The following is a 138,817-nucleotide window of genomic DNA, read 5'->3' on the forward strand; positions in this document are numbered from 1 at the left end:
ATATATATATATATATATATATATATATACACACATAAAAGGAAAGATGCTGTAATGACTGATTTCTTTTAATACATCAATAAAATAGGTACTTTTGATTTTTTTTTTTAAATTATTTTTGTATGACTCTTATGTAGACAGAATAATTATCTAAAATAAAAATTCTTTTAGATATGCACGATTATCTTTTGGTTTTTCAATATCTCAAATTTATTATTTCTTGTTTTGGGTTTATAATTATCTTTAATAAGAACAACGACACGTCATGTGGCTAAACAAATTATTAAAAATATAAAAATAATTTAAAATTTCTATAATCATATAAAATATTCAAAATCATCGTTAATGGTGATGTGCTGTTTTTGTTTCTAAGAATGAGATCTCTCTATTATTATAAGGTGTCGAATAAGTTGACACGCGTCAAGCCATTATTGGAATTGATGTTACAATTTCAACTACGAACAAAATATTGACAAATAGATCAACTTGATACCTGAAAAATTTAATCGAAAATCACATACACCAGTGCGTAGTTTTGTAAAAATTATGCTTGTTTAAAAAACAAAACAAAACAAAACAAAATTCCTCCACATTTTACGGCACATCTGTCGTATAACATCATGTGAATGTGCAAATATACATGTGAATCTGAAAACGTACCACATCTCAACTTAAATCGAGTAATGATACATACATAACACATTTCACAACACATGTTTTAAGAATCCCATCTATTTTACAAACGGCATTTTGGGCTAAAATCAATGTAGAGATAATAGACATCCACAAACATCGAGAATTATAAAAAATATAGGTGAAGTCTACATTTTCATTGCATCTTTATTTATAGGTGTTTGTCTTCAAACGCAAGCTCAGACAATTCACATACAGAATACACTTTACACGGTTCAACATCATATCATATTGATACTATATAGACAGTACAACTCTTTCATGCTAGGGCAGATAGCTCTCAGGCCGCACGACCCATGGTCTGCTCCCCTGGAGGAATCATAACCAAGAATGGCTGAGCATTGAACCCTGGATGAGGCAATCTGCGACGGAGCTCGCGACCTTCCTGACAAAGAGCACACACATGGCAGAAGACATGAGTCGCAAAGTCACAAGCAGATTCACACTGTTCACGCTGCACCTCGTCCTCCAGAAAGCTTCCACAGCACCCACATGACCTGTGAAGTGCCTCACAACTGCCCTGCTTGTCATAAAAAATTATGAACAAATTCAAAAGCTCTTCATCATAATTATTAGCATATTTGGTATGGACAACAAAACATCACTCAAAGACCTCAAGTATGATAAAAAGGAGCAAAATTATAAAAGCCGAAGAAATGAGCTTGGAGAATCATAAGACTATTCTCATGGTAGACACAGAACATTCATCCTATTCAACTGCATGGAAGAGCAAGACTGAAAGGGATCGAATATCAAACTTCTCAACTTATTAATGCTGACTTTTCTATGTTCTTTTTAATCAATTAAACTATGTAGCTTGTGTAATCCTAGAACATTCAAGAATATAAATATCAGCTGTGAGTTCTAAACTTGATCATTGCTATCCAAGATTCTTGTAATGTTCTTTAGAAACAAACAAGTATACATCAGAATTAAGCGTAAGGGAGTTAGGACAGCCTGTGCAAGGTGAAGTAAATCAAATAGAGAAAACAAACGTACGACACAAACATTAGGAACCACAAGGCCATGATCACAGCAACAGATACCAATAAAGTTATCGACACCATAACATCCACAGTTGCATTTGAAAAGAACTGTATTTTTTTCCCTTAGCAACACATTTACATCAACTTCAAAAAAATAGTTGCTATATATCAAAACCTTAAGAAAAAAAAATACGGGTGGGACGAACTCAAACAAGCAATGACGATTGATGTGTAATGACTTAAAAAATGAATCCATATTATTTAAATTAAAGTCAATACAACTTAGCCAGACATCCTACTTCAAAGGCTACTACTCATAAGAAAATGAAAAATGCCAAGAAAATATTCATTACACAGTACTTTTTCAATTAGTAGAATGTCAAAGTGCTTTAATAAGAACAAAAAGCCACTGGATATAAAATCAATATTAGAAGAGTTCTAAACGTTAAAGAGGAACAAAGATATTAATGCATAGCATGAATATATACAACGATGCACTGATAAAAAAAACATATATATACCCTGATGCAAAATTATAATCAATCAAGTAAACCTAAAACACAGTTAATCTCAACGGCAGACCAAAACTTCCATTGCTTATGTCAATTTTTTTTTTTTTCTTTTTGAGAAGGGAAGAGCGTGGGAAAGAGAAAAACTTGCCTCTAAGTTGAACATCCGACGAATGGCAGTACGGCTTGTGTATGAAAACCAAGGTGCGAGGAAGTTTCCACCAAAAATGGAATTTCCAATCAAATATAGGCCAGAGTAACTCAAGCAATGATTTCCAAAAGTCCCAGGACTAGATCCAAGTCTCTCCACATTGCCTCCATACAGCACACAAGGAGCCACACTTCCAAGAAGACCTGGTCAGATGTCGTGACGTTTAGAACAAAAACTGGAAATATGGAGCACAAGTGGTACTTGAAAAACACAATATGCAAAGAAACGTCCTGATCCAGAAGTGTTGCATTCCAAAAGCATCAAAAGATTAATTGAAACCCGGTCCTCTATTCAATTAGTTTAAATGGGTTCAAGATCGTCCTGCAACAATCAAACTCACCTTATGCACGAGTTATATCTCAACCACAAATTCTTAACAACCAGTGTAGCTTCAATTAATGTATAATTAACAAGATTGCAAACTTTTTCATTCATCACCATTTGTGAATTCATGGGCAAATTAATCAGGAAATATTCAACCCTTCACGTAATTCTTTTCAAAATAATAAAAACAAAAAATGCTATTGCACTTATTTGCAGGTGTGGAGTCAAAGATCTCAATGTTTGCTTAGAGAACTTTCGCCATTCTCATCTACTATATCAAATGTTTAAAGGTATCGGTCAAGCACCAAAACGCAACAAAAAAGAAAATCCCAAATCCAATGCAAAATTAAAAACAGAAAAAAAGCCAGCTGATTACACAGAATGACCCAAATCTCGATCGTAAGCTAATAAAAAAATCGACTTTTAAATAACAAATGACTTACAAACTTCAAGATCACTGCTACAGAACTCGTCGTTGCGACCTAGACAAGCAAAGATGCTCGAGTTCCACTGGGTCCGGCCCATGGGCTCGCCCACCACGCTCCCGTGTCCCAACGGCAACCCGTTCGCGGTCCAGCCGTGACCACCGAAATTTCCGGATACCGGAGCCGGAGTTTTTGCCGCGGGCGAGACTGTGACCTTTTCGTCCTCAGCGTCAATTGGCTTGCTGGCTTTCTTTGCATCATCTTCTACTCCTTCGACGACTTGCTTGCTCAAGAGCGGGCTCGATTCCTCGTAATTAACATTATTGTTGATGTTGTCAGCCATTGGATCTGGCACCCGACCGACTCACAGAGAGAAAGAGAGAGAGATCGAAAGAGAAAGAGAAAGATGAAAGAATCGAAAACTGGAAAAGGTAAAAATAGTGAAGAAGTCAGAGGTCGCTCCCTCCCGTGTAGTTGTAGGGTCCGCAGCCAAACCGCGTCCAACGCGCTCTCTGTCTCTCTCTCTCTCGTATTAGATGTTAGAGCATCCTTTTTTATTATACTTTTTTACATCTTCAAAATTTACATGTTGGCCAAATTAATCTTTAAAATTTAGTTAATATCATAATTTTTTATATTTATCTATTCTACTTAAATTTAATCTTCATATTGAATTAATCATTCACTCTCTATATAATAATAAAATATTATTAAATTAATAATTTTTTTATTTAATATATTTGTATCAAATTTGATAATTCTACCAATTTAATATTAATATTAATTATATTCTAATTAAATTAATATTAAAAAAATCATATTTTCAAAAAGTCATTTAATGCTAATAACAAAAAATATTTGATTAAACTCATGTAAAATTCTATCTAAATTTATTAATTACAAACCAAATAGTATTTTTACTTGGAGTGAAAAACTAATATTTTAATATTTGTTTGGAGTGAGAAATTAGTATTTTAATGTTTGGTAAATCAATTGTGGTTTTCTATCTTTGGCCAACCACTGTAATAGAAGTTTATCTTATTTTAGATTTGGTCAATCCAATGTGAAGTGTTTTTTACATCAATTATATAAATTTTAGCTAACTTTCTCATTTGGCCAAGCTAATGTGAATGTTCTTAGGAAAATGTAAAACGAATCCGTGATTTTGTCCCCTCAACTTATGTTTGTATATTTTATTTTATTTTATTTTTAATTTTTTTACTTAAAGTTTAAGAAATGATTGTTAACGACTAGAATGAGGTTTCCTCGCGAGTCTAGAGATTTCTAGCGAGGTCGAAAGTATCCTTCACTGTCGTGGAAGGCTGGTTTGCCAAGGGCAAGAGGTGGATACCAATTCTTAGCAGCTGAGTTAGAACTGAAACAGAAACAAGGTTGGCAAAATTGATAGGAAGATGGCAGATGCATTAGCAGATGTATGGAACAAATTATCATCAATAGAGGAAGAAAAAGATGAAGTTGTAATTACTAGGAAAGACATTGAGCTCACTATGGAAAGATGTAAATTATGTCTGGTGGGTAAACTAATAGCAGATAAAAAGATAAGCTAAGAGGCTTTTAAAAACACCATGTCCAAAGTTTGGGAATTCTATGAAGATATGAAAATTATTGAAGTAGGAGAGAACCTTTATATATTTGAATTCCAATCAGAAGCTAAACTAAGCAGGATATGGGAAGGACAACCTTGGATGTTTGATATGAATTTAATATGCTTAAAGAGGCTTGAGGAACTCACCCCTCCTACTGAACTCCAGTTTACTCACACCAATCTATAGGTCCAATTAATTAATCTACCATTAGGATGCATGAACAAAGAGGTAGGAAATAGAATTGGATCCACTATAGGCACTATTCTTCAGGTAGATGCAGATTACAATGAAGATTGCTAGGAAAAATGGTTAAGGGTTTTAATTGAAATAGACCTGATTAAACCATTAGTAAGAGGGAAAGTAGTGGAATTAATATGTCAAAGAAGGTTTGTACAATTTAAATATGAAATGTTACCAAGGTTCTGTTTTAATTGTGGGGTTATCATGCATGGTTCGAGTGGTTCTGCTGCCAAATGCAACAAGTCTGATTTAACTGGAGATATAGGTGCCACTCAGTTTGGATCATGGCTAAGAGTAGCAATTTCAGGCCCTAGTTCAATTAGTTTAGGAACTAATTCTAGTTATGGAAGCAGTTCTGGAAAACTTATATCAAGTATACCCAGGTATGGGTTAGAAGGGCAACAAAATTTGGGGAAGCTGAAGATGAAAGAAAAAGAAGAGACTGAAAAAGTAGGAGGAAGATGCTACAATCTAAGCAGGATAGTGGCTATGACAGAAAGTTAAACAGCTTAGAAGAAATACCTTTGTTGACACTGGAAACACAACATAACACCCACAAGGAACCTACTTCAGTCATAATAGCAGCTCCACCAAAGATAGAGAATGAAGTCAGGCCAGATTTGGTAGAAGATCAGTTGATCAATAACAAATTACAACAAGCATCTGAGGCAAGTGTCAATAAGTGGAAGAGAAGGGCAAGGGGACAAGTTATTGTAAATATGGTGCCTGCTAATCCTCATGCTACCAGAAAAAGAAAAACTAAGAAAGAAAACATTTTATTTGCCTTAGAGAACAGTCAATATGCAAGAGGCAAAAAACAAGCCATGACACCTGATGTCAATGTATCAGTGGAGGCTGTTAATCAGTCCTGTCGGGAGAAATGAGGCTACTAAGTTGGAACTACCGAGGGCTTGGCAACCCTTGGACAGTTAGAGTTCTTAGCCATTTGGTTAAGATCCATAAGCCTAGTATTTTGTTTCTTATGGAAACTAAGATGCAAAAACATCAAATAGAGAGGATTAGATGCAGTTTGGGTTTTAAAAGTTTATTTACAATGGATTGAGTAGGAAAAAGTGGAGGTTTGGCTGTGTTTTGGAATGAGGATACAAGACTCAAAATTCATACATATTCAAACAGACATGTTAATGCATGGATAGATCAAAAGTGCTTTTCATGGATGTTAACCTACTTCTATGGAGATCTTGAAACAGAAAAAAGAAACAATGGATAGAGTCTATTGATAGAGTCTGTTGAGACATTTTAAAAATGCAAAATCCTAAGAGATGACTTTGTATAGGAGATTTCAATGAAATCTTATATCAAAGTAAGAAGTATGGGAGTGCAAGAAGAGAAGAAAAGCAAATGGAAAGGTTTATGAATGTGCTCACAAATTGCAAGTTTAAGGATGTGGGTTTTAAAAAAGGCAAGTTTACTTGAGCTAATAACAGACTTGATTATTCCTTTACAAAGAAAAAACTTGATAGAGCAATAACAACTTCTGATTGGTGTGAAGAATCTGATTGGTGTGAAGAATTTGGTAATGGAGAGGTTAAAGTATTGGCATTTTCAACATTTGATCAATGTCCCATAGTAATCTCATTACAAATGCAGCAGGACATGAAAATGAAACATAGGTATGTATGCATATATGAGGACAAATGGTCAACATACTCTGATTATGAGGAAATTATTTTGAATGCTTGGCAAAAGGATGGAAATAAGATAGAGGGATTAGGAACAATTCAAAAGAAATTGGCAAGATGCATGAGAGAATTAAAGAAATGGAGTTACAGGAAGGAATATGACTCAAAAGGAAGATTAAAACAGAAAATGGAAACATTGAAGGAATTGCAGCAGTAAAAAACAGTAGAAATTGTGCAACAAGTCAAACAATTGCAAAAGGAATTTGATGATATTTTATAGAGGGAACATTTGAAATGGAAACAAAGAGTAAAAGTTACATGGCTACAACAAGGGGATCGAAATACTAGATACTATCATTCGTGTGCTATTTAGAAAAAAAAGTGAAATACCATCGAGTATATCACATATGAGAATGGGGTAAAACATTCAGATCCTGTCTTAATTGGGAAGGCTTTCACTGATTATTATAGAGGTATATTTACAACATCTCAGCTAAGCAACATAAATCGCTTTCTCAATGCAATTCCTAGAAAAGTCACTCAGATTATGAATGATGAACTACTGTTACCTTTTAGCCAAGAAGAGATCAAGAAGGATGTATTCCAAATAGGATCATATAAAGCACCTGGACCAGATGGGTATGGGGTCTGTTTCTATAAAAAATATTGGTCAGTGGTGGGAGAAGAGGTAAGTCAGACAATCTTAACTTTTTTAAATTCTGACCAAGATATGGTAGCCATTAATTTTACATACCTTGTGATGATACCAAAGAACTCAAACCCACATAATTTGTCAAAGTATCGACCAATAAGTTTGTGTAATGTTTTATACAAGATCATCACCAAAATTTTGGCTAATAGAATAAAGAAGATCCTGCCAACAATGATTTCACAGAATCAATGTGCCTTTGTCTCAGGGAGACTTATTTCTGACAACATTTTAACTGCATATGAAACACTTCACACAATGAGAACAAAAATGCATGGACAAAAAGGATACATGGCATTAAAATTGGATATGCGTAAGGTATATGATAGGATAGAATGGAGCTTTTTGAAGAAAACAATGCTAAAATTGGGTTTTGATGAAAGATGGACAGATTTGATTAAGAGATGTATAAGTTCATCCTCATTCTCAATTTTACTCAATGGAGTTCCTCAAGAAGTGTTTAAACCTTCAAAGGGATTAAGACAAGGATGCCATCTATCCCCCTTTTGTTTATAATATGTGCTGAAGCATTAACTACACAGTTTCAGGAGGTAGAAATGAGAGGTTTTATTTCAGGAGTTCCTTTGGCTACAGGGAGAATAAAGGTGAATCGTGTTCTTTGTATATGATAGTCTGCTATTTTGTCAAGCAAAAATGAAGAGTGGGTGGGATTGAACTAGATTCTAGTTAGATATGAGCAAGCATTTGGACAACAACTCAACAGAGAGAAGACAACTTTGTTTTTCAGTAAAAATACTAAACCACTAGTAAGCAACTTTATAAAACAGGTAGCTGGTTCAAAAGAGTCATCCAACTTGGAGAAATATTTGGGCTTTCCATCCCTTATAGGTAGGTCTAAGATAAGAGAATTCCAATGTATACTCGAAAGGATAAGTAAAAGAATTGGAAATGGGAAAACAAAATTCCTCTCATAAGCTGGAAAAGAGATATTGATCAAGGCTATCATTCAAGCAATTCCTGTATATAGCACGAGTGTCTTTTTATTATCTAAACTTCTTTGCAACAAGCTAAATTCATTGATGTCAAATTTCTGGTGGGGTTCTCAAGACAACACTGCCAAGGCACACTGGAAAAATTGGAAAAGTCTTAGCTCGATCAAAAGGGAATGAGTCCTTGGCTTTTGATAGGGTTGTAAATGAACCAGTCTCTTCGATAGCCCGCTCGGTACTCGCTCGGTTAAATTCGAATCTAATTCGACTCATGGAAAAAAAAAAAAAAAACTCGTTTGTGAAAGTAGATACCCGCTCTATTTGTAAATGACACATACCCGATAAAACTCAACTCGACTCTACTAAAACTCGTTAAGGCCTGCTTGTTTATACTCAAGTCGACTTGTTAGTCAGACTCGATTAAAACTCATTCATATATTGATAAATATATATATATATACCACTTTTATAATTAAATATATAATATGTAATATTATATAGTGAATATACTTCATATGTATATTTTATAATTTGTATAATAATTAGTCGATAAAATTTAATAATTTCATATACTAGTATGTGGAAACCATATATAAAATAGATACATGCTATCAAATTAAGTGTATATGGCAAGTTGGAGATGGAAAGAGCATTAAAGTGTGGAAAGACAAGTGGATCAAAAGAGATGGACCTAGCACAGTTCAATCACCAAGGAGAATTCTACCAGAAGATGCAATGGTCACTGATCTAATTGATAAGCAAGGAGGATGGTCGAACATCCAACTCTTAAAAGATACTTTCATGGAAGTTGAGGTACATAAAATTTTACAAATATCAGTGTCACAAACAGGTTCTCCAAATAAATTAGCTTAGAAAGGCACAACAAATATTTGTTTCTTGGTAAGGAGTGCTTATCATCTGCTAAAACAGAAACAAGCAAATGAGCATAGAGAATCATTAAACATAGGTAATGACAGAGAATTGTGGAAGTGTGAATGGAAAATGCAGACCTCTAATGCTATCAAAGTATTCATATGGCGTGCATGGAAGGATGCTCTACCCACCAAACAAAACTTATGCAAGAAAAAAAAAATAGTTACAAACCCTCTTTGTCCCATTTGTTTTAAGTCACAAGAAAATCCAGGACACATTTTATGGTCATGCCCTTTTGCTCAGGATGTTTGGATGTTGGGAAACAGAAAAATGCAAAAGGCTCCAATTGTAGATGAAGAGTTTGGGAACATATTTATGCAAGTGCTTAACATAATTGGACCTCAAGAGATATGTTTTTTTTTTTTTTTAGAAACAACAAAGTCTATATGGATCAGAAGAAATAAATGGATATTTGAAAGAAACTTTTTACATCCATCAATTTTATCCAACAAAAGTTTACAAGTACATGATGACTTCACTCAAACTCACAACTAGATGATTAGTTTAAGCATAATTCAACATTAGCAAGCAAGTTTGCAGTGGCAACCACCACCAATAGCCTGGTTAAAAATGAACTCGGACATGGCAATAAAGAGGGCAGAACAGAAGATAGGAGTAGGAGTGGTATTAAGGGATCAAGATGGGAAGTCTTGGCAAAGTTAATGCAACATGTAACTTTTTGTGTACAACTTCTTATTGTAGAGGCTCGAGGCTTACATCAATAGGTTGGTGTAAATATATGGGGCTGCAACATGTGGTCTTTGAAGAGGACTTGAGGCAAGTGGTAAATGCAATGATGAATGATAGAGAACAACATGGTATGATATGTTGTTTACCGGGAGATGTAAAAGACATTTTGGTGGATATAGTGTGGGATATGAAGCACATCAAGAGAGAAGGAAATAGGGTGGCTCATGAATTGGCTCAATAGGCAACCTCTTTATGCATTGGAATTATAGACTTAGAAAATGTAATACCATGTATATTGCCTCTTGTAATGGCTGAAAGCCAAATAATTGTCTAATGAATGAAGTTCAATGATTTTCTTCAAAAAAAAAAAAAAAGAAATGATTGTTAATAAAATTATATATAATTTTATTATTTTATCATTAAGAATATTAAAAAATTATTTTAAAAAAATAAAATAAAATAAAAATTTTGTGTTTACAATACACCCAGCGGTAAATCAAGCTAGCAGATCTGAAGACAACTTTGTTTGAGAGTATTGGTATTGGATTTTGCAAATTCAAAAAAAGACAAGGAGTTTGGATAATAGAACCTACAAATATATTGTATTGAATTATATAAATGTAAAAAAAAAATTACTTCTAGCTACAATAAATTAGTATTGTGAGTCATATGAAAAAATCTATTCATAATCTCTTTTTTTAGTATCCTCTCGTCATCCCATAATATGACACTAGATGATAGATTCATAAGTGAAATATAATAAATAATTTCTAATCATCTAATATCAAATCATGAGATGATAAAAAAATAGATAATGAGTAGATCATATTTAGATTTCATTGTAACTAGATCAAATGAAATAAAAAATATTCTCTCTCTTCCGATTCTCACTCTCCCCAAATCGTTCCTCTCCCTCGCAATTTCCCCTCCGTTTCTCCCTCGTTCATTTCTTCCTTTCTGCTAGGTTTCTTTCATTTCTCATGACCATTTAAAATCAGTTTCTTTCATCTTTGAGTGTGTTTGCAGCATAAAGTCCCTCGTTCCTTTCTTCCGTCTCCTAAGAGCATTCTGAATGCATTAATTAAAAGTTAAATTTATTGAAAATTTAAATATTAAACCCTAAAACGTGATCAGATTAGAATAGATAATTTTGAAATTTAGTTACGGTCATTTTTAAAATATTTTCCAAATTTAAAAGGTACTCTTCATTCATCAAATACATCCATCAACGTCTTTCTTCGTCTTTACCCCTTCCCTCTCAAAAACCAGACGCCCTTCCCACCAAAACCCGCGTATTTCGTCTTCGACCAGAGAGACCCAGCACTGCTCCATCACCCCACGTCTCGTCGGCAACAACGGCACCGTACCACCGCGGCACCGCACTCCTACTCTCGTCGGAAACGACCAAAACCCCTCTTTCTCTCGCCGATCTGCTTCTCCGAAGCTCAGGTAATCTCTTTCTTCGTATAGGATTCGATTCTCTTGATGATCCCTAACTTTTGAATGCACCTCGCCGTCCCTCGCATTCCTCTTCTCCAAACCCTAATCTTGATTGTGGATGGGTTTAGCTGTTTGTAGATCTATTTTCTGTCTCTGTTTATGATTGAGGGGTTGCATGTAAGCAAAAGACAAAGCAGATGAGCATTAGTTTGAGGGGTTTCTGTTTCTGTTTATGATTGAGAATGCAGTTGGTCCCAAAGCTCGATTAGAATCTGATGACCTTTTCAACTGAACCAATCGGGGTTGGAAAACACAATATACTCACTGCTCATTTGAATGCCTTGGAAAAAAATTCAGATTTCATTTGTTCAAAACATGATCCATATGTCATTTGAACGCCTTGTATATGTATGTGTGTGTGTATATATATTATGGGAACAAAATGATCACATGAATGGGAGAATTCAAATGCATCAGACAATACAATATGTATATGTATATGTGTGTATATTTATGGAGGTTGATATTGGATCATGTATATTTAAGGTGTTTTATGTTTGGAAGAGTTATGTGCCATATACCTATATTCTTATTCCATTTTCAGCCCATTAAGCTGATGAGACATTGTTTATTGAGTTTTAGCTATTTTTTGTGGAAAAACAGTTGATTCAAGGATTATAGCAATAACAAATCAACACCTTAAACAGACACAGAGCTTTGTTGGATTTTCCCAACTAAAAGTTAACCCATTTCAATATAAAAGAACATGTTTGAATCATTTGATTTAGACCAGCTCATAAACAAACACAGAGCTTTGTTGGTTTGTATTCCATTTAATTACATATATAAGAAGAACCCCATAAATTTCAAGATGATGAAAAATATTGTTCTTTTGAAAATATAAAGTTTACTAATTGATGGGTGGAACTTTTTCTTGTTTAAACGTTACAGTGCTATTGAATATTTTCCTGGTAGTGCAAATCAGTTCACATCTTACACTTTTCTTGTTTGATTGCTATTGCATTGCATAGCATGCTACCTCTGGGTTAGAAAAAAAACAGATTCTTCCAATCACTCATATATGAAAATAAGAACTTTTCAATTCCATCATTGGTGTCACCAAACATTTCTCCAACACCCCATTCTGTCAATGTTATTTAACCTACTAAATAAATGCATTTATTGAGCTGGAACTGAGCATGTCATGAAGATAAGCCACTAGACCATTGACAATTGCATGACTCTTCCTAAATTGACAAGGTGGAACTGAGAATGAGTTCAATGCATTTAATGTATGTTTCTCAAAGTGTTGAGGTGAGCTGGAACTGATTGTTGAATTTTTTCTGCACCAATACATCCTGAATTGTGTTTTCTTTTTTAGGATTGTCCCAAATAGGTTAAATGAAAAATAGACAAGGTGTATGCCTAAAGTTTGAAAAGCTGTATTTGCTCTGTTTTCCTTTTGTGAATCTGCAATTGTAAGTTACACATGCAGCTACTAGTTTGGTCTATTTATAGGATTACCCCAAGTCTATTAGTTACAACAAAATTTTCATGCAAAAGAATATAGTTGTATATTTTAATTGATGATACTATTGTTGAATGGAGAAAAGTTTGGCAAGGGAAGATGGTTGGATGGAAAATGAAGTACATATAGTTGTTGGATAGAAGAAAGTTTGGCAAAAAAAGATCGTTGAATGGAAAATAGAGTAGATATGTTGTTTGATAGAAGAAAGTTTGGTAAAAGAAGATGGTTGGATGAAAAATTTAGTAGATATGATTGTTAGATAGAAGAAAGTTTGGCAAAAAAACTATATGGTAGAATAAAATTTGGTAAAAAAAAATATAGTTGGATGGGAAATATTGGATTGATTTGTAAATTAAGACATTTATATAGAATTTTAGATAAGTGTAATTAGACGTTTGTGGTAATAGCATTAAATGACAATTGAAAAAATATAATTTTTTTAATCCATAATTTAATTAGAATATGATTACTAATTAATATATAATATTATGAATAGTAAAATATGATAAAATAAAATAAAATAAATTCATAATTAAAAAAATTAAAATATTTTTGAAATTATTAATTACTCATTACTATATAATGAATAAATGGATAATCCAATGTGAAGATTTGATGTAAATAGCCAAAGCCAAATTCATTTTATATTATTTTATTGTCATATAATGAAAAAATGGCTATTCCAATATGGAGACTTATGTGAATGAAATAGCTAAAAGCTAAATTCATCTTACATTTATAAAAAATGTATTTTAGATTTAGCTAATCCATTGAGAGTGTTTTAAGGCTTCTGCAGCTTAAAATCTGTCCATTCTTGCCGCGGTTTCAGGTACTATCAATCTCGACTATGTTGTCAGAGCTTTCTACGTTTTATTTCAGATCGAATTCCTTGGTTTTGTGATTGATTTCTTTTTCTTTTGGTTTCTTGAGAAAAAGAAACCCTGGAATTTTGATTCTTCTTGCATACATCGGAACCTTCCCTTCACCAAAATAGTCGGAAACTTCAACTTCCTTGACTACCTCCGCTTCACAACCATCACTGGCGTCTCCGTCACCGTCGGCTACCTCTCCAGTCTCTCTATCTCTTGCTCTATCTATCGATTCAAATTGATAGCTTGTGCACAAAATGGAATTAATTTTGTTAATTTTTTGCTAACTAGGGATTAAGCCGGGGATTAGGGGACCGTTGATGGTGACCGGAGGTCTGATTGGGCTGATGGGAGGGTTCATGTACGCGTACCAGAATTTGGCGGGTCAAATCATGGGATTCTTCCCCAAAGACGACGAGGTAGCTCGTTACAAGAAATGATGATGATTTCTTGAGAATATTTTTTACCTTTTTCCTCCGTGCTTTGGAAGAATCTAAGAAAAAATCCCCCTTTTTACAGACAGTATTTCCCCTAACGTTTCTCCCAAAATCATACATTTTGATGTGTTAGTAATCAGAATGTTGAACATGTTGTTTTCATATCTATTTGTGCTCTAGTCGCGGTGTTGTTATGGAGTTTCTTCTTTGGGTGATGAATCTGATATTGCTTGGATTTGATGATCTTTGCTGATCCATTTGCTCTGTGTTTTCTGGATTCTCTTGGTTTCTAGGAAGCTGCACAGTATAGTTCTAAAAGTCCCATAATTTACCACCCCTGGATGACCTTTATTTTATCGTAGCTTCCTAAATTGTTAAGAAGCCCAACCTGTAGTTACCCTAGAATTTTGGAGATCTAGATTCCCGATGTGTGTTTATTCCGTGCAATTAGAAGAGTGCTATGAGGCTGTAGTTTTTTTCCCCCTTTCCATTCTTTCTTCTTTTCTCACTGCAGAGAGGTCTAATGCGAGGGTAGTAAGAAATTGTTATATTTTTATAGTAGATTTTTTGTTTCATGGATTTTGAATTGGATAAAAGATTTACAGCAGATATTGCTTAACTTGATGGAATACAAACATTGCATGATAACATATTGCTCAACAGTGTTTATGGAGTTATTCTTGGGACGAATGGTTCTAAACTGGTAATGCACCCAATGCATATACCTGGGGACATTAGGAACAAATATTGTATTTACTTATAATGTGTTATTGTTGAAATGATAAGCAAGAACCCATGTAATTATCAAGTGTTCTTGTAGCTTCGAGTGTATTTGATGATTCTGTTGGTTCAATGATCAGTAGACCCTTTTAGCAATATCGTCTGTTTTGTACAAGCATGTTATAAATTTTGTGAATATTTAGGCATTCCAATTTACATATTTTTGGTTAATTATCGTGGGTTGTGCTTGATTTGGATTTCTGCTTTGAGAGATTTATAATACTGTGTTTCTTTTGTCTTGGTTGCGATGGAAATTTTGGGTTTTTGTTATGGTGGGCATATGAGTTTGTTTATGGGCAGATCTGTTCCTATTTGTCATGTTTTTGGTGTGAATCTGATATTTGAACTTCCTTTATGTCATCTTTGAGCTGTGTTAGATGAGACAACCGCTTGCAATTCATTTACATATTACCTATTCATGTGCTTCTACTTGAAAACTCTGGATCTGTAACTTTTATGGTGATCTCCACATTGGGATCAGAAAAATTGCTATCTCTCTCTCAGTATTACTCAATTTCACTTTCAATTATATCATATATTTCTAATTTAAACTAAAATCTACTGAAGCAGTGCAGATGAAAGAACCTCATCTTCTCTACTGATGTGGAGAAACATGTTGCAGAGGCTGATATGGTCTTTGTTTCAGTTAACGCCCCTACCAAAACCCAGGGCCTCGGACTTAGATTCTGAAGGTTGTATGTTTTGCTCGAATTGGTGCAATTAGATGAAATAATTTGATTATTAATTAAGATATGAACTGTAGAATTGTAAAATATGATAAAAATAAATTAGGTAAAAAAATAATAAAAATATTAATTAATAATATTTTATTATTATTTTGGCTAATAGATGGATAATCCAATGTGGGAATTAGTTTTGAGTGGAATAGTCAAATGCAAACTCATGTCATATTATGCAAATTTCACATTTGTATTTGCATAATCCAATGCTAATGCTCAGAACCCTAGATCCTCTTTCAAGCTCCAAGCTTTGCCAAAAATCAAAGTTCATCAAACAGAAAAAAGAAAGAGCATGACGATCGATTACAAAACTCCCCATTTCTAACTCTTCTCCTCGGCAGTAACATTCAGCAAAAAAGGACACTCCAAATCCAGCCGCACTCACCCAGCTGGCAACAGCTCCTCCGCAGCTCGCCACTCACCCAACAGTCCAGCCACCGTCCACCACCACCGCTCCACTGTAAGCACAGTCTCTCTCTCTCTCTCTCTCTCTCTCTCTCTCTCTCTCTCTCTGTTTACAGTACAGCCACATCTTCCCATCTGCCGCCCTCCATCTACAAGGTGAAATTCATCTGGTCCACTGAAATTATTTGGATTTTTTTTATGAATAATGAACACTGTTGTTTCATTTTGAGAGTGATCTTTGATTTTAATTGTGATGGGATTTAGAATTTGGGATGAATTTCGATTTTGTGATTAATTTTGGCTTTGATGCGTTCGTTTGTGCAAATGCAACCCATGTAGATGAATTTTTCTTAGATAAAATATGTTTCAATGAGAATCAAAATGGGGCGTACTAATCTGGTTGTGGCAGCAGAGATGGGCATGTGCTCATGCTCGTTATAAAGGATTTCATTCTTGCGATTATGGTTTCACTGGTTCCAACCATGTCATTCTGAATCTTTTCTTTCACAAAAATGTCTTTATGTACTCTTATTTTACAAGCAATGCTTATTGGAAGAATTGAAATACAAGAGGGAAGAATTGAAATACAAGAAGCCAAGCTGCTGATTTAAGTGAAGTGTCTCTTTTATTTTTCAGTTATGCATTGAATTCATTTATTAAGTATGACCTTTACACACACAAATTTAGATGATTTGTATCCCAAAAGGGTACACCTTCTGTGAGAACAGCAACATATATAATTGTGTACTTCTTCTGTAGGTCTGCTGCATATTGCAAGATCACAGTCTATGAGAACAGGATTTATGTAACCTAGGATGTATTATTCTTGCTGACAAAATTGAGCTCAAGGAGTTAGGTTTGCAATTGAACGAGTAGATAGAAATGGATGACGGCATTGCTGAAAACTCATCTCCAACTCGACCTAAATGGAGAAAAGTGGCATATGGAGGGATGCAGCCTGGTTTTGATGACAATCACACTGATGAATCATTCCTTGAAGATATAGTCATGAATGCCAATGTTGTGAAACGGGAAATGCTAAAAGTGATGCAAGACTCGGTTTCCATCTCTGAATATCTATGCATTGTTGCCCTTGTGGGCTTGGTTTGGACCTACACTCTAAGATCAACTCTTGATGAAACTTCCCTTTTGTATCTTGATGTCAGTCTTCTTGGATCAGGTTTTCTACTTCTCCTTTTAACCGAAGAAATGCTTTCACTCAATCTTCTCTTGCATTATTTACTTAACGTTTTCTTTTTCACAACTGGATTATACGTTTTGGCTCCCATCTACCAAACTCTAACAAGATCCATTAGCTCAGATTCCATCTGGGCAGTAACTGTTCCACTCCTCATACTTCATCTATTCCTTCACGACTACTCAGGATCAACTGTTAGGGCTCCTGGGGCTCTGAATAATCCAACATTGACCAGTTGCATTTCTTTAAATGCCTCGATAGTGGCCTCGGTTTTCATTGCTTCTCGCCTTCCGTCAAGTATACATGTTTTTGCAATCATGCTATTCTCCTTACAAGTATTCCTTTTTGCTCCCCTGATCACTTACTGTATCAAAAAGTACTCCTTCCGCTTGCATCTTTGCTTTGCTTTCAGTTTGATGGTCGTGACCTTGGCTTTTGTTTATACACTCCACCGGCTACTTTTTGTGCTACTGTTGGGTTTATTGGTTTTTGTGACTGTGGTATGTCCTTATTGGCTTATACGACTTCAAGAATACAAGTTTGAGATCAATGGCCCTTGGGATGAGGCTAAGCTTTGTTTTGCCGTGACAGATTAAGATCACCAGTGTCAACCTTTGTATGTCTGATGGGACTTTTTGGAGGTTGGTTAATTCGAAATTGGATTGTTTGTATAATTTCTCTTGTTTCTTCTCTCCAGTTAAAGATCTTATTCCACCTATTACACTATATTGATGTGGCGCCAGACATCTATTATTGAATCGGCTGTTGTTTCTTAAAATAATAAATTTAAGGGTTGATGAATAATATGGCATTAGCACAATCAATAGAAAATTCATATATTAGTTTTCTATTGAAGGATCAGTTTTATACAAGGATGAAATAAGCCCACTCAAAGTGGATTAAAAATCCTGAAATTTTAAACATAAATCTAAAATTAAAAAAGGGGATGGGTGGGCAGAATAGATCAAATGCATATCTGCTTCTCTTCCATAAATCTTAAAGATTACTCTGATAATAATGGTCATCCAAAGCAGAAGACACTTATTACATGTACTTATCATGCAAAAGAAGTCTAACCTAGTAAAACTTGTCAATAACTAGAAGCAGGGGTGTTCGCTTGATAGAGGATTACCGTGTATCGAGTGACATCTCAAGCAAACTTTTTGTACTAGTCATGCTTGTCCAAATTTCAAGCGGTGTGTCGAGCGAAGATTTGGCTAAATCCATAGTGGAAGTATTGTATTGGTGTTCACTCAACTAAAACTCATGTGAAAATCAAGCGAACTCTTGGTCAGTGAGATTTCTCTTTGTGCGATTTTCTTCGACATTGGACCCTTCCTGAATCCTACCAACGTTTTGGGTAAATTATCTTTGCATTGTTTTCATGTTTGTCTAGGCGTTAAAGGGTGATCACTAGCTAGAAGAGTCATTTTTAGGCTAGCCTTTGTTTTAAATTCTTTGAGAATTTGACTTCAAATTCAGACTTTTGTTTTGTTGGCATGACCCTATACCAGTAATTTCTGAATTGACTTGAGATAGTTATAATAATTTCTGAACTATTTTCTAGATTTTTTATTTATGACTTTTAATTGAATATAAAAATAAGTCCGAGTCAGAGTTCAAGATGTTGGATTCGGACTCCAATTATTTGCTCGATCCATTTTTCTGCACCACCACCACCACTAATCTACACTAACAACTACACAGTATGCCTCTCAGGCAGGCTCCATTTTTCATATCACCTTGAGTGGTTTGCTTGCAAGTTTTGACAGATCAAAGATAGATCTAGTAGCTAAGTGCATCAGCCGGCCGCTAGGCCTGGGCAAAAAACCCGTGGATCCGTCCCGTCCAAATAATCCGACCCGACCCGACCGATAAAATGCGGGCCAAATGTATTTGCGGGTCGAACCCGTCAAATGTCGGTTTTAACCCGTCTAAAGTGCATACTTCGGATGCTCCCTAGCTATTTGATTCAACGGTCACAAAAAAACCCTTTCTTTCTAACATAAGCCGAATGCCATCTGTACTTCCAGACTTCCAGTTCCTTCTTTGCAAGACACAACTCGAAACAACCATCTCTCAACACGAACAACCATATTCTCCGCATATCTTCATCTTCTTCAGCGATCTGTGATAGGGAGTCTTGCCCGAGAACCAGCCCGTCGTTGTCAAGGCCAAACTCGTCTCCAAGATCACTGAGAAGAAGATCAAAGAGGCTGGTGGGGCCGTGGTTCTCACTGCTTAGGAGGTTTTGCGATTTGTGGGTTCAGATGCTTTGGGATTTTGTGTTTGATGGTTTGATTGGTTTGAACTTGTTTTGTTTGTTCTTTTCTTTGGGTTTGTTCTTTGTCGTAGTTTTCAATTTTGAGGTTGCAGAAAATGATTTTGTGGTCAATAACAATGGAAGATCATCAGAAATAATGATCAATCAAAGAAATTACAGGTGTGTAAATTCCAAACTCTCGTTGAAAAGAAGAAATCTAGAGCCTGCAAATTTTCTGTCTGATGATACGCTGCCATCTTTGAAAAATAAGAACATTGAAAAAAAAAAAAAAAGGGAAGAAGATGGAGAAGAGAGGTGCTTATCGGATCCGACTTTCAGCTGATCAGGTCGGACCAAACCGACATGTGCTGCGGATTGGGTCGGGTCGGTGCCAGATACTATGCGGTTTGGTCGGGTTGCAGCCCTACCGGCCGCCCTATCCATCATTCCAAAATTGGGATTGGTCACATTATAGTTGTTAGCATATAAGATGCATGTGTTTTATATTATGAATTGATCAGCTTGTGGGACCTCTTTCTTGTATATGTGGAATACATTTGAGGTACTTGGATAAATGTATTGCAGGATCTACTGATGACACAGTGCGGTACATGTAACAACTAGATATACATATACATAGTGATATGATAAGGGGAAAAAATGATAAATTTCAATTAAAACAATGTAGTCGTCAATTAACTTCTCTACATGCAAGTCACTTAGATATATAAATGAACACAAGATCAATTCAAGATGGTCAGTACGTTAAAAGCTCGCGACCCTTAAGCTTACACACACGAACGAACGATATATATGCATGATCCAATATCTCCATTCATATAAGGTAAATTACCTTTTAAACGGGGCCCTCCACCTATACATGCATCTTCAGCAAGATTATGACGCTTTGTTTGTAATTTGGTTTTTCATTTGTCATGTTTTCATTCATTTAATTTCATTCTATTAGAGGGAATGAAATTGTGGGTATGTTCTGGGAACGGGCAAAAACTGTGAATGGGCAGAAATTCTGGGAATGAAACATGTTCATGTGAATGGGTAGTTTCTCGGAAAATTGAGGAATTTGAGGGAATGGATTAATTTCATAGAAAATGGAAAGAGTGACTTAATTAACTATTTACTTCAAATTAATTACTCTTGGGAAAAACGTTAACTATTCACGTATTTGAATTGAAAATCGTTGGAGAAACACATGCATAGAGCTGTTGACACCATTTGGGGTGATTTATCCGATAGCCGCATAATTTGAGACTAAGGCTCGGTTTGAATACACAAAATCTCTCATATCATCTCATTATTACAACTTTTTCAAACTCTCACACAAAATATAATAAACAATTCAATTTTTTTAAATTTTAATCTAAAAATATTATTAAAAAATTATATTCTAATAATGTTTTATTTAACTTTTAATAAAATATCTCATTTGATCTTGGACTGTGTAACCAAACGTAACCTAAAGTATGTGGGAAAATATAGTATTCCCGGCGTTTTTGTCGCTGCCGCTATTGTCAGAGACAAAATTTTGGTCATGGATGTTAAAATCTTATTTGCGGCAGAAGAAATTATTCGTTCAGAAAAGAATTGCAACGGTACACATACATATTGCGACGACATTAATTCGTCGACGAAAAAATGTCGATTATATACACCGTCGGCAAAAGAGGCAGACTTTTGCGGCGTTCACTATGATATTTGCGGCGAATAAATTTTGCCGTAATAGGTTTTGCCCAACTCAATGCTTGATCAGCTTTGTTGCTTTTTCCTGGCACTTAAATCGTATATTTGCGCCAATTCACGAGTATTTGTAAAGCAACTATGGCGTCGAACATGCGTCAAAGTAGAAACCGACTGGAAAATATAATTCCAGCAATTTTAAACACTTTTTGCGACTAAATCTACCATTGGAAAAAGGGTCTTTTTCTTGTAATGAGAATTTTTTATATGACATGATTATTTGTTTGGAAATCTAAACAGCCCCATGCATATGCATGAACCACACACTTGGCTCAATGTTTGGCCATATATGATCCAATATCCACTTGTGCTAACATTAATAATGGTGCACTTTCCAAATCACAAAAATATTATGAATGGTAAGACGTTCCAAGCTAGGTGAAAAATATTTCCATTTATATCATTATTAAATGAAAGAGAGATGGAATCTGAATCTTTGATTGAACTCTGATGATCATGATCTCACTCAAAACCTTAGGAGCAATGCGATGAAAATGAGGAAGTGTAATTCTATTCAAAGGCAGTGAGCACGTACGTACACTTAAATTCCTATGATCTTTGGCCTCACAAAAAGTGATACCTTTTTTTTTATTTGAAAATGATAACTTTTATATCATAACTCAACTGATACAAGACTTATCAAAAGCAATACTAGGAAGGACCACATCCGGTCCCTCCTCCATCCAAACTGACTCATTAACTAGAGACAAAGCATATTTTGCAACAATATGAGCAACTTTGTTTCCTTCCCTTCGAATGAAAGAAAGTTTTCAAGTTGGATGCCAAGCCATAAAATGCCTTATGTCTTCAATAATCTGTCCTGACCATGAGAAATCTGAGTTATCTGCATTGACTGCTTCTACAATAATCTTTGCATCACTTTCATATTCAACATATTCGAATCCTAGTTCATGACACAAAGTTACAGCCCTTAATAATGCATAGCACTCATCAAGGTGTGCAGAGGGAACACAGGATCTAGGAGCAGCAAGCACCACTTGTACATCACCTAGGAAATCTCTAATGACAATACCAATGCCCATAATCTGCTGTAACTTGTCAAAACCAGCATCTATATTAACTTTCATCCACCCTGGGGCAGGAGCTTTCCGTACTCTTCCAGCGCCACTTGTATAGCTTGCAGTAGAAGTAGAAACATAATCACCAATCTCTTCCCTTCCACCTACATTAGTACTTACAGCGTTCAACAACTCTATATCAGAAGTAGCTAACTTGAGTACCAATGATGGGCTAATGAACTGCTTCTCAAAATAAAATGATTCCTTCTAGTCCAAAGTCTATAACAAATTTCAGAAATCAAATCCAATCTGTCACCATCTAATCTTTCAAGAAAATCAAACCACAAGCTTTCAAAATCAGCATACCTCTCGCTCCATTTCTTGATAGGACTATCACCCTCCCCCCACACATCTCATGCAGCTGGGCATTCCCATAAAACATGTAAAACAATCTCTTCCTCAAGGTTACAAATAGGACAAAGAGAATATTTTAAAATTTGTTTCTTGGCAAGATTTACTCTAGTAGGTAACAGATCATTCATAACTCTCCACATAAACTGTTTTACCTTCCCAGTAACTCCAAGTTTCCAGATTCTATGCCATTGAAACTGGTCCTGATGTGCACCTGAGGAGTCACCATAATTCTGTCTTTTTGTACCTAAATCAGAGAAATAGGCACTCTTTACAGAAAAGACCCCTTATTTGAAAAGCCCCAAATAATTTTGTCATCTGCATTTCTTGAACTGATAGGAATACTACAAATAATCCTTGCTTCATCTCGATTAAACACCTCCTCAATCAACTCCTTCTTCCATCCATGTCTCTCTTCATCTATGAGAATAGAAACTGTGGCTTCAGTACCAATTTTATTAGGCACGATCTGGACTTGAAAAGTAGAAGGACAATGTAGCCATTTATCTTTCCAAACCTTAATACTTTTCCCATTTCCCACTCTCCAAACCATACCTCTCTTTACTAGATCCAAAACTGACCATAAACCTCTCCAAATTTAGGAAGGACACCCTCCTAATTTAGCATTAACCAGCTGACCATCCACAAAGTATTTAGCTTTAAAAATAAGAGCCACTAAAGAAGAGGGGTCATTGATGATCCTCCAAATATGTTTTGCAAGCATAGCTCTATTAAAGCAATGGAGGTCCCGAAACCCTAACCCACCATTTGTTTTTGAATCACCAAGTCTGGTCCAACTTCTCCAGTGAATTCCTTTTCCCTCCCTTTTGTGGCTCCACCAGAATTTAGCAAACATAGACTCAATCTCCTTTAACAAGGTCCCCAGAAGTCTAAACACACTCATTGTGTAGGCAGGAATTGCTTGCAAAACACTTTTAATTAAAATCTCCTTACCCGCTGTGGATAGAAAGGAAGTCTTCCAACTGTTTATCCGCCTCCATATTTTCTCCTTTAGGCTCCTAAAGGTCTTATATTTTGACCTCCCCACCACTGTGGGAAGACCCAAATATTGGTTATAGTTCTCACAAGAAACACCATGAGCATGTTGAATAATGAAAGCTTTTGCTGCAGTACTAGCGTTTGAACTGAAAAAGACAGAAGTCTCCTGTTTATTATGGTTTGACCAGATGCCATCTCATAAAGATGTAAGATACGCATAAGATTAAACCATTCCTCAATTCTTGCTCTGCAAAATACCACACAGTCGTCAGCAAATAAAAGGTGATTTATCCTTATGCCTCCCCTAGTTACTGCTACAACTTTAATAACCCCATTCAATTCAGCTTGTTGCAGCAAAGAAGAAAGCCCCTCAGCACATAACAAAAATAAATAAGGGGATAGAGGGTCCCCTTGTCTCAATCCTCTAGATGGTAATATGCTATCCCCCGGAGTCCCATTAACCAAGAATGAATAGCTGACAAAATTTACGCAAGCCATTGCTAATCTGATCCACCTCTCACTGAACCCCAATTTCGATAGCACAACCTCTAAGAAACCCCATTCGACCCTATCATATGCTTTCGACATATTAAGTTTTATGGCCATACTGCCTAATTTTCCTTTCTGTCTAGATTTCATAGAGTGAAGCATTTCATAAGCGACCATGATATTATCAGAAATCAATCTATCTGGGATAAATGCACTTTGATTCCAAGAAATTATTTTTGTTAACACCACCTTTAACCTATTAGCAAGAACTTTTGAGATCAACTTATACAGGACATTACATAAGCTGATTGGTCTAAATTGATGTATATAGACGGGAGAATTAACCTTAGGCACAAGAACAATGAAAGTATGATTTAAATCTTGAGGTAAAATACCAGTTCTGAAAAACTCCAAAGCTGCTTCACTTACCTCAGCTCCCACTTTATCCCAATGATCTTTAAAGAAACTTGCACTAAATCCATCAGGCCCAGGACATTTAACCGGGGACATATGACTAATAGCCTCTTCAACTTCAGCTCGAGTAAATGCCTTATCAAGTTGCTGCTGCATATCACTTGTGATTATGTAATCTACACTTTGTAAACACTGAGAAATAGAGCTTTGAGAGGGGTTAGAGGTTGTAAAAACTTTTGAGAAGTGATACCAAAACCCTGCTGAAATTTCCTCCTGACCAACCAACTCCCTCTCTTCATCAGTTATCACCTTTTTTATGAAATTCTTTTTTCTTCTTTGGTTAACACAAGCATGATAGAATTTGTATTTCTATCTCCTTTTGCTAACCAATGTCTTTTCGCCCTTTGCTTCCACCTTATGTCCTCTTGATCTAATAAAAATCCCAAATCAAATTGTACCCTTTTTAAGCAGCACATATTAACAGCACACTCATCTTTTTGCAACAAACTAAGCTCCTTAGTCTTTTCTTTAATGGCTCTATTTCTGTCCCTCAACAAATTTTTACTCCACTGCTTCAATCCTTTGCTGCAGGCCACTAACTTCCATTGTACTGACTTCAAACAACTCCCACAATCAACCCTTTTCTGCCATTCGTTTGCAATTAGCTCAGTACACCCTTCTTCTTTACTCCAGCTAGCATCATATTTGAACTGATTATACATCCTTTTGTTTTCAAATCCTTTCCAGCTATTACATTCAAGAAGAATAGGACTATGATCTGAGCACAAAGCTGTCAAAGTTTCCACACTAGCAACTGTGAAAACTTCCTTCCATTCTTTGTTTGCTAGAGCCCTATCCAACCTTTCCTTAGTGAAAGTTAAATCCTTATGCCGAATACTCCAAGTAAATTTCACCCCCTTCCAACCAAGATCAAAAAGCTGACCATCCTCAACAACCCTTATAAACAGCCCCATTTGGTTCTCTCCCCTCAACCTTCCACCCACCTTCTCATCATTTGATAATACTTCATTAAAATCACCAATAATACACCACCCCATATTCACAGGCTTGAAAGAACTTAACAGCTGCCAAGACTCTCTTCGTTGGCTAACAACAGGATCACCATAAAAACATGAGAGCATCCACTTTGGACCATTCTTCTCATTATAAATAAATCTATTAATATGGTGCTTAGAGTAATTAAACAACTCAAAATGCATTTCCTACTTCCAAAGGAGTAATAATCCTCCACTTCTTCCTACTGCATCAACAACTATGCATCCCTCATATTTAAATCTTCTAACAATATTTCTAGCACGATCACCAAACAACTTCGTTTCCATTAAGAACACCACATCAAGATCTTTTTCCTTGATCTGTAGACCAAGACTTTGAACTGTGCGAGGGCTCCCAAGCCCCCGACAGTTCCAACTTAAGAGTTTCATAATATTCGGTGGGGCTGACTACCAGCCACCACCGATCCATTGGTAGTACCCTCTGTATTGTCCACCACTCTTTTACTCTTCTTTATATCCTTCATTGGCTTAGACAAAACATCCGGATTATCTAAAGGGCGTTTATTACCAAGATTTAAAACAGTTTGAGTTAAACATACCTTGGCCTCGAGCTAAGCGTTTCCATCTTCCTCCTGCTTTCGAAAGTTTACACTCTTGAATTGAAATGTTGTTTGCCTTCAACAGATTAAATCTCTCTTTGTCTGCATGACACCCCAATCCAGTCTCAACTACAACACTGTCCATTATAGGAAGCCCCAAGTTAGACCCCTCATACACATTTTCACTTGGCCCCTCAGAAACCCTCGAGTGATGTTCACAAATTCCCATTTTCTCGCTTCTAACCAAGCTGTCAGCAGTTATATCTTCCACATCCTCTTTTGAGTTGAACCCATCAACACATTGGGTGCCTGAATTTTCACTGTTATCATAACTACCCCTTTCGTCCCAACTCTTCCTTTGTTCCTGGCCTGAATTCTGCCATGTCCTGCCCTTTTTAGAGTTTCCACCCATAGATTGAAACCAAGATCTCCTCCGTAAACAATCATCAGCCCTCAACCACGAACCAAACTGAGCCACATCAGTAGCACCCTTCGAACAACCTTTAGGCCCATGCACTAACCAACCACACGAAAAGCAAAATCTGGGAAGCTTCTCATATTTAAAACAAATCCAAATCTTCTTTCATAGAGCACTTATAAATCTTCCCCTAGCAATAGTCTTTTGTATTTGTACCTCCACTCTAACCCTCAAAAACTTACCCCACCCTATTCCATCTTCGGCAACATCAACCTCCAATACTTGCCCCACCGAAGACCCAATCTGGATGCCCCAATCTCTAGTCATCATACCCAGTGGCAAGTTGTGCAACTGCAACAAAAAATATTCAGAGACAAAATTGATACGCCCAGGCTGCATAACTCCATTGAAAGGTATTAGAACAAATAACACGTTATCAAATAACCATGACTTCCCCTCCAAAATTCTAAATTTATCAGCATGAGTAGCAAAAGTGATTACAAAAACATTCCTTTCCACCTCCTGGAAAATGGCTCGTTTGCTTATCCTCCAAATTTTATCCATGGTTTTGGAGATGACATCTTTCCCAACCGTACGCTTAGAGCAGAGCTTACCCACAAGACTTAATCCCCCTTTTTTTTTTTGAATTTCTTCATCACTGCCCTCTGGAATAGCTACCACCTCTTCCTCCTCTTCCGTTAACTTAAGATGGCTCCACATACTTTCAAGATTTTCCATGCTGAAAACCTAGGCTTTGTTGAGACGGAGACTCTCTAAGAAACCTGGGACCACCGCCTCTGAAAATCGCCAGAGAGGAGACTACCTAATCTCAAAAATCTAGATCAATCCCTAAGCTTCGATGAGACGAAGAATTTCTAGAAACCTAGAAAAAAACACCGCCTCTAGAAATTGCTAGAGAGGAGACTTATCAGCCCTTACTAGACCACTAGTTACAAAAAGTGATACCTTAAGTACATGCCTCACATGATCAGAAGGATATGATGGGGACATCATCTATCCCTTTAATGGTAAATTAATGCACTCGATGACATGGTCCCAAGAATAGAAGTCGATCGGCAACCGCCCATCCACTAATGAGACTTGTTTTTCTTGTTCTCGCTAATAATGTACGTGTTTCACAGTGTCACGCATACGATCACCTGTAACTAAAGAGTTGTGTAGTTTGAGGGTTTTGGAGAATGCCTCTGATGTCTAAGTCATTGATCACAATAAAAATCTCATTTTCTAGACAAATGAATCAGACCAATCTTCACATACCTGGGGATATGTATATATAGAACTCATGAATTTTCTATTACTATGCGATAACGAACTTATATGTTATTCGAAATTCATGTCTCGGGATGGAGAGTATAATCAAATCCAACTGATCGGATCGGTCTTCTTGTCCAGGATACTATCAATCGGTTATTCCTTCAATAGTTGGGATGTATTTGGCTCTCATGGGAGTGGTTACAGGGCCGGCTCTTCCATTAGGCAAGTTAGGCAATTGCCTAAGGCCCCTAATGGAAGAAGGCCTCCAAAAAAAAAAATATATATATATATATATATATATATAAAGTAGAATTTAAAATATATATCCAATAAAAAACTTTAATAAACTCAATAAGAATGATAATATAAATAAGATCAAATAGATATTATATCATTATTAGTTTTTAAAAGTATCACATATAATAATTATTTTACATGTTCTCCTTCTAAGAATACACTTCTCTTTTGCTATTATTAGTTTAACAAATAATTAATGTGAAAATTATAAATAGCAAAATTTAATTTTCCATGTTCATAAAAGGTTTTTGTATAATCCTTTGAAGATGCAAGGGCCCATTTTTTTTCAAATCTGTAAGTTGCTTATAGAACTTTATTGATAATAATGATTATAATTGTGTTTAAGAGTCTAAAGTACTTGTAAAACTAGATTAGATAAAATTCTCTTTAAATAAAAAAATTCCTAATAAAGATTAAAGTCAGTTATTTATTGAAAATGTGGTATTTTAATCAATAATTTTACTTTACAAAATGATAGGAGTTATTTTTAAATAAAAATATAATATAAAAATAAAAAAAATTATTTAATTTTACTTTTAAAAAAAAAAAGACCTTACTCAGAAATTTAGCCTTGGGTCCCGGAACTTATTGAGCCGGCCCTGCTGGGTTAATATTGGCTTGAGTTGTACTAGCTCAGGCCTGTGGAGCGGCCTAATAGGCCTCGGAGGGGTATTAAGCCCCTTCCAATCTCTTTGGGTGTAATTAATAGAAATATTTTTTTTTTTTTAATTTTCTTTTGTTTTTTCGATCATAAACTGCACATGATACTAATGGAGTGAGTTCATTATATGTAGGGACTTAATTTGGGGAGCATATATAGGAACGCTTTTCTGACATAATTGTCTAAATTAAGTACGTATTATATAGACTACTGTTTTTAATTTCGTACCGTACTAACCGGTACAATTGATATTTTTCGTACCAGCCCAATGGTCGATACAAGTATTATATATATTTCGTATCGGCTTAAATACCAGTCGTACCGGTCTATATTTCAGCTTGTACTGGTCTATATTTCGGCCTGTACCGGCCAATATTTTGGTCTTTAATTTTTTTTTCATTTTTCAAACTATAAACTTAATTTTTGACTCCCAATTCAGATTAAGCTATTTATAATTTATATATATATGTATTTATATATAATTTATTCATATATAGATAATTGTTTTGGAATATAATTTTTATATATAATTTATTTATATATCGAATATTTCAAAACGGTACACGAAATGGTATCGATTTCATTTCAGTATCTTAACCAGTACACCATCCGATACGGTATTTAAAACATTGATATAGACGCATGCACTTGAATTACTTTGCAAATTATGGTGGTGTGGTCACCATATATGGACCATATATATTGTTTTTGTAGAATGATGATGGTAGTTGGTTGTTCGTGAATTGGCTTATTCAATATCTATATGCATCATGTTGAGAGAATTTATTTATATTCTAAAAATTTAATTGGTTGTTTTTTCCTTCTCTTCATGTTAATTAATCTACATATATATATATATATATTAGCTAGAAGCCGAAGGCAAACCGTAGAAGGAGGACCTCGATCCGATCGGATGTTTAGGCCTCTTTCTTTCCAACTGTTCCAAGAAACCACTGGCCTTAATACGAAATCTGTGGTAATACATATATTTACTCCCTAACCATTATAATTTTTTTAAACTTTTGAACAAAAAATAATTCAACTTTTTTAAATTTAAAAGTAAAAGTTATATTCTAATAATATTTTAACTTTATAATTTTTTTTATTCAACTTTTTCTCTCTCATTTTTTAAAATCTAATAAATACTTAGATCAAATTTTTTTATTACTATTCACAAATTATTTTATTACTATTTACAAAATTCTCATTGTAAATTAATGCATATCTAAAATTTGGCTAAATATCAATAAAATGGTCTGTATTGAAGTAGTCAAAATGAAGAAATTTTATATATGAACTAAAGTACTACCAAGATTTTCTTCAAATTTAAAGATGTACTGTCCTTCTTTAAAAAAAAATTATTTTATTTTAAAAATATACACCAATTACACTGACAAAATTATTTCTTTTTGTACATGAAAAACTAATATATTGCACAAGCAGGAAGCTATTAAAATTAATATACAGGCAGGAGGTAAGGTTCCTGTACATGTGCAGGAGGAACATGTACATCTTTGTGCAATATACAAGCAGAAACCTAACCTCCTGCACATTTTTCATGTACATATACAGTTTTTTTATACTAGTTTTGTGCAACCTAATATAAAAGCAAGAGGTAAGGCTCTGCACATTTTTTGTAGACAACAATAATGGGTTGAGGAAAAATAATAGTTGGAAAATAAATAATTTTAAGTAAAAATTAAATTATTATTTATTAGTGTAGTTGCAAAATATGAAAATAAAATATTATTATTAAAAAAATAATATTATATTTTTATTTTGACTAATCTAATGTGGGGTTATATCTTGAATGGTTTATATATATATATATATATATATATATATATATATATATCAAAACACCTTCATTCATAAGCAAAGAGATTACATATGTTTGTCAGTCCAAATAACTGGCAATATGAAATCTAGAATAGAATTAGAATATTTGGATTCCTTTAAGACTTCTTGCTTCTTCTGAATGATGCAACAGGGAAATCAAGCCATTCAAGTGCACAACAAAAAAAGATAGGGTGACAAAGGATCGTCCTGCCTCAATCCTCTTGAAGGTGTAATCAGACCTTATGGCTCTCCATTGATTAATACAGAAAATGAAACAGACTTTACACACATCATAATCAAATCCACCCACTTGGCGTGAAACCCTAACTTTAACATGATATTCTCTAGAAAACTTCATTCAACTCTATCATACGCTTTACTCATATCTAGTTTAAGGGATATGTACCCCACTTTCCCTTTTCCTTTTCTAACTCAAAAAATGATCAAGTTCATTAGTACTCAGGATATTGTTAGTAATGAGGCGGCGAGGCACAAAAGCACTTTGTGAACTAGAAATCACATGAGGAAGAACAACCTTTAGCCTATTTGCTAGAATTGTTTAGACCAATTTATAACTCATATTATAGAGGATGATAGATCTATAATCAGCAACTACCTCAGGCGTTTTCTTCTTAGGAATGAGAGTGATAAAAGTATGATCAAAAGTAGCCTATATGCACACACTCATCAGAATGAGAACTATTAAATTAAAATAAAGCTACCTAGCTAGCTTTTATTTATCGACAATGGAAGGCCATAGAATTTATTTCCTTATAGAATTTATATTGGCTTAAATCCCTATATAAAAATCAAATATTAGAAATTTAGAATTAGAATATACTACAAATATTATGTTAAACTTGTAAATAAATAAATTAATATATATAAATATATATTGATTCAAAAATTTAATTCAATTGTACAGTATGTACATTAACATGATATATAAAGAACAAGAAGACAAGGCAATAGAGACAAGCATTGGTTTCCATTGCTTTTTGACTTAAAAACATTTTATTGGAACATAGGACTATAAATCATTGCCGACATGCATTTTATTCACTTGGCTTTTAAACCATTCCCCTTCATTCATTGGAAAAAGTACTTAATTCACATTTTCAACAACACTTGATTCATATTATTCTTACCTTTGAATAATTTAAAAACAAAACCCTATTCAGTTCTTCTATGCAATATGGTTTCATAAAGTTGGGTCGGCATTTATTCAAAAATATATATAAAAAAAGAGAAATGATATATACAATCATAGCATGCACAAGCATCACAATCTCTTTGAAAAAATAAGTAAATATGAGATCCACATGACCAAAAAAAAAATTTAATTTTTTAATAGTAGACTTCACTCTTTTTCAAACGATTGTGCGGCGTTACGTATTCGACGACTGTATGTAGCATTACTCATAAAAAAATTATTTTACTCTACTAAAAAATAATGGACGAGATTAACTTTTTTATTAATGCATCCGGTAATTTTTTTTTACTGAATATATATATATATATATAATGTCAATTTATATACATCTGTCTTTTCATGTATAACCCGTGACTCATGACAAATGCATATATACGAATGAATTAATGATGTACCATTAGAATTAACAGAAGAACAGCATGAGTGTAGAACAAGATATCATCCATGATTTACTGCAGTACTGAGCTCAAAGTTTGGGGAAACACTCTTCTTATAATTCTAACAAAAATCCGAGATCTAGATTTCAGAAAAAGAGAAATATTGCGAGATCTACAATATTTAACGAGTACTTTATAGGATTGACTTGAATCCCTGGAAGAAAAAAAAAATGGATTTTTGCAATGTGGTTTGTCAAAACAAAGCTAAGCGAATGCTCACAATATTTCTTGCAAAATTTACACAGTCATGCTAACAACTATATATATATATATATATATATATGTGTGTGTGTGTGTGTGGCTATTAGGCTAATTCTTCTTAAAGCCATATGTACTATTTAACAATAGTTTCAATATTAATTCACTCTCTAAACAAAGATCAATCACACAACCCTCATGATTTGAACAAATTGCTAGATAAACAAAACATAACACCAGATTAATGTCATATATTACATCCTCATGATTCTCTATGTATTCCTAATATCTATAAGAGATCAACTCAACTGTTTCCAATTTGATAAAAAAAAAAAACTACAACCACCACTTCCAAAACTTCTTATCCTTGTATTTTCTTGCCCTGCAACACAAACAACAGCACAATAAATGGTGAATGAACTTAAAAAAAAACAAAACAAAACAAAACTACTAATTTCCATATGCATCCAGTACCTCATGATGAACCAAATAACAAGTGAATTTGTGTGAATCAGTGAAATTAATTGCTGTTGAGCTCCTGTAGAAACCCCTTTTTTGGATTGTGAATCAATCAAACCCCATTTTCTATTTCATATAGTTTTGGCTACCAAACATATATATTGTAGCATAAATGTTTATTCATAAGGGACCCCAAATTGCAATTCCATCATATATAGTACATTTCAATACCACCAATTTGAGCTAACTCCTTCTAAAATATGAAGAAACCCAAAATAAGAAATAAATCACTTAATGCATGATCATGAGACTTACTTTTAGTACTTTTCCTCCTATATTATCATGACCCCTTATGCCCTTGGATTTGGTAGGTTCCAGAGCAGTTTTTCGATGGATCAAAGGTGGTTTTCCACGAGAGCGATCAGGCGGAGGAATTGAGGAGTGGGTCTCTGGACCTCTATAATCAATTTCATACACTTCAGTATCCAACTCTCTGCAACTCCCTAATCATAAAACAACTTTAAATCAGTGTCTGACAATAATCTTACACAAACTCTTTTTCAACTTCTGCGCTTACCCTAAAACCATACATCCATGAAACATGCTGAGGGAGAAAGACAGAATAAATTTATAGGAGCAAACCTCTTGAGAAGTAAGGCACTGTGATGAGAAGGAAGAGAAGGAGGAAAGTGGTGATGCTAGGCTTGAGCTCCATGGCATTCCTGCAGAACTGATATCAGTTTGTCTGAGGTTGTAAAATCATAGTCATATATTATGTGTATATATATACAGGGAAGAAGGGGATACCTTTATGTCAAGAGGTGTGTGTTCACGGAATAAGCATTGAAAAAAAAGAGGGAGTTGAGGTATTTTTCTCAGCTTTTGGCAAAGTGAAACCGTCTCAATTGACAGCAATAAGTTTGCAAGGTACAGATGTCGATGTGTTGGGTTGGAGCATTTATGTTAGTGTAACCATACCCATATATGTAATTTTCTTTTAGTTTTTAGGCTACTTTATATATTTTAATATTTGCATGATTTTTTTATGGTCAGGACAGCTCCATGTGTTTATAATTAAACATGTCTTTTCGAGAGACATCACTCACATTAGCCACGGTCCCACACCTACTCCGGCTCAGCCTATTTACCTTCTCATTTTCTCCAGAATTTTGGAGAAATTCTAAACATAAATAACTTATGACTACCCAATTCACAGCATACGACCATGGGGAGGCTGGTTTTGCTGTCATATACAATATACATGCAGGTTAAAAGGGCAGGCTGACATGATAACTAATTAATAAGCACTACTTTGCTCCAGAGATAACGTTGGAAGAATGAATGCACAATTGTATTCGAAAGGATGAAATCGGTGCTGAGTTTTGTACTCTCACTGATCTGTTTCTGAGTTTCTTGAACCATAAAGGATTCAAAGTTTGAATGGTCAATGTGCTGTTTATATATGAGAGTGATACATTGTTATTCAGAGTATCTTTTTAAGTTATATTTATAAGTTTTAGGTTTTTTGCAAGTTATTGCATACTGAACACCTGATTATGCCATTGGAGCTGGCTCTCACAAATGTTGGCCAGGTGAATATCATTTTCACATAAGGTTTAAACCACATTATCTATATTCTAAAAAAATTAGTCAATGATACAATTGAAGTCTCATTATAACCTTATAAAGAATAAGAACTTTTCATTTCTAAACAATATGGGATCTCATTCACTACCTACTATTATCTTTATCATATGAGGTATCACAGAACAGTATAAAGTGTTGTATAAAGAGGCTGCAAAAGAGACAATAGTGAGAGAAAATTTTACTTCAAAGAGCGTTATAATGCCGATTTCCTTAAGACAATATTCGTCCCCACAAATAAAGGAATGCACATGGGTTACAAGCGAATTTACCTTCAAGAAACAATAAAACCCAACAAGTCTGTTTGTCTAACTGCGTTATGCACACATAAAATTAGACTCCAAATACGCTCAAATTTTGCATTCGACCACGAAATTAGAAATCTGTTCTCTCGAAAACAAACAGATTCTAACAAGTTCTAACAAGTTTTGAAGAAATGAAAATTTTGGGAGAGAGAGAGAATTCAAAATTGAATTATGGAATATTCAAATGGCAAGCCAATAGATCTATTTATAGATGACCAAAAGTTGTGAATAAAATATTAATTTTCGTATTGTTTGAAATAAGTATATATATTGTATTTGTTGCCATATGACGCAACAGTTGGACTTAGTCCAATGGTTGCCTCGCTTACAATTCAACTGGTTGGCACCAGTTTGGGAAATTAAATTTTCCCTTTTTCCCAAGCAAAAATCCTTCATATGAGAAGGAGGTGTGGATCGAACCAAATCCTATGGACTAGATAGGAAGTCTCAATACCACTAAACCAGTTAAAGTCTTATGGCATGTAAAAAAACACAAAATGGTATAACTCTCATAAAATTTCCGTAGCTTCTCTCTTTTCAAAATATTTCACAACTTCCAAAATCAACCCAAAAAATATTATTAATAGATATAATATATAATTAATTATTTTGAAAATATTTCCAACGTAAAGAGGATAGTCCAGAATGAATAGTAGAAACAAAGTTTACATAATAACAAGTAGATGTTATCGCGGCCTTACAAATTTAATGATCGTCTCCCAATGGATTTAGATTAGAAGGTTATCCCCTTTATAGAGTATATATATATATATATATATATATCATGGGCACTCAAAGATACTATATCATGGAAGACTTCAAAGATCAGAACTGGAATTGCATGGTCCCATGAACTGGTTAAGCTCATATGTATCTTAAACAGTTGTGGCATTGGGAAAGTATCTTTCCCCAATATTAAGAGTGGTCAAATGGAGCTCCAGTCATTTTCATGGAAATTATTAGTGGGCCAAAGGGTTCAAGATGAAACATGGACGTTTATTGATTGGATATGTCTGAAGGATGTGTATTTTTAGCACTAAAATATCCAAAACTATGCTGCCTTCTGTCGGCCTTTCCGTGCAACACTCCATTAATAGAGAAAGAGAGGATTACCCATGACAAGGTTTCTGTGTTGTTTGGTTCGGCTCTAGTGAGTTTGAAAATTTTGTACCAGTTTTTGGCAGCCAAAGATTGCCAGAAAACTTGAACTTTGGACTGCACTAAAATTGCCTGCAATAACCTTAAAAAAGATACAAATAACAGAGATGCAGGGCTTCTGACATATATCATATATGAAACCAGACGGTGACAAAACAATATATATATAACAGGATAGGACAGCTGGTGTAGACAAAATAGTAGAAACTTACAAATATATATATGGCATCTCTTTTTTTATGATGGATTGTTAAATCTTCTCTCTTTCGATTAAAATGTTAGTTAGATGGTTAATCTATATTCATGTACCACACATAGATTTAGTATTTTCTTAGGTAAAAAGGTTGCATTAATTGCTGGTACTGGTGGTGTATGAAAACAACATTGCCGTATGGTTGCAGGTTATCTTTCATGTATATCGTGTTGGGTCCAACATCAACAGCTAGGTCGTGGCTGGACTGGAATATGGGTCTTTCTGGAGTTTATGACCAGCAACTGCCAGCATGACTGGGACAATGACTCCAAGCCAGCCTCATAATCTTTTCAATCCCAGCAGCAAATTTGCAGACAGCACCTTCAACTGCCCATCTCACCTGTCCTGACATCTCTCTCTCTCTCTCTCTCTCTCTCTCTCTCTCTCTGTGTCTGTACTATCGATTGTATTAATCATAGACGTACAACTCTGCACTCATGAGGAAATTTCTTTTTGAATTATCCGAAATGAACTCGCAAAAACCACCTTTGATCCATCGAAAAACTGTCTTGAACAACCGGTGCTATTAAAATAAATAAATAAATAACAGAGATGTACAAAACCATGGTGGAATACGGGCTTTCTAACAAAAATCAGTATTTGTTTTGCATTTGCCTCTGATGGACTTTGGGACTGATAGCAGGGACTCGAGCTAACCTGTGAGCGAAGAAGCCCATGTTTTCAACTTTGGGCCTTCTTTGAGTTGTTATGATTGCTTCAAGACTATCCCCAATTACTTGATAGACCACGCTCATACCCTAGGACTTACACCAGCAGATCCATATATTATATTACAGACAGCTTTTCCAATTTCCAAAACAAAAAAGCTGTACACATGTTTTCTTCTTCCTTTAGTGTCTGCTTCATGGTTTTGCACGATTTGTCTGCTGGGAACACTGAACAAACTGCTTTCAGCTTTTCAATCTAATTGCTAATTATTCCTAGGAAAAATCTTATTGCAAGCAAGTTTGTGCACCAATTCGTGCACCAATATTGAAATATAATACATATGTTTAACGAAACCATATGAATTAAAGATGAAAATAATTTTTATGATATAGGAGATTTTCTTCTTCTCTTAAAAATTTTTTTTTCATTTTTTTTAAATAAAAAAAATTATTGGTACGCGATATGGTGCACGAACTCGCTTGTATCTAGCAAAGCCCTTATTCCTAACCTCCTCAATCTCGGCTTAAAGTCAGGATATAGAGTTGTACACACACACATATATATGATAGGGTGTATATATATATATATATAAACCGTATATGATAGGGTGTATATATAGATGTTAGTATAGGTCCGTGACAATTTCATACTGTGATATTTACAGGTGCAGGCAGTAGCACTTCACTTTTGAAAAATTTGGGGTCTTCTTGTGGTATGATTTCTTTTGGGTCCTACTTTTCCTAAAAGCCTGATCACTGGTGGCAGGTGCAGTAAGGTAGTGTATAATCCAGGCTTCTACCTCGAGAGAAAAGTCTTATCCTATATCCTAGGACAAAGGGAAAATTGTAATTGCCCAGAAAAAGAAAAGAGGGTTTTTCTTTTCTTTTATTTTTTCTGCCAACTCTTTGGAAAGTGCATCTTTCCTTTCTGTAATATACAAGCCACCCCTTCAAGGAATACTCGATACAGCAACACCTATTCACAGTATAGTTTCGTGATGTGTAGATTCTGATTTATGAGTGATAACTTCTGTTATTGGATCAGTGCTTGTTATGGTGCTGTGAGAGCACAGCATAGTGGGGAGATATTTTAAGTAAACAAGCCTGTCATTTGAAAGCAACATAACAGATAGTGTCATTTGCTATTTATAAGATTTTGTTGTCGCTCCTAATCAAATTGATTGAAAATTCAATGTTCCATGACTAAAGGGGGTGGTTGGAAGAATTGGGATTGCAAATGATAAGATTGTTATATGACCAAAAGAAAAATGATGCGTTGAGGAGCCAATAAAGCCTGTAACATCCATTCTATGTGGAGTGCCATGGGTCCCAGAATGACACCATTTTTTTCCAAAAAAATCTCTGTTTGTAAGGGCCTTTCACACCATCTAGCACATAAAAGTATTAAGTATTTTGAGGTTTCTACAAGTCTAATGAATTCTTCAGCAGGTAGTGTTAAATCCAGGGCCATTCACTCTATCAAGTAGTTGAAAATCCACTGTAAGTTTTGACTCCACACTCAGTAGCCCTAGTATTCCAAAATCCGTATATGTACAGATAGCATGTGCCCGAAACTTCCTCCAAGGGCCAGGACTGTTGGCTCTGTGAACCCCACTTTTAATCATGATAGAACTACCCCCCAAAGCTTAAATCCAGAACAAGGTACGCATGTGCATACGATGAATCCAATGGCTTCAGTTTAAGCTGATTGTTCTACATCCTCTCCAGGACTTACAAAGAAGAAAATCCCTGTGAACTGCTGCACTTAAAAACCCAAACTTATGTATGTCCTTCCTAGACACTGCTCAGCTCCAGTAAATAAACCACACCAAGAGTCAAGAGCCATGCATGTCCAAACCTTGGTCTGGTTTCTAACAGGAGAAATCACAAAAATATGCAAAAATAAACTTGACATGACTAAATGAGGTTAGTAAAATCTACTTAAAAAAAAATACTTTGAAATATATATTTTACCTCATCCTCTTATAACAGAACATTCTATCTCAAGCCAAACTGTAAACGTCCACTCAAGATGTCTTATCTAATAATGTGAACGGAATGATGGCTTATGTTTCCTAACAATCCTGAAATAAACGTTCTATAGCTAGCAGACAACAACCTGGCCACGAAACTCTCACATTATAGGCTCCTTTTGACCATACTTTAGGTTAACATATCTTTTGAAGTTGAAATTAGTGGGTCTAAAATCTTTAATTACGATCTCTGAAAACAAGAAAAAGGCAACCCAATAGGATGAGACTTTATAAAAGTTAAAAGATAGACGTGTTTACATTTTTTATTACTCTTGCTTTAAACAAACATAGATATCTGAGAGTCATATATGAACATGTATTAAAATAAGAAGTGGGACATCTCATAAAGATATGATAATGGGTTTCTACCAAATGCTATAAAGTTGGTCAGAGTATCCAAAGATGCTTACATTAATCAAAATCCCATCACCCCCAATTCTAAACCAGTACACAAAGCAAAAGCAGAAAACACTAAGAACAGACACAAGACTTCCATTTCCACGAAATTAATTCGAAACACAAATTGATTTTTATGACAAAAACAAAGAAAGTAACAAATACAGCAGCCATGAGCACCGGCAGAGTAGATGAACACAACTTCTCCATTTGTTTCAGCTTTCAGTGTACAACTAACTTAACCTTTTGGTTTATATAATTAGGGCCAATTACCAAAGAGCCATAGAGATTCTCTCGTACAGCCCAACATGTATTAATTATATGTATATATATAAAAACCAATATAATTTCAGTTGCCAAATTTATAAAAATCATATAGTAAATGAGATAAAAAAAAATTAGTAATTAAGTAATCACAAAACATGTGGTGAGCTTGAATCGGCGAAACCCAACCTTCTGTTTTCCCAGAAATTCATTTCTGAATACAGCTTCTCTGCGGTTCTTGCCGGTTCTGATTTACATCTTGTGAGTATCAGAGGTCGTACACAGTCTGCTGCTTCCCCTGCTTTCAGTTCTTCAACACAAACAGATTTGATGAATCCTTCTCTAATTGCACCTTCAAATTCTTTGAAAAACTCCAACTTTCCCTCCATTTCAGGACCTATTCCGGATTCGTCATCAGAGATTGACTCTCTTTCCGCTGGGGGTTCCTCAGTCTCCGTCTGTTCCTCTGTGTTTTCCTGCTCTACACTCTGTTCTGTTTCTTCCGTCCTCAGCGGTGAACCCCAGAATCTCCACGCTAAAGATGATGATCTGTACGGAGCAGATCTACACCGAGTCAATAACAAAGCGTTCTTTGGCGGTGAAGAAGAACTAGACACAAAGACCTTAGCTACTTCTTTCTCATCTTCTTCCTCTTCTTCATCCTCTTGCTCCGAAGACTCGCTTTTATTCCCAATTTTTTGTTCAACCTTCGACGAGTCTTCTCGACTTTCGGTTTTTCTTCGGAAACCTGCTTTGAAGAACGAGACGCACTTGTGCCAAGCTGGTCGGCACGACTTGGGCTTGATCTTCCGGGCAAAATGGTGGCAGAACAGGGCATTTCTGAGCCATTTGCACCGGCGTTTCCTCGGTGTTCGGGCCCCGCTGGCCCGACCGGGTCTGGCGGTGGCAGCCTGTTTGGAGGTGCGCCTGACCCTGACTTGGCCCATGCATGTAACTTTGGGTGAAGAAGGTTCTTGGGTTTCAATGGCTGCGTTCCTTTTCCGAACAAACATTGGGCTAGAACGTGACCTGCCCCTGCTTTTGCTTCCCACATTGGTCCTCAGAAACCTCATCAATGGCGGCGGGAACTTCTCAGTCCGACCAGGACTCGATATGGGTTTTGTGGATATCTTCATTTCCTCCCTAACCTTCCCTCTCTTCCTCTCTGTCCTCTCAGATTGAAAAGCTATCTCCTTTCTCTTTATCTGTCTGTGTCCCTGACTCCCTCTGCTTAAGAACCATGCGAGTTTTCTCCTCTTTTCAGAAGAGAGTAGATATGGGGTGTGTGCGCTATATCCTATGTTATTGCCCTGGATTTTCTATTCAAAATGTTCTGAGAATTTTTATTTCATATTTTGCCCGGATGGTTGGATGGATCCACTGTAAAAGATTAATACATGTATTCGTAGCGTGTCAAACAAAACATATATTTAAAAATTATGCAAAAAGTAATCCTATGCAGTTTGTGCAGTAAATTTTCTGAAGTAATCGAAGCCCAATAGGGGTTGGTTGAGTGAGGTTTTGTTTCTGTTTTAAAAATAGTAATTAGTAGGAAGGATTTTACTTATCTTCTTTATATCATATATTAATATCTAATTTATTATTTTATCTTTCTATTTAAACACACGTATATTGGTATCTAAATATATATGTTTAAAGAAAATTGTTAAAAATACAAAATAAACTCACAAACTGATGTAATTTTATAGAATCAATTACATTTATTTTACAATAAAAGTAACTTTATAATCTAACGTACCACATCAAGTCACATCAGTTTGTGAGTTTATTTTTATATAATCATTTTGTAGTTGAAGTATTTTTCATATTTAAATAAAAATATAAAAATGATAAATCACATATTAGTGTGTAGTGTGAAGATAAAAAAAAAAAATATTTCTAAATATGATTTGGACAAATAACAGCTTGAAAGGAAGAGTTAACGGATAAGGAAAGTGGTTGTCCACTCTTTTTCTGATCATATTGAGGTTTTTCAACTCAATCACTCAACGATCTATGGGTGGGAATTTTGTCCTTTAATCGAGTGCTACTTGTTTGCTCAATTATCACTTCTACTTAGTTTAAAACCCACTTCTTCCTTCCACATATGGACAGGGTTAACAAAACAAAAATTCAGAAAAAAAAATATATATATATATATATATATATTATATTTATATATTTATTTCAGTGTGAGCTCATTTGCTTCTCAATTTTAAGGTATTGTCATTTCCTTTGTTTAAGGTATAGGCATCAAAACCTGCAGTTAAAAAAGCCGTTACCAACCATAAAAACAAAAAAACAACAGTTGGTATACCAACAAAGTAAAAATCAGTGGTTATAACAGTCACATAATGGCTGGATCTGCACCAAAAGATGGGGCCTAAGACGCCTAACAATAGCTCAAACCTAGGAGGGTCCTTGATTCAACAATCGGCCTAGCTTCAACTGCTGAGTTTTCTTTCTTCCACTTAATACAGCCTTAATTATTACTTCAAGTTAATTTTAGATCTCGTTTATTTTTAAAAAATATTTCATCTCATCTCACTTCATCATTATAATTTTTTTAAATTCTCACACAAAATAAAATAAATAATTTAACTTTTTCAAATTTCAAAATAAAAATAATATTAAAAAATATATTCTAATAATATTTTATTTAACTTTTTAACTTTAATCTCATTTCATCTCATCTCAACTCTTTCACCAAGCCTTAAATATTGATCTCTTAACATCTTTTGGAGTAGGTTTGTGTCGGACATTTAATTCAAGTATCTGCCATCTCATCATGTATGTCAAAACAGTCCAAGCCGTAACCACTCATTTAATTCAGAGAAATGATTTTACAAGGCTCGACAAGTCACATGTAACACTTGTAAAAAAAATAAACTCCCGCTTATAAAAATGTAAAAATAAAAAATTATTCTTTACTAGTAGAGCATATGTTTTTTACAAAAAAAAAAAATTTGTATAAAAATTATCTATTTAGAACTTATATACAGCATTATTCTCTAATTCAACCTCATTATTTATAGAAGAAGAAAAATGCTAGGTTGAACTCTCAATTTGCTCCCTCTCAAGTGTATCGTTAGTATTTTTTTTTTTTTTTTTATGTTTAAAAAATTTACGATTAGTAAATTTACGTTTTTTTTTTAATATTAAAAAGAAATACACTAACAGTACACTTAAAAGGGCAAGTTGAGGGAGCTGAGTGACACCCAAAAATATATTAGTATTTTTATTAAAATGATATTATCGCTTTAGTTGGTCATAAAATAAATTGTAAAATAGATGTATGAATATTATTATTCTTGTCTGATTTGCTACGTACAGTCGTGAAGTACGCAAGCACCGTAAAATTACTTTAAAAAAGAATGAGATTCACTATTAAAAAATTAATTTTTTTTCATGTGAATCATATATTTATTCACCTTTTTTTAAATAATTACGTAGCACTTACACAATTATACTGTAACTATCATTTCTCTTTTCAAAAAAAGATGTGAGGGAGAAAAAAACCCTCTGAGTTTCATAGGATGGGAATCTTCACAGAATGGGAAAAGGAAATCCTCCCAAAAGGGCCAAAAGTAACCCCACCAATGTCTCCACCTTTCTTCATCTCTCTCTCACTAACCATCTTCCCACTTAATGTCGCTACTTTCCATTCCTACCCTGGAGAATTGAAACCCACCTACTGAGCGTGCAGTGCAATTTAGGAAAATCCTTGATGTGAATGGACAACACTGACTCATGTTCTATACCGACAAGCGAACAAAAAGTCAACTGAGGTTTCGAGCTTGGCACTCAGAAAAGAGCGTGGTGGGGGAGCAGGCAGGCTTGCCAAGTCAATTGGGAATCACTTGGAACAGAGTTGATTGCTAAGACACTAGACATCCGTTATTATAAAACTACTAAATTACATGTGCAGAATGCAAGAAGAGCAACTACTAGAAGTTTTGAAACTAATACTATTTTCCCTCTTACCCCACACCTCAAGTATCGCATCATCTTACATGGTGAAGGCAAGATTCAGAGTCAACAGATCTTTTCATCCCAACCATTACTTTCTTCGATTCAGATTCCGTCTTGTTCGTGTAATCCCATTCACCGGTTTCCTCTTGTCCCTCATGTGCCTCAGTTTCATCGTCTAGAAAACAATGCAACGCATTGGAATAGTCAGGACTTTGGTTTACTACAACATTCTGCTGCAAATAAAAATTGAAGTTTGTTTATATGGCTATAATCGAATTAGTTCGAAAGGCCTACCCGAGACGGTTGACAGAGAGAAAGCAGTTAGGCGTTTAACGCAATCCTTCAGTGCTTGGAGCTCAGCTTCCTTCGAATTGAGTTTGGATTGGGCCAAATTCAATTCGGATTCCAGCTCCACGATTTGGTGTTCCTGTTGTTCAATGAGCAAATGGCAAAGTTTCTGATCAAGTTCAGCTGGCACCACCCCATGGAACTGATAAGAATCTGAATTCTGGCCTTTGGCTTCACAAAAATCCATTGCTGAAACTTCAGTCTGCGCAACAAGTCCCAAGTCAAACGAAGAGATTTTTCTAATATAGCAGAAAAATGCATAGCTTAGCAGATACGAGAAAAAACAGACTCAAAAAGAGAGAAATATTGCATGAATTACCATGCCCAATGGTATATGTTAGAAGTGGCATTCCTGTCAGTTTTGCTGCATCAGAATTGATACTTCTTACTCTGGGTAATTATGATTATTGTCAACTCCAAGTTTCATAGACTTCGCATCTACCAGCATTGTGTTTAGTCCAGACAATTTTATAAATATTTACTTATATGCATAAGAGTGCATCAAAGATGCAAACCCCTGTACCTACAATGATACAAAACTCTGTTTACAGACATGTGAAAATCTACATTAATTGGTGCCGGGCTGGCGTGGGGGAAGAGATACATGCAGGGTACCATGCCATATTATAAATGACACATCGTAATAAGGTGAATTAATCTAACAGAGAAAAAAAATAAGAACACTTGAGAAATTCTTACCTCAACCAAATTTGGTCTTATTTCCTCTTGGTGAGAAGCTTCAGTGATGCACCAAGGAAGTTTTTGCAGTTCAGACTCAAGCTCAGCCTCAAGTTGATTGATTTCATGCATTCTTGGCTCTGGATCTTCAGTAAGAACACTACTTGCATATTCACCATCGTCAAAAACCAAGCGACCAGAAACCTTGATATCATTAGGGTCCCTATTTCCTGTACTAAAATTGTCTACGGAAAGTTGAGTGTGATTGCTGTAGTTTTTGTTTGGCACTGCATCAACTTCACTAGCAAAAGCCGAAATGCCGAGATGATAGGATGATCTTTTTTTATCAATCTCAGATTTTAATTCTTGAACAACCTTTGCAGTCTCATCCACAGCAATATTCAGCTTACTGATCTCAGATTTCCCGGCTGACATCATGTACATGATCCCAACACCAAGTCCCCAGCCAAATAAAGAGCCATCTAGATAGGAGAACATGAAATAATTTTAGACCTTAATGCTATTTAGCAAGCACCTATAACACATAATACAAACATACATACATACATACATACAAACATACATGCATAAACAAAAATTGCAATAAAACAATCCAAACTAACAAAAGGAAAGCAGGCGTATGTTAAAAATGAATAGAAAAGAGCTTTCTGTGAGAGAAACAATAGTTTTTAATTGTTAGGAATTAAGTTTATCATTTGGAGGGGCACCCATTTTTGGCTAGTAATCATTTAGGAGTTGGACCCATAGAGCTTCATTGCAATTTACTATAAAACAAGGTCGTTGGTTAGTCAGTATAATCCAAGTCGTATTCTTCTTTTGCTGCAATCAATCATATTAAAGGCTTCTTCTTCTCCTTTTAGTAAAAATAATGATAATCGTAATAATTAATATGACCTACTTTTTCTCATTTCAATATATAAAGCACTCTTTCATCACTTTGTACAGGAAGTTAAGAGCTTGCTTATGATATCAAACGCTGAATCGCGGAAAAGCTCCATACCCACAAGGGCTGAAGAAAATCTTCCCGTGTAAAATAATGAGAACCGACATCTTAACAACAGGTACCAAATCAAAGAAACGGGATTAAGATTAATTTGGATCGGCAACAGACACGAGCATAACAATCAGAAGATCGCACCTTTAGAAGATGACGATGCAGAGCTCGAGGCCACATTCTTGCTGATTTTCCTCCTCTTTAAGCGAACAGCGAATCTCCTCGCACTCTTCCTCGGGACCTCGGTCTCCAGCTTTATACTACTAGATCTCTTAACCCGAGCCGTCTTCTTAATCCTCGAGTTCTTCGATCCAGATCCAGCCCGGGACCCAGAGCTTGAAAACCGAAAGATCCCATCCTGTTCGCTTTGAGAGCCATCACAAGAACTCGGTGCATGGAAGGGATTGTCGGTCTGCTGGGGAAGAGTACTGGGAGTGGGATCATCGGTATCATTAGGGCCAAAGAGGTGCTTGGCAACGAGACCAGTGGATCCAGCCACTGCTGCAGCTAAGAGAACCTGCCACATTGGTGGTGATCAAACTAAGCTAAGCCAATTTTCTTCGGGCATTGATGATGGAGCTCGGAGATGTAGGGGTTTTGCTCAGATCACAAGTTTCCCGCTTCCCTCCGATTTACACGTGTGAGAAAATTATTGGTTCGAATGGTTTTTTTTTTCCTAGTTTTTGAATTTTTGTTTAGGATTGTCATGGTACGGTCAGACATCCGACACACAGATTCGGTGATCCAACACAATAGACGAGAAAAATTATTTGCCGAAGAGTATCTCGGTTTTGAAATGAATTTTTAAATTTTAAATTACAAAAGAAACATGTTGGAGAAAATTTGTACCTTAATGTTATGAAAAATTCTACTTGCAACCGGCTTGGTAACCTCGCGTAACCGGTTGTATAAATAATATTATTTTTTTCCACCCTCATTCCTCTCTCTCTCTCTCAATTATTTCGTTCTCATTTTGTATATATAAAATGCAAAGGCCATATTTTAGAAGAGATCCAAAGCTATGCAACAAAAACTCACCTTGAGAGTAGCTACGAAGCGACGGCAAAGTGGTTGAGGCGGCGGTAGTGCACTGTGGAGGAAGAGAAAAAAGTGATGAGAGAGAGAGAAAGAGAACCCGAGAGGTGTGGAGGAGGAAGTTTACATAAGCTCCATGCATGCAACGTGAGGGCTACAGAAGTGGTGCTGGACATCACTGGGCAGTGGATGCTTGATCTCCAACGTCGTCTGTTGCTGCTGACGGTGGCGTCGGTGCCCAACTGTGGCAAGGAACGGCTCTCGGTTTGGTCGACAACACTCTGCCTCCAAGGCCTCAAAATAGAGCAGCTTCGATTTTCGCTCTCGACGGACGTTGGTGATGGTGGCATTTCTGTGTTGAAAGGCTGAGGAGTATGGGTCAACAGGCAGGGCTGGCGGCTTGTGGTGGCGTTGCCGTGTGAGTAGGGTTGATTCCCGTTTGACGTAGAGGCTGGGTCGTGGGGGCTATCCCACGGTGCTGCAACTAGGCGCGGCTGGTTGCTTCCGTCGTGTGTCCTGCATGTTTTGGAGGTGGAAGGTGGTTCGCGGAGGAGGAGACGTGCGGCAGCTTGCTCTTAAGTTTGGGGTGACGTTGCTCTATTTCGGTGTAAAAAAACAGAGGAGGAGGAGGCTTGCATGCGGCGGTACGTGCGCTGGAAGACTGTCTGTAGGGGCGTGAGGTAGTGGTCCTCCGCTTAGATGCTGGTGGCAAAGATATGGCTTGACAGCGGAGTGCGGTTGCAAAAATGGGCCGTTGGTTGTCATCATGTGCATGGTGCAGTAATGTCGTGGGTGTGGAAGTCGTGTAACGGTGGAGGTTTTCTCTCGTGGTTTTCTGTGGGTCCTGATGCTGGCTATGGAAGAGCACGCAATGATTCTTACGTACGGTGATGCGTCCGTTACGGATGTTTGCAGCAGGCTATATATCGTGGTGTTACAAGGTGGCTATGGTGAGGTTTACAGAGAAGAAAAGAGAGGGAGAGGGTGGTGTTACAAGGTGGCTACGGTGAGGTTCACGGAGAAGAAAAGAGAGGGAGAAGGAAAACATTGGGTGCGAGGTGGGTGTTTGAAACTGACTGTAATATTATAAAATCTGTCGCTTTTTCTTTGCTTTGTCTTTTTGGCTTTTTGTGGTTTTTTTTTCTTCCACATAAGTTTGCCACGTACAATCGGTTGCATTCCGTTTACGCAACTCGGTTGTACGTAGCAAAACTATAATATTATTTGAGAAATTTAATTGTGCAGTTGTAAATATATTAGGACTTGAGAAGTAGTTTGATAAATAGATTTTACAACAAAAATATTTATAAATTAATTTAAATAAATATGATAAGTTAGATTTTTTTATATTAAAAAAAAGAAATGATATTTGTAAACTTATAATGCGTAAACGTTAGGTAATTTTTTTTAAAATAAATTAATAAATATGGGATTTATACAAAAAAATTAATTAATTTTTTAATAATAAAATTTATTCTATTTTAAAAAAATTACTCGACGCTCGTACATTTCCCGATTGTAACTAATTTCTAAAAGAAAGATAACATTATACATAACCTTGTTACCAAGAAAGTAAAAAAGGAAGTTAAACTACCGAAGATAATAATTTGAAGCCCATATCAAAAATATATCCACAGGTCTTCCATGCCCACGGAATTGACAAATGCTTTTCTTTAATTTGAGTTTTTTCTTTTCTTTTCTTTTTATCATTTATGACATATGCGAAGGCTAATATATAATTTTATAGAGTGGTACTATTCTACTGTTTGCATGTGTTTATTGTGTGCAGTTCAGTGTAAATTATACTTTTTTTTATTTTCTTATTTTTTATTTCAAATATTTTTAAATATATTTAAGCATTTTTAAAAAATTAAAAAAAAATTAATACACTAATAGTCACTTCTTTATCCATTAAGTAAAAGAAAAAAAAATTAAATGCATGAGCGATCAAAATGAGAAGGCAAAATGAGGCGGCATAATAGCATTACTCAATTTTATATATTGCTGAAAATACACAAATTCAAAATAAAAACAGTATTTTTCAAAATAGTTTTGTAAAAATGATATGATTTACTATAAATTTAATTACGGGTGTAAATTCAAATGCAAATTCATGTTTCAAAAAAATTGTTTGACTGAGTAGACTTGTTTTGTCATTCAAATTAAATATCCGATCAAATAAAATGATCGTAAATCTTCTTCAATGTCATGTAAGATTGGGTATTATCACATTGAGCAAGTTTTATTAGACTTGAGAGCGAGTATAAACTTACTGACTTATTCAATATATTTTTGCAGTTAGGATTGTGAGAGCAAAAACTGCTCAATTGACACTTAAGTTAGTTGATAGATTTGTTAAGATCCCTAGAAGTAGTGTCGAGGGTGTTTTGATCAAGGTTAAGTCGCTCTATTTTTCAATAGATCTTGTGGTACTAGACACCGAGTATACTCAAAGTGTTAGTGAGCAAATCCCTATTATTATAGGTTGCCCTTTCTTAACCACATCTAATGTTTTAATTAATTATCGAAGTGGTGCGATGAATCACTTTTGGAAATATGATTGTTTAACTCGAGATTTTTTCCATAAGCAAGCAAATATCAGATAATGAAAGTAATTGTGAGATTAATATGATAGAGAGCCTATTCCAAGACTCTTTATTAATCAATCAAGTTGTGAGGATCATCTAAAGAATTGTCTCACTCGGTAGGGGTGCAACTTTGATATTTAGAAATCAAAGGAGGTAAACTCATTGTTAGATTATGTTCCTATTTATGTGCCACCAATTGATAACCAAAAGTGGTACATCTTCCTCTATCCTCTGCACCACCACTTACATTTGTTGTAGAGCCACCATGGTTAGTTGAAATCAATGACCGAAGCTCTCAAATATGTTCTTTGAGGTTCTTTTGAGACCTTACCAACTATTATAACTTTAGATTTAGATGACTCTATATAATAGTAGTTGATGAGTGCATATCAAAAACACAAGGAAGCTATAGGTTGGATAATTGCTGATGTCATGGGTATTAGTCCTCCAGTAGTTATGTATAAAATAATCCAGTCATAAATGGATAGCTTACCCATTATAGGATTCTACGTACCCTGATAAGCAATTGATGCAAATATCCCAAATGAAAAATTGTTTTCATCGGCTACTATTCACTACCCCCACACCACGCATCACACACCTTATGAAAAACACATTCACATCCTAAAAAAACAAAAAAATTATAAGTGTAGAGTGTGAGAGTGAATAGTGACTGAATCCCAAATATCTTAGTATGATAATATTGTGAATACCTTGTCCCCCACCGAATGCCTTCTCATTGGACCAAACAAGATAAATTCGAATTCTTAGGTTGGTAATGTTGATCTTTCCTAGGTGGAAGAATATACAAGGTTGGGCCTAGATCAAAAGGAAGTTTGATGTGGTTTAACACTTCTTTTGGGATGATCCATACTTATTCAAGTACCATCTTGATCAAATAATTAGGAGATGTATTTCTAAGAGTGACAAAAGATATAATCTTCTTTTATTATAAGCAAGCATGTGAAGGCCACTTTTCCTCATGAAAGATCGCTGCAAAGATTTTGTATGTGGATTTTATCGGCCCTTTATTTTTCATGATTTTATGCATGCATACTTATTAGAAGATGAGAGTCTAGAAGTTGAAAAGAAGACAATAGAGGATTTTGCTTTTCAGGATTAATCTTTTCTTACAATTTACAGTAGTGCACTAAATCCTTGTTTTAGTTTCTCGGTTCTAATTTTGCTTGTTTTAGCTACCATTTTGCAAGTAGTAGATTTTTAATATAAGCTTGATTTGATGATGATCATATCCTTTTCTCCTTGCCTCGCTTTTATTGTTCAGAGTTCTCAGGTTCTTACTGTATTTTGCTTTTAACATTCATGACATCTATTTGAGCTTATCAATTTCATGTTTGGGACAATGTTCATTTTAGTTTGGGGTGACAAATAGTTTTACTTTAAAGTCGGTTTGGATTGAGAGGTGAGTTGAGATCATCTCAACTCATCTCACTATTATTCACTAATATTCACAAATTTTAGTCTCAATCATTTGTTGGTTATATGGCATATTTTTTTTTCTATTTTTCCTTTTGCGTTTATGTTATATTTATGTGTTTGCAACCCAAAAAACAATTGAAAAATAAACTTCCTTAGCAAGATGTTGTTTGAAGTTCATTATGCTACTAGAGCATTCTCATCCGCTTCTTTATAAATTTTCTTATAATTTGGCTAAAAAACACACTTTCTAAAATTTTTTCCCACAGTTTACTTATTTTTCAAAAATCTACTACATCTCACTCTCTATTCTCTTTCTATTCTATTAAAATAATCTTTTTCTATTCTTTTTTTATTATTTTTTTTCTTTCACTTTCCTTTATATTCTTTCTTTATATTCTATTAAAATATAAGTTTGGAATAAAAAAGATCAAAAGAATGATTTAGGATGGTACAATTGCTCTCCAAATTTGGAAAGCATCTGTACACTAGTACAGATTATGGCATTTTTTTTCTAGTTAGAGCCTTAATTCTTTTCTTGAAACATTAGTACAGCTATAGTCATCCCATTGAGCCAATTGATTAGTCTTTTTTCTTTTTAAATATTTTTTCAAAGAGTTTCAAGCATAAACGATCAAATTGGTTGAAACTTACAAAAAAAAAAAAAAAAAAAGAAATACAAATTGAAAAGGTGAAAATAAAAGAAAAAATAATAGATGATCAATTTGAAAAAGTGTACTATGGAAAAAAAATATATAGTGCTTATTGAAGAAAACCGGTTCTTTACTTGGGAAAAAAGTAATGGATTCTTATAATATTTAGAAATAAACTGTTGGTCTTAGTTTTGATTTTTCTTTAAAGAGATGATTTGTTGCAATCACTACTCTCTGAATTTCTATGGTTTTAGAGATTAATGTTCTTAACTTATTATTGTTAATATGTAAATTTGCAAAATAGACAAGAAGGGAGAAAATGATTATTCTCGGTCCACAATAATGATTTGGGCGTCGATACGGTACTATTCTCGTTCATCCATAAAATAAATAATAAATAAATATAAAGAGACACAACGCTTTATGTGATTTGGCATAAAAGTCTACGTTCACGGGTTGTTTGGGGCGAAATCCACTATAATGAGTGATTTTACAATATCTCATAACCTCACATATCTCACAGTACAATGGAGAAATTTAAGATTTCGAGAAGTTGAAGACAATGCCTCTCTTGAGAGTTGAGAGAAGATCATGTAGAGTCACTATGTCGTAGGAGTATATGTGTAGAGAAATTGTGGAGAGCCCCCTCCGTTTGTAGAGATCTCCTCCTTTTATAGAGAACTATTTTCTTGCTTTGAGTGATCAAATCCAACTTACCTTGTGAAACATTTTCCTTTTAAGAGTCTGAGTCAACTTCTTTTAGTTTATCTCTTTCTTGTCTTATCTCCTGATTCTCTTCCCTTCCATATCTCTTGGTTTTATCTATTTTCTTGTTATTATTGATAGGTTTTCAATGGGTTGGACCCAATTAATTTATCCCTAACAATTATAGTGTATGTCATGAGAGATGTTTAGAGAGGAATTCACTCTAAACAAAGTCTCAACAAACTTTGTATTGGTTTAGTGCCCTTTAATTTCGACGAACCACTTTAGAGTATCATGGAGTGTTTGAACTCTATAGAAAGTGTATAGATTATCTGACAATGGACACACATGTACGTAGTTGCACTTGGTGTTCCTTTTCTTCGTGGAAATTAATATTATAGGGAGGAAATAAGCTTTTGATCCTTGGTTCTAGTTTTTTCTCTTCTTGTATTTTTATATTTAGCTATCATGATATTTAAACGAACCGATTAAATGAGTTTTTCATCAAGTTTTTCAGCTTTCATTCAGCTTTACAATGCCACCAAGTTTGCCACCATCAAATTAATGTTAAAGTAGTTTTAGCATTTACTTTAGCATTTACTTCAGCACTAGGCATTGCATTAATGCAATTTTCCATCAATCAAACTTCAATGGATGCCGAAATGTACTTGGAAAGACAGAAGAAATGGCAGAAATACTTGCTAAGTGTACGAGCCACGGGAAGGAGAAGGAGAACGTGTGGGACCGGGTTTGCTACAGTGTATAGAGTTTTTCCGTTCGAAATTATTGTCTCCTTGCTCTCTCTCTCCACCATAAAGGAATCCGTAAAGCCCCACATCCCGACACCAGCTTCCAAATTTCTGGGTTTTTTCTTTGCTGGTTGATCATCAACGACAAGCCATCGAGCTCATCGAGCTCTACAAGCCATTCGACAAGATCGTGATCAACACCCAGCCATTTGGCATTCGTCATCGAGCTCTGGATGCCATTCGTCATCGAGCTTATGGCGTTGATTTAATGGTCTATGGTCTTTTCTTTAGTATTTTACCATTTTGCAATGATTTATCTTCGATTTTTTTTCAAATCCATTTGGCATGATAGAAAACGGTCAATCAGATTTTTTTGTGGAAAAGAAAACGACAGTGCCCCTCCAGAAGATGTACAAATTCCCCAGATATACAAATTTTTGGGCCTCTCTCTCTAAAAAAATAAATAATAATAAAATGTATAATTTAATGTGAAGTTTTTCTTTAAATACAAAATCAATTTTCAAAAGATATGATTTTACATATATATATATAATATATATACAGAGAAATCAATACTAACGCTCTTATGGAATAGATTTATTAGAGCTAATATATATATTGTGGATGGTTTTAGCTTTACTAAATCAATGCTAGTGCTAATAAAGGTTTATTGTATATTGAGTAATGTTATATGTAATCATATAGATTGTATCATGCATGCTAGTCTATACAAAAACCTCTTAGTTTTTTCCCCTAGCTATACAAAAACTTTCCAAAACACACTGGTCCACCTGGTTTGCTTTCAAGATTAAAATCAAAAAATTTGAAAATTTTGAAATTCTCTTATCTCATCATTACAATTTTTTCAAATTTTTATTGAAAATAATTTTCAAATCTTAAAATAAAAATAATATTAAAAAATATATTCTAATAATATTTTATTTAATTTTTTAATTTAAATCTTAATTCATTTCATTTCATGCCATCTCTAATAATATAAGCGCACACTATCTACACGTGGAAAAAACACAATGCAGGTGCAATGCTCCGTATTCGTGCTCACTCCACCGTTTGCCCACTTCGTCACTTTTGGCGGGATGTTAAAGCATAAAATAATGTTAAATGTATTTTAAAAATTAGTGTAATCTGTTTGTGTTTGTGAGCACTCCCAATGCTTTTGTATTATACAAAAAGTATAAATTATTTAAATAATTACTTAAAAAATAGTTTTGTAAAATACAATTCGCTATAATAATTCGTTACATGTAGTGGATACTATTTATACTGTAATTTTTTTTTTTATTATTGATATTTCATTTATTGCCTCATTTTCTTTTACTTTGATTTTTATCATGTATGCAAATTCTTTTTATTTTTCATCATTTAAAACACATATATTTCATTTTCTTCTAAAAAATATTTTGGAAATATTTTTAAACCAATTTTTTCATATTTTGATTTTATTTTTAATTTTTATTTGGCTTATATATTTTTGTTTTAGGTGTATAGGACTGAATTATTTTACATTATATATAAAAAGAATTCCAAATATAAAAAAATATATGGATATTGTAAATTTATTGGTAGAAATGAAATATTTAAAAAGAATAAAAGAATAATATTAAAATGATATAGAGTAAAAATAGATAAGCTGATGGATGATATATTGTAAAAGTTAATTTATAAAATAGAAAAAATGAGTTTTGGTGATATATTTTAAATGATATGATAAAAAAATCCATTAAGAGTGCTCTTAAAGGGGAAATAATCATGTGTTAACATATTGATAAAATTTAATCTAAATGAGTTATTGTTGAGGTTGTCCCATGTCGGTTGTGAAAGGGGCTAGCGGTCAATTCATAAATGTGAGGGAAAGTCTCACCTCTTGAGCTAGCTTTTAGGGTTGAGGGAGGTCTAATACCATCCAACACTGGTATCAGAGTCCAAGTTTACCAACAATCTATGAGAGAAATAAATTATCGCTATTCTGATCTAAGGACCGCCGTATGAGGAGGAAATTGTTCATCTCACACTAGTAGTTGTAGAGTCATAGTTCATGGCCCCCCATGCTGATTCAAGCACATGGTTTCAAGTTAACTTTTACATTAATTTGGAGAACTTCTTGTCGTCGAAATAGCGTAATGGTAGGTAGACTTTTAATCGAATTTTTGCAAACCTTTATATTACTTGAGTAAGAAATTTTTGAATTAGGGTGCACGAAGTTTGTATGATTTATTCGTGCAACGTGATATGACTTTTTATATATTTCTTTGTGTACACCTTCTCAATACTATTGTAAATGTTTTTGTGATATGAATGATATCTTCATGATATTATGTAAATACTCTTCTGGCATCTATGGTCTATGTGACAACTGATAATCTTTCTTGGTATAATATTGATGTCAATTTATGTAGTTTTCATTGAGTTGATTAGAGAATGTTCTTTGCTCATTGACGGATTATTTATTTATTTATAAATAAAATTACAATTTCCCTCGCCCCATTAATTGTGCTACTTGTGTCCTGTAACTCAATTTTTTTCTTTTAAAGGATGCGTATACTCAGGATTTACAGCAAGAGACTTTTAGAACTGATCTGTCTGCAATTTGTCTATGAGATGAGATGAGATGAGTTGAATTAGTACCAAGTTCCAATACTCGAGTCTTGAAAATCTAAAATGTTAGAAATTTCTAGCTGCAGTTTGGTTATGAGTTCAAAGAAATTGTCCTAGAGTCATTTCTCATGCAGTTACTTGAATTGTAGAGCTATGACTAAAGAATTGGCTGTTGAATTGAAATACTTTTGCTTTGAGAAACATTTGGATTTTGTATTTGAAAATGTCATAAACAGGGACAAAGCTCATATTTAAGTAGAAATTGTAGTCGTTTCAAACTAGATGAGTTGCAAGCCACCCCATTTTGCTTTAAGGAACACCAATTTGGCACAAATGAACACACTGATTTCAAGAAGTTTATGCCACTATATTTACTGACATATCAAAAACTGATGAGCAGAATCCGTTTGGATAAAGAAACACTCTCAACCCATCTAATTATTATAACTTTCTAAATTCTCATACAAAATATAATAAATAATTCAACTTTTTCAAATCTCAAAAAAATAATAATATTAAAAAATAATATTCTAACAATATTTTATTCAACTCATATAAAATTATCTCTCTTATCTCACTATCCAAACGAGCCGAAACATATTATTACACACCCACAGATCCGTGAGGAATTGAGTCAAAGTGTACAGAACAACATAATTACCCAAGCATCATTAACCATTCCATGTGTCCCAATGATTTTTTAATTATCCAAATGATATATGTTGAGTATCTACATGTAGTCATCATCTAAATGTATATATCTTTAGGCAATAATTCATTTAGCGTAATAAGAATTATGCAGGATAACGATATTCAGTCTCCGCTAACATAAAACAATCAAAACTCCAGTACTAATCACTAACTTCAGAAGCCGGCTTGCCTCATAATGCTAACCAAATGAAGTCATCCAACCAGGCATCCGGTTAACTGTCCTTCCTTAAATTTACCTGGCAACATAACAAGAAAGACTGGTGTGAATATAAACTTATTATATCAAGAACAAAAGGATTCTCAACCTCAAACTTTCAAGCTTAATAATTACTTTTATACTATAGACACTTTATATGATGGAAAATCACAAGAAATGGGAAAGAGATTTTCTTGAGGGCTTCCACAATAATAAGAGCAATTCAATTTGATTATCCCTACCATTTGAAGGCAAGAAGTTCACTTCCTAATCAACTAGAATAGACAAAAATATTGCCTCAATCACGTGAAGACAGTTTTACAAAGACCATTTTTGTTCACTTTCTTCTTACCTTAGATCCTCTGTTTAGTTCTAAAGCTTTATTTATTATATATCTTCAACTCGTGTTCCTTCCCTAGTTCCCATAGATGTCAATATTACATCATTAGGCCCCGTTTGGATAGCGAAAGTGTTTAATCTCATCTCATCTCATCATTACAACTTTCCCAAATTCTCACACAAAATATAATAAACAATTCAATTTTTTCAAATCCCAAAACAATAATAATATTAAAAAATAATATTCTAACAATATTTTATTCAACTTTCAACTTTCATCCAAAGTGAAAGTTGAGGGAAAGGGAGAGTAAAGTAGAGGCTCATTTTCAGCTAAAACCTATATTGACCATCAATGGTGCAAGCATATCAATAACTTAATTCTGTATAGATTAGAATGTGAGATCATTTCACATATTATACACCGTGACAAGAAGACTTGTAGCCATAAGTGAATTTAACTTTTAATGCCAAATGAGAAGACTCGCTTCACATGATGGAACTCCATGTGATAACTATTAGAAGGAAATAAAAAATTGATGATCACTGCACCACCTAAGTTCGATAGTTTTTTTTTTTTTTTTTTAATAAGCAATTCAAATTTCATTAGTAGCAAAGAAGGGCACATCTCAAGCACACAGGGTATATATGAAAGAAAGCACTCGATTAGAAAGGAGGAAAACAATCATGAGGAGGGCAAGAGCTACTCTAAGCCAACATCCATACACAGAGCATCGTTAGAAATAAGAAATTAATTCCTCAGTTTTAAGTTGTAAGTACAACTTAGAAGTCAAATAAATCATATAAGAAAGCATTGTAACTGCTAATGAGAAATCATGGTCTTATCTAAACCTACAACCATGTACCACCAGTTGGCCTTGGGACAAACATTGAGGAGAGACACAAAAACAACATTGAAGATCTATAATTTCACCCTTTTGGTGTTTTATTCAAAACTTAACATTTTAGAAGTACGTCTGGGGCATTAGTAAAAACATAGACATGTGTCACAAGATAACCCATATACAAGATATCTTTCTATCCGTTGCTCATCTAACAATCCCCAGGTTCATGGCAGTGAGGCATCCACCTCACAGAAAGGGTAAAAGCCTGACACTGTCTTGATAATACAAAGAAGCAAATCTAGATACTAAGATGAGGAAATTTTAGATTCAAATGAAGGACTTACCAGTAAGATAAACAAAAGTAAGCCAATTGGGCATATGGCCACAGAAGCATCACAGTAGGAAGGCGGGATAACTTATTCAATAAAATTTCACAAGAAATGATCAAGCACCACCGTGGGGGTTTTCCCATCTATTGTAAACAAGCAACATTTTTATTTACAAATCTGAACTTGTTTCTCTCTGTTTTGTATTTTGAGTTGGAAAAAAAATGAATAGTATGAGACAACCACAAAAAGCATAGCTTGGTCAGCTAAGTAAATGCCAACAAAGGATCATGTACAGTATTCAAGAAAAATTTGACTATCAAAGAGAGAAGAAGATAATCAAAGTAATTTGTTAGGTTAATTTCCATGCATAAAGATCCCTTGAGAAACAATTTCGACCCAATGTGATACTCTATCAAACCCTTTTTTTTTTCTCTACTTGATTATGTGTGCGAAGTTTCCTTCCCAAATCCACTATAGTCATGAAACAATGCAAAAAAATATAACAGGATAATTTATCAAATAGAGAGGATTAATCTAAAATAAAGTGTAGCATACATTAGGAGAGTTAACAGTGAACCAAAAAAAAAAGTTCTAAATTAAAGTTGAATCTTGTTTTCCCACACACTACCACCTCATTCTCACTTACCTCCTACACTTTGACTCACTACAACCCGGTTACAAGAGCTACCACTTATTACCGTTTTAGGTGGATAAGTGACAATGGGATGATATTGCATGCCATCGAGTTATACCAAGTCAACGTTCAAGAAATAAGTGACAATAGGAGGTGGATCGTGGAATGAGCATACCAAGTCGAAGTTTATATGTAAATAAGATTGGGCAGTAGGGGTGGTAATATGTGACATGACCTGTGAATCCAATACGAACATGACACAAAATTAGCTGGTTTGGGTGTTTGATGTTAACAGGTTCGGGTCAAAACAGGCTGACTCGTTAAGACACGATTTATTAACGGGTCAACCTGCTTAACACGAAATTAACCTGTTTTGATCCATTTAGATTTTATTTCAAAATTAAAATTTTATTATTGTTAAGTTGTAATATTGATATTTTTCAGTATGCTTATGTTTTTATTGTTGGGATTGTAATTCTAGACCTATGGTCATATTTGTTATTGTATAATTTGTAATATTAGTTTTATTATCTGTTAAAATTTGATATATATTTTTTAAGATATTGTGGCTACTAATAAATATAGATTTTAATTTTTATGTGAAATTATATTAATTAGGACAAATGAGTTATACATATTAGTTCAACCCATTTATATGAAACGAGTTTAAATAGGTCGTGTTGTGTTAATTTATTTTTAATTAATTATTAAACAGGTGACACGACACGTTATCTAAATAGGTTGGGGTTAGAGTTTGAAAGTTTGACACGTTTAGCTTAACAAGTCGAGTTCAGGTTGACCTATATAGTCGAATGTTCATGACTCGGCACGACACGAACACGACCCGAAAACACGATTTGCAACCCCTAGGGTATTAATCATTGAGGAAAAATGAATTTAGATTGCATCTCTACTTGAATTTAGACTGCATCTCAATCAAGTAAGTACTTTACTAGATTGAGAATCTACAACATCAGGGCATATATTTCTTATCCTTGATAGCTTGATTACAAGATCATATTCGAAACAAGGTCAGTGTCATTGAAATCAGCTAACAAACGATATCTACACACACAGAATGGTAAAGAGGGTAACACAATATCTTGGATCAATCACTTATGAAAACGTACAAAGTTAAATTCAGGAAAACGGAAGAAAAAGTAAAGAAGGATTGGATTTCTAAGTACCCAGATGAATGTTAGTGGTCAATTGCTCTTGGAAGGCACCTTTTTCCGCGCAGCTCTCGCATTGTCGTACTCAAACTTCAACACATTGGGTATATGAGACGTATCCTTAACATAGAGCATCCTGCCAAATGCGCTTTCTTCGATTGCTTGAAAGTAAGGGGAAAGCACAGAATACACGACCCAGAACCACAGCGATCCAAGAAAGATACCCAAAATGGCCCCAGCACAGACCTGAGCAATTGTATGGTACCCCAAATACACCCTAGAATACATAGTGAGGAATGCCAGAGACCAAGACCAGGAATTCACAATCCAATTGTTCCTCGAGTCCCAAAGACCAATCCCTTTAGACGTCAACAGAGTAAAGTACATGGCAAAGAAGAACATATACTGGGAGTGGCTCGAGGGCCAGCCGTGAGAATCGCACGTCTCGAGCAGAAAGCAGGTCTCGGGTCGAGCTTGCTGGACCGATGTCTTGATTAACTCATTAATGAATTGGGAAATGATGAGGCCGAGAGCGAAGAACATACCCTGGAGCTCACGGCGGAAAATGAAGTGGGAAATGAAGCCGCCGAGGCTGATGAAGACCGGAACGAGCGAGACCCAGGCTAGGAAGTGACCTAGTTGGTCCCCCCTCGGGTATCTCACGTGGGTCAGTGTCACAGCCTTCAGCGGCGCCATACTTTAGAAAGAACGATCGAGGAAGCTAAAGATTTTCTGGGTATGGATTATCAATCGGATATTGATTTGGCGTCAGACCGTCCGCGCTGTTTGATCGGATCTGCGGACGAGAGAGAGGGCGAAGTTGCGAACGGAGTGGGGGGATTAAGGAAGAATAGGCTTATAGGTCTTGTTACATTATTGTTTGGGTGTTGTTTCTCGGAAAACCGTTGACGTCTCGACAAAGAGACGATGATGGTCGGTCCTTAAAAGTAAAGTCATCGAAAGGAGAGGCCATAAACTTGGCAACACGCGGGGCACGCCCATTGCTCCCTTCCTTCACACCGAGGCCACAACGCGTAGGGAATAGATAAAATTTAGTTTGTATTTAGGTATAGTTTGAATAGCGAGTATTCATTATTTTATTTTTATTATTTATTATTTATTATTATTTATAGAATATTTAAAAATATCTCATTATTTTAATGCAACCTTAATTAATTTATTTTAAATACAATTATATCAAACTAGTTAAATTTACAGTAATTTGTCAATCATGATGTTCTTGCAAATTGTTACCAAATTATTTTTTGATCCTACAATAATATTCCCGCTTGTAGGAGGCATTACGCGCGAAGTTCCTTATCCAGGGAATATAAAACTGCAGAGTAAATATTTACTTCTTTTTTTATTTTTCAAAATAAAAATTTAAAATATTATTTTTTAATATTATTATTATTTTAGGATTTGAAAAAGTTGAATTATTTATTATATTTTGTATGGAAATTTAAAAAAATTATAATGATAAAATGAGATGAGAATTTTGTGTCTCATCCCACTTACCAAACGAAGTCAGAGTATATATAGTATTGACAGCAGTAAAAAGAGACTGTTATGAACATTAGGAAATTAAATTATATTTTTTTAATGACGAATAAATATTTCAATTACCATTAGAATTAAAATAAATGAAAATGTCAAAATTAATATTTTAATAAAATAATGATAGATTTAGAGAGTTTGTTATTTAATATTATTGAAAAGTAATTAGCTAAATTTGAAAAAGTGAATTTCCTCGTCAAAATTTGGCCAAAGAATGGCTAAGCCACTACTAATGCTCTTACACTACATATCTCTATTTAATTAATATATAATTTATTATTTTTTACTTTTTTCTTTTTGAGAATCAACAGATATTTCATCCATTATAAAGAAATAACGTGTAACACAGTACATAAAAACATACACACTTAATAAATACATTAAGCCCGTAGGCTAGTTTCAGCTTCTATTTCCAAGCTGGCTTGAATAAAATCTAGAGGATGAAACCACCATTAAAGAGTATTCTCCACCACTCCTGCATGCCTGGCCAGTTTATGTGCCGTCTCATTTCCCTGTCGTCCAACATGTAAAACATCAAAAGATTAGAAATAAGATAAAAATAACTGAATCTCCCTAATAATAGGGTTGTAACTAAACTCTTCAATAGTTGTTGATTGAATGGCTTCAATTACAATAAGTGAATCTCCTTTCAAGATCAGGTGAGGAATTCCCAAATCAGAAATAAACTGTAAGGCTCTTAAAGCTGTTAGAGCCTCAATATCTTCTACCAATAGAATGTCTTTTTCCATTCTAGACATGGTCATAGTCATACTCCCTTTGTCATCCCTCAAAACAACACCTACTCTAGACTTCAATTCTTGATTAAAAATTGCTCCATCAAAGTTTAACTTCAGCTACTCACTTGGTGGAGGTTGCCAACACAACAAAGTTTGAAACTGCACAACTTTCATGCGTTGCCGAGCCAACAAAAAATAGTCAACATAGGAAAAATAACTATTCACAACATCACAAACTGTGTCTTCTGATTGCTGAATTGTTTTTTTAAATTCCTAAATTTCCAAAGAAACAACAGCAAAACAGGAAATAGCACTTGGATCATGAAGATCCATAAGTGCCCCAACTAAACTGTTAATTCGAGAGTAAGATTGCAGGAGATGTAAGTGTTTTTCAAAATATTTCCCCCCACACACTTGAATTACTAGGGCATTTGCAAACTATATGATAGACATCTTCAAAAGATACATGGTATAAAGCACACATAGCAGAATCTATGATTCGACAATAATGCAACTGACTTTTTGTGGGTAAGACATGATTACATACTTTCCACAACTTTTTTTTTTTACTTTATTAGGAAGATTCAGATGCCAAATATTCTTCCAAAAAACAGTATTCAAGCTTACATGAGAACTGTTTTCAACAGCAGCAGCAATCCTTAACTGAAGTACTAAATGATAGGCTGACCTCACACTAAACTGGCCATTTCGCATACATCCCCACACCATTTTATCAACAGTCCAATGAGGAAATAATGGAATTTTAAGAATCTCTATAGCTTCAAAAGGTAGAAATACCTCATGTATCACATATGTTTTCCATCTACCCGGCAATGACGAGTCTATTAAATCGCTAACACATGCATCAGTGTCGAAGCCATTGCAAGCAGTGATGATTCTCCTGTTTGGATAGCTCGGCAACCAATTATCCCTCCAAATCTTTACTTGTTCACCACTTGCAGTGCGCCACAAATGGCAAGCTTGAATAACAAATTTAGGCTCAAAGATATTACGCCACACATAAGAAGGATTAGAGGCAATAGTAAATGATAAAAAATTATAGTGTGGAAAGTATTTTGCCTTAAAAACTAGGTAAAACAGAGAGCTATTATGAGTTTGTAAACACCATCCTTGTTTTGCTAAAAGAGCCAAGTTAAATGCTTTCAAGTCTCGAAAACATCCTGCCAGAAAATTTGGAACTACATAAGCATTTACAGCCCATCAATGAATCATCCTCTTTTGCTTTCTTTGTCCCCACAAAAAAGAGCAATTAGCCCCTCCAAATCACTACATAAGCTTTTTGAAATTTTGAAACAACTCATTGCATATGTGGGAATGGCTTGAACCACTGCTTTGATCAAAATTTCACGACTAGCTTGTGACAAAAGCTTTTCTTTCCAGCCTTGTAACTTTGCCCATACCTTATCTTTAACATCCCGAAAAGTGTTTAGTTTTAATTTGCCCACAAACGAGGGAACTCCAAGATATCTATCATGAGTTTGAATAGAATCAACTTCCCAAACTTCCTTAAAGGCATTCCTTACTCCCACATCCACATTCCAACTAAACAGTAACTCAATTTTCTCCTTATTTAATAATTGTCATGATGCAGCCCTATAAAGAGTCAAAATATTCTGCAAGTGCACATTTTCTGCCACTGAAGCTCGATAGAAAATAATGCTGTCATCAACAAAAAATAAATGACTAATCCATGGAGCTCTATTGCAAACACAAACCCCTCTCATCAAATGACTTGATTCAGCCTGCTGCAACATTGATGACAAAACCTCAGCACATATAACAAATAAGTATGGAGAAAGCGGGCAACCTTGTCGTAAACCATGAGTTGGAGTAATTAAATCCGAAGGAATTCCGTTAATAAAAACCTTATAAGAAGTTGTAGAGATACACATCATAAGCAGCCGAATGAAAGCATGAGCAAATTGCATCTTAGACAAAATCTTATCCAAAAACACTCATTTCACCCTGTCATAAGTCTTGCTCATATCTAGTTTAATTGAATACAACCAGTTTTGCCCATTTTTTCTTCTCCATATTGCATCCACTGTATCATAAGCCACCAAAACATTGTCCGTGATAAGACGACTCGGGATAAAAGCACATTGACATGGTGATAACAGAAGGTAAAATAAGCTTCAACGGTTGGCTGATCTTATAAACCACATTACATAAACTAATGGGTCTATAATCCTTAATAAACACAGGCTGTCTTTTCCTTAGAATCAACACAATATGGGTTAAATTCAAATCAATAGGCCTAATACCCGAGTTTAAGATTTGTAGCACTGTATCAATTACTTTTCCACCCACCACATGCCAATATTTCTAAAAAAATAATGGCGGCATTCCATCCGGACTCGGTGCTTTTTAAGCTTACATCCGAAATAATGCACTTCTAATCTCAATATCAGTGAAAGGTCTAGTTAGATCAGCATTCATAGATTTCGAAACATACTTCTGCACAGAATTCAATACAACATCAACATCAGTGGGATTAGTGGACTTAAATAAATCAGCAAAGTAATGTGTGACTGGAGGAAACAAATGATAGTCTTCATATAATCTACCAGCATCATCTTTTAGACTATTTATCAAGTTCCGTCGACGACACTAAGAGGTTTTAAAGTGAAAAAACTTCGTATTCTGGTCTCCAGCTCCCAACCAGTGTACTTTAAGCCTTTGCCTCCGCATCAGCTCCTCCTTTTCCAACAAAAAATTAATATCCTTCTTCACATTACACATGGCTTGGTGGGAATGTATGGGAGAGGCTTGAAGTAATGCAAGTTCCCTCCGCTTAGCATCCAAGTCTCTCCGTATATTACCAAAATGACAACAACTCCAAACTCTTAAACCAGACCTACATTGTTTCAATGTCTCAACTAAAGGAGTTGTTTTATACAAGTCCCAAGTTTTCTCAATTGTTGTCTCACATCCCCTTGTGCCTACAAGTACCCACATAACCTCAAATTTAAATAAACGTGCAGGATTAGACACATAACAGCCCATATCCATAGTATTCAAAAGCAAACAACTATGGTCATATATAGACCTAGGAATATTTTTGATTTTACAACAAGGGTATTGTTCCAGACAATCGATTGTATTAGTAAAACGATCCAATCTTTCTTGTATTAAATTTCCTCCTTCCCTCAAATTGCTTCATGTAAAATTTGAATCCATTGTATCAAAACTTTTCAACTGACAATAATCCAATGTAGACCAAAAATCATGCATCTGCCTATAAGGCCTTACCCTTCCACCCAACTTTTCAGACTGAAAAATAATTTCATTAAAATCATTGAAAGCCAACCACGGCTCATTTGATTGATTTTTCAGATGGTGTAATAAATCCCAACTTTGACGTCTAAGATGAGTTACAAGTTGACCATATATGGCTGGTAATCTCCAAGTACTTGAATTTACAAGATCCGAAACACATACATCAAAGTGAAATATAGAATATGAACGTAGAACAAGGTTTACCTCACTTCACCAAAAGAGACCGAACCCACCACTTCGTCCATTGCTAGGCACAACAAGAAAGCAAGAGAACCCCAACAGAAACTTGAGTCTTTCCATATATCGAACATTACAGTGAGTCTCCATAATGAAAACTACGTTAGGATCTTCCCTCCGAATCAAATCTCGGAGTGCACGAACTCCCCAAGGGTTCCCAAGCCCTCGGGAGTTTCAAGTCATGACCCTCATGGCGTCCGGCAGCGTTGAGCCTCAGCCTCCGTTGATATAATCGAAACCTCCACCATAGCTCCCTCATCAATACACTTCAGTTTTTTAATAGGACTCAAGGAAATCGAAGTTAGTGTGAATGTAAAAAATAATAAATTACATATTAATTAAATTGATGTATGTGGTGTAAGACTTTCACGTAAAACTTCTCTTATTTTTGCCCTTGTTCTGAGGGATAGAATTTCCTCCATATAAAATAATATTTTATAAGATGGGTAAATTTGAACTGGACTCGATATAAATAAGATGAGAATGTAACATGATTGATTAGGTTTTGTGGAGATATATATTTCTAGATCTCTCACATTTAGGTAATTACTTCTAGTTTTGGTAGCTGTGACGCCCTGATTCCCACGTACAAAAAAAAACACGAGAATCATGACGTCAGGATGATAACAACATGGTCACGCATCCCAACGATAGTGCCAAGTGTGTGTACATGCAACAGTGTACAATAAACAACGCAATGGATAATATAAATAAGTCTACTAAGTACCAGAATTTTTAAATACAAATATTCAAAACAAATTATCCTTAAAAAATTATACAGTCATCCCAAAATATATTACAAGACAAATACATAAATAACTGATAAAAATAAATCTCGATAAACAGGAGCAATCCCAGATCACTCCGCCAACGGAGCCAAGCTTAATGCTCGTCATCCTCATCTGCATCAAAATCTGCGATACCATAAAATGGTACCACAGGTAAGTATAAACCAAACAACTCTCGGGATAAAAACATATTGATGCAACCAACATGCATGCATATGATGAAATATTCATTAAATCCAAAATATCATTTTCCCTGAAAATAGATATTTTCCAACACACGCCAAAATCCCATTTTGGCCCAAAAATAATAATCCGTTATTTTCCCAGAAAATGACCCAAGTCAATAAAACATCATTAGAAAATACATCACATAAAATCCTTTTATTCAACACACGTTATTTTTCCAGCAAACAACTCATTAATCCATTAACCAATGCACCATGATCTCCCCTAGGGATCATCCGCACATCCTGGTTTCGTAGCGATGCTCAGTTCCGCGCCTAACGCGTTCATGGCCAAGCATCCACTACGTAACGAGCAATGCCCAGTTCCGCGCCCAGCGCGTTCGTGGCCAAGCATCCTCTAGCCCCCGCCAGCAGAGGGGCCACGGAGTCGGCACGAGACCATCTCGTCCGATCCTGTTGTCGCCCAGCGACAACTCAGGGGACGTCACTCAGTATATTCCGCTCCCGAGTGACCAGAGGAGCTCCACCGAGATAATACCCCATCTCGGCTTGGGGTCGTGATACACATGCACCCAAAATTCTTTAATACATGAAAACCCAGTTTTCATGAAACACATGAACATGAATGCATGTACACGAAAACCCAGTTTCCTTTACAAACATGATCATGCGTGCAATATGCCATGTACATGAACAACACCATACCAACAACCAACATTTCACAATACCAACCAGACACACAACTCCATCCATAATCAATCCGACCCCCGAACTCCTTGGACTCAGTCCGGCATGTCCAACCAGATCACAATAATATGTGTTAGTGCAAAAATATATTTAAATCACGATAGTTCTTTGAAAAAATACTTACAGTGTTATATTATAATTTTCAAAGGATCATGAAGCTGCAAAAGGTGGCGACACAACAACGTAACAGTGTAAAATACACTGTGGCCGTGGGTCTCAAAAACGCACTTTTGGAAGGAGACAACCCAAGACCCGAAATTGATAGGGTAGGGCTTAGGGATGTCGGTGTAGCTAGTGGTGGTGGTGGTTTGCTGTGGGTGGCGGCGCAAAGGGTGGTTTTAGGCCAAAGATGTCCAAATCAAAAACGGAGATAGATAGGCTTTACCGGTGACGGATCGGAGCCGGGGTTGGATCCATTGGGTTGCTAGGAGGTCGATGATGAAGTGGTGAAGAAATGGTGGCTGGAGGTGGCGCGACGGCGGCGCGCGGGCTCAAGGAACGCCGCGGCTTCAAGCCATGCGTGGAGGAGAATGCTGGCGAGATAGGGGCTGGGATTGACGGGAAGTGGTCGCCGGCCGGTGTGAGAGCGAACGAGAGGGGCGATGAGGGCCAGGGTGGCGCGGCTGCGGTGGGCTGGGTGAGAAGGAGCGCACGGGAAGAGAGAGAGGGAGGACGCAGCGCGCGGGAGAAACAGGGGAAGAAGAAAAAGAAAGGAAAAGAAAAAAAGAAGAAAAGAAAAAAGAGAGGAAAGAGAAAATGAAGGGAAAGAAATGAGGTCCAGTCCTCACATCTTGAGTCACAAAAATGATCCAATGGAAACGATTTCAAACCAACAAGTACAATAAAATAATTTAAATGTAATGATACAATGAAAATAAAATAATTAAATTCAACAATAAATTAATTTAAAATAAAGAACAATTTAAATGCATCACAATAATAAATATTAAGAAAACATAACAAATTAATTTTCACAATTTAAAGATTATAAAATAAACCATTTAAAAATATCTGATAATTTTAAAACAAGAGAATAAATTTTTGAATTAATAAAAATAATCATTCAATAAAAATACACTAAAATACGAGGTGTTACAGTAGCTTAGAGCATTCCAAATGATTTATCTATATTTTTATCTAAACTAATTAACCAAAATTATACTTTTCTATTTTAACTAACCACTTTTTTAAGAGTGCCATCCAACAACTTATCCAAATTTTGGTTAATTAAATAAACCAAAATTCTACTTATCTATTTCATTTATAAATAAATAAATAAAACAAACTAGAGAGAAAAATAATAATAAATAGATAGATAAAATGAGAGAAATAAATAATAAACAAGCTACATTTAGCTTGATTATTAGAAAGAATCATGTATTTTACATGATTTCATTTAGATAATCGGCTGGACATGTGTTTTTCAAGATTCCTCGACTATTTTACATTAAATAATTCTATTTAAAAAACTTTACACCACACATAAATGTGATATAGTTTAATTCGAAAGATAAATTTTAAAATTTAAATCTTACCAAATAAATTACGACATATAGATGATATGTGGTATAAAGGCTTTCAAATAACACTGCTCTTTTACACATAGATGTAAAAGGCATGATCCATTGGGAATGCTCTTTGGATGCCACCAACAAGCTCTGCTCCTTTTATATAGAATAAATATAGATAGAAGTCACTATTTGGAGCATCTATTTTGCACACATGATGTGGTATCATCTAGACCACATATCTCCCCAAGTGAGTGTTGGGAACAATCAACGAGAAGCAGTCATGCAGTGAGTGCAAAGTGTGCACTGCTACAATGGCTTCTCTCTAACATTACTCTTTTATATATTGACAAACTTTGAGAATTAATATGAGAAAAAATAAGTCTATCAATTAGAGAAAAAGGTAAATGTCAAACTCATGAAAATGGATTCTCCTTCAACATGCATCTTTATCATCTTATGGTTAGTTAACATGGCATTTTTTTTTTAAATGAGAAATACAAACAAGCTTGGTTTTTACTTTTTACCGCAAACTACATTTGGAACTTGTTCTTACTCCCTAATTTACTTGTCCATTTCATCTCAAGTAAGTTTCATGAAAATGTTAAACCATAAGTAATAGTTTTGAGTGGGAGATGCTATAATCGCATGCATACATAGGTCTTGGTGGAAGAGAATTTCTACTCATTCACCATTGAAGACTGAGATGTTTATCCATATCCCTCGTTGGCTTTAGCACAATCACTTATTGCATAGTACATTTGAGTCCTATCGGCAAATTCTGATATCCCTCCACCGACCATGTTCTCATCAATTCCTTCTATGTTCATCCTTTTATTTGGTTAGCCCATCATTCAAACTATTTATAATAATTTGAATCACCTAAATTTTTGGTCTGACATTTAAGATTGTGTTTGGTTGTTGAACCAAACTCAACTCATCTCAAATCAATTATTAATAGGATCTACTACTTTTTTAATTTTCAATAAAAAAGTTAAACTCATCTCAATGGGATCCATAAAATACTACTATTCACAACTCAACTCAACATCCAAACATAGCCTGAGTAGGGCTGCATAGGAACCGAGAAAACTTGTCGACACCAACTCAGACCGGCCGTCAGAGCACGGAACCGGCCAAAACTGGCAGGGAACCAGTCGGCCGGCAGTAGATATTAGCTAAAACGGTAATCGGCCAGTTCAGTTCCGGTTTGAACCTGGTTCAAACCGGCGAGCTGGTCGATTTTATGTAATATATATATATATATATATATTTATAATTATATGCTTATAAATGATGCCGTTTCACTTAAGTGTTCCCATTTTGCAAAAAAATTAAAAAAATAAATATGAAAACGACATTGTTTTAGTTTAATACACCAAACAGAGTCGTTTTGGGTTAGGGCTTCAACCCTAAACCCCCCACCCCCCTTCATTTTCACGATTCCCTTATGTTCCTAATTGTGCCACCATAGCTCTCTGGTTCTCCCTCTAGTCTCCCTCTCATTGCCCTCTCATCTCCCTCTTATCTCCCTCTCAGGCTCTCAGATATCTCATCTCCCTCTCAGATTTATCGGCTCCCTCACAGATCGCGCGTCTCCCTCTCGGTCGGCTCTGGTCTCAGATCTCTCAACACCTTATCAAGTCTCATCATCTCCCTTTCGTCTGTCTCTCTCTCTCTCTCTCTCTCTCTCTCTCTCATGGGATGTATTGTTTCTGGCATTGGGGGATGTTTTGGTTACGTGAAATTGTTTGAATCCGATTGTTGTAGCCCTCCGAAATTATTTTGGTTGTAGTCGATGGGAACGTACTTGCAAGTTGGCTGAAGTTGTTGTATGTGATAGGAACTGATGGGAACATTGATGAACCGACAGCAACATGCTGAAACTATGCCGGTCAATTTTACCACCTTTTATCGACTGGTTTCGGTTGGTATCATCCCCTGAAAAGCATATCGGTTCGGTTTCAATTTGGGCCGAAACCAAACCAATATGGTCGGTTTTCACCCCTACCTTAGAGTTTATAACAGAAAAAATATATATATATATATATAAAGTAGTAATTATTGAGTATTTAATTTTTTGAAAAATTCACTCAAGTCATAAATACCATAGAACCTACTTAATATGTCTATACCTCTTTTACTCTAAACCTAGAGTACGAAAACCTAAACTTTAGATAATTTAAATCCATTTATAACCATCTTCAAAAGAGTCAACTTGTTTTATTCAAGAAAGTGTTTCATCAAAGTCCTCATGCTTGGATTGGCCAAACCAAGCCCAAATTTCTTTATCAAAGATATCCCAAACAAGATTTATAACCTCCTGCAGTCTTCTCTCAAACCTTTTTTTTTTTCTCTCAACCACCTTCTTGAAGGCAATAAGGGCAAAGACGATTGAGGTGAAGGTGATTAAGTCTCCCTGCTTCGTAGGGAGGAGGAGGGGGGAGTATCTACTTGTTACGGCAGGCAGAGAGTGTGAAGATGGAAGGATTAGAGAAGAAATGGGAAAGGCTAAAGCTGAATGACGAGGAAAGCATACCCATCGAATTTCAATTTACTGACATCAAAGGGGCTAGGAGGAAGGGGGAGAGGAGTCTAACTGGAGAGTTTTTCTCCAATCAAAGTATTGGGAAGGAAGTCATAAGGGCAACTATGGAGAAGATTTGGAAGGTTCGTAGATTGATGGTTTTTCAGGAGCTCATATATAATAGTTTTGTAATTGTCTTCGCTAATTTAAGGGATAAGAACAAGATTCTGGGGGGATGGCCATGGTTATTTGATAACCACTTGTTTGTTCTTAAATCTTATATTGGAAATACTCAGATACATTCAGTGGATTTCTTTCATCAGAGCTTCTGGATCCAAATGTTCAATCTACCACTAGACTGTATAAACCGAAAGATGGGTGAGATGATAGAGAATACGATTGGGAAGGTAAAGGAAATGGAGGTTCAAAAAGAAGATGTAGCATGGGGTCGGTATCTATGGGTGAAAGTTAAATTTGACTTGAGGAAGACTTTAGTAAGAGGAAGAACAATTAATATGCAAGGTGATAGTATGTGGATACCCTTCCAATACAAAAAATTCTTGAGAATGTGCTTTCAGTGTGGATTTATTGTGCATGGAGAACAGGGGTGTATTCAGAAGAGTGGTAGTAAATCTCAATTTGGTCCCTAATGGAGAGCAAAGTCTGTTGGAAAAAGGAGAAATGCAGAGAAGAGGGAAGATCTGGGGGTGGAGGAGGAAGGGGGTTTACAACCTGATTTGGAAAAGGATTGTGAAGCGACTCAAGCAATAGGTCTTGAGAGATCTTTAAGTATAGTTAAGGGGGAGTTGAAGGGTAGAAGTGAGGGTTTGAATAGCTTGGTTACGGGAGGGTTGAAGGAAATGGGCCTGGGTGAGGAAAAGAGGGTTGGTGAAGGGGACTCAAAGGGTACTAGTCATACTCTATTAGCTTGCAGTAGTGAGTCTTTGTACACTGAGAGAGCTGAAAGGAAGAAGGTGGTAGGTATTGAGGAAATTATTATAGTGCAAGAGACTAGGATAGAAGCTATGGGGGGAGGTCAAGTAGTGGTTATGAAAGGCAAGACATGAAGTTGGAAAAGAAGAGCCCAAGAAAAAAATTATGGAGGTGAGGCAACCCCTACTTCTTTCCTGTTTAAGAGAGTTAATAGCAATGGAGATGACTTATTCTCATTAGGTGGCATAAAGAAAAAAACAAGGAAGGGGAGTGAGGTGGAGTTGGTTGATTATTTGAGTATGGTGGAGGTTGCTTGTCAATCCCGCTAGACATTATGAGTTTTTTAAGTTAGAACTACTGAGAGCTTGGGAACTTTCAAACAGTTCAAGACCTTTGCCTGCTGATAAAGGAGAAGAAGCTCAAACTAGTTTTTTTAATTGAAATCATGATAAAAGTAGGAAGGGTGGAAGGATTGAAAAGAAGAATGGGAATGGATGACTGTTTTGTAGTGGAACCTGTAGGGAAAATAAAGGGTCTGGCTTTATTATGGGTTAGTGATTTGGATTTAGAAATTTTGAAGTACTCACAATGGCACATTAATAGTTTGATTAAAAGTGAATGGGGGAGGGAAAGGTGATTCTTTATTGGCTTCTATGGCCACCCTGATACCATGAGAAGGAAGTTGTCTTAGGAGTTATTGTCTACCTTGAGGCCTAAAAATGGGGAGGCTTGGTGTGTGCTTCGAGACTTTAATAAAATACTACTCCAGTCAGAGAAAAAATGGAGAAGACAATGTGAGGAGAGGTTGATGGGGTAGTTTAGAGAAGCATTAGAGAAAAATAACTTGTCTAATCTAGGATTTGTGGAGAGTTCTTTTACATGGAGTAACAGGTAGACTGATCATACTTTCACTAAGGAGAGACTTGATAGGTGTGTTGCAAATCAGATATGGATAAAAAAGTTTAAAGATGTGAAGGTGGAGGGGCTCACTGCTAGAAGTTCTGACCGCATACCAATTTTGCTATCCATTGCGGAGTTTCTAGCATAAATGTGAATAGAGTAAAAAAGTTTAATTTCGAAGCCAACTGGCTAAGAGATGAAAATTGTGAATTAGTAGTGAGGGGAGGTTGGTTACGTCAAGAGTCCAGTACTGATCCTATGAAAAAGGTTCAACAGCTATTACATTCTTGTAGTGGGATCTTGAAGAAGTGGGCTAAAATTAAAGATAGTAATAGAGGGAAAGAGATAGAGAGATTGACTGTGAAGATCAAGAAACTTCAAGGTAATGACAGACCAGAAAATGTTGAGGAAATTAGAGAGTTACAGAAGGAGGTAATGGTGTTGTTGGTGCAAGAAGATGTCAAATGGAGGCAAATGGCTAAGAGGAACTAGTATAGACTGAGTGATAAGAATACCAAGTTTTTTCATGCCTGTGCAACCCAAAGAAGAAGGAGAAATTAGATTCAAGCAGTGATGGATTCTCAAACCAGATTGTGGGAGGATCAAGAAGGCATAGCAGGGGCTTTTAATAATCACTACTCAGAAGTATATAGAACAGCTGCACCATCGACAATAGTTATTGAAACTTGCCTGCAATCTATGGAACCTAGAGTGACAAGGGCTATGAATGAAGTACTACAGAAAGAGTTTACTAAAGAGAAAGTGGAAGCTACTCTACACCAAATTGGCCATTTGAAGTCTCCAGGGCTAGATGGCTATGGGGCCTGCTTATATCAAACATATTGGAATGTGTAATGTTGCTCTTAATTTTCTGAGAGGTGGAGGTATGTTAAAGTCTGTTAATCATACATTTGTTGCATTGTACAACATGTTGCATAAACTAATTGGTCTATAATTCATTTTCAGTCTATTAGCTAGAGATTATAGGCCAATTAATTTATGCAACGTGCTGTACAAAATTATTGCTAAGACTCTAGCTAATAGACTGAAATTGGTGCTCAATGAAGTCATCTCCAAGAATCACAGTGCTTTCATCCTTGGAAGACTCATCATTGATAACATTATAGCTGCTTATGAAATGCTACACTTTATGAAATGAGGCAGAAGGGCAGAAGAGGAAGTGTGGCTTTAAAAATTGATATCTCTAAAGCATATGATAGAGTAGAGTGGGTGTATTTGAAGGCAGTGACGGTAAAGATGAGATTTGGGGATAGATGGGTGGAGTTGATAATGTAATGTGTGTCATCTGTGTCATATGCAATTTTGGTGAATGAGAAACTAGGAGCTACAATCCTACCAACAAGGGGTTTGAGGCAGAGAGACCTTTTGTCTCCATATCTGTTTCTTATTTATGCAGTGGGGTTGAGTACTTTGATTAACCAGGTAGAAGCTAGAGGGGATTTAAAAGGGATGGAAGTGGCTAGAAGGGGTACAAAAATTACTCACTTGCTCTTTGCAGATGACTACACTGTCTTTGGACAAGCTAAGTGGCAGGAGTGAAGGAGGATCAAGAGTGTGCTTGAGTTGTATGAACAAGCCTCGGGGCAAAGCTTAAACAGACAAAAGACTTCCCTGTTTTTCAGTTCCAATACTCAAAGAAAGGAGAGGATTAAAATAGTTAAAGATGTTGGAGTAGGGGTGTAAAATAATTGTGAGGAGTATTTGAGGCTGCCAATAATGGTAGGGAGGTCTCAATATAATACCTTTAGATGGATAAAAGATAGAGTGTGGAATAAGATAAATAACTGAAAAAATTAGTTCCTCTCTCCCTCATGGAAGGAAGTGTTGTTGAAGGCAGTGATACAAGCAGTCCCTACATATCATATGAATGTCTTTAAAATTCCTAAAAGTTTATGTAAGGAGATAGTAGCTTTGATGGCAAATTCTGGTGGGGTTTTAAAAAAAATGAAAGAACGGCCCAGTAGAAGAGCTGGACAAAATTGAGGATGACAAAGTCTGATGGAAGCCTGAGAGCTCGAAAGCTTCAACCAAGCTCTACTTGCTAAACAATGCTGGAGAGTTCTTACCACGCCTAATTCAGTTGCAACAAAGGTACTACAAGAAAAATATTTTAGACATATTGAGATTTTAAAGGCCAAGCTTGGTGGTGGGCCTTCAAAAATCTGGAGAAGTCTGTGGGGTTCTTTAGAGCTACTGAAGGAGGGGTTAGTTTGAAGGGTTGGAAATTGTGAGAAAATTAGTATTTGGGGAGACAAGTGGATTCCTAAGCCATCTTTATTAAGCATTCAATCTCCTATTAAGAATCTTAATGCAGTTGCAAAAATGAAAGAATTGATTGAGAATGGTACGTAGAGTTACAAGTTGGTAAGGGATACTTTGTTAAAAGATGAAGCAGAAATTGTGTGGTCTTCCTATTAGTCACGCTAATTTCCAAGATAAAAGGATTTGGACTTTCACAAAAGATGAGATCTATATTGTGAGAAGTGCATACCACCTTGAGATGTGCAGAAAGAGGAGGGGAAAAAGGGAGTCTATCTGATTCTAAGGTTGGAAAGGGTGGCTGGAGAAGTTTGTGGAATTTAAACACACTAGAGGCTGTGAAGATGTTTATGTGGAAAACCGTGAGTAATAGCTTGCCTACAAGACAAATTTAGCTAGAAGAAAGGTGGTGGAAAACTCACTTTGTCCAGTGTGTGGTCTGGAATAAGAGTCTGTTTGTCATGTCTTATGGAGTTGTAGTGCAGCTGCAGATGTGTGGGCTGAGAATTCCAGTCCTGAACAGAAATGGCATCGAGATGAAAGGGATTTCCTTCGTCTGTGGCAGTTGATGGCAGAAAAATTACAAAGTGAAGAGTTAGATATTGTGGCAACAATTATGAGAAATATTTGGCTGAGAAGAAATACTTATGTGTTTGAGGGTAGATTTAAAGGGTCTACCGAATTGCTTATACAAACTCAAGAAAACCTCTTAGAGTTCAAATAAGAGTAGGTTGACAGTAGTAGGGAGATAAATGGCAAGACAATGAAAAAAGAAGAGGCTAGTTGAAAGATGCCAGAAGCTGGCTTTGTGAAAATAAACTGGGATGCAGCTTTGGATTCGGAAAAGAAGAGAATGGGTATGGGAGTAGTGGTGAGGGATGAAGAGGGAGAAGTGTTGGTACCCCTATGCAAGGCAATAGAAGGTATTAGTAACACTGTTTTCAATTTCGTACCTTACCGGTCAGTACGGCCGATATTTTCCATACCTGCTGCTAGGCCGATACAGGTACTATATACGTTTCGTACCGGCCCAAATGCCGGCCGTATCGGCCGGTACCAGCCTCAATTTCGGCCTGTATCGGCCGATATTTCGGCCTTCAATTTTTTTTTTCCATTTTTTCAAACTACAAGCTTATTTTTTGACTCCCAATTCAGACTAGGCTATTTATAATTTATATATATATATTTATATATAATTTATTCATATATAGACTATTATTTTAGAATATAATTTATATATATAATTTATTCATATATCGATTATCTCGAAATGATACCTGTACCAAAATATTTTGTTACAGTACCTTGACCGATACGGCTTCCAGTACGGTATTCAAAACATTAATTAGTAACCCAACTCTTACAAAATTACATGCTGTGTGGATGGCTCTAAATTGTGTGCTGAGTTGCACTGGACAAAAGCCATATTTGAATGAGATGCATTGATAGTGATTAAATATGTAAATAGCTCAAGAAGTAGCTGGGAATGGAATGGATAGATAGTTGAAGATATAAAATAGATTTTATACAATAGATAGGGTTGGGAAATAAAAAATACTTAAAGAGATAGTAACAAAGTAGCTCACACACTAACTAAGATAGCACTTACTGTTAGGTAGGGCTGGCTCTCCCATAAGACGAGTTAGGAGGTTGCCTAGGGCCCCTAGTGCTCTCCCAAAATGCTAACAATTATAAAAATAAAATATAAATTTTTATTTAATAACTTTGTAACTTCCCTTAGGAAAGCCAAAACTCACAATAATGATTGTAATTTAATGGTTCCAATCTGCCTCTATGAAATCCAAAAAAATCTAGCAGAACATGTCAAAAACTTTGTTTTTATACCTAAAATCAACAAATCTTATTTCATAGTTTTTGTATTCCACTATCCATTCTCTAATTTCTCTCTTGCATCCATGCCCATCTTGCTTGTATGCACTGGCAGCCTCTTCATTGTCTCCGATCGCACCGTCAAACATTGAGTAGCTTTGTCGGGTGGCCTGTGTTTTGGAAGATAAATAAAGCTGAATCACTGATTAATCTGAGGCTTGAGCTGTCGTTTGTATATAAAGTGAAGTTTTTGTTTTATATATGAGTTTTGCTATGTACAAGCAAGTTTGCGTACCAATCTGCATACTAATGTTGTTGTCTTCATATTCTAAATTTAAATTAGCACTCTTTTCAATAAAATCTACTTTCTGACCAATCATATTGAATGGGTGCGTGTATTAGTACGTAGAATAGCTTACAATTAGATTTTTCCTTTATATATATACGGTGAACTGTGAAGGTTTGTGACAATAAAAGAGCCACGTGAACGTTACTGCTTGGAACACTTTTCCAGAACATCCATGTCCCTTGATTATTTTTTTTCCTTTCTTCTTCAAAACTTAATCAATGCTTTCACAATTTGCATGGCCCATGGGCCATGGGCCATGGTACCTGTTGAACTATTTTTCAAACTTTTATTTTTTTTTTTAATTCTTTATAGTCTATAATTTATTTCTCGATTTTAGATATTAACTTTAAGATATTTTATTTTATTGTGCAGATTAACAATTTTATGTAAAAGTGAACATCATTTGTTATATAAAAGCGGATCTCGTTTGCTAAATCAGGTTTTATTGTTTTATATTAATATTTATTTTTTCTAAAATATTAATAACCATAGTAAGATTTTATATAGTGGATATTGTTCTTTTCTGCTAGAAAATATGTCTAATAGAAAATATGCATTTGGATATGAGAAACTTAAAAAAAAAAAAAGAGAAGAATAGAAAAATTGATTGAATCCCAAAAATGATCTTTAAATAAATTTGTTACTACCAATAAACAAAATATAGTAGAAAATTTAGGTGAAACATTTGTAGATGATTAAGAAACACACCAAATAGGACCACAAGATAACAAAATAAATCAAGAAATACAACGAAAGGAATATGAAGATAATGAAACAACACAACAAACCCAACAAAAGGAATCTGAGGATAGTACTCAAGCATGTACTGCTACAATTATTGATGGAGAATTTGGGAAAAGTACAGAAGAAAATAAAAATACTGAGGATATATATGATTCTATTCCTTCAAATATTTATGACCCAGTTCAATGGAAATATGTTGATACAAAATTAAGAGATTTATTAGTATAAAAGGGTCAAATTAGATATAGCGATATAAACTTTCCTAAATGAGAACTTTAGACATTTTTCCACTACATATTATATATGAAACTTATCAAATGGGGAGAAACATGATAGAAAATGGTTAGTGTATTCAAAAGACTTGAACAGAGTATTATGCTTTTATTGCAAGTTGTTTAATTCAAATATTAGTATAAGCCAACTAGCTAATGAAGGAACCGATGACTGGAAAAATCTTAGTGCTAAGCTTAAAAGCTATGAAACAACTAATGAGCATATTACTAACATTACTGCTTGGCTTGATTTAGAAATGAGATTGTTAAGAAATAAAACAATTGACAAAAAAAGTTCAAGGACAAATTAACAAAAAAAAAAAAAAAAAATCATTGGAAAAAAGTGTTATTGAGAATTGTTGCTGTAGTAAAAACATTTGGTAAAAATAATTTACCATTTCGAAGACAAAATGAAAAGATCTACCAAGAAAATAATGGAAATTTTTTAAGCCTAATTGAAATGTTTTATGAGTTTGATCCAGTAATGCAAGAACATATTCGACGTATTCATGATAGTAAAATTCATAATCATTACCTTGGGCATAATATACAAAATGAATTAATACACTTCCTAACAATTGAAATTAAAAACCATATTATTAAAAAAATAAAGGAATCAAAATATTTTTCAATTATACTTGATTGTACCCCAAATGCAAGTAATCAAGAACAAATGTCTCTCATACTAAAATGTGTTAATATTTCAATAAGCCCAATAAAAATAGATGAACATTTTTTAGAATTTATTAAAGTAAATGATACAAGTGGAAAAGGTATTCTCAATGAATTATTAGATGCAATAAAAGTCTTGAGCTTGATATTAATAATGTTTGAGGACAAGGTTATAATAATGGGTCTAATATAAAAGGAAAAGAGCAAAGGGTGCAAAGAAGATTGCTTGATATAAACCCCAAAGCATTTTACACGCCATGTGGTTGTCATAATCTTAATCTTGTTATATATGACATGGCTAATTCTTGTCCTAAAGCTATATCATTTTTTGGAATAATCCGACATATTTATTCTTTGTTTTCTTCATCAATAAAGCGATGAAAAATTTTACAAGATAATGTGTCAATTCTAACTCTTACGCCATTCACACAAACACGTTGGCAAAGTTGAATTGAAAGTATCAAAGCAATAAAATTCCAAACTCCACAAATAAGAGAAGCTTTATTGCAACTAGCAAAAATAACTGAAGATTCCAAAACAAATGGTGAAGCTAATTGTTTAGTAGCATATGAAATTGAGAACTTTGAGTTCATATTAGGCATGGCCATATGGTATGATATATTATTTGCGGTCAATACTGTAAGTAAAAGTTTGCAATCTAAAGATATGCATATAGATGTTGCCATTGATCAGTTAAAATGTCTTATTTCTTTTTTTCAAGATTATAGAGAAAATGGATTTAAATCTGCTATGATTTCATCGAAAGAGATTGCAAATAGTATGGAAATAGAACCTGTATTTAGAACAAAACGAATAATTCATAGAAAAAAACAGTTTGATGAAAATGTCAATGAAGAGACAACACAATCTACTAAAGAATCTTTTAGAATTAATTATTTCTTATTTATAGTAGATCAAACAGTTTCTTCAATTCAAAACAGGTTTGAACAATTTCAAATATATGAAAATATTTTTGGTTTTCTATTTAATATCAAGAAATTGAAATCACTTGACGATGGTAGTTTGCAAAAAAATTGTCTTAGTATTAAAAGCTTTCAGTTAAAATATGATATTGATGATTTAGATTTTATTTCTGAACTAAAAGTTTTAAAAGAAATTTTACCAGTAGTAGAAAGTACTCCTATTGATATATTAAATTATATAAAAAGACTTGATTCTTTTCCAAATATATGTATCACTTATAGAATTTTATTGACAATACATATTACTGTTGCTTCTGCAGAAAGAAGTTCTTCAAAATTAAAATTGATAAAATCTTATCTAAGATCAATAATATCGCAGAAAAGATTAAATGGACTAGTCATGTTATCAATTGAGAATGAGATATTAGAAGAACTTGAATATAAAAATTTAATTAGTAATTTTGCATCTCAACAAGTAAGAAGAATAATTTTTAAATAAAAATATATTTAGATATAACTTAATTAATTCGATATAAGAAAAATGTTCCATTTTACCTTCTCGCTTTAGACCTTAAAATCTATTGAGATAGTCATGCTGTTAAGGAAGAGAAGATTTAGATAGAAGAAGGTTTCTGTTTACCAAAAAAAAAATTCATAACGTCCTAATGCATGCACCCTTTCTACCAGCCATTAATTTGCCTGCCAACCATATATACGGTAGGCTACTTATAAGAGTTGCTTACAGGAAAGAAAAACTAGTTCAAGTCGATTTAGTTGCTTAGTTGCACCATCCATTGTAAAGCATGGGAACTACATTTTGACATATTATATATAAGGACAGTGCTATTGGGACATATATTTAATCGAAGTAATTAGTGTACCCATGAGTGCAAATGTATTTTTTTAAAATTATTTTTTATATAGTTTTAAATATTTTTAAAAAATAAAAAAATATATCAATTAACTAATATTCACTTCCTTAATTATTAAACAAAAAAATTTAAAAATTAAAAATTCAATCGATTATTTTTATTCACTTTTATCGATTCAACTAATATTTTCTTATATATAATAACCTTATCGTACATATATTTTCTTCTCCATTTTAACGTTCGTGAAGACTTGCCTTGTTGTTTATAAAATTATTTTTATTATAAAATAAATCTAATATATCTTATAAAATTATTTTAATTTATAAATTTGTTTTGATAGGATCTTTTCGTGACTATAGTACTTCTCTCTTTAAATAAAAATAAACCTCATACAACAATAATAATATTAAAAACGCCATGATTCTCCATTCTTTCCTAACTTTTATTGCTAATATACTTAATACTAATGGCACGTTTACAATCCTTAAAAAGTGACAAAATATGACTGCAAATCACCATATTTTTGTAAATAAATATCCTTAGTACTCCACTCGAAGACAACTAAAAACATGAGTAAAATTTAATTGCATAAAATTTCTTCATGTGCATGTATATATTTCTTTGTTGCCATATTTTCCAATCGTTAGCTTCCCCGTTGCTATATATCCTTTGTTTTATTTTCGTTGTAAATACCTGTCACGAATGAGTGTTAACTTGTGAGTAAATACTACTAGGGTTAGAGGCTGTAAAACTTTAAGGGCATGTTTGGACACTTTGAGTATATCAGAATTTTGTAAATAATAGTAAAATTGTGAGTAAAAATATTTTATTGAATTTTGAAAAAAAAAATACTATTTATATCTATAAGTTTTACTCACATAATGGTACGTGCTGATATGTCAACTATTGATATGTTGAATATTATGAAATTTAAAATTTAAAATTTGAATTAAAAAAAGAAAAAAAATGATAAAATAGATCTTTTACTCAATACATATAATGTTGTATCTAAAATTGTAAGTACATGTAACACTACTCTTTGGAATATGAGAGAGAAAAATTTAAAATAAAACTACTATAAAGTGAAAAAATTATTTGATATTATTTTTGTTTTAAACTTTAGAAAAGTTGTATTGATTTTTATGTTTTGTATTTGAGTGATGATTGAGAATAAAACTATGAGAAGTTTAAAAATTTTGAGAATTCTCGTAACACCCAAACCTGCCACGGGTGGGGACCCTCGTCTTGGTGTCGAGGGTAGAGATTGACCATTGGTCCGTCCGCCCCCCATCTATGGCTGTGACACAATCGAAAAAAATAAAAAAATAAAAATCATAAATTCACAACAAAATACACAAAAAATAAAATACTAAACTACTAAAAAAATCATTCACAAAGAACAAATTGGTGCATTGGGGAGAGAGAGAGATAGAGAAAGAGAGAGAGGGGGTTAGGTTTAACTTAACATCTCACAAAATGATGTCATTTCGTTGTTACTTTTCAAAAAAGATTCGTTACCAAACCAACGTCGTTTTGTAACACTTTTTTTTTTTTTTGATGTGTATATATAATTATATATTTTTGGGTTCCGGGGTGTGGAGGGGGGCAGGTTTGGGCCCATACCACCCTCTGCCCCGCATGGTGTTTTGCCTATGCACGGGGTTGCCCACGCCGCTCAAGCGAGGCTGAGTTAGTGGAAGCTGGGTGGTGGGGGGCAGTGCCCCGCCACCCACCCCTACCCCTAGGCTGTAACTTGATGCTGCAATGTATGGGACCAACCACGTTACAACACAACTGGGCGCCTCTGCTGCACCACCAACCAAAAACACAACGCTACTTTGGCTCGAGACCATTGCCACCGTGCACAAGACCCTCCACGATACTAAAATCACTAATTTTGCAGCACATATGCCAGGACTAGAGAAAGAGCATCAGCAGCACGCTTTTGCAGACGGTTCCACCATCCCTAGCACGAACTACATCGAAGTAGTACGCATAGTATTTTCGCTCACTCAAAAGCTAAAAAACCCACCATAAACGGCACACCAACTTTGCGGCATAATCAAGAAAGGTTCCACATTTAAATACTGCACTCCTTTTGAAAAATTAAGTAAATATGAGATATACATAAAAAAAAATTAATTTTTTAATAATATACTATTTTTTTCAAAAAGAGTATGCAACATTTAGACGTGCCATTATTACTCTTTTGAAAATATGCAGTTATATATATATACATATATATACATAGCTTCTATCGAAAAAACTCGATAAAAATCAAGAAAAATTCTATTTACAATCTCTACTTGAGGACTGTATGTATAGACCCTTTATTAAATAAGAAAAAAATCATTTTAAGAAAGATAATTTTATAATTTTACAAAATTTTAAAAATAAAATTATCTAAATTTACATTACAATCTTCAAATAAGATTGTACGTAGCATCGCTAAAAAATCAATTCTGTCCCCCTGAAGTAATATTTTTTTTTATAATTTTGACCCAATAGTGCATATCCTGGTTCCGCCCTGGTTCGGAACTTCTTGTTTTGGATTTGTTTTCTGAATGCATTTAAACGAAAGCGTAGCAGGTTTGAGCACTGCAATGGATCATTTATAATATATTTTTCTTTAAAGTATAAAGAAATGTTCTTAAAAGTGCATTCCATTAGATCTTTTATCTTAAAGATACTTTTACATTTTACTGCAGTAAATTTTTAGATATAGAGAATACTGTTTATCATTGTAAACGTTTTTAATTAATTTTTCTTTCCTCCTCTTGTTAAGTTTCTCATTTCTTCAACTCTTTTTATTTACATAATATATTTTGTAAATATTTTCATTATATAATCTCTACTTTTTATTTTTTAAAATAATTTATATTTTGATTTAACTTATAAATTTAGATTAATTTAAAATAAGATATAATTATATGACATTGTATATGAGAAGATATTATAAATATAAAAAAATATAATGATATTATTAGTAGTTAGAGAAAATATTTAAAATAAATAAAAAAAATTAAAAAATATAATATTTAAATAATATGAAAAAATAAATAAATTGATATATAATATATTGTAAAAAGTTAATATATAAAATAAAAAAAGTGAATTTTTAATGTATTTTAAAGGAGAGGGTGAAAAAATCATTTGAGTGAATTACGCCCCGTGAGATTTCAATCTTCCTTTGGTGATTGCGATTATCCCCTAGTTGGATCAGTTTTCTTTTTTCTTTATTCTTTTAGCCCTCGGACGAGTCAGACACTGATCTCTACGTTCTTAACCCAACTTTGGTCGCATTCCCCAACTTCCCAATACTACGTTTTCTCTGCTCGAAGGTACTCACTCTCGGAACTTTCTCAACAATGGCCGATGAAGGTTTGGCTGCTCATAGAAGAGAACCTATCAAGTCTTCAGGTGCGTGACTTTTTAACTTCGGGTATAGTTATGTACTAGTTAAATTCAGTATTCTATCTATGTTTGGTTGCCCGAGAAATCTGGGGAAATGAAACCAAGAGCAAAGCAAAAGATTGAAAAAAAAAAAAAAAATCCGGGAGGCTGAAGGACTTGCCTCAATTAAGTTCATAGTTGGGGGATATGCTAAGTCGATTGAGGTTTTGCATTCTCGGGGTTAGCAACAACGCAATTGTACCTCCGGTATTTTAGTTTTCATACTTACAATATTCTTTCTTAATATTTGAACTTCTTATTAATCAATTTTATCCTTGGAGAAAATAAGAAAACAAAGTAGATTCATTTAGTTCCATATTTTTACAAAAGACTTTTGTTTGAGAAGATTTATTGAGGACAAAGTGTTACGAACTGGTTTTGATTGATTTGTATAAATGTAATATTTGTCTAATACTTACTCTCGTGCGTGCTTTATCTGTTTCCTCTAACCTTAAAGCATCTATTTTGTTTGTTGGTGCTGTGATGTTTGCGTGTGAAAAATTCTAATTATGCATCTTGTGATTAGTTGGAAATGTTGCGGCACATCGAAGACGGAAAAATGCAGCTACTGTTGGAAAAGAAAGAAGAGAATCATTGGTGCGGGCAAAGCGCCTGTGTAGGGTGGGTATTAGTGGTGATACTGATGTTTCTCTTGAAAATGACATGATGATTGATGAAGAGCAATCAATTCTGGAAGCTCAAACTTCTTCTGCAGTAGAAGAGTTGAAATCCTCTGTGGCATATCAGTATGTCAATTTTACCTTTTTCTCTTAGTTTTTCCTAATTTGATTATACAGGTAGAGCTAAGTTTTAGCTTACTTATGAGCTAATTCCTTAATGGGAAATGACTTTTGTGCGGGTAGGAATAGTCTGGAGATTTTTTGGACATCAATGATATTCTGTTTCTTGATATTATAAAGGTGATTCCTTTTGAACTCTATAAAGTATGGGCGTTCTTGATAATTTGTCCACTCTACTTCATTTCTCCTCATACCCTAGATCTATCTTGTAACGAGTCAAGGAGGGGCTCAAGTCACATCTCGGCCTATACTTCTAAAAGACTAGTCAAGATTACGATTGGAGCCCTTGAAATTCATTATAAAGGGTAAGAATTTTTCCCTTCCAAGCAATGTAAGATTCCATTTGCAACATTCTCATACTCAATTAGGGGTATGAAAATTCTCTAAATTGTGCGTAGGAAGATGGTAAATGAGATTGCATATTGTTTTATAAGGAGAAGTTCTTGCCCTTTACAATAAATTCAAGGGACTCCAATTATAACCTTGACTATCCTTTAAAAGTAAATGTGGCTTGTGCCTTCCTTGGGTTGTTACAAAGGGTATTAGAGCCAAAACCAACCAGAAGTGTGGGATCTGAATTGTGCCACCTATGGTAGAATGGCCCGACGAAGATGTCAGGAATTTAAGGGGAGATTGTAATACCCCTAGATTTTGTACGGGAAGGAAAGGTGGTGAATGAGATTTCACATTGGTACATTACTTTAGAGAGAGAAGTTTTTACCCTTTATAATGAACTCCAATTTTTCTTTACCGGTTAAAAAATATAATGAACTCCAATTGTAACCTTGACTAATCCTTTTGGAGTATGGGCTTAGATGTGGTTTGGGCCTTTGTTAAGTCATTACATATCTTCAAAAGTATTTTACTAGAACTTAGTTTCTTTGTCTACAAGGATGCCGAAGTTCAAGATTATGGAAAGATCTAACTTATTTTAGCAAATGACAATTTCCTGTATTACTATTAGGGGAAAAGTTGCAATGCAGAAGAGAGTGAATGCACTTCGTGAACTAAGGCGTTTGTTATCAAGATCTGAATTCCCTCCTGTTGAAGCTTCTCTTAAAGCTGGGGCAATACCCATACTTGTACAATGTCTTTCATTTGGCTCTCCAGATGAACAGGTACTCATTTACTTAGTTGATAGGAAAAAGGGGGGGAAAACTTCCCATCTCGCTTACTATTAAGTTCTAATTACCCTTTTAAATTATGGTATGCATTGCAATGATGCTTTGTGGTTTTAAGTAGACATGATATAAGAAAAGAAATGTAGGCATGATGCTTACCTAGATACTGATTGATTTTTTTTTTTTTTTTCAGTTGCTTGAGGCAGCTTGGTGCCTCACAAACATTGCTGCAGGAAAACCTGAAGAAACGGAAGCTTTATTGCCTGCATTACCATTGCTTATTGCTCATCTTGGAGGTTGGCGAGTACCCATGCATTCTTTTGTTTTAAATGTCAAAAATATTCTCTTTATTGATAAATGAAAGTAACTTTTTGAGTCCATAGTTTGCAAGATTGTAAGATGATATCAAAGTGATTACAAAGTACCATTACAATTTTGAATATTTAAACCATGGTGTTAAATTATGAAAAACATTGTCACCCCCATCCACATTGCTTCTAAGAATGCTGATAGTTGATTCTCTAGGTTGATGATTGATAACCAGGGCTGCTACCCGCCCTTAGCCACCTTCCCCACACCCTGCCCAGTTTGACAAATTTCAACTCTTACCCCGTCTCCATCCTCAGCTCCTATCCACTCGTATCCCACACATAAGGATCAGAGGGATTGCACTGCCCATTGCCCAGATCCTACACACCCAAACCAAAACAACTCAAAATCAACCAAATCAACCCAAGGAATCACTTATAAAAAAACTAGCCCAAAGAATAAACAAAATCATCCGACATAAGGATCGGAGGGACCCAAATTGAGACCCACAGGGTTGGTCTTGGAACCCACAACATGGTCTCTTGATCTCTAGGACTTTGAGAGAGAGAGAGTGAGAGAGAGAGAGAGAGAGAGAGAGAGAGGAGTAGGAGGAGGAGGAGGAGAAGGGAAGGAGGAGGGGTCTGTTTGGTGGAAATGAGAATACTAGAGGTGAGATAGAATCTAGGGTTTTTTTTTTTTTTTAATGTTTATATAGTGTAGCGGGCAGGTGGATTTACCTTCCTGTATGTTTGAAAAGCACCTCAACCCCGCCTGCCCCCACACCCGAAGCCATCCCCTAGTGGTGCCGGGCAGACCGGATATGAGGCCCCACCCAGCACCCCTATTAAAAACTGTTAGCAGTAGACTAGGTTTTTTGGACCTTGTCAAGGAATGGAAGTTCACCTCAGTTCATACTATCAGGCTCCTACTACTCAAGATATGAATTATTTTTCTTGGAGGAGTATCTGAAGACTAAGGCACCTCTAAAAGAAACTTTCTTTTGTATGGATAGCTTCTTTAGGGAATATATTCATAATTGATCATCTAAGGAAGCATTGGATTATCATAACAGATTGGTACTGTACATGAAAAAGGAGTGGGGAAGGGTAATGATACACCTACAACTCTTTTAAAACTATTTTACTATTCATTTTACAACCAACCAATGCAATTATGCCACACTACTATAAATAATTTCAAATTTACATTACTACCTTACATTTAAAGTGTTGTAAAATAGTTGTAGAAGACTTGTAAGTTGATCATTTTTCCTTGTTTATTGTGGTGCCTTTGGAGGGAAAGAAATTATAGGAGTTTTGAAGACCACAAGTGGACAACAGATGAAATTAGAGCTTTCTTTTTCAACATTTTATTTCAATGGTCAATAGTGATATATTTTGTTGGACTAAGTGTCCATGAGATTCTTGTAACGGTTATTCATTAAGCATACGTGTATCTCTTGTATGTGTCCTTTTGTACTTGGGCCATACCTATTATTCTTCATCAATATAATCCTTCATTACATGTAAAAAAAATATTAGCACTCAGTATAGGTTGCTGCTGTTAACTTATAGGGATGATGATTCTCTTTTTGTTGAAGATTGAAAATGTTGAAATATGAGCAACCTCATGTTGTTGATATTGCCTTATCAAAGCCCTGAAACTAGCTAATGACCCTTGGAGCACAGGAAAAAAACACCACCCTGACAAATATGATCTATGTTGTTTTAAAGAACAATGATGCTAAATGAATCAGAACAGTTTCATCCCAAGCTTTGATGCGATGGAATTTATGGCTATAGCTACGCATCTTTGTTTCTTGTTAATGCTTATTTTAATTGAATCCATTACTAATTGAGCAATAAAACTAATTGACATTGTTGGTAGCCAATCCTTGTTCCATACAGGGACCTATGTTATTATTATTATTTTTTTTGATCGGTAAAAAGTAAATGTTATTATTAAAGCACATGCTTCTCTTGGTTATCTACAATATACATGTGTAAGTGTTGTTTATCAAGTTAGGTATATGTATGTGCTTGAAAATTGAGATGGTTTTATATTGTAATGTTGCATTTGGCTTTGCATTTATAATGCAATTATGATGCAGAAAATAGTTCCTTGTCTGTTGCCGAGCAGTGTGCATGGGCATTAGGAAATGTTGCTGGTGAAGGGGAGAAGCTAAGAAATGTTTTGTTATCCCAAGGGGCCTTACTACCTCTTGCGAGAATGATGCTGCCAAACAAGGGTTCAACTGTGAGAACAGCTGCTTGGGCATTGTCAAATCTAATAAAGGTTTTAAATCATTCTCAGATGCATGTTTGACATTCCATTTTTCCGAAGCTAATGTGGTTTGAGTTTCTATATCATGTTGTTTGGGAGTGTTTTATTTCTTCTTCTTTTTTTTTTTTTTTGGGGGGGGGAAGTGCAGACATTTACTCTTTTTTTTTTTCCTCAAATTTCATTTACAGCATGACTTCAGTTTGCTTTGGGTGTAGGGACCAGATCCTAAAGCTGCCACAGAACTCATCAGAGTTGATGGGTTATTGGATGCAATTGTTCGGCACTTGAAAAAAGCGTAAGAGGAGTTTTATCCCTTTGGTCGATTTTGATGGGCATGATGTAATGAAATCTCAATTTGTCCTTTACTTGAAAGATATTGTTGTTGCATACCAAAGACTAATTTCTAGATAAATGTTGTAAGAGTATGTTGTTTACCTCAAAGATGATTTAAAATGCCACCAAGGCTCTAGATGAACTCAATTGGTTCATTTCAGTATTATACTTTGTACTATATGCAAATTGTTCTGGTTGCTGACCATATCGTTTAGTTTCATATCTGTTCTTAATAGCCATCTTCTTGCTTGTTGGTAGATGTAGTTGCACTAATAATTGAAGAAAAGCGTATAAATATCTTCTGCTTCTTGCTCCAGTATATTCAATTATTGCTCATGTATTTCACCTTTTTTTAATCTTTTTCCCCTCTTTCCTTTCAATTCACGTATGTAGTTGGGAAAGCCATATAATAAAAACTTCTTAGCATTGGATTATGTTCATTGACTATTTTTAGCTTTAAGATTTAACTTCAGATTGCCGCTACCTGTTTGCTGGTGTTGTTTCTTTCCATTTAGAATTTAGATGCAGTTATAATGCGCAGCGATGTTATAACTGTAAGACATTATTATTTTTATTTTTGGGAAATAACTGTAGGGAAAATTTTTATGGAGAAAAGAGTTAACTTTAAGGTTCCATTCCTCTTGATGATATTACCATGGTAACTATCCTGCCAACTTTTTCGTAAAAGATTTATAATGTGTCATTATACTACGTTAAAAAAAACTTATTTCATTTTTCCCTAAAGTTCTTATTCTCATTGAGAAGTAATGTTTGATAGGTTTATGTTGAAAAGGACAGATATCTAAGTATTATCCACTTTCTGAAATCCAGAGATGATGAGTTGACAACTGAAGTAGCATGGGTAGTAGTGTATCTCTCAGCCCTTTCAAATGTTGCTACTGGTATGCTGGTGAAGACCGATGTCCTTCAACTTCTCGTGGAAAGACTGGCAACATCAAATAGCTTGCAATTGCTCATTCCGGTAGTAATATAGTTAGCCTTTTTGCTTGATTGTCTCCTTTTGTGAAAATGTGATCAAATGTTTTTGTGGAGTGAATTATAAATGTTCACTTTATGAAGGTTAAGATGGTTAGCATTTTATGTGGAATTTTACATCCATATTTTCTTATGCTGACTTTTCTTGTGTCTTTTCTGTATGGTACATATTGTGAGTTTACAAGCATTAATGCATTATTAGTACTGGTATATGATCTTTTAGTTTTTCATGCTAGTTACTCCGGAATAAAATGTTTCTTGTGCTAGTTGCCTATGAAAAGTGTTTGCCTGACTTCAGGTTCTATTTGTTCTGTTCCACTTGACTAATATTTGGCAACTTGAGTTCTCAAAATGAAAGCGAGAATCTACTAACGTCACTATGTTATACCATTTTCATGATCTGGAATCCCCCAGAGCATGTTAAGATCGATGGCATGGTTCCATTATTGAAATGTAAAATTTCTTTCCCACTATTTCTCCAATCTTTATACTTCAAGGACTTATAATTACAAAATAAGAAAAACAGTTCATGCTACTTCAAGGTAAATTACTCAGAAGTTACTTTTACTCTTTTAGAGAAAAAAGGTAAATTAGTCAGAAGTTGCTGTTAAATAATGATGCACCAATTCCCATCTACAATTTCTTCATTTTGTGTATTGATAGGAAAGCTGTTTTAGTTATTAGATGCTGCTAAATTGAATTGAAACATTTTTTTTTCTAGATTTGTAAGTGTCTTGTCTATGGATTCAAATTGAAAATGATTTTCCATTTAGGTGTTGCGAAGTTTAGGTAATCTTGTGGCTGGTGATTCGAACACAACTCATGCTGTTCTCGTTCCTGGCCGTGAAATTACAGGTTGGTAAATCATGTCGCCTGCTTGCTAAGATAAAAATGGCAATAAACATGTTTTATGTAAAATACTTATGTTTAAAATCTGTTTACCATATCTTCAGATCATGTCATAGAAGTCCTTGTGAAATGTTTGAAGAGTGAACACCGGGTTTTGAAGAAGGTAAGACAATCTCCATTAGCTGTCTGTGTGGTTTTACCTTAAATCACCAGTTCTCATGATAAGTTTTCTAATTTTTTGTAGGAAGCAGCATGGGTGCTATCTAATATAGCCGCTGGTTCTGTGGAACACAAGCAGTTGATATACTCTAGCGAGGCGGTGCCATTGCTATTGCGCCTTCTTTCTACAGCACCATTTGACGTAAGAAAGGAGGTAGCATATGTACTGGGAAACCTTTGTGTTGCCCCCACAGAAGGTGATGGAAAACCAAATCTGATCCATGAGCACTTGGTTTCACTTGTTGGTAGAGGATGCCTGCCTGGATTTATTGATTTGGTCAGATCTGCTGATACTGAGGCTGCAAGAGTAGGACTTCAGTTTATGGAGCTGGTAAGCAATTCTGATGTGCAAGATAGTAAGTCAACATGATCAGTATTAGCGTAGGTCGGGCATAGAGTTTTTAGGACTTAGGCCTGAGTCACATACAATAATGCTCCTGGGACATAATTTGGAGCTCCAAGATAAGTGGCTCGACATGAGGAAGTTTCTCCATTTTCCCCGAACATCTTGAATGTTAATTTTATGTGAAATTCCTTTTGGGAGTTCCAAGATAAGTGATTTGAGTTAACAGGGATGCTTATTGGCATGTTTAGCCACATGTCCCACAATCTTCCCTGCTATGTTGTTCTGGTTGATCTTACTAATTTCTTGTTGGATGTATGATACATGGATTATTGTTGTATAACATATATTTGCCCGAGTCCTTGGATATGAATTGTGGAGTGTTTTCTGATATATTTGACACTTCCATGAATTATACAAGTTCTTTGACAGCTAAATAGTTGTGGTTTTTATTTATCTTGCAAGCAGGTTTTAAGGGGCATGCCGCATGGTGAGGGTCCAAGGCTCGTTGAACGTGAGGATGGAATTGATGCCATGGAAAGGTTTCAGTTTCATGAAAATGAAGACTTGAGAAATATGGCAAATGGTCTAGTTGACACATACTTTGGGGAAGACTATGGGCTTGATGACTAGGGCAAGCAATGCAAGCATCTCCAGTGATTCCCCACCTATCTACTTCCTTGCATGAGACATCTCCTTTGCATTTTCTTTGCCAATCCTCTGTACAACAATAATTCACCGTCCGTGCTGAATGGAGTAAGATCTGAGCAGGTTTGGTTTGAACATATAACATATGGGGAGTCAGCTGTATGGCCTCTGTTGGGCACTGTTGTAAGTTTTTTTCTTTTTCTTTTTTTTTTTCGGTGTTTTTCTTTTTCACTTATGTAGGGAAAGTATTCTGGATAGCCAGAGTAAAGCTGATTATTGTTTTCTGTTTCCTTGTCCCAGTGAATGTTAATCCTAGGTTTATGTTTGTTAAAGAGAGAGTCGTTGAGGGGTCCTGTGACTAATCATGTCAATAAGCAGAATTAACACTCAAATCCAACTTGAGTGAGTGCCTATGGCTTCCAGCCATTTAGGTCCCTCCTATTCAATTTTCAGTAGATAGGATTCGACTATGGTCTCGCTCAAATAGAGAGGTGGTTGCCTCCTATTGCCCTCCTTTTTTATCTTAGAAAAAAGGTAAATTTAATTGTATGACATGATAATGATAAGATACAAGTGACATCAATTGAACATTGTTATTTGTCATAATTAATCATGAGTAATGATATACACATAATACATTTTACAATAATGTTATAAGATAAGAGTATTTTTGTAAAATGATATTACTTTTAGGAGATGTTTTAGAAAAATATCTCTCATTTAAAATATAATTGTGTAAAGTGTTGTGAAAAATGTTGTGATTAAATCATTTTCCATTAATCATTCCCAAAGAGTGTAAAATTTGACTAGCCCATGAATTTGTACCTAAATATTAAGATGGTAATCTAAGTAAACAAAAACACAAAGGGTTAAACTATTTCAATAATTTATTATTATCTATCTATGATAATGAGCTCAGACCTTACTAAGTAGGAATTTCTGTGATGACTTGGACTAAATGCTCCTCAATAGATTTCACATTGGACTAAAATGCCCTTGTTACAGATATTGATTAGGCTAAAATGCAATGTTTTGAATTTCGTATGGTACCGACCGGTACAGTTGAGATATATCGTTTCTGTGGTGTAGCTAGTATAGGGAAGCCTGTAGTTTCGTAGTGGTTAGAATTTCGACCGTTTCGGCCCATACCGACCGTATTGGTTGATATTTCGGCCTTTACTTTTTTCTTTTTTTCATTTTTTGACCTCCCAATTCATACCAAATTATTTATAATATATATAATTTATTCATATATAAACTATTATTTTAGAATATAATTTATATATATTTATATGTATAATTTATTCATATATAGACTATTCCGAAATGGTACCGGTACCGAAATATCTCATTTTAATGTCTCGATTGAAACGGTCACCGGTATGATATTCAAAACATTATTAAAATGTCCTTGCTATATATATAAAGGGCTAAAATAACCCAACGACATAACAAATTAGATAGAAGTACCCCTAATCGAAATCAAACCAGTCGATTGACATTTAACCAATGACCCATGCTAGAGATTGACAACTCTCGTTGGTTCGTTGGTTGGTTGGTTCACCTTGATTTTGCTCTTATTCATCTTGCTATACGTCCAAGCCTTCTCCATCGGTAGTTGGAATCAAAATTAAGACCAGATGCAACTAAAGGAAAGCTTATCTTATATTATTAAACTGAGGAAGGAAAAGACCATTTTCTGTTCTAACACTGTTGACACCAAAGAGGGATAGATCGTAGAGGATGTGCGTAGATAGTTGGAGCGACCCACAACCATGGCGTGACCTATTGCAAAGATGGATGCTGCGAAATCAACCCATGACAAAGATAGACCACGATGCTACGATATTGACCTGTGTCAACATGACCCACGGTAGAGATCACGACAGAGATGGATGCTGCTATATCGACCCGTGTTGACATGACCCACGACAAAGATGGACCACGAATCCGTCATGCGTCCAGATCGACCTAGGGTAAGGATCATTTTGCCTCCCATGGTACTTGACAAGGCGGTGATCACTTTTGCTCGCCATGTTGCTTGCCTCCAAACGAGCACTTTGCCTCGTGTAATCCACAGTAGAAATGGATGTTGCAATATTGACCCACGACACCGTTGTGTGTCCAGATCAACCCAAGAATAGACCATTTTGCTAGGGTGAAGAGCATTTTGCCTCCTATGATACTTGTTGGGAGGTGACAAGTACTTTGACTCTCCATGACGCTTCTCTAGATGGCAAGCACTTTGCCTCGCACTAAGCTTGTTAAGGTGGCAAACACTTTTGCTCCCTCTAACACTCATCTAGGGAGCACATTTGTTGCTCATTGTGTTCATCAAGGGTCGAGGTGGTGAGCTTTTTTGCTCGCCATGTTGTTTGCCTTTAGGCGAGCACTTTCCCACTCCATCACTAGGGCTGAGCAAAAATCCGACAATCCGACTCCGAATCCGACTCCGCTCCGGCTCCGCTCCGAGTCCGCTCCGACTCCGACAAGTCGGAGTCGGAGTCGGAATTTTTTCCCTATTGGAAGTCAGAGTCGGAGTCAGAGTCGGAGTCATTGAAGAACCGACTCCGACTCCGCTCCGATCCGCCTCCGACAATCCGCCTCCGCCTCCGACTTGGTCCTCCGACTCCGCCTCCGATTTTATACATATTTTATAAAAAATATATGTGTTTTTTTATATATTAATCATTTAAATTTTATACAACTATATCTTATATAGTTAGTTAAACTCAATAATATACTAGTTAAATAATATATTTATACTATAATATATAGACTAAATTGACTAATAAATAATAATAGTTTAGTATATGACTATATGTAAATATCATACTATTACAAATTTATAATATTACTACCATGTTACATGTAAGTTGTAACACTAAATTACTAATGTATAAATATAATAACATGTAATACTAATGTATATATAATATACTATAAACACTAAGATGCATAATAACATCAACATGTAATACTAATGGATAAACACTAATCTATAAATTTAGAATAACATATAATACTAATGAATAATAACTAAAGTATTATTCATATAAATTTTATATAACAATATCTTGTATTAATTATATTTTTTGACTTAATAAATTCTCAACATATTCCTTTTGATAAATATATTAGTAATACTGATATACATTAGTATATTAATTAGATTTATGGTCTAATACTAATACTATTAGTAATCCACTTTAACTAATACTAATATTTATACTAATACTATTATAGACTATAGTTATAACTTATAGTATTATACCTACACTAAATCACTGATTCACTATAACTTATACTAATATAGTTATGTTAAATCACTATAACTAAAACTAATGTAGTTATACTAATCATTATAACTATATATAGTATTAATATCACTATTAGTATAATATATAGTATTAATAATAACTAATACTAATATAACTATTAGTATAACTAATACTAATATTAATATACTAATACTATTAGTGTATTACTAATATTTATATATATTAATATATATATATCAAGTATAAGAGATTAGAGATTTAATATATATAATATTAAATCACTAACATACTAATAGTATGATACTATAGTATTAGTAATTATACTATAAGATATAGTAATAGACTAATAGTATAATATATTAATACTATATTATATATAAAATAGTAATACTATATTTTGAATCTTCATTTCATATACGGTGCCTTTTTTTTTTAATATTCATATATAATAATATATATCATATATATAATATAATTAAAAATAGATTCATAGTAATTATAATAGTATACTATAGTAACTATACGGTGCTTTTTTTTTAATCTTCATTTCGTATACGGTGCCTTTGTTTATTATAGTGATTAGTTGGATGTGGATATGGAATCATGGACAATCGGAGTACATGTAAAAATATGACTTTCTTTTTATTTTTTGAATGTATGTTAGTATGTTACTTGTTTTATTTAGTTGTATTTTTTATTATAATCAAAAGTTTAATAAGTTTGGATTGTAATTTTAAGAAAATTGAAATTTGAAAGACCACAATTTTTTTTTAAAGTGGGTCAAATATGAAGTTCAAAAAAAATTTAAAAAAAAAGTCAAAAAATCCGACTCCGATCCGACAAGTCGGAGTCGGATCGGAGTCGGATTCTCTACATGTCGGAGTCGGAGTCGGAGGTCGGATTCGACCTCCGACAAAGTCGGAGTCGGAGTCGGAGGTTGGGCCCTCCGACTCCGAAACTGTCGGTGCTCAGCCCTATCCTCACCCAAGATGGTGAGCTTCATACTCTTGCATTGCTCACTTTTGCTCTCCACGATGCTCGTTTTGGGGTACAAGCACTTTTTCCTCACCCCAAAGTCGTAAGCATTTTTTCCTCCATTACACTAAGCACTTTGCCTCTCCAATGTGCTCGTTGCTCCGTTTGGATATTAAAAGTATTTCATCTTATTATTACAACTTTTCTAAATTTTCATACAAAACATAATAAAAATTTAATTTTTTTAAATTTTCAAAAATTAATAATATTAAAAAATAATATTCTAATAATATTTTATTCAATTTTCATCTCAACTCATTTCATCTCAACTCAATATCTTAACACCTAAGGGTGCGAGCACTTTTCCTCAGGTGAGCACTCTCACACTCCACAAGTTGAGATGCCAAGTTTCATGCTCCCATAGTGCTCACCTAGAGCACAACAATTATTGCCTCCATGATACTCGTCTCAAGGAAGTGTTTGCCGCCCGCGGGCGGGCGGGGGAGGGGAGGGGAGAGCACTGCTCTCCATTATGCTTAATGAGGTGGTGAGCATTGTTCTCCTACGATGCTCACCTTGCTGCTCACTAGATAAGCACTTACGGCGAGCTTCACTCTCATGCTTGCCTTGGGGTGACCATAGTTGCTCTTCATGGTGTTCGCCTCAGATGCGACGCTTTTACTCACCCCAGGTGTAAACTTCATTTGCTTGCTCGGGGGGAGGGCGCACTCTTTGATCACCTCAGATGGAACCATTCTTTGGTGGGGAGCACTTTGGCTCCTGTGGTATTTTGAAAATATCAATTTTTTTCGTGTATTGGAGGAACTGGTCACATGCCTTGCACGTGCCTGATTTCACACTGACTCACATGTCTTGCACGTGCCCTCCTACTAGTTATTATAACGTGAGTTTTTTTTTTTACGGCATTCTCGTGCAACCAGAGAGTTCTCGAATTTAATATTAAAATTAATTGGATGTTTTTATTATTAGTTTTTTAATCATCAATCATTTCATTATCACCCATAAAAACTTTTAATCTATCAATTTTTTGATATATAATCTTTTAATTATTTGTCAATGATTGTCAATGATTGTCAATGATTTTATGACATATTAAAAGATAATGAAGGATTAATGGTTAAAATAATAGTTAAAATAATGTTGGGTTAATTGTAAGGAGTTATATAAGGCTTTGTTGTTTTCACAATTCTCTTATTCAATCATTATAATTTTTTTAAATTTTTATATAAAATATAATAAATAATTCAACTTTTTTACATTTTAAAATAAAAATAATATTAAAAAAATATTTTATAACAATATTTTATTCTATCAATATTTTAAAAATTTTTGTAAAAAATAAATATTTCAAATTGCTGATATCTATATAAATTTTGATATGTCATTAATATGAGATGTGTATTTGGAATGTTTGTGTGTTTATAGAAAGTATCAGTAATAGTAAAATTTAGATTAGTGTGAATAAATCTTCACAACCTCTTAATATTTCACACTTCATATTTTTTTAAAATTTTTAAAATTTTTTTCTTTTATAAAATATTTATTATATGAATAATGAATAAAAAATTTGAAATAATTTAAAAAGAATAAACTCAAAAAAATATTAAAAAAATATTAAAAAATTTAAAAATATAGAATATAAAGTGTAGTGAAAATTATATAGCAAAACTTTTAATAATATACTGATTGAGTTTCAAATGATTGATATAAAGATATTCATATATCAAATATAATTTTTTCTGATCGATGAACGATGTCACGTTTCTCTCTTAAAAAATAAAATAAAAAATAAAAAATAAAAAATAAAAAATAAAAAGCTAGTCATCATCAGTCTGTGTAAAACCTCCGAGAAAACCCCTCAGGCCTCAAGTCCAATAACCTAACGGCCGCCATAGCCTGCCTGCAACCAAAGACCGTGCTTTTGTTTGTTATCTTCTGCTAAGAAGGCGGAAGCTAAAGAGCACGAGGTCATTTGCAAAGTAGTTTCTCTCAGAATCTTCCTTGATCTTACTCTGCTTGTCGTTCCTCAACCATGGAAAAAGCCTCCTTTTTGTTTTCTGGTATTCACTTTGATCGGAAGAAATTCGCCAAAGATTTCGCCAGATTCCAGGTATGATTTTTTCTTCATCTTCTTCTAATTATTCAAACAATAATCTCTCTCATAGTAGGCTGATTTCTTGTCAAACCTCCCATGTCTCATCTAGGAGAGGAAAGAAGATAAACCGATAGAGGACTCACACTTGCTTGAAACTGAAATATCTGAACCGGGGAAGGGGAAGACTTCTCTCAAGAAGCGGAAGCGGAAGTCACTGGCTTCAGGTAATTCATTTAATTTTGTAAATAAATATTTTTTTGTTTTGTGGAGTTCAATTTTCGTAAGCTGACATTCGCATTTCATTTCAAAAGAAACGGTAGAGGGATTCACCGTCTTTACGAGTTCGAAATCAGCAGCAGCAGCTGCACCTGTGGTCCTGAACGAGGAGAATGATCAAGCCGAAAATAGGCTCTCCAAAGAAAAGAAGGAACTAAATAGGCAACAAGAGGTCTCTTCTATTTCTTCATCTACTTCTAGTTCTTTGGCTTTCTTCTCTTAAGATTTTTTAATGTATTTTTTGTGAAACTATTTTTAATTTCATTTTCTTTATGCGGATAGCGGGATGCTCTTTCACGGAAGAAGTACAACATTCACGTTTCCCGGAATAATGTAGCAACCCCACTTCAAAGTTTTGCAGAGTTAAGCTCTAGGTATTCCCTGTTTCTATTTCATGCTAGTAGTTTGGGTACGCCTTGCGTCTATTTAATCTTTTTACTAAAGAAGCTCCCGCTGTTAATACTTAATCTGTCGTTCTGAGTAGCTAGTGCTTTCTTCTTCTTTTACCTATCTTCGATGTTATTCATACAGGTAAAATATTCCGGCTACTGGATGTAGAGCATTAGAATATATGTTTTACTTCCTTACTTGATCACGATTCTTTACCTTCTCTTTTGCAAGTTTTTGTTTGCAATAATTTTTACTAAAAATGCAAATTTGTGTGATATGTTTTGCAGATATCGGTGTGAGCCTTATTTGTTACGCAATTTGGCCAAACTCGGATTTAAAGAGCCTACACCAATCCAAAGGCAGGCTATTCCAGTCCTTTTATCCGTAGGGTCTCCTATTTTAGCTATCTTCTCCTCTGGCTGATTGAAGTTTTTTCCCTTTCCTATCTTTAGCTTCCATTTATTTATAAAATTGACTGTATATTTCCTAATCTTCAGCTTCATTGAACTTTGAAATGGATTAGTATAACTTGGTGTGGAAGTTGTTCTGACTATTGTCATAATTTCATTTTAGGGTCAGGAATGCTTTGCGTGTGCTCCAACTGGATCCGGTAAAACTATGGCTTTTGTGTGTCCCATGCTAATGAGACTTAAGGATGCCTCAACTGATGGCATCCGAGCTGTTATCCTCTGTCCCACACGAGAGCTGGCTGCTCAGACCACCAGAGAAAGTAAGAAACTGGCGAAAGGGAAAAATTTCCGTATCAAAGTGATGTCGAGACAGCTATTAAGAAATACTGATTTGTCAAAGCTGCCTTGCGATATACTTATATCAACACCACTAAGGTTAAGGTTGGCTATTCGCAAGAAGAAGCTTGACTTAAGAAGGTGCGTGGTGTCAACGTCTTGTTTATGCAAAACCAGATGGTTTGGTTAAAAATTAAGAAATTTGAAACAACTGCATATGGATCAATTCAGCTAGTAGAATGAACAATATTTTATTTCTCCTTGTTGAGTTTATATTAAGATTAAAATTTACTTGTCAAAAAAAAAAATATTAAGATTAAAACGACTATGCTTTCTTGTACCCTGAGAGTGGTTTTAAAGGAAGTTGTGCACTATTGACAGCTCTCAGTGGTCTATAGACTGGTTTGAAATGCTCCACTAAGTGCTTTGGTACTTTGCAGGGTTCAGTATCTTGTCCTGGATGAATCTGATAAGTTATTTGAGCATGGTTTATTAAAGCAGATTGATTCTGTGGTCAAAGCTTGCTCAAATCCTTCAATAATACGCTCCATGTTTAGTGCTACCTTACCTGACTTTGTTGAGGAGCTTGCACGCACAATAATGCATGATGCTGTTAGAGTTATTGTTGGCCGAAAGTAAGATCGACTTACTTTATTACTGAACCATGGAGGGATTGTGCTGTTTTTGCTGATAAGTTGGCTTGTGTTCCACTTCTGAAAATCTGAACAGGAACACTGCTTCCGAATCAGTGAAGCAAAAATTGGTTTTTGCAGGGAGTGAAGAAGGAAAGCTTATTGCACTTCGTCAAAGCTTTGCAGAGGTATGAAAGATTCTTTTCCTGTATAAAAAGGGAGATTTTAAAGATTCTGCTTAATATATATATATATATATATAAGAGGACGGTATTACTACCGACCCTTTTGGTCAAAAGGTCAAATTCAAATTTGCATCTCGTCAAGAGATTGATCAAGATAAAGGTTTGGAATCTTTGCTCTTTGCAAAAGAAAAACATCTGAATTTCTTTCAACAAGAAATCAGATACAAAAAGATTTCTGAATAATTATCTTGGCCAATTTTAATTTCAAATATATATATATATTTATATATATATGTAAGAGGTTTTAAAGATTCTGCTCAATTTCTCAGAATGTTTTGTTTTCAAGAAATGGTGACAGTGGCTGGCATTTGCACTCAAATATTAGAACATTTTTAATAGATGAATCAAAATGTAACTTTCAATACTTGTGGCTGTATTTCGTGAAACTTATGATATTTCTTTGAAGATTTTTCAATTTGTGTTTTTATCATATTGACCAAACTTATATTAAAAAAAATCATCTTGACGTAACTCCTTGTTCCTTTTGTATCTTGTACTTGTCAGTAGAGTTTGAATCCACCTGTATTAATGTTTGTACAAAGCAAGGAGCGTGCAAAGGAATTATACGAGGAACTTGCATATGATAACATAAGAGTGGATGTCATCCATTCTGATTTGTCCCAATCACAGGTGAAATCTTATTCCCATTTTTTCCTTATAAAAAAACTTGGGAACATTCCCAGAATACTAGTTAAGAAAAAATTCAAAGAAGATGAAGGCTATCAAATGGTCAAGCTTCTCTGCATTACTTGCAAGGGAGAGACTGAGCATGGTTATATAAGGGTCCTCTAGAAATTTTCGGAAAAAGCAAATGGATATATCTTTTTTACTCTTAATCCTGCCAGTTTATGTTGGGGTTTTGGCTAATTCTCATGTCTTCAAGTCACCTTATTTTATGGCCATTTTCGGTCTTCAAATAATTTTAGTGTACTCGATGATAATGTATTACATTTAATACAGTGAGTAAATGCTAACGTATTACATTTAATACAGCGAGAAAATGCTGTCGATGATTTCAGAGCCGGCAAGACATGGGTTTTGATTGCCACTGATGTTATTGCCCGGGGTATGGATTTCAAAGGTGTCAACTGTGTGATTAATTATGATTTTCCAGACTCTGCCTCTGCATATATCCACAGGATTGGTATGCCACTCATCTCAAACTGCTTCTGGCCTCTGCAATCTTGGTGTTTATTAGGATGGGTAGTCTATAAATAAATAGGTTGAGAAATGTTTTGAAAAATGCAGAATAATATGATGTTTTGATTAAATTATTTTCCTTAGGAAGTTGTTAGGTACCGAATGCTTTACAAGATACTTTATATTGTTAGATTTGCTCTCTCTTATTGTTGATTGGAATTGTTACAATTAAATAGAACTTTACCATTATTTTATCATAGTCAACTAATGATATAATCCCATGCTCTTTCCCTTCTTTTTTTCTTTTTTTTTTTCCCCGGGGGGGGGTTCTCTGCACATGTAATATGACAGCTTGGTGATAATGGTTTCTATAACAATAGTAAAAGATTGGTCGGAGATGAGAATGACTTTTATGTGGTCTATATAAGTTTGTCATTCTTTTATATAGGTCGGTCAGGCAGAGCAGGGAGGACAGGGGAAGCTATTACTTTTTACACCAAGAAAGATGTTCCATTCCTGCGGAACATAGCGAATATAATGACAGCTTCCGGTTGTGAAGTTCCATCTTGGGTCATGTCATTGCGCAAGATGAAATGGAAGAAGCACCGTCCACAAAGAGACTCAATATCAACCAAACCAAAAGATTAGGAAGAATCTAGTATTGTTCAGAGCTAATCTCTTACATGGAAATACTCTTCAGGTGATCCTCTCTCAGATAACCGTTTTAGAACACATTTGAAGATAATATCATGGGAAACAACCAATTTTTTATTGATGGATTTCGGTTTCAATTGGGAAATGAGATTGATATCTTTATTTCATTCACTTTTCCTCAAAAAAAAAAAAAAATGCTATCTTTGTTTCATAGAAGGTCTATGTAGATGGCTGCATGCCTGAAGGTTATACCTATAATGTTCGCATTTTTTGTTCCATTTAAATCGATGGTCTGATGCATGTTAGGCGAATGTCCCAGCAAAGGCCTGTCTAATATTGATAGACACTGGTAAGGATGTGTTGTTTCAAATGAAAGGGTAGGAGTTCGAAATTCCAAAAGTCCACTTTGATTTATTACTTATCAAAAAATGATAGAATATACAAACCCTGCTGATGAATATGTTGTCCCATGGTGAGATGTTTTGGCATGAATCAACGGTTGATTGTTTCTTTGAATTCCCACGTGGGAGATGATATATGAGAATATAATTTTCTTTTTCGCTGTTAATGAATTTTGAAATGAGTTTTTAATGTTTTTTTTTTTTTTAAGATAAATGTGTATTGCTTTAAGATTTGATGACACTAATATAAACAAGTAAAAAAATTATGAACCTTCATAAAAAAAAAAAAAAAAAAAAAAAACCCCTAATCGTTATAACATTACAAAGTAACCTCTCATAAATGATTCTAGTCTTGGTCTTGGTCTTTGTCTTTATACGCTAAACCTGGCCATGGACCAGATAAGTTCGGGTTTCCAAATTGCAAATCAAAATAAACATCAATGGAATCAAGAAAGAAAAAGGAAAAGTAAATATAAGTATAAAAAGAATGATACCATATACGAGTTTGATTTCCACTGCAAAATCTATACAATTAGAAAGGTGAAAGGTATGACTATGAAGAAGTACTGATCGGGCGTCATTATATTTCCTTTTCCTTCACTTTCTTGGCAACCAAATGCAGAAAGCAAAATATAAGAAATGACATTGGTAGTCAATGATGGGTAGCTCTAGTCATTGATGATAAGTGTGTGTGTGTGTGAGAGAGAGAGAGAGAGAGTGAGAGAGAGAGAGAGATATTGGGGAAGACTAGATGTTTCTTCCAAAATGACAAGTATCCATTCATCTCAGATGAGTTTTGATACATTTAAGTCGGTGTGTTAACACACCACTTAAAGTTGGACCCCTTATAATTTAAAAAACAAAATTAAAATACCAATCATTATTTAGTATAGCTAAGCTTCCCCATCAGCAATGTGTTAGGTGTATAAAAAATAAAGCTTATAAATAGATTTTCTCATCTAATCAAGTACTTCAAGATTGATTGATTAATCAAATTCAAAGAACGATCAACAAAGAACCAAAACAAACTAATTTTTCAGATATTCAAGGATTGACAAACTGGAAAAACAAGTATTGCTATCAATATGATCATTACTCCTCATCTAAGAATGAGACATTTTATTTGTGTTTATGTAGCGATTGGACGGAAATGCTCAATTGTAGAGAAATAAACTTATTTTGAAGATTTTTCCAAACAATTGTCAGCTAAAAGAAAAAACTTCAATCGTAATATATACTACCTATACGATCGATATGCCTCATGATCATCTAGGTCTATAAATTAAACTTGTCCACAACTTTTTATTTTTGCCGGTGTTAATTGCTGTGTTGGTGAAAATTAAACAGTGGAGAGAAAAAAAAAAAAAAAAAAACTATTTATCCAGTACTTGACAAATGGCTGCATGCATGCACGCGCTACAAGAAACTGTTTATTTATGACCAGTTATTTTTAGAGAAAATAATTATTTCTTGTCAAAATGAGTATGTTAACAAATAGTCGTTATTATTGCAAATAATCCGTCACAAATGCTTTTTTTTCTTGTAGCTAACTCTTCCGATTTTGACAACTATTAATTATAAAGTGAGCTAGCTTTCCCAACGATAAACCTTAAAGATCACATACAAATGTATATACCCATCGGCTCTCAATTGATCGAATAACATGCATACCTTCCCATTATATCCCTAATTAAGTTAATTAATACAGTACTAATTCTTACAAACAAAAGAAAATCATGTGATGCAACGATATTATCGCCTGCCATGCATGGACTCGCTCGCCAACAATAATATCTCATCTCAATATCTTTGCATCAGTACTCTCATGCAGGAAGAAGAGATCGATCGAGGAGACTAATCTAGATTAGTTCATATATAGCCAGGATTAGGAATATCTCAGGCCGGCCTCTTGGGTGGGGATCAGAAACACTCACATAATTTATACAGAAGATCATCCACGCATGCATCCCCAAAATACTTTTTTATTCCTTCGTGTTATATATATAATTCTTGCCTAGGTTCAAAACATTAGAAATATTGAAAGGCCTGGGAAATTATTTAATTATACAGTCTTTGAGTGTTCTTATGTGCAAGTCTTGCACACTTTTTTTAAGAAATATAGGAAAAATCTAGAACCGAAAAAAAAAATTTATTTTTTTTAATGGACTTCACTTTTTTCAAAAAAAGTGTACGGAACTTACATACTCTAAAACTATATCTAGCATTACTCGTATAATTGAAAATAGCTTCTCCATATATTATATATATATATATATATATATATATATATAAAATTATAGGCAAACTTGGTTTGTGCACTTGATGTGATAAGAGACACTTTTTGTTCGTAACACCAGCAGATTATAATTATCGTTCAAATGAGTAATGTAAGAAATAGTCATAAATTGTGTAAGCGTCACACACTTTTTTTAAAAAAGAGTAGAGTCCGCTATTAGAAAATTAATTTTTTCATGTAGTTTCCTTGTTTACTCAAATTTTTCAAAAGGAATGCGCAGCGCTTGGACAACTGCAAATATCATTTCTCTTTGTTTTTGTATATTGGATGGAATTGATATCCTTTTCCGTACCAATCCTATATTCATAATTAATATTCATATATATATATATATATATATATATATATATCCCAACACTTAAATGCACATATCACGGTCGAGGTATTTCCTTCGATCGTGGATTTTGGGTGTTCTATGAGGCATGACTTTGTATTAGCTAGCAATATTGAGGGAATAATTTTTTCCAATCCAACTCACTTCAACCTAATAATTTGTAGATGATTATTTGGTCAAGTCCTTGTGACAAAATGAATCGGCCTTTATATACATAAAAACATGATATACATATATATACACAAATATATATGTATATGTGTTTGTATTGAGAAATCTTGTAACTACTATTAATTGAGGCGTTTTAGTTGATGGGTTGCATCGATCCCAACAACCATTTGGTGCAGACAGCAACATCCTCTGTATCTTCCTTTTACTTCAAGGCACAACTAATGAAGAAAAGAAACACCTTCACCAATGAAACAACTCCAAACAAAAGCAATTAATCATTGAGTTTTCCCGTTCCTATCATTAGACGCTTTGCCTCCTAATTCCAACGCCTTTTACTAAACATTTCTACAACTCTCTAATCATGACCATCTCATCGATCAGCATTCAAACCAAACTTTGCCACCTTATTATATATCACAGTCTTCTACAATATTTCTCATTCCCTAAAGCAAAATCATCCACCCTGATCATCTCAGTACTGACTCTGACTGATATTTCCACCCAAGAATTTTGATTCTTCCTTAATCTCCTCGTTCCTGCAAGGTGTAGAGAAATTATGGGGTCCTTGGAAAGATCAAAGAAAAAGGTTCAACTATGGAAGAAAGCAGTTGTCCATTTCTCTCTGTGCTTTGTTATGGGGTTCTTCACCGGCTTCACTCCAACCGGAAAAGCATCATTTTTTTCCGACCGTGTTGCTGCATCGAACGTATCAGAATCTACAACGCCACAGCCTGTTGAAATGCTGCACCCAAACCCTATTAATAGAAGTTTGATAGCTGAAGCTCCTGCGACCAATATTCCCATGAGCCGGTCCACAAAGGAGTTTGAACGCACAGAAGTGTCGTCGGAGAAAGAAGCAGCAAAAGAACCCAAGTTGACGACCAGAGGACTCGTGATTATTGTCACTCCAACCAGCACAAAAGATCAGTTTCGAGGTGTTCTTTTAAGAAGGCTGGCTAACACTATAAGGCTGGTTCCTCCGCCATTGCTGTGGCTTGTGGTCGAAGCGCAGACGGATTCAGACGAAGTGTCGGAAATACTAAGAAAAACGGGCATTATGTATAGGCATTTGGTTTTCAGGGAGAATTTCACGGACACTGAAGCTGAAATGGATCACCAGAGAAACCTGGCGCTGAAGCACATCGACCACCATAAGCTCAGTGGGATCGTACATTTTGCGGGGCTTTCCAATGTATATGATCTTGACTTCTTCCAACAACTGAGAGAAATCGAGTATGGAATTCTTCTTCCTTTTCTGTTCTTAATTTACTTACTTTTGAAAATAGAAGTTAATTCTGGCCGTAGAAGTTACACGTACATAAAAGTGGTATTGATTAGTTGGAGGAAGTTTGGAATTAGTTAATGAGAATTTGAAAACGAGTTGAGAAGAGAGAAGTTTTTTGCAAGCAACTACCTAACTTTCATAGCTTAGTGGGTTTAGTACTTAATTAAATTAAGAACAATTAATTAGATGGTAGGTAGGAGGGATGAAAATTAATATTTTTTTAAAAGTTTTTATCCCAAATTAATTTTTCATATATACACTTAGAAAATAAATATATATATATATATGCATGCTATGGAATTTACTAATTTATATTTTCTATGTAGTACAAGAAAACTGTTTATAATTTGTGATAAGTTATTTTTAGTAAAAATAATTATTTTCTGTTAAAATGAGTCTGTTTTTGTCACAAATAGTCGTTCTCGTTGCAAATAATCCCTCACAAATGTTTGTTTTTTAGTGATATATGGCTTTCTTATTCTAGATTTTAAGATGTGATAATTAGAAACTGTAAACAATTTCTATGTCTTTCTTTTTCATGAATCTCATTATATCTCTAATTTATAACCTGTAATTTCTGTTTCAATTTGCACCCTAAACAATCAAAACTATCAATTTACATGAGTACTCTAACCTATCGCTTTTCGAAAATATGCATCCTCAATAATTTAGATCTGACTGTTGAGAATATTGATTATAAGTAGAATATGAGACACATTTATTTGACGATCAAATTCATGTAGTCGATCGAGGATATATATTAAAAATTGTCAAAAGGCATGAAAAATATATAATTAACCTAAGAATTAATTAATTAGTTGAAAAATAACAATTTTTTTTAATCAATCGTTACGATTTGGTTCGACTCTACCTCGATCGACCATTTAAAGTTAATTAATAATTGGATGATTAATTAGCTCGTTAATCTAATTAATTTCAACTCAAATTCCATTTTCATTCTTAAGGTCTAATGATCATGTTAATTAATAAGATTGACAGGTACGTCGTATATATATAGCTTTCTAACAAATATATATATATATATATGTTATAATTATGTAAAGACTAATAAATAAAGATCAATACTTTTCTAGCTAGTAAGGGATGACCTGATTTAATAAAAAATTATATTATTATATGGGCGCATGCATGCAGGGTGTTTGGGACATGGCCGATAGCTTTGCTCTCAGCAAACAAGAAGAAAGTGAAAATAGAAGGACCAGTATGCGATTCTTCACAGGTAATAGGATGGCATCTAAGGCAAATGAACAATGAATCTGAGAAGACAAGACCCTCTATTAATATTCATATCTCCAGTTTTGGCTTCAACAGCTCCATTCTCTGGGACCCCGAGAGGTGGGGTCGCCCTTCTGCTCTTCAAAAATACTCCCAGGTACTGCAACCTTATACTAATTTACTACTATAACTATCACATTCATACATACATACATACATACATATTCCTAATGTGTGTGTGTGTATATATTCCCTTGCATGTGAGATTGAGACTCTTCACCTTCCCATGATCACGTACACATCATGATGATCACACAAACTTACTCATGTTCAACGAAAATCATTTTTAACCCAATTGATGATCATTGCATTTGCCGACATTGGTTTATCGATCCAGCCTCCTGCTTGCTTGTGCCTGCTGGGGGCCACGACGGTAGCTGCTAGCTACCTAGCTAGATGTGCTCTCTCTGACCTATATACATATACGTACGTATATAGCTGTTTTAGTAGATATACGTACATACATATACGTATACATGCAGCATGCATGCCGCGTACATACATACATATTGGCTATTTTAGTAGATAATTGCATGGCCATCCACCTCTAGTGTCGGCAGGCGTTAAAAAAGATATTGATAACTAACGATTTGTTGAATTACTTGTGACTCAAGCTATCTTTATAGAAGAAGTATTTATTATATGCATTAATTATGTAATAGGCATACTCTTCAATTGTCTCATCAAATTGGAGATTTAAACAAATTAAAAAAAGAAAAAAAATGAAATAAACACATGATTATTTTAGTTTTATAATATTTAATATTGTTGATATAAGATTTTCAAACCGTGTTAATTCCATATGAGCATTTAATGTTGTGTTTATCTCTCTATATGTATCGAACCATCCAATATGAGGAGAAAATCTTTGGAAAGAATCTAATTAATTCGCACTTTATGATCATGCACCATTAATTAATTAGAAAGAAGAGGAAAAAAAGACAAAACTTTTTTAATTAATTGTGCATGCATATTAATGATATCTTCAATTAATTGTTTGTAATTATATATATGGTGTCTCATACGTTTCATATTAGTTGATTTGATCTTGTTTTATTATTATTTGTTAATCTTACTAGAATTCAATGAGATTCGTAAAACAAGTGGTTCTTGAAGACGAGACCAAATTAAAAGGAATCCCACCAGAGGACTGCTCTAGAATCATACTTTGGAGCCTTCAATTTTTCAGTGGGGCAGCAACAATTGATCATGATCTTCAAACAGTCGCATCGGATGGAGCTCGGAAGTAATTAATTATAATAAAGGAATAGAAAAAAGTGAGATTAATTAGGAGGAGTGGATCGAGCAATATTTTCCGATTATGTGAGTAAGTATATATATATATAGCTAGCTAGCTGCCAAAAAATATATACATATTTCCTCCATGAATATTCATGTATTTTTGTTATAGTTTATAAAAAAGATCAAAACCTCATTCTTTGATTGTCATGTAATAGTTCATTTTTGAAAGTATATTTTTTTCATATTACTTGTATCCAAAATGTAAGTAGTTACATTCTAAGATGTTTGAATCTTTTACGAATTCCTCATGTCACCTTTACCATGCGCATAGTGGTAACGACGTTTTTTCATATTGGTCACCGGGCTTGACCATCTACAACACGAGGAAAGTGGGGGCTCGAGGTTGATGAAACACCTCTATTGCCTAGGTCAGCTTTCAGTTCTTTAAAGAGAATGTCAGTGTATGAGGAAATGTAGAGAGTAATTCTGACTTAGTGCTTAGCTTTTATACTGCCTGCTGAGGAGGTCCTTTGTATCCCATGTCAAAGGTGTCTGTCTTTCATATGGGACTTCATGTTGTCACCTTTGATGCAGTGTGGCCTTCTCGGGTCACATCCTTGTCGCAGGTTGGTGAGTGTGGCCTTCCCGTTCTGTCAGGGACAAGAGGTCATGATGCACACACTGCCAAGGGCAATCTGCCTCACTGTGACCCCAGTTTGCGTTTCATGTAAGTCCTTAAGGGTGACGTGGCCCTACACTACGTGCATGTGCAGAGTGGTGTCAGGAATGTTAGTGTCCCATCATTCCACTTCTAATTCCTTCCCGCATGGGCCGTGGGCCTCTTTCCCCTTTCTTTGTCTTGTGGGCAGACTACACTTTGGTCGTTGGGCCTCCTAGGTAAGTTAGGCCCAGCCCGGTAAGGGATGTAAACATCCATTCCAATTACACTCAAATTCCTACCATACATGCACGATGGGAATTTTTCTTTCTTTTCTTTTTCTATTAGATTTATTATATATATATATATATATATTTGCCCATGATGTCTTGGTGGTTTGTAATGCCTGACGGACTAGATACCCATTGTGTGCAGCTGTCCATTTTCCCACGTCTAGGGTTGCGTCTGACAACTTGATCCCACACTCCCTCGTGCAGTAGGAAATACGAGATTTGTCCCTTGTCGCTTCGCTTCTGGTGAAACCTGTCACTATCCCGTATGGGCTATCTAGTCGCCTATTTAAACCCACGCCCCTTCTTCTTCTCTCCTTCTTTTCTTTGCAATTCCCTCGTTCCAATCACAATTCCTAGTCTCTCTTGCCTTCATGCTTTCCTGTTTCCATCTTCCTTCTTCCATCTCTAATCTTCATTCTCCCACTACAATGGTGCCCAAGAACACCTCTCGCTTTGCATCTCGGGGCTCCCGTTCATCTCATCCAGAAGGACCTTCTAGTAGGGGTATAAATCGGTCCGGTCCGGTCCAAGGGGCAATTTTCGGTCCATCATTTTCCCTGGACTGGACAGGATCGAACATCCATAGGGACCGGACCAGACTGGTAGTTATCGGTCTGGTCGGTCCGTTCGGTCAGCCCAATTGTTTTTTTTTTTATTTTGTTTCATCTTTTTTTTTTTTTTTTAAAATATGTTAATAAAAAAATTATTTAAATAACTAAAATTAAAATTAAATGAATTATTAATGTGGATTATGTAACTAACTCATTAAAAAAATATTTTAATATAATTATATTTATGATGTTGATAGTTACTACTTATTAATTTAGACTTTTACTTTTTAGTATGCATAATTATTAATAATATCATACATTTTATATATGGTTAATGAATATCAAATAATTTCATTGTACATAGATTATTCGTGCTTGCTTGCAACTTAAGTATTTAAAAAAGAAATTACCTAATTATTTTAATTAAGTGTAAATAGTAGAGTATGTATGAATGTATGATATATATTAACTATTTACATATAATGACATAAATTATCACATGATTTGTAATTTATTATTAATTGATAGCATATTTTATTTTATATTTTATATGGTCAATGATAATAAATTAGATGAAAATTACATCATTAACTTATATAATTACTATATCAAAATAATATATTAAATTATTAAAAATATTTTTAAAATATATATAAGACTTCGGACCGGCCTGGTCCAAAATTTATAGACCTCGGGACTGGATCGAATTTCTTTGGTCCACAATCTGTGGGATCGAGACCTACCGGTCTTAACTTCGATTCAGTCGATTTTTCTAGTCCGGACATAACTCCTTACACCCTACCTTCTAGGGTTCCTAGGAGCATAGATCCTCCCGAGGTTTGTGGTGACTCCCAGTTCTATGAGGGGTACCATTGGGCCTCGGTCGTTTCCTCAGCCGACTTAAGGTCGGTGAAGTCTTCTTTTAGGGTGCCCGGCTCCACGAATTTGGAGGCCCCAGCGGCTCATCAAGGGGTTGTCGATTCGAAGGGCTTTGCTGAGAAGGTGGCGTTGTGCTCTTTGATGTTCTCCAATGGACTATGACTTCCCTTCTACCGCCCAGTCTGTAAAGTCTTGGACTACCTTTGGCTAGCTCCATCACAACTCCACCCCAACGAGTGGACGATTTTGATGTCCTCCTGCATTGTTTGGCACATGGTGTTTGGGACCACGGGCAAGGATTACCCAGACCTTACCGCCAAAGAGTTTCTCTTTACACACGGGGTGTGGTGGCTCGACGGCAACCTATGCAGCTTCCCTTCTCGACTAGGATACAGGGTTGCCTGCCTAGAGACTCACTTTCCCATGTGAAGCACTAGGTCAAGTGGTTTTTCTTCATGTTGGGCCATGGTTGTGTGTTTCCCGCCGAAGAGGCCACCCACCATGAGTTTCCCATCCGGACTGTTTGGGAAATCGTACCGGATGACAAAGAGATCTGTTTAGACTTGACCGAGCATGAGAAAGCCCGGATGACAACAGTCTATGCTTGGGTGGAGGTGCATCAGGAAGAAGTTCATACTAATGGCTTGCTGACCAAAACCAACATAGACCAGTTCTTGGTGCTTCCGGACTAGTCCCATTTTGGTGGTCGATGCATCCTGGGGGAGAATCCTCTTCTTGAGACCGAAAAAGGCTTTCCAATTCCCTGTTGGAAGGGAAAGGGAAGAAGTCTCACACTGAGGTCAAGGAGTATCTAGAGACATCGGGATCTAGTAGCAACTCCAAACTCGCCAAAATGCCTACCCCAAGTCAAACATCCTGGGCCTCTTCCTCGTCGAGGGCTGCAAAGCTAGCTCAGGATCAGCAGCCTATCTTTGCTAGTGCAGGTGGGTCTCGGGTAGTCAAACTTCCCACTTCGTCACGACCAACTTTCCCTTCATCTACCCCATCGAGCATCATGGGGTTAACAAAGGTACTTAGCCGAGGGGAGGAGGAACTTGAGATGGCCTTCTTCTTGGCCTTTCTCGATCTTGCTCCAAGGGAATCTCGTGTCTTGTGGGTCAGCTACACTTGGTCATTGAGCCTCTTAGGTAAGTAAGGTCCAGCCCGATAGGGTATGTAAACATCCTATCCACATATATTGAACTATCACCCTTTAGATCTTTATGCTATAGATCTTGAACTAATAATAGTTTGTCGCATTGCATCTTCGGATTATAATCACCTCAAACTATTAAATACGCTATTTGTAATAGAGTTATTCTATTTTCAAGTCGGTGTGAAGAATACACAATTCACACCATTGATGTGACATGACTTGATTTATAAGATTCAAATCTATAATTGTTTCTCATAAATTAAATCTTGCCAAATCAGCAGGATACAACTCCACACCGGTTTATGAATAGGATTTTTCGTTGCAATAATTGTGTTAACATAAAGTTGCATTCAGGTAAAAATAATTTGTCTGAATTTTAAATCAAGATGATTTATTGATTATAAAACTCTTTATTTGGATTGTAATATATATGCTATAATGATTTGAAATTTATTTTTATAATTATAATTTGAAATTCAAGGTTTTGAGTGATTGAAATTTGCTTGAATTTTATCTGAATTTAAGTCTAATCTATAGTTTTTTTTTTAAATCTAAATGGAAGATTTAAATTTTAAATGGTAATATATTAAAATCCAAATCTATCTAAACATATCATAACAAAGTTGAAAAGTATAGTCAGATGCAAGATATTGAAGGCTCGATAAGTGGCACAAGTTGATCAGACAAACTACTGAAGAACCACAGTAATCTTGGCAAGAATTTGATTTTATACTCTGAGTATATTTCACGGTCGGTGATCACACTACAAGAAATCAGGTTTTTTCCAGTGCTCAAAATCGTCACAAATACCCCTATTAATCGCTGCATTTGAGCATTTTCGACGATTTTTAATTCGTTGCATTTTTTACGAAACTAAAGTGTCTTTTTTGATCAATTTCAGCCATAGGCAAAAATCGTTGCAAAAAATTACTATTTCCGGCGATTTTTATGCATCGTAACTATCCAAAAAATCAACGAAAATGGCATTTCCTTTCTAGAATTACTTTTTTCTTAAAAAAAAGCACAAGTTGAAATGGAGGTAGTGAATGTGAAAATGTGAATAGAAAATGGAGTACATAAAGGAGTGAAGAAAATTTATAGAAAGAAACTGTGCATATATGATTAGTATCATCAAAAATGAATGTGTAAGGTTTTGCACAAGTGGGAAACACAAAACCAATAACAAGTGTCACCAAGGTGGTGCTCACAATCATCACACCAACTTCATCTATGCTTGCAGGAACAAACTGAATTTCATTAGCAGAATTTCGTGACACCAACTTCAACTTCATCTATACCAACACATGATAACATAACATTTGATACTCACAATCATCACACAAACTTCAACACAGACTCATAAATTTACTTTGTTTCTCACATCAAACTTGAAACAGGAAACAACAAACAAATAAATATAAATGACAAATTAACAAAATAAATAAATAAAAAAACACAAACTCATCGACCCAAAAAAGCAAACAAATAAATACAAATGACAAACTCAAACGATCAGTATATGTAGTACTTTGTTCAAGAGTTCTCACCTTCCTGCAGTTTACTGTTTACCTTTGATAATGTTATCTTCTTTTGCCAGTAATTTTTAATTTTTTTTAAAGAATTGACGTTATCTTCGACATCAAGCTAGGTTAGTATACCCTGCAAGTTAAAATATGTGATGAATAATATATATATATATATATATACATACTAGTAATAGAGCAACGTCTGAGGGACGGTTGCATAGTTTAGATTTTTTACAAAAATTATATAATCTTTTACCAAAAAAAAACAAATTATCTAACAAATTTTAGCAGTGATTTAATGTGCAAAGCACGTTTGTCACATTTTTCTAATTGAAAAAAAAATAAAATTCTTGAAAATAATGTGTCCAAAGCAGCAAATAAAGTTTGACTCTTTACATGTAGCACAAAATCTTGAATAATTGAATTAGTTGTTAGTTCATAATCATCAAGATTGAAAGAGTACATAAGATTGATTTGTAAATAGTCTAATGCATAGGAGCATAAAACCTAAGCAACCATCTATGAATTTCCATCTTTCTCTAATTTAATAAGAAGAATTTGTTCCAATCGCAATATCTCCAAACATTTCCTTTAGGTTGATAATTTGTATGTGAAAGATCAATCACGATCACGTGTTGAAACTCTGCATGGAAGTTTCAGCTCTACAAATTAATCATATTGGACGGTAGAGATTAATGCATGCATGTCATGTTATCTCCAACCATGCAGAAGATGTAATGAACTCGTATGAAGCAAATCCACCCTCCCTATTCCTGATCTCATGTTCTTTCATCATTAAAGTAAGTCTTTTACATCTTGGAAGCCTAAAAAATATTATAATTGTAAAAAATTATTTTATCTAAATGATTTTAGTTAATTAAGAATATTATGAGATTTAAATTATGTTAAAAACTCTAACTATTTATATTGTTTTATTTTCTTAAAAATATTTAGCAAAACTTCATCATTTATTTAATGATAAAATATTAGTATTTTATAAATTAAATTTGATGGTTTATGTATGATATGATATTTATATTTTAATTATCTATTTTAAGTTAGTTTAAATCAATGTTTAAACCTCCATCGTTGGATCAAATCTAAGGACTAAAGATGAATGGTTGAAATTTAAAGCCCTAAACCCTAGTATTTTCCCCTAACTTTCCCTTTCTCTCTCTCTCATTCCCCTTCAGCAGCTGCATGTCTTCCCTCTCTCTCACTCAATCTCCTCTCTCAAGCAGCCCAGCGCCGCCGTGTGCCACCCTGCGGCGTCATCGACCACCTCACCGGCTTCCCCTCACACTGCGACCAAACCCCACCATCGAAGCCCCTTGGCAGCTCCTCCTTCAGTTGCACGCAAGCAACCCGAAATGGGTCTCGACGCACGGGTTCTCCACCCTTGCACCACCGTGGCTCAACCACAGCTCCACCAAGCACCACCACCGAGCTCCCCTCATGTCATGGACCACTTCCATGGAACCCACCAACCGTAACTCTTCCCTAACCCCATGCATGCAGCCCCTCTACACACACTAGTTTCTCCTCGTAGCGCCGCCGGTAGCCAACCCCACGCCAGTGCATCACCACCACCAGCCTCCTCCCTTGCCGATGACCCCTCCCCTTCCTCCTTTCCTTCAACCGAAGCCCCAGCTCCTCTCATATTCTCTCTCTTCACGGGATCCCAGATCCACCGTCGTAAGACCACCATGACGCCGCCATATGCCGCCTCTAGCAACTACCCACGACACAACTCCTCGATCTGCCTCCCTCTCTCATGAAACATTTCTCTATCTCACGAGTTCTTGCCGTCACACAACCTAGATTCGTCGCCTACAACCCACGATGCCACCACCAGCCCTCCACGGTATCTCCCCTGCTCCTCCATGCCCAGTCGAGCTTCTACCTCTCCCTTGCTCTGATTTTGTGATTTTGTACAATTAGGATGATTTACAATGATTTTGTGATGATTTACAGTGAGGTTGGAGGTTGTACAGAGAGACATAAGTGGAAGAAGGAAGTGTTAAACAAAGATACTGTTTATTCCTGCTCATCAACCGATAGCCTCTTTTAAGTATAAGGAAATATATATGTGATGCCACCTGCCTAGATAAAAAGTTATAATGAAAAATAGTGAAAATGATTTCTTGAATGAAAGATAATTATAATAATAACAAAAAAAATTTATGCAGTGCATAACGACATAGTCACATAACAGTGTTACTTGACCCACCACCAACCATCAATGTTGATGTGGCATGCTACGTCAAACTATTTTTTATATGTATTGACGTGACATGCCACGTGGTATTATAATTGCAATCCTTATGATGCAATGGAGGATTTGGGAGTACAAGAGGGCAACCACAACCTCAAGATGAATTTTTAAATTCGTCATTAATATGTTTTATTTGTGTTTTTAATAATAATAGAAGAGTGCTATAATTATAAAAATTATATAAATATAATTTTATAACTTAATATAATTTCATCTGATTTATTAAATTTATTTTATAATAAAAATACTTTTATAATATAACTACTATGCAATAAATCAACTTTATAGTTAAAAGAGTGTGCAAGAGCGGTTGTAGGCCCCACAATCTCGGACCCTGATAACCTGTGGCGGCCACAACCCTCTCCTCACTGGGACTACATATTATAGGAAAGGGAAATTTGAATTCGTGAGTACTAGGTCTAGAAGTCCTCAAAGATTGTCCAAGGAAAAAAAAAGATTGGTGGGGCCCAGACACAGAAACGGCAACAATATATATACTGTTGTTGGTGCTTGCTGTTGGTTTGTTAACAAACTATGTCCCACGCTAAGCCCAAATTACTTGATAATTGGAGATAGGTTGTGAGATTTAACTAAACATGATGATTCATGTGTCTCCCAACCACTTCTGCAATGTTTATATATTCAATTACCTAACCTAATATATAATCTATAACTCTCATCATGTCCAAATAGTAAATAGTTAACGACTTTGTTTTGGTAATTGTTGTTAACCTAACTCTTGTTTGTTTTACAGTATTTTTGGATGATGAGATGAGATGAGATAAAAATTTTAAAAATAGTAGTGAAATAGTTTGAATTAAAATATTTTATTAGATTTTAAAAAATGAAAGAGAAAATATGGAATAAAAATATTATAAAATTAAAACATTGTTTCGATATAATTTTTTAATATAATTTTTGTTTTTGAAATTTGAAATGTATTGTTTTTTGTGTTTTGTTTGTAAGTTTAAGAAAATTGTAATGATTAAATATAAAAGTTAAAAACTTGAAATTGAAAAGTGTATTATGTTTGAGTGATGTTAAGGAAGAAACTTATGAAAAATTTTAAGATGAGACGAGACGTTATAACTCATCTCACTTTTCAAATATATACAACCTAAGTCTTTAAGATATAAAAGCCTTACGATAGGGGTGGTGATATGTGACAAGACCCGTTAACCTAACACGAATACGACACGATAAAAGCAGGTTATGGTTTAGTCTTAAAGAGTTTGAGTCAAAACGGATTGACCTGTTAAGACACGATTGCTTAACGGTTGATAACGAGTCAACTCGTTATAATCCGTTATGACTCGTTAAGAAAGTTAAACTTACAATTATACCCTTATACTTAAAAATAAAATTGTTGGGATTTTAATTTCGATATTTTTATTGTTTGGATTGTAATTTTTTACTTGTAGTTAGTTTTATATTTTTTATAGATATTGTGATTTTAAAATTTATATAAAATTATGCTAAATTTAACTAGATCAAACGGGTTAATTTTAAGTATATTCAATCCATTTATATAAACGGGTCAAAACGGGTTGGCACGATACAACCTGTCATGTTAATAGATCGTGTTAAGGTTTGAGATTTTGACACGATAAATTTAATGAGTCAGGTTATAGTTGACTTATATCATATAATATAATATACATATACAGATCTTGACACGGTACGAATACGATCCGTTAATACGACCCAACCTTACAACAAGATTTGTTAACTCTATTCAATTAATTCAATTACTTTTAATATTCTCTTACAATATGACGACTTAACTATATATTTTTTCGTCCTCAACCATTCTATCTACCCGACTCGGGACGCGTACCAAATCCTTTACTCGGTCGCAATCGATCCAATTTAACTTCTTCTCTACCCCGTCCGGCCGTCCCTCACCGTTTATTTAACGACACCAATTACTCCATCAAGTTCCAATTCATCCAATTTTGACTAATTCAAGTCAACTCCAATCTCCCCTCTGATATATGTTTTATGTCGGATTGATGGGTTTAAGACTTAGGTTGCAGTTGAGATAGGAATCGTTTCCAATGCATTATCAAAAAATGGTTGGCACGTAGTTTTTAGAGGGAAAACTATGATAGAAAACAGGATATTTTCTCTGATTTTATTATTTTTCTTCATTACATATCAAAGAAATCGCCAGCCTAGATTATTATTATTATTATTATTATTATTATTATTATTATTATTATCCACGAAGCATTTAAAGGGGGAAACAAGTAATAAATCCTATTATAGAAATAAGGAAATTAAAAAGATTTTTTTTTATTTTAAAATGTTTTAAATATATTTAATATTCAATTCATACCATTGACCGCAAAAAATAAGGAAACTCATCTTTGTGAACACATTTTTTCTCAATAATATCATCAAGCAATAATGTTAGTCATGCCTTTATATTATTTCTCAATTTCATTTTTGTCTTTAATTCCTTTAAAAGATTTAATGAAATTTGTGAATCATTTAATTAGAATTGAAAAATGCATAAGTCGATAAAACCAAAATATCTATTAATATGAAACTACTAATTTTAAATTAAAAACTTTTCACTAATTAAGTACATTATTTTTTATTTATTATGTATCATTCCAACGAAACTTAGTGAATAGTAGTGAGATGAGTTGTGAATAGTAACATAGATTCGTTTGGATTCGAAGATGAGTTGAGATAAGTTGTGAATAGTAACATAGATTCGTTTGGATTCGAAGATGAGTTGAGATGAGTTGTAAATAGTAATGAGATTTATGAATTAAAGTTGATGAATAGTAGTGAATAATAATAAGATGAGTTGAAATAAATTGTGAATCTAAACCGAAAAAAGTCACATATGTTTGGACCAATAAGTTCAACTTAATGGCACATGTTATTAAAAAAAACAATTGAATAGTCTATTACGTGGCATTAGGGCTGAAAAACCGACCGGTCGGTTCGGTTTTGAGCCCAAACCGAGACCGACCGGTCGGTTTGTTAGAGCCTCAAAACCGGCCGAAACCGACCGAATGAGGGTATGAAAACCGACCGGTTCGGTTACCGGCCGGTTCACGGTCGGTTTGTCGGGTTTGGGCCGGTTTGGGCCGGTTTTGGCACTGTTTGGGCCATTTTAAGACCCAATTCAACCTCTTTTTCAGCTCATTTTGTTATTCAAAATCATCTACTACAAAGACTTTTTTTTCCCAGAATTTTTAAAATTAATTAATTAAATCAATTTCTTTTTAATTTTAATCATGCCATGCATATATTATTAGTAACTAATAACTATTAACTAGTAACTACTACATATATACTACTTATATTTTATAGTCTTATTATCTTATATACTAAATTATTAATTACTAGATAAATAAAAAAAACTCCACTAGATGTTTAATACACATTACAAACAAAATTAAATTGTCTTAAGCAACAAATAACAATTGTTTTTGAATAAAACTCAAAAAATCTTCATTCTTCAGTCTGCAGTCTTCGACTCTTCAATCATCAATAGTTGTGATGTATGATGCTCCTAACTCTATAAGAAAACACCAAATAATCAAATTATCAATATTAATAAATTAGGATAATGAAAACAAATTAAATTAAATAATAAAAATAAATGAATATGGAATTGAATGAGAAAAAGTTAAAAACACATTAACAGATTCTACTACAAAGCTCTCAACATTATCCATGGAGTCTCGAATATCAATTGGCGTTGACGGATGTCGCAACCAATTATGAGTACAAATAAGTGCCTCAACAGTTCTTGGAGCCAAGGAACTCCGAAAAGGATCAAGTACCCGACCTCCCATACTAAATGCGGACTCTGATGCAACCGTGGAAACAGGCATGGCTAACATGTCTCGTGCAATTCTCGCAAGTATAGGATAGTTAGGCTCATTCACTTTCCACCAATTCAACAAATCAAAAGATTGACTGAATGCCTCACAACCATTTGATAAATACCGATCAATCTCTGTTTTGGTAGATGTAGATCCAGAGGCAGTCGATACTTGCAACCACTCATAAAAAAGTTGTGACTCAAGATTGTCTTCAACATCATCTGGAGGTGCAGATGACGGAGGGGAAACATGTTCTCTGCTACTCGAGGAAGAACCGAACGTAGCATTATACTCCTCATACATGTCTGATAATAATTGTCTCACCCTCGACAATAAATCTTCAGCTCAATTATTATCATAAATTTTTTTTAAGTGAAAAGTAAGAAGCCCCAACTTACTACGTGGATCAAGGAGAACTGCAATCAACAACAACAAATTCAGTCTATCCAATGAACCCCAATACTTATCAAATTTCATTCTCATGCTTATGGCCATGCTCATCAAACAAGTATTTTGACTCTCACACAGTCTAACCAACTCTTTTTGGAGCCTACAAATCTCCAAAAAACTTGTGTTTGCCGTGACATGTAAAGAACCAGAAAATCGACAAGTGGCATCATAAAACATTTTCAAAAATTTTACAAAAACCCGCACTGTCTCCCACTCGTCAGCTTTAGGAGGCCCAATGTTTCCATCCTTAAAGTAAGAAAGAAAATTGTAGTCCTCACTCTCCATTCGCCTAAAAGCCTTTTCAAATTTCTCAGCAGCCTCCAACATCATGTAAGTTGAATTCCATCGGGTTTGTACATCAAGGCACAACATTTTTTTACAATCAATTTTTTCCTTTTCTGCACATCTCTTAAACTTGTCTAATCTTGCAGGGGAGGAGCGCACATATCTAACAGCATTTCTAACCATTGTAATGGCATCATCACACTCCTTAAGACCCTCATTCACGACAAGATTTAGAATATGAGCACAACATCTCATGTGCATATACTTCCCTTCCAACATATTCTCCGTCAAAAAATGTCTCAAATATGCAATTGCAGTATCATTTGAGCTAGCATTATCAACAGTAACAGTAAATATCTTATCAATGCCCCAATGAAGGAGGCACGATTCAACATATTTTCCAATGGTATCCCCTCGATGATTAGGGATTAAACAAAAATTTATAATTTTCTTCTGTAATTTCCAATCACTATCAATGAAATGGGCAGTTAAACACGTATAATTAAGATTTTGTACCGATGTCCACGTATCGGTAGTTAATGAAATCCTCATTCCCCCATCTTTGAATAACTTTTTAAGTTTGGCTTTTTTAGATGCAAATAGTTTCATACAATCTCTTGCAACCGTCACTCGACATGGCACTTTAAATCTAGGTTCAAGCAACCAAACCATTTTCTTAAATCCTTGCCCTTCAACAATTCTAAATGGTAATTCATCGAGAATTACCATCTCCGCAAACGCATCCTCACAGCCTCCTCACTATATTTATGAGTTACAAGATTTCTTAAAGAATTATCACTCTCTCCAAACCCCTCCGAGGATACCTCACCTACCAATGTTGTTTGGTATTTATCTAAAGGCCCACGCTTATGAGGATTTTTGAGACATGAAGGTAGATGGTTTTGCATAGTTGAAGTTCCGTTCCTCTTCGAGTGGCAAGCGTATATCTTGCCACAATAATTGCACTTGGCCTTAGGATCATCTACGGAACAACCCTCAACTTTTGTAAAATGATCCCAAACAATTGACGGATCCTTCCCCTTCCGTTTCTTAGGAAGTGGACAATTACTACTATTAGGGGCACTTGAAGTCGAGAGTTTTGGTATTTGGGAGTTCGAATCAAGATCAATTGGACTTGACGAAGAATCCATCTAACATGTAAAAACAAGAAAGAACAAAAAATCACCCCAATTGTTAATTACACAGCAGCTAGTTTGCAACGTGGCAAACATCACAAATCTAAGATTCTAATCTACATTTTAGATCGCTCATAAATCTCACAAATTATTTTACTTTCGATAAATATCACAAATTATTTATAACATAAACATTCATAAATTTTACTTTCAATAAACATCACAAATTATTTTTTTTTCAACAAAATTACATCCAAATTCCAATCCGTGAATGACAATGCACACTGCGAAAATCAATCAAAATTCTTCATCAAAATGATATTCACTATTTCAATCATCTCAAACAAAGCAAACACAATCCCTAACCCTAGATTGAAATACCAAATCAGAAAACAAAAATCCTAATCCAAAAATTAATCCTCGGATTCTAAATAAAAAAATAAAAAATACTTCTAAATAAATAAATCTCAAAATCATACCTAAAAACAATAATGGAGAGTCGGTCTCGGGTTCCCTATGGTTTGCCGGAGGAAGTCTCGCCGCTGCTGGACGGTGGACTGCTGGGCGTCGGTGAGCCGTGAGTGGCTGGAGTCGTGGACAGCGATGCGGCGTCACGGCTCGAAGTCGTCGAAATCGTGGACAGCCGAGGCCCGAAATCGTCGAATGACTCAATGAGAGTGAGAGTCTGAGACCGAAGGTCCGAAACGGCGAAATCGTTAGCTGAGAGAGAGAGAGAGAGAGAGAGAGAGAGAGAGAGAGAGAGAGAGAGAGAGGGAGGCGGAAAGAGAGTGAGAGTGAGAGTCTGGGGGTTGGGGCCAGCTCGGGGCGACGGGGACAATATGCCCTAGGGCTGAAACGGCGCCGTTCCGTTTATTTTTTTTTTTCTAACTTTAAGATGAAAACGACGTCGTTTCACTTATTTAAGTGAAACGGCATCGTTTAATAAATGAATATATTTAAAAATATATATATATACGGCGTCGGTCGGTTTTTGGTTGGTTCAAACCGCAACCGAACTGGCCGACGCCGGTTTTGATGATTTATCACCGACGGCCGACCGGTTCCCTACCGGTTTCGGACGGTTTCGAGCTCCGGCAGTTGGTCTGAGTCGATCTCGGCCGGTTTTACAATTTTCTGTACAGCCCTACGTGGCATGACACGAATAGTTATCATTTAATAATAGGATAATATTTTAGTTATAAAGGGATTATATAAAATTAAAATTTTTTGTATTATTATTTTTATATGTACAGCACTTCTATTTTCTAATTTGGTTATGTAAGTGAAATTGGTCATTAAAAATTTAATAAATTGAAAACACCTAGATATTAAACTTGCATTAAATTTATAGTACTTCTCAACTCATTTCATCAAATCATTATAATTTTTTAAAATTATTATATAAAATAAAATAAATAATTTAATTTTTTCTAATTTTAAAATAAAAATAATATTAAAAAAATATATTTTATCAATATTTTATTTAATATTTAATTTTAATTTTAATTTATCTCATCTCATATTACTATAAAATTAAAGGACATCAGGTGGTATTGTACAATTTAATAATTATTTTTTAAATGTTAGAAACCCACGTTAAAAAGATGAAAAGCACGCATTATATTGGTCCATCTTTCGCTTTGGACTTTTGTTTTTTAAAAAAAATACAAAATTAAAAAAACAAAATGAAAAGGATAGTTTACACAAGAGTTTGATCAGTTAGTACTTTGGGAGTTGGGAACAGTAAGAACGTCTGTATGCAGTAAAGTGAAAGAGGAAGTGTTTTATTACTGGCGAAAAGATTAGGGAGGAGTGTTGGGAAGACTCGGAGCATCTGATCCCCTCACCAAGAAAACAGTGTGTGTTTGTTAATGAAGTGGGGTCACTCTAAAAGCAGAACCAGCTGGTCTTCCTCATATTCCCTCATCATTGAAATCTTCTTGGCTAGATCTGTCTACTGCTTTCTTCCTTTTTTGCTCCTTTTATTTTCGAAGAGGGATAGGTAGATATAGGGAGAGAGAGGTGCAAAGGAAAAAACTCTGGTCTTTTTGTTTGTTTTGTAGAGAAAGAAAGAGAGATAGAGGGCCACCTGTTGAAGGGAAGAGAAGCTGTTTGAGATCTGCCATTTTGTCTACAGGGCTGTTTGAGATCTGCCATTTTGTCTACAGGTACTGCTTCTATACTTTCTCTTTTGTTGGACCCCAATTAAACAAGTTTGGAATTTTGCTTTGTTATGGGTTGCTCTGCTTTTTTATCACCTTTTTTTTTTTTTTTTTCAGATGATTGTTTGTAAATTTAGTGTAGTTGCTAATGGGTGACAAGTTCTGTTCAAAAAGTCTGAAATTTAAACGTTTGATCTTTGCAGCATTTAATTTGTAAGATGAGCATTTGCAGATTTGCTGATTTGACATGAAAATTTCGGATGATTTTTCTTCTTTGTTTGCTGAGAAAATGTAGTGAAAGAAGAGGAAGGAAGATTATGTATCTTAGATTTAATCTAGTGCCTACTGTAGAGCTCAATTCAAGATGAACTTATCTTTATGAATTTATTTTGTTTTCTTTTATGATGGGTTCTCAATTTCTCAATCCTTAACATGGCAATCGCCCCCTCCCTCCTCCTCCTCCCCTCAACCCCCCCCCCCCCCCCCCCCCCCCCCCCCCCCCCCCCCCCCCCCCCCCCCCCACGGGGCGGGGGAATTTCTCTAATTTATTTGAGAGCCAGAGTTGCTTCTTTTGTGGGATGTGCCTTATGCCAGGATCTCCCATTATGTAATATAACAAAAAAATAAATTCATTATCTTTTGGAAATTTATTAAAGTATGTTGAAACGGTTGTTTAATTAGTATTTTCGATTTAAAACTTTTAAATTGTGTTCATGAAGGATCACATTAAGGAATGATAAGGAGATGGCGAGGAAGGGGAATTGGTTTTCTAGTGTAAAGAAAGCTCTTAGCCCAGAGTCCAAGGAGAAGACTGACCAGGTTTTGAGAAATCCCCTTATGATCATCCTTTGATTACCTCGATAATTTGTTAAATAATGATGGGTTTCTGATCGCTTTAGTGACTGTTTTCCAGAGATCTAATAAATCCAAAAAGAAATGGTTTGCGAAGCAAAAACAACCATGTTCAGATTCTGCCTCTTCTGGAACTTCCACAATGCCAGCTCTTCCTCAGCAGGAAGAGGTGAAATTAGCCAATGGAGAGAATGAGCAGAGTGAACAGGCTTACTCTGTTGCAGTCGCCTCTGCTGCGGCTGCTGAGGCTGCCGTTGCTGCTGCTGAGGCAGCTGCTGAGGTTGTTCGACTCACTGCAGTAACTCGGTTCTCAGGAAAATCAAGGGAGGAGGTGGCAGCAATCAGGATTCAAACAGCATTTCGAGGATACATGGTATGTGTTACATTCTTATTTTCTTTTTTTTTTTTTCACATTTTTATCGTTCCCACTGTTATTGATTCCGCTATTTGATTCAATACAAGCTAAATTAATCAGCTCCTCATCACTTATCAAAAACAATTACTCATGGAAGCCATTTTTCCTTTATTGACCACTTTCATCCCAATAATTTAAAGTTTCTCAATGGCTGCTAACAATGCTGTTTCAAGAAATTTTGGGCAAGTAATATTGCTTTCTTAAGGGCTTTTGCATTTCATTGTATTCAGGCAAGAAGGGCATTGCGGGCTTTAAGGGGGTTGGTAAGGCTGAAATCATTGATGGAAGGGCCTGTTGTGAAACGCCAAGCTGCAAAAACTCTCAGATGCATGCAGACTTTAGCTCGTGTGCAATCTCAGATCCGTTCCAGGAGGATCAGAATGTCAGAGGAGAATCAGGCTCTCCAAAAACAACTCCTACAGAAACGAGCAAAAGAGCTTGAGAGCTTACAGGTATCTGTTGTTTCTTTTTGATTCTGTAATATTCTATAAAAGTATTCTAATCACTTACTAATGTTTCATCTTCTAATAATCACCACAGGATTATGTAATAGTATTTGTCTTGAAAAATCTTTGGGGGCTCTTTTGATGATTAGAATCTGGCAGTCGGGTTTAATTAGTTTGTGCCCATATGCCTAAAAGTGTGTTTCATGTATTAGACAGTGAGAATAGGCTCTAAATGCTTCTGCAAAAAACCACAGAAGCATGCGGAATTATAGCTTGGTGCTGGCTTAGGCTGTAGCAATGTGACATTTAGAGAGTTTTAAGTACTAAGTTCTGATTCCTACTTTACTCAATGCATCCTACTTTACTTGTTATCTGACTAATCTCTTTTTCTTTTTGGTAGAAAAACCTTCTTTTGCTGCATTTAACGCATTTGTATGTGATAACAGATTGGGGATGAATGGGATGACAGCTTTCAGTCAAAGGAACAAATTGAAGCAAATCTTCTTGGCAAGTATGAGGCGGCTATGAGGAGAGAAAGAGCATTAGCATATGCGTTTTCTCATCAGGTGATCTATTTCTCTTATTATTTTGTGTATTTGAGCTCCTCAACAGTACAAAAAGAAAATGAAATATTCTTTTACGATTAGAGATTAATACACACACACACACACACATGAGAGGGCATAAGCTGCCCCTAGGGAGAAGGGGGATGGCCACCATGACTTTTTGAATCTATTCCAATAGTTTGTTTTTACTACCATTTATAATACCTCGAACTGAGTGTACGAAGGTAGGAGTGTGGTGAATGGGATCCTACATTGTCTGGGAGGAAAAGTTATTGCTTTTTATAATGATATCAAGAGGCTCCAATGTGACTTTTAACTATTTGTTTTGGATTTTAATTCGAAATGTGGTTTGGTCTTCTTCTTGGGTCATTGCAAATGGTATCAAAGTCAATTCTTAGCTAGAAATGTGGGACTTGGGTGGTATCACCTACATTGGAATAGCTTGACAAGATGTTGGGGAAAGATGATTGAGTATGAGAGGGTGGGAGGGTGGTGAATGTGAAGGATTGTAACTTCAAGGGATCCAATTGTAAGTTCTTGTGATTTAGAATAATTTCAAGGGATCCAATTGTAACTTTGACTAGTTCTATTGGAGTATAAGCTCGATGTGGCTTGAGTTTTCCTCAATTTGTCATATTGTTGGTCACCATGTCTATCTGTGAACTTAAATCACATTTTATGTGTATAGCCTATAAAGTTTGCACTCTTGCAGTACATGCATGCTTTGGATTATACTATTGTATTTGTTACACATATTATGTTGAAATATTAGGTCACTATATCTTATTAACTGTTTCTTACCTGATAGCTTTGGCCCACATTTAGAAAATTTTCATGTTCTGCCGCTGCTTATGCATTTCATTTTTTACTTATATTTCACCAGCATAACACCCATGTAACACCACTGAAACGGTAGGCATGTATTGCAGGATTTGTTTGATTTTTTAGGTTCAAATTTTTTTATGGCTAATGCATGCCTATCACCTCAGTGTGTTACGTTTTGTTACAAGTAGTGTTGTTCTTTCATTTGTCTCCCCTGTCAGGCAGTGAGTCGAATTTGCATTATATTTAAAATTTTTATCATTGTAGATGCTTTATGTCTCTTCTAATATAAAGCATCAAAAGAGTCATCATGAGAAGTGAAAGGAGAAAAACTTTGATATTGGCTCAATGTCAAATGAGTAACTTGACTGTTGGATAATGTGAGTCTGATTCTTAGATATATGCATGCCTAATGGTAGTAGACATACTTCATACAAAGGTCAACATTTTTTGCACGAGTCTAAGTTTGGTACAGTGAACAAATTAAACACTGATGACATCGCATTAGACTAAATAAAGTTTCATAAAAAACCACCCGAACGCTTGAGAAGATCTTTACCATATATTTTGTTTCTTTTTTGTGGTTACAGAGAGAGAGATGTAAGATTTCTTGCTTGACCAACCTTACAGAGAGAGAGATGCAGTGAATGCATAGTTGGATAACTCGGAGAATTTAGTAATTGCAGTTGAGTGCACTAACTAAATGCCTGGAAGTTAAAGTGTCAGCTGATCCAGGAAGAAAAGTTACAGTTGTCAAACTTTTTGCATGTGCATCTGCTCTGTTGTTGAAGTTGAGTAGGAATTAGTTGTCAGTAATATAGTAGCAGATTAGTAATTGCATGTGAAGATGCCATGATGTCTCTCACTGTTCATATAGTAATGGTGACTACGTGGTCTGTGCTTAGTAATTACTAGTCCAATAGTATTTCAGGCTCAGACTTGATTTTTCTGAAGGTTGAATGAACCAACTTTTAAGTCTAATCTTGAATTGAATTACTCAACAGAAAACCTGGAAGAACAGTTCAAGATCTGTAAACCCAATGTTTATGGATCCGAGCAATCCCACCTGGGGTTGGAGCTGGTTGGAACGATGGATGGCCGCCCGCCCATGGGAGAGTCGTAGCATGATGGAGAAAGAACTGAACAATGATCACTCATCTGTAAAGAGTGCAAGCCACAGTGTCGTTGGTGGAGAAATTAGCAAATCTTTTGCCCGATACCAGCTCAATTCCGATAATCATTCCCCCTCGGCCAGCCAGAAGACAGGCAATCCTAGCTTCCAGTCTCCCTCAACTCCAAGGCCAACTTCCTCGAAAGTGGCTAAAAAGGTGAAGCCAGCAAGCCCAAGGGGAGGATGTGGTCCAAATGATGATTCTAAAAGCATGGTTAGTTTGCAGTCCGAACAGTTTCGAAGGCATAGTATTGCTGGGTCATCAATGAGAGATGATGAGAGTCTGGCAAGCTCTCGAGCAGTTCCTAGTTATATGGTACCCACTAAGTCTGCAAAAGCAAAGACCAGGTTGCAAAGTCCATTGGGGGCGGCAGAGAAGAACGGGACACCCGAAAAGGGGACTTTTGGGCCTGCAAAGAAACGGCTTTCATTCCCACCGTCACCCGCCAGGCCAAGGCGGCATTCAGGTCCACCAAAGGTGGATGTCAGTCTTAATAAAGAAAACAACACAAGCACTGAAGTGGGCAGCTGATAATATCTAGTTTAAATTGAGTGAAAGAAATCAATTGGATTTGGATTTGGACTTGGAGAGGTCCTGGAGGAAGGAAGAAATAAAGGTTATTCGATTTGTGAATTCACTGTTTTCTATTGTTGCTTAGCAGGTGCTCCATTGGTTGATATTCTTCTTCTTGAATAGCATGCTTTTTTTTTTTTAACTCATTCCTATTTATTTCCTTTTATTTTCTCTACATCCTGACGAAAGTAGAACATGTTGAAGCCAATTCAATTCTGTGTCTTGATTATTTTTTCCACGAAGAACAGTTGACAATCTGTTAAATTTATTGATTCTACAGAGTGAGGTATAATGGATATTGAATTTCTTTTTTCTTTTCTATTTGCATGCTCTGCTTATATCTGCTCTGCATATCGATTCATCCTTTGAATCCTTCTTTGGTGACAACGTCCAGCTGCTTCGCTCAGTAGCATTTGGAAATTGAAAAAATCTATTTGCAAGACTTTTATTGACACATGTCACACGTCTAAAAAGTGTGACATCTAAGAAGTTTTGCGTTGGTAAAATAAAAGTGTCGGTATTTTGATTTTTTTTTTTTTATAATTATATTGAGTCTCGCAATAAATAGCTTGTGCCTATGGTTGTTGGACTTTATTCAAATCAATTCAGTTCAGTCTAATTTTAAGTTAATTTTAATATTTAAATACTCAATTCTTATATCACTAAATTCATCTTAACTTAAAATCTCTTTACACGTGAGATTCATAATTTTTTTTAATTCAACACATTTTTATATGTAGAATACGTAACTTTTTTCAAATTTCTATAAATATATTTAAATTTATTTTAACATCCAAACTCATTTGACGTAGATTTTACAATTTATTTTATTATTTCAGTTCATTATTATTTATAAAAAAATTTGATTCATTTCAACTCAACTCAACATCTAAACACAGCCTAGCATAACTGAGATTAGGTACAGTATATTTGCAGCAATCATGAATGTAAACGAAATTTAGATGATAACATCTTCATGAAGATTTCTCAATATAATCATGATGTCTTCCTATCCTCAACAGGTAATCATCATCTTGCCCTGAATTAGGACTTGGTTATTGTGTTGTAGCCCAGTGCGTATAGAACCTAAGCAAATCTCAACGAGGCATTTAGGACGATATTTATACCGTACAATGCATGTATCCGTTTTTCGTAAAAAAAATAATTGCTAACTCTTTTGTAGTCACACAAGTAATAAACCGTTTGGGTTTAGAAAATATTTCATCTCATCTCATCTCATTATTACAATTTTTTTAAATTCTTATAAAAGATATAATAAACAATTTAACATTTTTAAATCTTAATTCAACTTTTTCAAATCTAAAAATAATAATAATAATATTAAAAAAATAATATTTTATAATATTTTTTTTAACTTTTATCTAAAATCATCTCATCTCATCTCTAAATCTAAATCAACCTAAATTCTTTTGTAGTCAAGTATGCTCTTAGAATTTAGAGACGAGGTGGGATCTTTTCCTATATCAAGTACCAAGGAGAACAGTGTAAAAATAGTCTTCTCTGTATTCTCTTTCGAGGAAAATAGGGGTGGAGGAAAGGTCTTCCCAGACTTAACTTGGAGTAAGATTTAGGTTGCGTTTAGATGTTAAACTGAATTGAGTTGAGTTGAGATGATAAAATATTATTAGAATATTATTTTTTAATATTATTATTATTTTGAGATTTGAAAAAGTTGTAATGATGAGTTGAGAGGAGTTTAGTTACTAAACGAATTAGTCGTTTGTTTTTTAATGAGTGGAAGTCCAGTAAATCCTATGGAAGATCTGGAGGAACGGTGGGGTCAATTGAGGTTATCAGAGGAGGAGATTATGTCGATAGGCTATGACCGGACCGGCCCGATACGGGGTTTGGTCTGTTTCGGTCCTAATAGATGGGCAATTTTGGGAATCGATTCGATCTCGGAGTGAGTTTTTTTTTTACCTTGGTTTAGATCGGATAGGACCAACCGAATTATAATTTATATATATTTTTAAATATTATTTTATAAATTATATATATTATTTTACATAATAGTTAAATAAATAAATTATGTAATTTTCATTTAACCTATCATTATTGACAATATAAAATTTTAAATATATAATTATTAATATACTATCAATTAACTAATATACTATATGAATCATGATAAATCATAAATTCATAATATTATATGCAAAGATACATACTCTAGTATCTACACTTAATTAAAGTAATTAAGTGAATTTTTTTGTAAGATACTAAGTTGCAAGTAAGTATGAAGTAGGTCAATGAAAATTATTCATTAACCCTATATAAAATGTTAAAATTTTAATATAGGTTATTATGCATTAAATATCATAATACAATTTACATATTACATACTAAGTTAGTAACTATCAACATAATAAATATAATTCTAATTAATTATTTTTTTAATGGGTTAGTTACATAATCCACATTATTTTTTTAATAAGTTAGTAATTTAAATAGTTTGTTGTATTAGTTTATTTGCCAAAAAGAAAAAAAAGGAAACAAATGTTCCTATATCATATGAAAAATGACGCCGTTTAGAATGAAATTAAATCTAAATGACACCATTTAGATCTAATTAAAATGAAAACTGAGTTGCATGAAACGTCGTCGTTTCACACAACTCAATTTTTTTTTAATTATCTGTGTGTTGAAACGATGCCGTTTAGCTTTATTTTTAATTCAAACGGCTCCATTTCAATATAGCCAATGATTTAGCTACAGTCCTTCTCCCCCCTTCACTCAATCTCTCATCTCTTTTTTCTCTGCCTATTGATATAAACCCTAGAGTTGCAGCCCCCGTCGTAGCTCCCACCCTGCCATCGCAACTCCCAAATACTCTATCACACGCTGCCACTACATCTAAGGTACGAAATCCCAATTCACATTCTATTTTTCAAGTTTCAAAAACAATTTTGTATGCAAAGAGAGAGATAGAGAGATGAGGAATGTTTTTATCAGAGAGGGGGGGGGGGGGGGTTAGCCTTGAAGGTTAGCATAAACTGAATGCAAATAAAATAAAAAAACCTAGGGCAATGGATGTTTAATTTTTCAGTTTGCCATGATTGCAGAATCTGCCTCCCATTGTTTAATTTGTACCCCATAAATTGTATTTGCATAATTTTTGTGCATATATGGTAAATAAAATGTAACCTTGATGAATACTGTATTAGCATAATCTTTGACACAATCTCGAATGCAAGTTGATGAATATTTATATGTGGCTGGTGCAATTGTGTATTTAATTGGAGAATATATTATTAGACTTTGACTCGTATTTATGATGCATATGTTGAAATTGAAGAAGAGAATGATTCTAGTTAACAACATCAACACACAAGTTTCCCAACTAATGATGTAACCACTACTAGATATAGTAGACTTGAGGATAGGAGGACAACGAGGTTGGCTCAATTTAAGCAATAGTTGCAATTAGAGAACTCTTTGTAAAACAAGTCTGAGGTTGATAGATACCTAGTCAAAAGCTGTGAGGAAGATGATGGAAAATTTGAAATTCTATTATGGTGGAAGGTTAATTCTGTTAGATATCGCTTACTTTCAAAAGTTGAACACGATGTTCTTGCAATACTGATATCTATAGTAGCCTCTGAATCCACATTTTGCATGGTAGTTCGTATACTTGATCTATTTCGAAATAGTTTGTCTCCGATTATGGTAGAAGGTCTCATTTGTGCACAAAATTGACTTTGTTTTTCGTCTACTTTAATTATCATTAGGATTTTAATGGATGATGTAGAAAATTTTGAGAAACTGGATATGGGTATGTAACAAATTTATTTTCTTTTATATCTTTCAATGGTTTATTTATGATGTAAGTTTATATAATTTGCTTTGTTTTATTTTTTTATGTATAGAACTTTTGGGGATTTGAAAATTCCATGGAGGTGTTGAATACAATGGCTACACCTGTTGAAGATAATTGATGTGAGAATAAGATACTATTATACTAGTCATTTTGAATCTTTGATTATAGTTTCAAAAATATTGAAATGTGAAACTAAGATATTTTCATTTGATTGCTATGTTGTTGTAATAAAATTTGATTGTGTATTTTCACTTGTGAAGAGTTAGAGAGTTGGAGTTGCGACTTGTAGAGAGTTGGAGTTGTGGACTTGTTAAGACTTGTGGAGAGTTGATTATTGTGATCGCATAACCTTGTATTGATTTCCTTTTGGTTATTTAGGTGGTGGATAGAAACATCTCATCTTATTTTAGTTGTGAAGCAATTTTTAATATTGCTATAAAATTAGGTTGTTTATGGCTAGATGGATTGTAATAGTTTTTATGTATATTTTGTCCTTTCATTTTTTTGGTGTTTTTCTTTTATTTGAAGTTTGGATGATATTGCATTTTTTTTTTAAATTCTATTTTTTGTTTCTAGTTTTATTTCAATGATTGGTAACCTGCATGGATAGATATGGATAATTTTTATATATATCTTTCGTTTCCTTTTCTATTTTGTTTCTTTTATTTGGAGTTTGGATGATATTGTATTTTTCAATTTGATTTTCTCTATTTTTGTTTTTAAATTTTTAAGTTTATTATGGAGAATGGATACATATGGATAATTTTGATACTTTCTTTCAACTGTTTTTAGGCTATTTTTAAGCACAAAATGTGAAAATAAAGTTAAATAGTTGTATTATTCAAAATTGTAAACATTATGGGCTTTTTTTTTTTTTTTATTCTGATGGGCCGAAAATACACATTGTGGGCTTTTTTGTGTATTGATGGGCTTTGTATGATTGAGCCCCCATTTTACACTTGCTCGAACCCATATGGAACGAATGGACTAACCAGACTGATAACTAACAGTATGGTCCAATCCCTAGGGATCTTCTGTCCAATTCGGTCTAGAAAAGGGTGGTTTGAGATTTATAGTTTGGTCTAAAAATCTCTTTACGGACTGATCGAACCGGACCGATTACACCTCTATCCAAGGCCCAGGAATGAAACCCATTTGAAGGTTTGGTGGTTGAAAAGGTAAGGCAGCCATGGGAGGCAGTTGAGTGCCCTGGTCCTGGCGGTGGTCTGATGCTGGTAGAGCAAAATGACTCAAAAAATTATTTTAGAAGGAATGAAGGAGGTTGAGTAATTTACGGAGAGATAGAAATTCATAAGAAAACTGACAAGGTTGAAGGGGAAACAGCTAGAGATCCTCATATTGAAGATTTGGTAGGAATAGAGGAGTGCTTGAAAGCGAAACAGCTAGAAGGAGGATTTCTGAAATTTTACAAATTACCAATGTACTCGAGCCCTCCCACTGTGATTTGAAAAAGCTTTTATGATGGGTATGAAATCATTCTTAAGTGGTTGTAATATGCAAGTGTGTTGCTAAACCAAGCACTTCCTATTGATGGTCTTTTTTATGCAAGAATACAGCCCCTTTTGTCATTGACAAGGCTCTAATACCACTGTTGGTTTGTGGATTGAATTGGTGAGAATCTCGTAAGGGTGTTTGTCTCATGAGTTGGTGTTGGATAGAGAACTAAAGTTGTGCAATTGTTGCACATTTCGTCCCTATTTATAGACATATACACAGCAGTTGGCAAGAGGCATAACTATTGGATTAAATCCAACAATTTTCCTCAATCGATACGTTCCATAGGAAATCGACATCATGGAGAGGGTGAACACTGTTTTGTGTGGCCACCCCGTGCATCTACAATGTGAGGGCTCCACCAGCATAAGCAGACAGATCACCAATGGGGTTGAATGGAAAGAAAGATAAGGGACACTCCATTGATTTGGAGAAGAAAATAGTTGCGGGTGCTGCAGAGTGCAGCTAGTCCAACATGTGGGTGAGCAAGCACCATGCGGAAGGCCTGGCAGATACATTCGAGCGCGAGGTGGAGATGAGCGTCTCGCCTTATGGTAGGCTAGCTAGAAAAGTCATCTGTCATGAAGGTAAGAACGAGAAACTGAACAGGTTGGTGGCTCTTATGAGACAAAAGCTACTTGCCCAAGGTGAGCAATGGTCTAAGACAGACTAGAGCAGATATGAGAGTTTTTTAGAATCACACGGAAAATGCTCAAAAGAGTGGAATGTCATACCTATAAGCCCACACTCCACCTAAGGAATCACGTCTGGAGTGCATTTGCTGAAGGGGTTATGACTCGGGAAGTCATCATCTAAACCCAAAGATATAGATCAACACCATGTGGAAGACCCTTATACAAGGAAAAAACTAGGGAGTTGTTGGTATGCAGTAAAGGAGTATGGACTATGCGCTAGTCGTCTATCTCTGTCATCCTGTAGTGCAATAGAAGAAGCTAAAGGACTCATATCCAAGCATACTTCGAGTCAGAAGTATTTCAGAAGGACGTTTGATACTCTCACCCTATAAAAAGGGATTTGGACATGCGATAAAATCCCATTTTTGAGATCCTAAACACCTGAAATCTTGTGAAGCCGGATTCTTCAAAAGAGGCAAGGAAGCAGTGGCGCAATGAAGTAGCAAACTCTACCTTGTGAGGTAGGTTAGCTTTTAAGACAAAGCTGAGAATGTGGGGTAAATATTGTATGTAAGAGGCATTTGTATATTACGTAACCTTCCTCATTTTTTTACATAAATAAATCTATTTTGGATCGTTATGTTTATCTTATGTTCATTTTCTGTTTTTCCAAGACTTTGAATGTATTGGATTGTTTTCAACTAATTCCTGATTTTTTGTGTATGTATCTATATCTTTATGTGAGTATGTGTACCATGCATCAATCTTCATGGGTGGGACGAAGTTCCCCGTGCCCATTCCTGTAAGACATCAACATGAGTTTCAAATAGGTAGAAGGATTCATCATGAATGATTGGGGTAGGGCGGTATTGTGTTGGCCTCACGTGATAGTCAAGATGTAGAATCCCCTGGCATATCAGAGCAGTGGAGCAACTCATCCATGTTTACCCATCAGGCGATGAAATGTCTGTGTGGCGAATCTCTATCTAAACATGAATAAATTTGTTTTGATCATTATATTTATCTTATTTCCTATTTTCTGACACTTTGAATGTGTTTGCTATTTTTGCCCCTTACATCTCAGTATGAATGCCTATATCTCTATGTGAGTAAGTGTATCGTGCATCAATAATCATGGGACGAGATGGAGTTCCCCAGACCATTCCATCAAGACGTCACCATGAGCTTCAAAAGCGTAGAGGGATTCCCCGTGAAAAATTGGGGTGGGGCTAGCCTCACCTGATAGTCAAAATGTAAAATCCTCTAGCGTATTACATGTTGGTGTCTTTGACTTGGTTGGCCGGCTAGACGTTCCCGGTGCAACATGTTCTCTTTGTATGAGAGTTAGCTTATGTTAGAGTTCAAGCGAGCTGGCTTGCACCATGTCGATCGGAAGAAAAATTTCCCCGATGTCTAAAGGTGGAGCAGCTTATCCTCTGTTTGTCCATCAAGCAACTGGTGTTTGCGTGACAAATATTTATGTGATGAGCCTATGTGTGATGGCAATTGTGTCTGTGGAACCAATATGATTTTATGGATTTGACCTATTGGAGTGAATGGGGATTCATCACTTAAATAATACTCATGCTTTAAAATACGTTGCGTAAAAGGGTAACTCCTCAGAGAGTAATTCATCGTAATGCTTTTATATATATATATATATATATATATATGTTTCACTAAGAGAGTGATTCCTCCCCGTAATTTACGGACCCATGTGTCTATGCCTTAGAGTGTGATTCCTTGCTGAAGTATACATATATGTGTCCTTTCAATATTTACATGAACTGCTCATTGTATATTCAGAAGCATTATCTCTTATTAGCAGTTTTTATCATGGTTGTCTAACCTACCTATGGTTTCATTTTCGGAACCATAGATTTTGATGCGGAGTTAGAACTAGGAGTGATACCAGAGGAAGAAGAGCCGACCTCGCCCGAACCCTAAAGACGGTGGCTTGTCTCTGTCGTAGGAGCAATACATCATTTTGAATTGTACTTAGTACATTCTAAGGGGCAACCAATTGTATTTAAGTGCAACCCATTAGGCGATAAATATATTATTTGGGTTGTATGTAACTCCATGTTAATACTTACGAGGAAAGACAATAATCATTTCTAAGATTGTGCTATAGATTCTTGGTACTACAAGATCTAGTTTACCAACTAAACCTATGTCTTTTCCGTTGTGATCTTATATCCGTATCCAACACGTGCACTTCCATCTGGATGAGGCACGCCTAACCCAACCAATTTCTAGGTGTTACCCTTCATCTGGCACCCTTGGTACCACGAAACCTTGCCAGGACCTTTACAAGAGGGATGAGGCACCACATACAATTTCTTCTTGGGATGAGGCAATACCGTAAGCCTTTATTGGAGAAGCAGGCTTAAAGATCTCTACAATTGGAGATTTCACACATGCCTATATAAAAAAGGGCCTAAACTTAAGCAGGCTTAAAGTGGTCGACGAGAAACAAAATCAACTTTGGTGCATCATAAGAGGAGGGGGCCAACCCAAGATAAAGGCACATTTTGGGCCTACAAATGATATATCACTCATTCATATACCAAAGTGGCCTACAAATGATATATGTGTTCATCAATTTCCTTGGATGTCCCTACAATACTGTCCTCTTGTCTCACTACTCGTTTGTCGGAGATTTCATTCCTTAGAAGAATTTGATGGATTTGATTCAGTTTTATAGGACACTTTTCAACTTGATAAGTTGATGGTGCTTGCCTTTTGTC

General features: G+C 34.9%; 10 protein-coding genes across 17 annotated transcripts; 5 read left to right on the forward strand and 5 right to left on the reverse strand.

Moving 5' to 3' along the window:
• Nucleotides 1–811: 811 nt before the first annotated feature.
• LOC121264447 (cell number regulator 8) lies at nucleotides 812–3,685 on the reverse strand. The gene is made up of 3 exons (XM_041167614.1): nucleotides 3,167–3,685; nucleotides 2,340–2,542; nucleotides 812–1,213 (listed from the first exon to the last, which is right to left on the reverse strand). Exons 1-3 carry the CDS (start codon nucleotides 3,489–3,491, stop codon nucleotides 974–976), a joined length of 768 nt encoding a protein of 255 aa, XP_041023548.1. The 5' UTR covers nucleotides 3,492–3,685; the 3' UTR covers nucleotides 812–973.
• Nucleotides 3,686–13,654: 9,969 nt separating this feature from the next.
• On the forward strand, nucleotides 13,655–18,310 carry LOC121264914 (phosphatidylinositol N-acetylglucosaminyltransferase subunit C). 6 transcript variants are annotated; one of them, XM_041168277.1, is made up of 5 exons: nucleotides 13,655–13,717; nucleotides 13,819–13,960; nucleotides 14,049–14,176; nucleotides 16,056–16,174; nucleotides 16,879–18,041. In XM_041168277.1, exon 5 carries the CDS (start codon nucleotides 17,002–17,004, stop codon nucleotides 17,911–17,913), a length of 912 nt encoding a protein of 303 aa, XP_041024211.1. In that variant the 5' UTR covers nucleotides 13,655–13,717; nucleotides 13,819–13,960; nucleotides 14,049–14,176; nucleotides 16,056–16,174; nucleotides 16,879–17,001; the 3' UTR covers nucleotides 17,914–18,041. The 6 variants fall into 6 exon arrangements, with proteins under 6 accessions (XP_041024211.1, XP_041024213.1, XP_041024215.1 ...); XM_041168279.1 differs by having other exon boundaries at nucleotides 13,665–13,717; nucleotides 13,825–13,960; XM_041168281.1 differs by lacking the exon at nucleotides 13,655–13,717 and adding an exon at nucleotides 18,174–18,310 and having other exon boundaries at nucleotides 13,724–13,960; nucleotides 16,879–17,958.
• A 14,363-nt stretch (nucleotides 18,311–32,673) lies between these two features.
• Nucleotides 32,674–34,036, reverse strand: LOC121264083. 2 transcript variants are annotated; one of them, XM_041167128.1, is made up of 4 exons: nucleotides 33,887–34,036; nucleotides 33,722–33,801; nucleotides 33,395–33,582; nucleotides 32,674–33,002 (listed from the first exon to the last, which is right to left on the reverse strand). In XM_041167128.1, exons 2-4 carry the CDS (start codon nucleotides 33,792–33,794, stop codon nucleotides 32,982–32,984), a joined length of 282 nt encoding a protein of 93 aa, XP_041023062.1. In that variant the 5' UTR covers nucleotides 33,795–33,801; nucleotides 33,887–34,036; the 3' UTR covers nucleotides 32,674–32,981. The 2 variants fall into 2 exon arrangements, with proteins under 2 accessions (XP_041023062.1, XP_041023063.1); XM_041167129.1 differs by having other exon boundaries at nucleotides 33,722–33,809; nucleotides 33,887–34,011.
• Nucleotides 34,037–39,949: 5,913 nt separating this feature from the next.
• On the reverse strand, nucleotides 39,950–40,936 carry LOC121265865. Its single transcript, XM_041169536.1, has one exon. The coding sequence runs from the start codon at nucleotides 40,934–40,936 to the stop codon at nucleotides 39,950–39,952; it is 987 nt and encodes a 328-aa protein (XP_041025470.1).
• Nucleotides 40,937–43,681: 2,745 nt separating this feature from the next.
• LOC121266455 lies at nucleotides 43,682–46,582 on the reverse strand. Its single transcript, XM_041170273.1, has 4 exons — nucleotides 45,958–46,582; nucleotides 44,820–45,280; nucleotides 44,067–44,322; nucleotides 43,682–43,947 (listed from the first exon to the last, which is right to left on the reverse strand). The coding sequence occupies exons 1-4, from the start codon at nucleotides 46,337–46,339 to the stop codon at nucleotides 43,805–43,807; spliced, it is 1,242 nt and encodes a 413-aa protein (XP_041026207.1). The 5' UTR covers nucleotides 46,340–46,582; the 3' UTR covers nucleotides 43,682–43,804.
• Nucleotides 46,583–56,281: 9,699 nt separating this feature from the next.
• LOC121265604 (lipid phosphate phosphatase gamma) lies at nucleotides 56,282–60,810 on the reverse strand. Its single transcript, XM_041169285.1, has 2 exons — nucleotides 59,835–60,810; nucleotides 56,282–56,543 (listed from the first exon to the last, which is right to left on the reverse strand). Exon 1 carries the CDS (start codon nucleotides 60,513–60,515, stop codon nucleotides 59,853–59,855), a length of 663 nt encoding a protein of 220 aa, XP_041025219.1. The 5' UTR covers nucleotides 60,516–60,810; the 3' UTR covers nucleotides 56,282–56,543; nucleotides 59,835–59,852.
• A 23,568-nt stretch (nucleotides 60,811–84,378) lies between these two features.
• Nucleotides 84,379–92,818, forward strand: LOC121265584 (importin subunit alpha-9). Of its 2 annotated transcripts, none has more exons than XM_041169265.1 (11): nucleotides 84,379–84,600; nucleotides 85,160–85,379; nucleotides 86,398–86,551; nucleotides 86,748–86,850; nucleotides 88,974–89,158; nucleotides 89,362–89,441; nucleotides 90,311–90,461; nucleotides 91,249–91,330; nucleotides 91,429–91,487; nucleotides 91,569–91,874; nucleotides 92,355–92,818. In XM_041169265.1, the coding sequence occupies exons 1-11, from the start codon at nucleotides 84,549–84,551 to the stop codon at nucleotides 92,517–92,519; spliced, it is 1,557 nt and encodes a 518-aa protein (XP_041025199.1). In that variant the 5' UTR covers nucleotides 84,379–84,548; the 3' UTR covers nucleotides 92,520–92,818. The 2 variants fall into 2 exon arrangements, with proteins under 2 accessions (XP_041025199.1, XP_041025198.1); XM_041169264.1 differs by having other exon boundaries at nucleotides 84,415–84,600; nucleotides 86,386–86,551.
• Nucleotides 92,819–98,624: 5,806 nt separating this feature from the next.
• LOC121266151 (DEAD-box ATP-dependent RNA helicase 57) lies at nucleotides 98,625–103,105 on the forward strand. The gene is made up of 11 exons (XM_041169886.1): nucleotides 98,625–98,921; nucleotides 99,016–99,130; nucleotides 99,218–99,354; nucleotides 99,465–99,556; nucleotides 99,860–99,956; nucleotides 100,146–100,459; nucleotides 100,759–100,953; nucleotides 101,048–101,138; nucleotides 101,703–101,825; nucleotides 102,189–102,339; nucleotides 102,784–103,105. The coding sequence occupies exons 1-11, from the start codon at nucleotides 98,844–98,846 to the stop codon at nucleotides 102,981–102,983; spliced, it is 1,593 nt and encodes a 530-aa protein (XP_041025820.1). The 5' UTR covers nucleotides 98,625–98,843; the 3' UTR covers nucleotides 102,984–103,105.
• A 3,397-nt stretch (nucleotides 103,106–106,502) lies between these two features.
• On the forward strand, nucleotides 106,503–110,294 carry LOC121266495 (beta-1,4-xylosyltransferase IRX9). Its single transcript, XM_041170336.1, has 3 exons — nucleotides 106,503–107,424; nucleotides 108,632–108,869; nucleotides 109,852–110,294. The coding sequence occupies exons 1-3, from the start codon at nucleotides 106,748–106,750 to the stop codon at nucleotides 110,020–110,022; spliced, it is 1,086 nt and encodes a 361-aa protein (XP_041026270.1). The 5' UTR covers nucleotides 106,503–106,747; the 3' UTR covers nucleotides 110,023–110,294.
• A 14,576-nt stretch (nucleotides 110,295–124,870) lies between these two features.
• On the forward strand, nucleotides 124,871–130,393 carry LOC121265538 (protein IQ-DOMAIN 1). Its single transcript, XM_041169202.1, has 6 exons — nucleotides 124,871–125,239; nucleotides 125,953–126,052; nucleotides 126,147–126,458; nucleotides 126,731–126,952; nucleotides 127,393–127,512; nucleotides 129,339–130,393. Exons 2-6 carry the CDS (start codon nucleotides 125,978–125,980, stop codon nucleotides 130,035–130,037), a joined length of 1,428 nt encoding a protein of 475 aa, XP_041025136.1. The 5' UTR covers nucleotides 124,871–125,239; nucleotides 125,953–125,977; the 3' UTR covers nucleotides 130,038–130,393.
• Nucleotides 130,394–138,817: the final 8,424 nt, after the last annotated feature.

The sequence above is a fragment of the Juglans microcarpa x Juglans regia genome, chromosome 5D (assembly GCF_004785595.1).
Source record: "Juglans microcarpa x Juglans regia isolate MS1-56 chromosome 5D, Jm3101_v1.0, whole genome shotgun sequence".
NCBI classification, from domain to species: domain Eukaryota; kingdom Viridiplantae; phylum Streptophyta; class Magnoliopsida; order Fagales; family Juglandaceae; genus Juglans; species Juglans microcarpa x Juglans regia.

What these genes read in the sequence shown, in the direction of transcription:
- LOC121266495 (XM_041170336.1), top strand. Translation starts at nt 106,748, where the DNA reads ATGGGGTCCTTGGAAAGATCAAAGAAAAAGGTTCAACTATGGAAGAAA. An exon ending in CAACAACTGAGAGAAATCGA is followed by an intron (nt 107,425 to 108,631) that starts GTATGGAATTCT and finishes GCATGCATGCAG; the next exon opens with GGTGTTTGGGACATGGCCGA. An exon ending in CTCTTCAAAAATACTCCCAG is followed by an intron (nt 108,870 to 109,851) that starts GTACTGCAACCT and finishes TAATCTTACTAG; the next exon opens with AATTCAATGAGATTCGTAAA.
- LOC121265584 (XM_041169264.1), top strand. Translation starts at nt 84,549, where the DNA reads ATGGCCGATGAAGGTTTGGCTGCTCATAGAAGAGAACCTATCAAGTCT. An exon ending in AGAACCTATCAAGTCTTCAG is followed by an intron (nt 84,601 to 85,159) that starts GTGCGTGACTTT and finishes TCTTGTGATTAG; the next exon opens with TTGGAAATGTTGCGGCACAT. An exon ending in GCTTGCAATTGCTCATTCCG is followed by an intron (nt 90,462 to 91,248) that starts GTAGTAATATAG and finishes TTTTCCATTTAG; the next exon opens with GTGTTGCGAAGTTTAGGTAA.
- LOC121264447 (XM_041167614.1), bottom strand. Translation starts at nt 3,491, where the DNA reads ATGGCTGACAACATCAACAATAATGTTAATTACGAGGAATCGAGCCCG. An exon ending in TAGCAGTGATCTTGAAGTTT is followed by an intron (nt 2,543 to 3,166) that starts GTAAGTCATTTG and finishes ACATCTGACCAG; the next exon opens with GTCTTCTTGGAAGTGTGGCT. An exon ending in GTCGGATGTTCAACTTAGAG is followed by an intron (nt 1,214 to 2,339) that starts GCAAGTTTTTCT and finishes TATGACAAGCAG; the next exon opens with GGCAGTTGTGAGGCACTTCA.
- LOC121264914 (XM_041168277.1), top strand. Translation starts at nt 17,002, where the DNA reads ATGGATGACGGCATTGCTGAAAACTCATCTCCAACTCGACCTAAATGG.
- LOC121265538 (XM_041169202.1), top strand. Translation starts at nt 125,978, where the DNA reads ATGGCGAGGAAGGGGAATTGGTTTTCTAGTGTAAAGAAAGCTCTTAGC. An exon ending in AAGAGCTTGAGAGCTTACAG is followed by an intron (nt 126,953 to 127,392) that starts GTATCTGTTGTT and finishes ATGTGATAACAG; the next exon opens with ATTGGGGATGAATGGGATGA. An exon ending in CATATGCGTTTTCTCATCAG is followed by an intron (nt 127,513 to 129,338) that starts GTGATCTATTTC and finishes ATTACTCAACAG; the next exon opens with AAAACCTGGAAGAACAGTTC.
- LOC121266151 (XM_041169886.1), top strand. Translation starts at nt 98,844, where the DNA reads ATGGAAAAAGCCTCCTTTTTGTTTTCTGGTATTCACTTTGATCGGAAG. An exon ending in TTTGCAGAGTTAAGCTCTAG is followed by an intron (nt 99,557 to 99,859) that starts GTATTCCCTGTT and finishes TATGTTTTGCAG; the next exon opens with ATATCGGTGTGAGCCTTATT. An exon ending in CTATTCCAGTCCTTTTATCC is followed by an intron (nt 99,957 to 100,145) that starts GTAGGGTCTCCT and finishes ATTTCATTTTAG; the next exon opens with GGTCAGGAATGCTTTGCGTG.
- LOC121266455 (XM_041170273.1), bottom strand. Translation starts at nt 46,339, where the DNA reads ATGTGGCAGGTTCTCTTAGCTGCAGCAGTGGCTGGATCCACTGGTCTC. An exon ending in TGCATCGTCATCTTCTAAAG is followed by an intron (nt 45,281 to 45,957) that starts GTGCGATCTTCT and finishes TCTCCTATCTAG; the next exon opens with ATGGCTCTTTATTTGGCTGG. An exon ending in CTCTCTGTCAACCGTCTCGG is followed by an intron (nt 43,948 to 44,066) that starts GTAGGCCTTTCG and finishes ATTGTTTTCTAG; the next exon opens with ACGATGAAACTGAGGCACAT.
- LOC121265865 (XM_041169536.1), bottom strand. Translation starts at nt 40,936, where the DNA reads ATGAAGATATCCACAAAACCCATATCGAGTCCTGGTCGGACTGAGAAG.
- LOC121265604 (XM_041169285.1), bottom strand. Translation starts at nt 60,515, where the DNA reads ATGGCGCCGCTGAAGGCTGTGACACTGACCCACGTGAGATACCCGAGG.
- LOC121264083 (XM_041167128.1), bottom strand. Translation starts at nt 33,794, where the DNA reads ATGGAGCTCAAGCCTAGCATCACCACTTTCCTCCTTCTCTTCCTTCTC. An exon ending in AGTGCCTTACTTCTCAAGAG is followed by an intron (nt 33,583 to 33,721) that starts GTTTGCTCCTAT and finishes TTTTATGATTAG; the next exon opens with GGAGTTGCAGAGAGTTGGAT. An exon ending in TAGGAGGAAAAGTACTAAAA is followed by an intron (nt 33,003 to 33,394) that starts GTAAGTCTCATG and finishes TTTGTGTTGCAG; the next exon opens with GGCAAGAAAATACAAGGATA.